The sequence below is a fragment of the Colossoma macropomum genome, unplaced genomic scaffold (assembly GCF_904425465.1).
Source record: "Colossoma macropomum unplaced genomic scaffold, Colossoma_macropomum, whole genome shotgun sequence".
NCBI classification, from domain to species: Eukaryota; Metazoa; Chordata; class Actinopteri; order Characiformes; family Serrasalmidae; genus Colossoma; species Colossoma macropomum.
The window spans coordinates 50157612-50301790 of record NW_023494789.1 but is presented as its reverse complement, the minus strand read 5'-3'; the positions used below and the strand labels follow the sequence as shown (position 1 = coordinate 50301790).

At 39.8% G+C, this 144179-nt stretch overlaps 3 protein-coding genes across 4 annotated transcripts in view; 1 reads left to right on the top strand and 2 right to left on the bottom strand.

Moving 5' to 3' along the window:
• The window catches only part of esyt1b (extended synaptotagmin-like protein 1b), an 83619-nt gene extending 38226 nt beyond the window's left edge, over positions 1–45393 (top strand). Inside the window, exons 17-40 of one of the 2 annotated variants that reach the window (XM_036571572.1) lie at positions 503–625; positions 1866–2042; positions 2136–2221; positions 2337–2385; positions 3171–3260; positions 4536–4631; positions 5295–5366; positions 6863–6949; positions 7049–7195; positions 9679–9785; positions 12678–12912; positions 14007–14183; positions 14274–14356; positions 16174–16222; positions 17307–17396; positions 17486–17581; positions 32850–32921; positions 33224–33310; positions 35711–35857; positions 36911–37050; positions 38422–38553; positions 39790–39895; positions 41620–41669; positions 43937–45393. In XM_036571572.1, coding sequence (XP_036427465.1) covers positions 503–625; positions 1866–2042; positions 2136–2221; positions 2337–2385; positions 3171–3260; positions 4536–4631; positions 5295–5366; positions 6863–6949; positions 7049–7195; positions 9679–9785; positions 12678–12912; positions 14007–14183; positions 14274–14356; positions 16174–16222; positions 17307–17396; positions 17486–17581; positions 32850–32921; positions 33224–33310; positions 35711–35857; positions 36911–37050; positions 38422–38553; positions 39790–39895; positions 41620–41669; positions 43937–43964 — 2526 coding nt within the window. In that variant the 3' untranslated portion in view covers positions 43965–45393. Of the gene's footprint in view, positions 1–502; positions 626–1865; positions 2043–2135; positions 2222–2336; positions 2386–3170; positions 3261–4535; positions 4632–5294; positions 5367–6862; positions 6950–7048; positions 7196–9678; positions 9786–12677; positions 12913–14006; positions 14184–14273; positions 14357–16173; positions 16223–17306; positions 17397–17485; positions 17582–19963; positions 20036–20122; positions 20209–20284; positions 20432–21379; positions 21623–32849; positions 32922–33223; positions 33311–35710; positions 35858–36910; positions 37051–38421; positions 38554–39789; positions 39896–41619; positions 41670–43936 lie in introns of those variants that run through there. The other variant, XR_005007297.1, reaches the window with a different exon arrangement.
• A 5051-nt stretch (positions 45394–50444) lies between these two features.
• Positions 50445–61727, bottom strand: eif6 (eukaryotic translation initiation factor 6). The gene is made up of 7 exons (XM_036571571.1): positions 61635–61727; positions 60222–60369; positions 59954–60039; positions 58396–58571; positions 56559–56735; positions 54200–54381; positions 50445–50838 (listed from the first exon to the last, which is right to left on the bottom strand). The coding sequence occupies exons 2-7, from the start codon at positions 60326–60328 to the stop codon at positions 50829–50831; spliced, it is 738 nt and encodes a 245-aa protein (XP_036427464.1). The 5' UTR covers positions 60329–60369; positions 61635–61727; the 3' UTR covers positions 50445–50828.
• Positions 61728–76936: 15209 nt separating this feature from the next.
• mmp24 (matrix metallopeptidase 24) lies at positions 76937–141403 on the bottom strand. Its single transcript, XM_036571569.1, has 9 exons — positions 141232–141403; positions 115796–115944; positions 115494–115610; positions 109618–109922; positions 105562–105723; positions 103365–103582; positions 99170–99308; positions 91649–91915; positions 76937–79173 (listed from the first exon to the last, which is right to left on the bottom strand). Exons 1-9 carry the CDS (start codon positions 141355–141357, stop codon positions 78836–78838), a joined length of 1821 nt encoding a protein of 606 aa, XP_036427462.1. The 5' UTR covers positions 141358–141403; the 3' UTR covers positions 76937–78835.
• Between the last annotated feature and the right edge of the window lie 2776 nt (positions 141404–144179).

Sequence of the window (144179 nt, the reverse complement as noted above, 5' to 3'; positions counted from 1 at the left end):
CGAAACTCCTCCCAGTACAAACGACATTCCTCTCGGTACAACCAAAACCCCTCCCAGTACAACCGAAACTCCTACCAGTACAAACAACATTCCTCACAGTTCAACCAACCTCCTCCCAGTACAACTGAAAACTCTCAGTACAACCAAAACCCCTCCCAGTACAACCAAAACCCCTCCCAGTACAACCAAAACTCAAGTTTTGTAGAGTATTGTGTCTCTATTTCTAGGCTGGGCATCATCTTTACCAGAACACAGTGATATTGCGTTTCAGTTTTAGGCATATTTTAGCGGCGTATTTGATACATAATCGGTACTGTTATTCCAGTCCACCATTATTTTTTACTGGAGATTTCACAAGCAGTGAGTGAGTGATTGAACGCCTGTGTCTGCAGTGGGTACACCTTAAAGTAGCTGAAGTGTAGGTGGTCTCATTTTTACATTTAGGACTGAATTCAAACACCAGTTTAATCTCTCCGCTGCCTCCTGGTGTCGTGTCTCATAGGTGCTTTGGATGGATGAACATGCCGTGGCTTCCTCCCTCCTCTCCAGTGATCCAGGCTCAGCAGCCAAGCGTGGAGCTTCACTACCCAAACACGCCAGCCCAGATCCCAGCTTCGCCACTGAGGTAAACCAAAAGTGAATTACTGGCTGCGTACCTGCACTCGCACTGACCAATCCTGACCACCAGCAGCCGGAGACCGAAGAGCAGCTTTATTTCTGAACATTCCTGATGATTTTGCTGCTTTTTCTCATTGTGCACCAGGTCATATGATTTCAAACTAAACTCTTCTTTCCTTGAGTGGCCAACTTTTTTCTCAGCTCGGCTGTCTTGGTTAAACGATTTCTGCATAATTCAGTGTTTGAGATGTAAACAGAGTCATTCAGAATGGTTCAGGTGTCTTTACAGTGGTGGTGATAGGAACCAGGGGTCGCCATGACTACAACACAAATATAGACATTTTATTTACTATCCAAATAAAAGTGAACCTACACGTCTTCTGAGTTCTGAGGGAGCTTTTAGAAGTGACGTCTGGTTCCTATCACCACCACACCAAACCACTCTGAATCGCTCTGTTTTGATAAATCATTAGAATCCCCCATTTAAAGGTAGAGCTTTAGATCCAGTCCAGGAAGCATTTAGTGACTTTGATTTCTAAAAACGTTCTCCAGGAATAAGCTTTGCATTGTGGGAACTGGTTCTAGATGTGCTGACATTCCTTCTTTACACAGAGCGCTGAGATACTGCAAGAGGCAAAATGCGTAAGAGACTTAAGGAACATAACACGACAACATTCCAGCCGCTTTTCTGACTGACTCATAAACAATTATGATACAAAAGAAATGTAACTGGATAAATTACCACAGTCTGTGCTGTGATACTGTTTGTTTGAAGTGGCATTAGTGAATGGTACTATCCCCCCCTACACACACACACACCTCACGTGGTGCTAAATGGTGCTAAATCTGACAAAAAGTGCCCTTTGGGGACTATTTTGCATCTTAACATCTTGTATCCCTCCACCATGAGTGGATTTAAAAATATGTATTTTAGGCCAAAACCTTCTCAAAACTGTCGTAAAACAATGTTTCAGGCATCAGGCAGCGTATTTAAAAGATGTGAGGGAGCTTTTAGAAGCATTAAACTCTTCAGACCATTTAATTATGCAGAAATTTTGGAAAGTTAGTGGAATTACCATTTAAATTTGACCTCAGCCCAAAAAATATTTGTGAAATGCTCAAACTTGATCAGCCTGGGATGTAAATACTCGAGCGCCACTACATAGATATTCAAAGATCTAATATATTCAAATAACAAATTTAACACGTTTAATTTTCTTCCTCCTTTTTCTCCATTCTGCCCATAGGGGGTGCTACGTATCCACCTGCTGGAGGGTCAGAATTTGGTTCCTAAGGACAACCTGATGGGGGGCATGGTGAAGGGGAAGAGCGACCCCTACGTCACCATTAATGTTGGGGGAAACACCTTTAAGAGTCTTGTGATCAAGGAGAACCTAAACCCCACCTGGAACGAGATGTACGAGGTAGGGATTCTTGGAAATGTTGGTATTATCTACATTTTTAGCTGTTTAGTGGTTGATTCATTTATTAGAGTTTTTCATATGTTCTATTTTCAGGTGGTTATGACTGATCTTCCTGGTCAAGACGTGTCATTGGAGGTGCTGGACAAAGACATGGACATGAAAGATGACTTCATGGGCAGGTACTGTACAAACACTGTGGCTTTCATATTATTTGTGACTTTGAGCTCCTTACACTGAATGTAGCTTCATGGTTTGATTATTTTTCCTGGCTAAACTTCATTGTTGTGCTTCCAGATTGAAGATTAAGCTGAGTGATATTATCAAAGCCCAGCACATTGATGAGGTGGGTTTATGATTTATAATTGCATTTACCTCTAAGATACAAGTGTTGAGTAATTCACCAAGAAAATGTTGGAAATCTTGCATAATTATTAACCCTCTGGGGTCGACGAACGTGCTGGCACATCAAATTAGATGTTTCTTGGTGTTTCTATTAATGTTTTTGTGATAATCCAGCACAGAAATCCAGTTAAAACACTTCCTGAATCTGTAGAGTCGCCCTTTCCATTCCATCTTATCATGAGATCATACGAGACTCACATCCGGAGTTATGAGCCTATGAAGAAGGGCTGAGATACACGTCATGTGCCTCTCACCATGTGGAGCTGGTGGATTTGTGTGTCCGTCTACATTCTGTGTGAAACTGACCAATGGACACTCAGGAAATCACCAAGGACTGACCATCACGCCGGAAACCCTTCATTTTTTGTTCAAACAATTCGTCCACATGAGTAAATCTGTGTTTTTACGAGCGATATTAAGATTTTCTAAAAATGAATTTCATTTTTTCAGCTTTTGGGCCCAATTATCTCTTCACGCAGAGCCCCAGGTCAAAAGGTCAAAAGAGCTGAGATTGTCCTGAACATTTTTATGTATAATATATGAGTATCATGTCGTATGTAAGAGCCTCTAAAGGCGAATTTAAGAATGTATGCAAAAATCACAAAAATGCCTCCAGACCCCAGAGGGTTAATTCATCATTTCTACCCCAAAAGGTAAAAAGCCAAACCATGAGTCAGAATTCAAATAGAAACTGTGAAATTTAATAGAATATTCTCTCCATCTCAGTGGTTCACTCTGAATGATGTGAAACGTGGTCGTATTCATCTGGCTCTGGAGTGGCTGCCCAGAGTAACACAGTCGGACAAACTGCAGCAGGTAAGTGGACCCGCCTACTTCTCTGCACATAAACTCCAAAGGCCAATTCTCACTGGACACATTTCTGAAATCTTTTTTTAGATGTCCTTCTGACTGAACAGATACGCTTTCACTTTCATTTTCACAGGATGAGTGTGTTATATCCTTTAAACACTGGCCGTTTTGTCGTGTTGCATTTTTACACTTCGAGTCTATTCTTTTTCCGCTTGCGCTTTTAAGTGAAGCATAAACTCCATAGAAGTACAGATAAATGTCGCACTCCCACTTTCAAAGCATTCTAATCTGTACATAATATAGTATCTTAGTGAAATGTGGAATTGAGACAGTAAGAGCTTTTGAAAAGCTAACAAATCAGGACAGAATTATGCATAAATGTCACTTTTATCACAGTTTGAAACAGCAGGTATTTTACAGTTACATATTAGCAGCAGAGGTGCGCAACAAAGCCTTTTTTAACACTGAATCTGAATTTTACAGAAACAAAAAAAAACTTAGTCACAGCTGCCAACCAGAAAATCCGCTTAGGAGCAACAACAGGAATTTGGCTACGTTCACATTACCAGGTTGAAGCGGCACAAATCCGATTTTTTTGCCCTAATGTGACTCAGATCTGATGTTTTCAGGGCTGTGTGGACACACAAATCTGATCTTTTCAAATCCGACCATATGTGGTCCTAGATCGGATATGTATCCGATTCGTGGTCATGTGACCTTAATGTGACACTCAGATTGGAATTCATGTGCTTTTTTTCTACTGCGCGTGGCCATCATTCAGCGTTACCATGGCAACAGCGCTGAACAGAAGTTAAAGCCTGTAAACGGTGGAAAAGCAGCTCATCTCACCTTTTTCTCCTTCGTCTCGCTCTAATAATGAAGCTGAGAGCTGATCAGAGTTAATTATCTTCACAGCGAAGCTCGTTCTGCTCGTTCAGGCTTGTGATGTGAACGTAGCCTTTGATGCAATCCTGCTTCCACTCTCTTCGACCAAAGGAGCTGCAGCTGAAATATTATCTTACAGAAGTCATCTAATGTGTCTTTTTTGTGTTTTTGTATGGGCTAACTGTTAGCTGCAGAGCAAAGAGAGTCATTACTCAGCAGTTTGATTGTGAAAAAATGTTGTGCTGTTATTTGTGGTAGAACAGCTCTTAACCAATCAGATTATGCCTTTTTGACAAGTTGTTTTATTCCGTATTGTTAATGTATTTATGCATTATGAGTGATGGTACTTGGCCAATAAAGTGATTCTGATTCTGATATACTAAAATGTTATTGCAGGTGCTGCTTTACCAGGCTAAGAGCTCGTACCTGAACAAGGCGGTGCCTGCTGCAGCTCTGCTCTTCGTGTATTTGGAGGCTGCACATGATCTCCCTGTGAGTACATCGCTGTATCTCCTTCAGCATGGCTGCTGGATCTGCCTCGTCCTGACTGTTGATTTTTATGGCTAATTCTTGAACTTAACAGGAGTCTGAAATGGTATCCATACACTGTATGTCCAAAAGTTTGCAGACAGCAGCGTTTCTTCAAAAATGAAGGTCATTAATATTGAGATTGTGCTGCAGTAACAGCCTCTACTCTTCTGGAAAGGCTTCTAGATGTTGGAACATTGCTGTGAGGATTTGATTGAACATAAGTGAGGTCAGGGACTGATGTTGGATGGTCGGTTCTGGATCACTCCAGCTAATCCCAAATGTATTGGAGCTCCATCACTCCAGAGAACACAGTTCCACTGCTCCACAGCCCAATGCTGGGGGGCTTTATATCCCTCTAGCCCATGCTTGGCATTGGACATGGTGACCTCAGGCTCATGTGTGGCTTCTCCAGAGCGTCCCAATCTATTGGTCAGTGCTTTTCTGTGGAGATTATACAATTGAACCCCTGTATCAGCAATGGGTGACCCTAAAGTAGCTGTATTCACTCAATAGAAGGTTGTCTGGATGCTTTTGGACATACAGTGTATTTTTCTGGCCACAGTGTTATTAGGTTTGTTAAGTGTGTGTGTGTGTGTGTGTGTGTGTGTGTGTGTGTGTGTGCAGTTGAAGAAGAGTGGGAAGGAGCCTAAAGTTGGTGCTGAACTTGTTCTAGGAGGGACTAGTTACAAAACGACGGTAAGAGAGCCCCCCTTTTACACCCACAATTCATTAAATAAGTACTGTTACTACCTCCTTTGTACAAATGTTTATGATATATTACACATTATAGGTGCACTGATATGCAGGCCTATTCTGTTGTACACATCTGCCGATACAAAAACATTAATAAAATGTAGAAATTGGTACTTAATCCACCTGGATTTAAATTCGTAAAGGAAAATGATTTGCCTATTTAAATAACATGAATCAAATTTAGAGCTACATTGAAAGTAAGAGCTGTTTATTACAATGAGTTGTGCATTTATGCTGTTATATTTTGGTGCAGGTGTCACAGCATTTAAATACAGCATTTAATTTACCTCATAAAACTGTAACATAGATCAGATAAAATCAAGATAATATATTGGCTGATTACCAGCTGCATGTTTGGACTAAAAATCAGACCAATGCCAATCATGCGTCCCTAGTGCTTTTGCTACAGAGTGATTACAGTTTATCAGAATTATTTTGTAAATACAACACAAACTACAACACAAATATAGCCATTTTATTTACTATCCAGAACCACCAGTGAACCTACACGAGTCTTCTGAGTTTATATGGAATGTTGATGATGGAAAAATAGTGATAAATCTGAAAAAGGTGCTCTTTGGGGATTGTTTTGCATCTTAATTCAAGGTGTGTGCAACTCCGCCATGAATGCATGTTATGTCAATGTTAAGTGATGTTAAGTGTTTCAGGCATCAGGCATCATATTTATTACCATTCCACACCTGGGAAGGAGCTTTAAGAAGCATTAAACTCTTCAGACCATTTAATTATGCAGACCTTTTGGAAATTTAGTGGAATTAATTTTATATTTGACCTCAACCCCTGAAATACAGGGTGATTCGAAAAGATTCATCTGATTTCAAAATGATTGATTTCGCTTGTAAATCATTACAGAATGATGCAGTGAACTGTAAATGGTTTAAATGAGCATAAAGTTTATTATGTAATTTTACAAGGTCTCAGTCTGAACCTCCTCCAGCTGTACAGACAACATCAACGCCATAGTCAAATTCATCCCATACTGGATTGAGCATGTCGGGTGTCGCTGCACTCACGGCTCTTTCAGTGCGATTTAAGGGAACGTCCAGTGTTGTTCGGAGAGGCACATAAACAGAATCCTTAACGTTTCCCCACAAAACAAAGTCACACCGTGTGAGATCTGGTGATGCTGGTGACCTTGGAACTGTTGGCACCAGCTACAAATGCTCTGAGCTCTTGGAGGTTCACTGCCAGACTGACTGTCGGAAACTCTACGACTCCCTCTTACGGTTGGATTGTGATTGGTTCCTAGGCGCCTCACGGTTGTAAGAATATGTCGCTTTGAAATCGGATGAATCTTTTTGAATCACCCTCTATTTGTGAAATGCCTGAACGTGCATTTTCCATTAAATGTAATTATTTAACAAACCTTCATGTTTATAAGGATTTCTGTGAACTTTACGACTCTTTTCCACTTAAAGGTTTGTGATCGTACCAGCTCGCCACAGTGGAATGAGGCTTTCCACTTCCTGGTGCGTGACCCCAAAAAGCAGGAGCTTATAGTGAAGGTATGAGAATAGCCGATCTAAGTGACCGGAGTGTGTTATGTCCTGTTTTACACTGGTCGTTTTAAAAGTTGATGTCCGGTGCTGCCTTTCCCTCTCTAGCTGTCCCACTGCTGGGATTTCCCTCTGGGCTCTGTGGTGATTCCAGTGAAAGAGCTGCTCTCTCAGCCAGATCTGCTGCTGGACCAGTGGCTCAATCTGGATGGAGCTTCTCCTGAGAGTCAGGTTCTGCTGAGAGCTCAGCTTAAGGTATAACTCTGAGCGCACACTCTTAAATTAAAACACATTTTAAAAGGACTTTCGTAGTTGATCAGAATTATTACTGTCATTCTGATGTGACAGATTATGTGAGGGTTCATTTGCAGTGTGGTTCCTATAAGAGCAAAGTTAAGGAAAGTAAAGCAAACTAAGTTAACAGACAGCACTGAAAAGTAAAACTAATCGATTTGGGGAAAACATTCAATTGCGATTATTCTGACCAGTGTTGCGATTGCGCATTTAAATGCACTTATTTTCTCCTAAATAATTTTCAGGCCTATTTTTTTGGCCAAGAAGACCAGATAATCCACTTCTTTATGGCTTGAGATCTGAACGCGGAGTGTGCTAGGCTGTTTGCTGTGCCGTTTATTTGTGGTTGTGATATCACATCCACAGCACATAGCGCTTTTGGAAGAAAACCTCGTATCTCCGTTTTTGATGTTTTTCAGTTTTTGACATAATTTGAAAATGCCTGTTACTCTTTACATTGTATGTAAATTTCATGATGAAAGAACCAAAAAAAATGGCCCAAAATGACTTGGAAAAAAGTCTGGTTCCATTGACTTACATTAAAAGTAAAGTAGGTTTTTTCCTTCTCCTGTAAAGTTACCATTTTGGAGATACGAGGTTTTGTTCCGACAACAGCGATAGGTTGGTTCTGACTGGTTTAACTCATCTGCAGGCAGGTCGCAAACTCTGTGTTACTGAGTTAAAATTCCTCATTGAAAACTTAGGCAGCATTGTTTATGATGTGTTCTGTAACAGAAACTGAAGCTCTTGTAATTTGGAAATTGCACTTATTGAAATTGCAATTTTAAGATGAAAACAATCTTCCAGCCCTACTAGATAGACATTATATTAGATAGATTTTATTGGGTCAGGATGAGTCATTGTTTACTTTCCAGTCCAGTTCTGGACGGATCTTCAGCCTGTTTGAATTTTACGACTGAAGACGTGTGTGAGTCAGCGTGGGATAAGTAACCGAACGAGTGATTCAGGCAACAGACGTCCGGAGAGGCCATGAGCTGTTACTAGAATGTTCTGGATTGTTATCTTGAGATTATGACTTAATTATGTTGTGATCTCAAGATAAGAACTTTGTTTTTTTGAGATCACAGGATAATGAACTCGTTATCTCCGGAAAACAACTGTGTTATCTTGAGATCACAAGATATTCAACTCATTATTTTAAGATAACAACTTTATCTTGCGACAACAAGATAGTTAACTAGTTATTTCACAATAACATCTTTGTTATCTCAAGAACAAGTATAATTAACTTATTTCATCATAAACACTTTGTTATATTGGGATAACAAGACGGTTAACCCGTTAACTCAAGACAACAACTTTATCTTGAGATCACAAGATAATTAACTCATTATTTTAAGATAATAACTTTATCTTGAGACAACAAGATGGTTACCTCGTTATTTTAAAATAACATCTTTGTTATATCAAGAAAAAAGGAAAGTTAACTTGTTATTTAATTATAAAAACTTTGTTATGTTGGGAAAACAAGACAGTTAACCCGTTACCTCAAGACAACAACTTTATCTTGAGATCAGAAGATAATGAACTCGAAGATAACAACTTTGTTGTCTTTATCACAAGATATCAACTCGAAGATAACAACTTTATCTTGAAACAACAAGATAGTTAACTTGTTATTTCAAGATAACATCTTTGTTATCTCGAGATAAAAGGATAATTAACTCATTATAACATTTCATTATAACAACTTTGTTTATTTTGAGATAACAGGACAGTTAACTCGTTAACTCAAGACAACTTTATCTTGAGATCACAAGATAATGAACTGGTTATCTCAAGATAACAGTCCAGAAAATTATAATTACCTCATGGCCTCTCCGGGCTTTCATGAAAGGGTGAGTGGTGATGGATGAGTGTCAAGCTGATTGTGGGAACACTGGAAAACTGCTGTAGAGAGTGCTGCTATAACTTTAGTGCATTAATAGCCTGAACTCACTTTTAGGGCTGGGAAATATGACAATATTTATCAATATTGTGTCACAGTATACTTTTCTGAGCATATTGCCGGTACTTAATTGCAAAGAGAGCACAGTTAGTCTCTTGTTATTGGATTTAGTGCAGGACAGAATGCAAAATATTGAAAATTGTTAGTAGTATTGGTAGTATTTTTTAAATGTGGTACTCTTTTGTCTTTACCGATTCATCAGATGTCAGAAAAAATATAGTTTTCGTTGAAACTTGAAGCTCTCATATTACATTTTATTCCTTATCGCTCATCTTTACTCACTTTACAGTTTCGGTTGCCAGATTGTGTAGTTTGCATCCAGCTTAAGTAGACAAAGCCCTGAAATGCTTGTTGTTTTACTGCTTATTCCAACCTGGTGAGGTTTGTAGTGTACAAACTGTTGTATATTGTGTATTGGTTTGTCTTTGAGGTCTTTATGTGTATTAGTGTTAAATGTGTCGTGTCGTTTGTGTAGATTCTGTGCCCTAAAGTGACGGAGAGTTTCAAAGAGCACTCAGAGACGCCTGCTTTACCCAAGACCTCCATCAGAGAGAGCAAACCGGAGGCGGAGTCCGTTCAGAAGTGAGAAAGAATACAAAAGCACCTCACATGGAGATGCACAAACACTCAGACAGACTCCTGATTTGTATTCGTTTTTTATTGTAATGTTCTTTAATGAAATTTTACATGTATTTTGGCACATAAAATACAGTGCAAAAGTTTGAAATCACACATATTAATATTTGCTGTTATTGTATTTGATAATAACTTATAGAGTGTAGATTGAGATTGTATCAGCTGGCCACCGGAAGGCACTTTAAGATGCTTCATTCAGTGTTTCATTTTAGGGGGAACACAAAGAAATTATTGAATAATCAGTAATATTCTGTTATTATTTACAACCCCATTTCCAAAATAGTTGGGATGCTGTGCAAAATGTAAATAAAAACAAAATGCAATGATGTGCAAATCATTTTAACCCTATATTTAATTGAAAACAGTACAAAGACAACATGTCAGATGTTGAAACTGAGAAATTTTATTGCTTTTTGAAAAGTATTTGCTCATTTTGAATTTGATGCCAACAATACGTTCCAAAAAAGTTGTGATGGGGGAACAAAAGGCTGATAAAGTTGTAATGCTTAAAAAACACTTGGTAGTTAATTGGCAACAGGTCAGTAACATGATTGGGTATAAAAAGAGCATCTCAGAGAGGCGGAGTCTTTCAGAAGTAAAGATAAGGAGGGGTTCACCACTCTGTGAAAGACTGCATGATCAAATAGTGCAACAATTCAAGAAAAACGTTTCTCAACATAAAATAGCAAAGAACTTCTGCTTTTCATCATCTACGGTACAGAATATCATTAAAGGATTCAGAGAATCTGGAGAAATCTCTGTATGTGAGGGTCAAGGCCAAAAACCAGTATTTGCTGGCTGTGATCTTTGGGCCCTCAGGCAGCACTGCATTAAAAACAGACATGGTTCTGTAGAGGAAATCACTGCATGGCCTCAGAAACACTTCTGAAAACCACTGTCTGTGAAAACAGCTCATCACTGCATCCACAAATGCAAGTTAAAACTCTAAAATGCAAAGAAGAAACCAAATATAAACAGGATCCAGAAACGCTGCCACCTTCTCTGGGCCTGAGCTCATTTCACATGGACTAAGCAGCTGAAATCCTACATCAAGTAAGAACGGGAAAACATTTCACTTTCTAAACTACAGCAGTGTCTCCTCAGTTCCCAAACGCTTAAACAGTGCTGTTAAAAGAAGAGGTGATGAAACACAGTGGTAAACAGGCCCCCGTCCCAACTTTTTTGGAACGTGTTGTTGGCATCAAAATCAAAATGGGCAAATATTTTTCAAAAAACAATCAAATTTCTCAGTTTCAACATGTGATTTGTTGTCTTTGTAGCATTTTTCTTTAAAAATGTGTTTTACATGATTTGCACATCATTGCATCCTATTTTTATTTACATTCTGCACAGCGTCGCAACTTTTTTTGAAATGGGTTGTATTAATATTTGCATTTTTTTTATTCAATAATAACTTATAGAGTGTAGATTGAAATTGTATCAGCTATTCATCCGAAGGTACTTTAAGATGCTTCATTCAATGTTTAATTTTTTTATGGGGAGAAGCACAAAGAAATTATTGAAGAATCAGTAATATACTGTTATTATTTATTTGCATTAATTTCTTGGTAAGTTAACTTGCCTCAAGATTTGATCACCACTTTCCAAATATGATGCATTCTGCATGGTCGTTTTTATTATAAGTTAAAACCCCTTAACAAGCCAGGGCCCCCCCAGCGGGCCCGAAGTTTTATTACACATTTCTATAACCTATGAATAGCCATTCATTATATAACCATTAGTTTGTCTTGAAGTCTCTGTAGTTACTAAATAATAAGCCTCTGTATGAAGTAAACCTGGAATGTTAAGAGGTTAATTCTCAATGTTCCTAGTACGAGCTCTTTGGGCTTTTTGTACTTTCCTTGCACTCTTTTGTTTTATTTTTTGTTTTTGTATCCTCACTGTGTTCGGTGATTTGAAGGTTGTGCATAATAAAAAAATAAATAAATAAACAAATGTTCCACAGCTTCTCAGTCATTTTAGAATCTTCTCCAGCTGTGTTTAACATTCTGGATACATTTAACATTTATTCATTTTTATTTAGAGCATCATAATAGAAGCACTACATGTTTCCACAACAGGGAATCCACATTTTTGAACAGTGGTGTTTGTTATCTGAATTTGTTTGAACACAAATCTGAAGAAAATTTAAATCAATCCCTGAATTTGATCACTTTTCATATTAAATTTAGTCACGTTGAACTGCTGATTTAACCAAATAATGCAAAATCCAAATCGGATATCTAATAAAAGTATAAAAATCACATATAATCAACTGTATAAACTGATGACTTTTCAGTGGTTCTTTAGTACAGAAAATGGTTCTATATAGCACCATGAACACTCAAAGAACCCTTTGCATGATTAACGGGTTCTTTGCATCGTGAAAGCTTCTTTAGATTGATGTAGATGGTTCTATATAACACCAAAAAGGGTTCTTTTATTGTAACAAGCCTGACATCGTAACAATGGAAGAACCCTTTTTGGTGCTATATAGAACCATTTTTAAAAAGGTGTTACATAGAACCATCTACAACACATTCTCCATCAATCTGAAGAACGCTTTCACAATGCAAAGAACCCGTTAATCATGCAAATGGTTCTTTGAGTGTTCATGGTTCTATATAGAACCATTTTCTTTACTAAAGAACCCTTGAAGAACCATAATTTCATGCTGTTAGATGTTTATCCATGTAACTGTACAACATTTGACACAATCAGAACACGTTCTATAGCTTTTTTCCTCATCATACTGAACTGAGTTGAACAGTTAAATCGTAATTATGCATTAATATTGTCAGTGTTGACACAACCAAATGTTGTATGTGTGTTTCTAAGGTCTAGTGAACCGCTGGTTCCAGTCACTATCACCTCCTCTGTAACTGCTCCTGAGGAGAAGGAGAGCAGGAAGGTGCCAGAAGCTCCAAAAACTCCAGAAACTCCAAAACCTCTTGAAACTCCAAAAGCCCCAGAAACTCCAAAAGCTCCTGAAGCTCCAAAAGCTCCAGAGGTCATCAGTCAAGCTGACGTTCTACCCCAGCACACCAGCCCAGATCCCAGCTTCAGCACTGAGGTGAGGAAAAATGACGGGTTGAGCTGACAGCAGCTGGCCTTCCACACACTTTAATGAATATTTTGACTTAATCCTTGTGTGGTGTTGAGGTGTTTGTTACTCAGTGGTCTGCTGGACCCACTGCAGTATTGTTTTTTTTTAAATACAGTCATAACAATTTATGTAAAAGTACCAGATGTTTTAAATATCACAAGTGTCCAGTGTAGGGTTCTCCTTTAGCAGCTGTAGCCAGTCAGCAGCCTGTCCATGTTGTCCACACACACACACACACACACATACACACGCATACAAACACATATACACACACACTAACAGCAGGCCATGTAGGAGGAGAACAGAGTGAAGGACACAGCACCTCCACACTTTTACTCCCCGCAGGTTCACCCAACACCACATGTGTAATATAAATGTGTGGGGGGTGAACAGAGTGAAGACACTGAAAATGGGTTATTTTATATGTTCTTCACTGAAAATGAGCAAAGGCCAAGAATCTGAGGCTGAAATAGTAATAAATCATCATTTTTGTATATTTGTAAACATTAAAAATGGGTCCCACAGACCTGAACACCACACACGGGTTAAAGAGTTAAGAGCTTCTGTTTGACGACTTCTGTGCAGGGTTTGTCCCCTAGGTGGATGATGTGATGATATTAGAATGTTATCTGATGATATTTCATTATAATGATAAATTATGTCATGATAAGCTTTTCTTAACATTTTACATAGCAAATACTACAGGTACTTAATTGATGCTTACACCAGATCAGGCATAACATTCTGACCACCTCCTTGTTTCTACGCTCATTGTCCATTTTATCAGCTCCACTTACTATATAGGTGCACTTTGTAGTTCTACAGTTACAGACTGTAGTCCATCTGTTTCTCTGATACTTTGTTAGCCCCCTTTTACCCTGTTCTTCAGTAAACTGGTTAGCTACGTTAGCCTCGTAGCTCCAGGACAGAACTGAAGAAGCAAACTTCAGACACCAAACACATCTTTACCAGTCAACTACATTTAAGGGACGGGGGCAAAGTATGAGAATTTGATATTTCACTGAACCGTTCCTTTATTTTTTCCCCTTCTTTGCCTGTAGGGGGTGCTGCGGATCCACCTGCTGGAAGCTGAGAATTTAATTGCCAAAGACAACCTGATGGGGGGCATGGTGAAGGGGAAGAGTGACCCCTACGTGAAGATCAACGTTGAGGGAACCACCTTTAAGAGTCACGTGATCAAGGAGAACCTGAACCCCACCTGGAACGAGATGTACGAGGTAAGCAGACTCATCCTGAACAGGACATTTAGCTGAAACAGAATGTTTTAATGCCGAACGGTGTATTAATGTTCCTGTTGTTCTTTACAGCTGGTTCTGGCCTCTAAGCCTTCTTCAGAGGTTAATGTAGAGCTCTTTGATAAGGACATTGATAAAGACGACTTTTTGGGGAGGTAGGTACACAAAAGTGCCCGAGTCACGAAAAAAATCTTTTTTTAATTAAAGTTTTGTTAAAGTTTGAAAAGTAAATTTACTTTCCAGTCAATATTGTCTATTTATACAACTGTTCCGGCCACGCAAGCTGATTGGTTGAGAAGCGCTCTAATGAAGAAATAACAGAACGGCTTTTTCACAAACGCTGTATCACTACGCCGAGATGCCGTTGCTAAGCAACAACGTTGACAGCTGTAGGAGACGCTCAAGGCATTTAAACGTTTTATTCTTACTTTGCCACAAACAGAAAATGGACACTTTTAAGATCACATTTGACCGACAGCCGATTTGGTCAGACTCTGAAGATGAGACGACACTAAATTCCCAAACTGTCATCACCACTGAGCAGCTTTTCAGTCGGCAGCTGAGACAGAAGAACAGCTAAACAACCTGGAATCAGCCAGAAATGAACCCAACACCATTCGCCAAACTAAACGGGCTGTAAGATGCTTTACAGACTGGCTGGAACAAAACAACATTAATACTGATCTGGCAAAAACTGACAAAACTGAGCTGAACTTGATATTGCGGCAGTTTTATGGCTCAGTCTGATTTGGTCAGACTCTGAAGATCAGACTACACGTTTGACGAATGGTATTGGGTTCATTTCTGGCTGATTCCAGGTTGTTCAGCTGTTCTTCTGTCTCAGCTGCCGACTGAAAAGCTGCTCAGTGGTGATGACAGTTTGGGAATTTAGTGTAAGGAGCTGGAGAACGAACTGCCGGCTGAGCAGCGAGTGGGCGGAGCTCGTTACTCTGACATAGCAACAAGCTGCTCGTTAAGGAACTATAATTTGGTGAAGGAACTGCGAACATTAAAACATATTAAACGCCGCGTTCACGGCCCAGTTTATTAATTTATTACTTTATTTATTTACCTGTTGTATTAAAGCAACAGAACACTCGAGGAGTGTGTTATCGCCAATAACATCACGGCTGTGATGATCTACGGCGACCAAATCACAGCCGTGATGTTATTTTGCGATAACACACTCCCTCTCAGGTTCTACTGCTTAAATAGGAAAGCTGGGCTGCAAGAAAACCTGTTTTGAATTAATTGTTTTATGATGTCACAAACAAAAAAATGCATTTATATATATATCTGCCTATTCAGGCTACAGCAGTTTAGCTCCAGTTCACTCTGAGGTTATAAGAAGTGTTTCAGCCTGGGCTGCTTTTTGAATGAGACACAAAATACGACAGCCAATCAGAACAGAGCTCATTTACATATATCGGTCTTGAAGGCACAGTAACAAAAACAGCCTGTTTACACTAAAAAAGGGCACCACAAAGGGCTCTTTGAACGATGCCATTGAAGAACCCACATTTTAAAAAATAAATTTCTGAGTTAAGTTTTTAAAGAACCTTTTTCCAAACCAATAGAACGTTTGCATTGTATTGAGTTTCTATAAACTGTAAAACGTTTCTTTACACTCACATCTCGTTTACAGAAATGGTTTTCTAAAGAATCATCCATGGACGATTCTTTAGCTGTTATTCTGTGGCATTGTGAAAAAACACTTCTGTATTTTTAAAAGTCTAATTATAAGAGATAATGAGAGATTGGTCATCTGAAAAATGGACAAATTGAATGAATGGGTAGTGAAAACATGCAAAAAATAATATTAGCATAATGTTCCTGTGTCTGCTGGATTATTTTGGGGTATGTCATGATTTTTTTGTTTAAATTTCATTAAAAAGCTTTTGAAAGATAAATTTTACATGGTTTTGTGAAGGTAAAAGTCAGTCCGTTTGAATTTGTGCTTTTCCTTTACCAGGTTTCGCGTCAGCCTGAGTGAAGTCGTTCAGGCTCAGTACATTGACCAGGTCAGTGTGAAACATTACTCTTTCATTCCTTGTTGAACCTGTGATGATGATGTCATGTTGTAGCGAGTTCCGTCTTTTCTAGCACAACCTAAGAAAAGTTTAGGTGACACTTTATTTTGAGTCCTTTTAGCTGAAACAAACACTCAAAGGACTTTCGGTAACATGTCAAATACATGGGGGTTAGGATTAGGATTAGGGCCAGGGTGAGGGTTAGGATTAGGTTTTGGGTTGAGGTTAGGGTTAGGATTAGGATTAGGATTAGGGCCAGGGTGAGGGTTAGGATTAGGTTTAGGGTTGAGGTTAAGGTTAGGATTAGGATTAGGGCCAGGGTGAGGGTTAGGATTAGGTTTTGTGTTGAGGTTAAGGTTAGAATTAGGATTAGGGCCAGGATGAGGGTTAGGATTAGGTTTTGGGTTGAGGTTAAGGTTAGGATTAGGATTAGGGCCAGGATGAGGGTTAGGATTAGGTGTAGGGTTGAGGTTAAGGTTAGGGTTAGGATTAGGGCCAGGGTGAGGGTTAGGATTAGGTTTTGTGTGGAGGTTAAGGTTAGAATTAGGATTAGGGCCAGGATGAGGGTTAGGATTAGGTTTTGGGTTGAGGTTAAGGTTAGGGTTAGGATTAGGGCTATGGTGAGGGTTAGGATTAGGTTTTGTGTTGAGGTTAAGGTTAGAATTAGGATTAGGGCCAGGATGAGGGTTAGGATTAGGTGTAGGGTTGAGGTTAAGGTTAGGGTTAGGATTAGGACTAGGGTGAGGGTTAGGATTAGGTTTTGGGTTGAGGTTAAGGTTAGGATTAGGGCCAGGATGAGGGTTAGGATTAGGTTGTGGGTTGAAGTTAAGGTTAGGGTTAGGATTAGGGCCAGGATGAGGGTTAGGATTAGGTTTTGGGTTGTACTGCACTGTCCGATCCAGAATCTACATCACATTTTCTGAAGCTTTTGTAAAACAGGTGACACATTTTCACAAGTGACCACATTTTAACAGCATTTTCATGAGGCCAGGAAAGAAAAATCATTTTGATCCAGTTTTTAGAATGTGACTCCTTTAAGAGCTGCATTGTTTTTGCTTCTGTGTCTCTTTCTCAGTGGTTTACTCTGAATGATGTGAAACATGGTCGTCTTCACCTGGTTCTGGAGTGGGTGCCCACAGTAACTCAGCCTGATAAGCTGCAACATGTATGTACTGTCCAAATATATTTATATCTCAAAACATACTATTAACACAAATGATTGCATTAAACTTTTGAGCTTTTTTGTTTTCTCAGGCTTTGCAGTTAAAGTCCATTCAGTCCTACCAGAATAAAGCTTCTCCCTCTGCAGCTCTGCTGTTCATCCTGGTTGAGAGAGCTCATGCGCTACCAGTGAGTAACAGACAGAGACACTACAGCCAATCAGAAATGCTCCCTGCATCATGCAGTGTTATGGGCAGATCTACAGTAATGCCACATGGTTTAATGTACACTATATATCCAAAATCTCCAGACACCCCATATAATTACACAAGTCAGCTTCAGCACAGCAACCACTCATAAGAGGTCACCATGCCCAAAGCCAAGTGTGGGCAAGAGGGGTATAAAGCCCCCCAGCATTGGGCTTTGTGGGCAGTGGAACTGTGTTCTCTGGAGTGATGGAGCTCCATCCAATACCTTTGGGATGAGTTGGAGTGATCCAGAACTAGGGTCTGATATAAAAAAGATTAATCATTTTTATATCAAAATCATAATTTAACAGAGTGCAATTCTCAAATCACAAGAGCTGCAGTTTTTTAAATTATAGACTACATTACAAAAAACAATGTCTTAGTTGTTAAGAGGGGAAATTTAACCTAATGACACAGAGCTTCTGAACTGTAGACCAGTCAGAGGCAACCAGACCTGCATGTGTTGTGACATCACAACCACAACTACATTCAGGGGTCAAGCCTCAAACCAGAAAAAGTGGATATTCTGGCCTTCCTTGCCCAAAAAAACAGGCCTGAACCTTAATTTATAGAAAATTATCACAATTTAAATTGTAGTTGTAATATTAGTCAGAAAAATTGCGATTAGATATGTTCCCCAAACCGTTCAGCCCTATCCAGAACTGATCATCCAACACCAGTACTTACATTTATAGCAATTGGCAGACGCTTATATCTAGAGCGACTCACAACTGTTTGACCATTTTTACACAGGTAGGTGAAGGGAGTGTTAGGAGTCTTGCCCAAGGACTCTTATTGGAATAGTGTAGTGTGTTTACCCAGGTGGGGACTCCAGTCTACAGCGTAGAAGGCTGAGGTGTTACCCATTGCACTATACCAACCTACTTGACCTCACAAATGCTCTTGTGAATGCTAAATGCAGTCAAATCCACACAGCAATGTTCCAGCATCTGGTGTAAAGCCTTCCAAGAAGAGTAGAGGCGGTTACTGTTACTTTAACTGTCTGTTAAACGAACAGTTGTTCAGCAGAAAGTCGACACAATTTCCCACTTATACGAGATGTAGAGATGACGTGATTGATGGCTTCTGCAGTTTAGCGCTGGAGCTACAGGGCTAACGTTGCTAACAGCATTTGTGTTGTGTAAAATGTCCTGAACGCAGCGTCCAGCTACACAGTGACGTTGTACTCGTTTTTATAGATCGCGGTAATTCATACTGCGTCCTTAAGAACATGAACAAGCCTGCACCACCTTAACGAAGACCTGAATGTGGTTTGACCAAATGGACACCAAATGTCTTGGCCGACCAAAATTTTTATGTGATTTGTCGCCAAATCACTCCTTTAGTAGTCTTAATTTCAGAAGAAATGCTGGATGAGCAGATGTCTACAAACTTTTAGACATTTAATGTACCTTTATGGTGTCTTACTATATAGTGACAACACAAATGTTAAGAAAATCCATTTTCTCCTTTCAACAGAAATCAAACCCACAACATTTTATATCCATTTTACCATCTTGGCTGTAAATATGTCTCAGTATGTGCTGTTGTGCTAGTATAGACTAAAATATAAACAAAAACACAGACTTACTTTGCTCTGTTTTAAGCTTTAGTTCAGCTATAACTGCTTTTCTTGCATCTCCAGCAGGAAACTTTTCCACAAAAGTAGAACAGCTTCTTGTAAAATGTCTCTTAACATTCGTTTTTTACGAGGCTGAAGTCGCTTCTCATTCGCCAGCTTCTTGTTCGAATTTTCCCGTTTCACCTTAAATGGTGCATCTGAGGCACCAGAACGTAACTGCTGCACCATTTAAGGTGGAACGAAGAAGAAGAAGAAGAATCTGACTTCAGCTTTGCTACTTTTTAGTGTTTGTCAGTTTCTTGTTGCAGATTAAACGTATCAGGAAACCAGCTGAGTGCTTATAAGTGCAAATAAGTCCATTCGTCTCCAATTTATCAATGTTCGTCTTAAATCTCTCTCTTTGGCGTTTCGTTAGCTACTAGCTAAGTGAGAATGTTGTCGTTGCTATGGTGACTAGCAGTCTGCGCTGATCTTCAGGGTTAAATGGTGAATTAGCAGTTCTACATTAACTCCATTTATTGTTAATCTGTGTTGAACGATCAGCAGAGCTTTATTTTACTGTAAAGGAGGATTATTTTATTTTTACCTACTAATCTAATTCAGCTGTGGAGCCACAACAGGGCAGTAAAAGAGCCGCATGCGGCTCCAGAGCATCATGTTGCCGACCCCTGATAGAAACTACATCGTAGGGTAGGCCTGCAATGATGACGTACTAAAGTTTTCTTCTGTATGTGTTTGTAGATGGTGAAAGGTGGGAAGGAGCCTAAAGCTGGAGCAGAGCTTGTTCTTGGAGGAACTTCTTACAAAACCAAGGTGGGTCCAAGGGTCTCCTTATTTATTAAAGGATTGAAAGAGCTTTTTTCCTCCAACAGTCCTAATTACCTCTTGTCATCTTTAAAGGTGTGTGATCGCTCCACCTCTCCTCACTGGGGGGAGGCTTTCCACTTCTGCTCCACGATCCCAATGAGGACACTCTAATCATCAAGGTGAGTTGGAGTTTGTTTGGGTACTGTGGACTAAGAACATTGAAGCTGTCATAGCAACCTTCTGTTCTCTCCTCAGCTCTCCAGTGGGTGGGACCAGCCGCTGGGTTCTCTGGTTCTACCGATCAGAGAGCTTCTCTCAAAGCCAGAGCTGCTGCTGGACCAGTGGCAAAGTCTGGACGGCGCTTCACCTGAGAGTCAGATCCTGCTGAGGGCGCAGCTCAAGGTAAAACCCAATAGTGTTTTGGTAGGCGAGCTGTAACTTGGATGTAGCTTGTCTTGTCGCTGTTGCTGCAACTGCAACACTGTAGATGGATGAAGGTCAAGCAAAATAGCCAGGATGACCCCAAAAAAGATGAAAAGATATGTGGACACTTTAGATGCAGTCTCATGAGATTTAAAAAAAAACTAAAATAGTGGCTATCTAAACTGTCAAAACTCTTAGATAATAAACACTTATATATATATATATATGAATGAAGCTGGATTCTTAGATTCTTATTCACTTATTCAGATTCTCCATTCTGCCTTAAATCGTGCAGTGGTTGCATTTAGGTACCGTATAGGTAGAATGGGAATTTTTAAAAGCCAACATCAGCCTTTTTACATATATACCTCAATAAATCCATCCAAAATCCTGAAACACCTTCAGCAATTTCTCTTAATATGAACACAACACTAAACTTTGGCTTGGCGCTGTTTAATGAGCAGCTAACGAGCAGCTCAGCAGAACTATAATCAGCCACTGGAGCTGCTGGAGCTGTTGAACGCGTCTCACTGGCTGGTCTAACGCTGCGTCCCAAACCACACACTTCTATACTTCACCTACTGCACTAATGAGTGCACTTCTGATGCTACTGCACTGTTTAAAGATGGTGTAACACAGTGATAAACATGTTCCTGTCCCAAATGTTTTGGAATGTGTTGCAGGCATTATATTTGGAATGAGTGTATACTTAAAAAAACAATGACGTTCATAAGGTTAAAACATCAAATATTGTGTTTATGTACTGCTCTCAGTTTAAAACTGGGCAGACAGAATGTACCAATCACCTTCGGTTTTTATTAGCAATTTACGTACCGTCCCAACTTTTTTGAAACTGAGGTTGTAGATAAAGAAGTAGATGTTATGCATAATAGTTCAAATTAATACATTATTCTATTTGGGCACCAGATTTTGGCCTCGAAGATGGACAAAAGAGTTGAAAAGCCTACTGAAAAGCCCATCGAGAAGCCCATCGAGAAGCCCATCGAGAAGCCCATTGAGAAGCCCATCGAGAAGCCCATCGAGAAGCCCATTGAGAAGCCCATTGAGAAGCCCACTGAGAAACCTGCACAGAAGCCTGTTGAGAAGCCTATTGAGAAGCCTGTGGAGAAGCCTATTGAGAAGCCTGTGGAGAAGCCTATTGAGAAGCCTGTGGAGAAGCCTATTGAGAAGCCTACAGAAACGCCTGTACAGAAGCCTACTGAGAAGCCTGCTGGTGCAGACAGTTCCATGGGTGGGAGAAGTGAGGCAAGACCAGCACCCAGTCAAGAGATAAAACAGGAGACCAAGCCAACTCCGAGGTAAGACTACTCATTCTTATGCACTGCTGTCGGCATTGACTCTGCTGACATTTGGGAAAGGGATCTTTAAGCTCTGCTGTTTTTTTGTTGTCCACAATAGAAAGTTCTCACATCAGAGCCCACTGATCCTGACCTTTACAAAACAGAATAACAGCAGAGTGAGCTTTAACCCACCAGCCTAAACAGAATTTAATTTGGTCTAATAATGTGTCCCTATGTTTTACCTTTATATTTCAGTGTTTACTACTCTTTTCAGGCCTTTGTTCCCTGTTCTAATCCTCGGCTACACTCAGGGTCACCTTCAGCGTAGTCTGAGTTTAAAGAAGGGTTGATTGATTACTGGAAGCAGAGGGCTGTTTTTACACGGAGTTTCTCAGAAAGATGATGATTAAAATAATGAAGAATAAAATAAGAGTGCAAAAGTCTTATTAGCATAATAAGCATAAGGAGTGCAGGATCATGATTGTTTATGGCTAATTTTGTTTTTTTACAGCCAAATTGTCAGTTTTAGCCTTTATTTTAATCCAAAGCTCACTGTTTGGGGTTTAACAGCAATGTCTTAAACTGCACTATGTAAGATTTGGGGATTTGGAGACCCCTCTGGTGGAAACCTGTAATTGCACACAATATGTGGAAGAACATTCTGTAGCGTGGGTTGTGCTTCTCCCCCCTTCCCCGAGCGGATGAATCTGATGATTGAAAAAGAATTCAAAGAGAATTCAGTCTAAACTTGGTGAAGGAGCGTCTTCTGAGGATGTGAGTGAATTATTTACTATTGTCATCACATCTTCTTCAGTATGATGTTGATTTTGAGATCATCTGAGACCTAAACATCGAGGCGGACCTCCTTTTTGAGGTTGACGCGTGATGTTAAAGCGTAAAGACGTGTGAAAAACACCCGACCTGATGCCTCTCAAACCTGATGACTTTCAAATGATTATTTCAGGCTTTACAGGGCGACTCTCAGCAGCTCGCGCTCACCATTTTTTAGCCTGTTTTTATTCTCCTCCCTCAGTAATGATGCTTCTTTCAGTTTTAACAAAAGAAATCTTACATAGTGAAACTTTGTGTGGTTGTAATTTAACCAAACCTTTGCATACGACTGTATCTCTGTTAAAAATATGTCTTCTGTGTGCGTTTGTGTCTTACAGGCTAAATGAGCTGGTGGCCTCCACCGTACCTGTCGCTGTTAAACTCCCTGAAGAGCCGCACCGAGTTCCAGCAGCAGATATCAGTCATGATCCCAGCCTCGGCCCAAAGGTGGGAGAGTATTTGGGGAAAATATCTAATTGCGATTTTTCCGACTGCAGTTTAAATTGCAATTTTTTGTAAATTGAGATTCAGGCCTGATTTATTTCGGCCAAGAAGACCAGAATATTCACCGTTTCTAGCTTGGGGCTCGACCCCTGAACGGCCAAACCGCCAGCGCGTTGTGATTGTGATGGTTCTTCAAGGGTTCTTTAATAAAGACAATGGTTCTATATAGAACCATAAACTCTCAACGACCCATTTGCAGGCTTAAAAAGTTCTTTGCATGGTGAAATGGTTCTAAAGGTTTATGAAGAATGTGTTGTATATGGTTCTATATAGCATCTTTTTGAAAAGGGTTCTATATAGCACCAAAATGTTCCTCTATTGTTACAAGCTTAACATCATAACAGTAGAAGAACGCTTTTTGGTGCTATATAGAACCATATACAGCACATTCTCCATCATTCTGATGAACTATTTTACCCTGCATTGAACCGTTTAAGCATTGAGTGTTCATGGTTCTATATAGAACCACTGTCTTTATACTAAAGAACCCTCTTTTCTAAGAATCTTGAACCTTCATTTTTTAAGAGTGTAGGCTATAATTTAAAGAATTGCCGCCTTTTGATTTGAAAATTGCATCTTAAATTGTGATTTCAATGTAAAAGCGCTGAATCTCTCAGCCCTAGTATTTCTGTTTGTATTTGCATGTTTGTGTGTTTCTACAAACTCCTGCATGTAGAAGAACGTCTCATGTTATGTTTACAGGATTCGAGCAAAGCACCCCATTCTGCTACAGTGGGCGGGGCTAGTAAGGAACCTATCACAACAACTGAATCAGCGTCTAAAGGCAACAATGAGCAAAAGCAGCTGGACAAACCGGCCGAGCAGTGAGTTAATGATCAACTGAGCCTACAGTTGTGTCCACTTTTCTGTTTGAAGAAAGCTAGAAGTACAAAAGTAACATTTGTGTGGCAAAAACAGTCATAATTCGTTCTTACAGGACTATTTTCCAACTTTTCTTTATCCCTTAGAATTAAACAGGCTTATATATGCAAATGAGCTCTGTTCTGATTGACTGCCCTACATTGTACCTCATTCAAAAAGCAGTCCAGTCTGAACAATCGCTTAGCAGCATGAATGGGCGGGGCTAAACTACTGTATGCTAAAATAGGCAGATACACCAATCAGGCATAACATTATGACCTTGTTTTTACGCTCATTGTCCATTTTATCAGCTCCACTTACTATATAGGTGCACTTTGTAGTTCTACAGTTACAGACTGTAGTCCATCTGTTTCTCTGATACTTTGTTAGCCCCCTTTTACCCTGTTCTTCAGTGGTCAGGACCCCCATGGACCCTCACAGAGCAAGTACTATTTGGATGGTGGGTCATTCTCAGCACTGCAGAACACTGACGTGGTGGTGGTGTGTTAGTGTGTGTTGCGCTGGTCTGAGTGGATCAGACACAGCAGTGCTGCTGCAGTTTTTAAACACTGTATCCACTCACTGTCCACTCTATTAGACACTCCTACCTTGTCAGTCCACCTTGTAGATGTAAAGTCAGAGACGATAGCTCATCTGCTGCTGCACAGTTTGTGTTGGTCATCCTCTAGTCCTTCATCAGTGGTCACAGGACGCTGCCCACAGGACGCTGTTGGCTGGATATTTTTCGTTGGTGGACTGTTCTCAGTCCAGCAGCGACGCTGAGGTGTTTAAAAACTTCAGCAGCACTGCTGTGTCTGATCCACTCAGACCAGCGCAACACACACACTAACACACCACCACCACGTCAGTGTTACTGCAGTGCTGAGAATGATCCACCACCCAAATAGTACCTGCTCTGTGAGGGTCCATGGGGGTCCTGACCACTGAAGAACAGGGTAAAAGGGGGCTAACAAAGTATCAGAGAAACAGATGGACTACAGTCTGTAACTGTAGAACTACAAAGTGCACCTATATAGTAAGTGGAGCTGATAAAATGGACAATGAGTGTAGAAACAAGGAGGTGGTCAGAATGTTATGCCTGATCGGTGTGTGTGGCCTGGGACATTTTGAAACTTTAATGTTTATATACTGTATCAAATTGTCTTATTTAAAGAAATGATATGAGCCTTTTAAGTTGTCTTTAAAGGTGATTTAAAAGGGAATTCCACCAAATGTTGAACATTGCTGCATAATGTAGTGGCTGAGTTGTAGACAGAGTCATTGACATTGGTTTGATGTGAAATGGTTGATTGTAGAGGAGCTTCTTTACAGCAGATTCTTCACATAACAGTCTTTTTGTTTTTGTTTACTCAGTTCTCATGAAGAGCTTCATCCTCCTGCTCCTGTCAAACCACCCGCTGCTGAGGAGAAGACAGAGACCACCAGCTCTGCACACTCACTGCCCCAGCACTCGAGTCCTGACGCCAGCTTTGGCAGCCAGGTCAGAGTTGTAAGCAGTTGCAAAAGTTTGGGCGCCCCTGGTCAAATTCCATGTTGTGTTGATTTTCTAAGTGAAAATAAAGCTACATTCACACAGCGGGTTAAAGTGGCCCAAATCAGATTTTCTCACCAAATCTGATTTTTTCTTTGTTTGACTGTTTGCAATATCTTTAAATGTGATCTGTATGCGACATCAGTCTGAACAGATCAGCTCCTAAACTGACCCGCATGCGCAAAAGAACAGAGCGTCACGCGGCTCATCCAGAGGTAAACATGAACGAACGCCAGTCGCTCCCGGAGGATCAGCTTCATCTTCACCAGCATCACAGGAGCCATCATGAAGCTTCACTGACTGACAGCTGGGCTCATCACCCAGAACGTGTTTGAGCTGTAAAAAGGGCGCGGTCACTTCTTTGGTTCGCGTCCTCGGATTCTTTAAACTTTGCTTTCAGACTTTTAACTGTTCTTTGACGCTGCAGCCTCCTTCTCCTACGGCCACGTTCGGACATTTCTCTCGAAATCTCTTCAAACACGGAGGAATTTGGATGAGTCTCTTCTAAATTTTGGTACAGAAACATCAGCCTAAATGTTAATGAGATCTCAGCAGCGCAAAATGGTGATGAATGTTGTTGGATTGATGTAAAAGTTAAATGAATTCCGATCTGGCTGTTCAGAGTCGCATTGCCACAGATCGGATAAGTATCGGGTTTCAGTACCACATATGAAAGCGCCTCAAATCGGAATTAAAAATGTCCGATTCAGTGTGTTTATCTGTTCACACTGACACACAGACACACATCTGTGTCACATATGGTGAAAAAGATCGGATTTGGGCCACTTTTACCTGCTGTGTGAACGTAGCCTAAGAGAACACATCCTCTACAGCGAGCGCTGCACATTTGAATGCACAATTACTGTTTATTTACTGGATTTAACATATTGGGGAAAAATAAAACACAAAGTGTGGCCTGTGCAAAAGTTATTTTTTCCAATATGCTAAAAAAGTTATTACATGAAATGGTTATGAATATGCAAAATAGTCCCCAAAGAAAACATATTTTTTCAGATTTACCGCTGTTTTACGATCATACTCATATAAACTCAGGAGACTCGTGTAGGTTCACTGGTGGTTTTGGATATTAAATAAAATGGCTATATTTGTGTTGTAGTCATGGCGACCCCTGGTTAGCCTGGTAAGGAAATTTTGAGTTCCCCTTTAGGTTAAACTTGTGTTAGATTGTGGCGTAGATACTGACGTAAATGGAAGTTGTGCATTGAAATATGCAAACAAAAAGTCATATTTAAGTTCTCTGTAGAGGGTGTGTCAACTTACATTCCAACAAACCTGGGAGCGTCAAAACATATGCATTTGGCTTTATGTCACTGATGAGTTATTGTCCTTTATTTATTTATTTATTTTTTAACTTGGCTGCAGTGAAAATGATGTTTCTTCCTCAATATGAATTTAGATGAAAGTTGAATTAAAATTTTCCTCTATGCTGCCTGTAGGGGGTGCTGCGTATCCACCTGCTAGAGGCTCAGAATTTGGTAGCCATGGACAGCCTGATGGGGGGCATGGTGAAGGGGAAAAGTGACCCCTATGTGAAGATCAGTGTTGGGGGCACCACCTTTAAGAGTCACGTGATCAAGGAGAACCTGAACCCCACCTGGAACGAGATGTACGAGGTAGAAATCCTAAGAAACAGTTGAAAGAGACAGTTGGGGGCAGTCGTGGGCTGGAGGTTAGGGAACCAGCCTTGTGACCGGAAGGTCACCGGTTTGATTCCCTGAGCCGACAGTACGTGACTGAAGTGCCCTTGAGCAAGGCATCTAACCCCCAACTTTCCCCCCGGCGCTGCAGATAGGGCTGCCCACCGCTCTGGGCAAGTGTGCTCACTGCCCCCTAGTGTGTGTGTGTTTAATAGTGTGTATGTGGTGTTTCACTGCATGGATGGGTTGAAATTGCAATGTGCAAGTACAGTTGGTCAATGATTCTAAATTGCAAATTATTAAATTACTATAATTATTTTAAAATAATTTATTTGTTAAATAATTTTGCATATCACACCCAAATAAACATTTTGTTTTCTACAGGTTTCAGACTTAAAATAGATCATTAGAAAATGCACATTGTAGTTATCAATGTTGAATAATGTGGACAAAAATATATGTGATGACATTTTTGGCCATATTGCTCAGCACTCGTTGTAGCAGACAAACGCAGATTCATTCGTGATTCATATATTTGTCTTGATTGTTTGTAGATGATTCTGAGTCCCGACCTGAATCTAGAAGTGAAGTTCGAACTCTATGACAAAGATATCGACTCTGATGATTTCCTTGGAAGGTGAGTATAAACTATTTGCACCTTCTTTTAATGGTTGTCAATTAGAGATCAGATGATACTGATGCCCATAATGAAACCTCGAGTATCGGCCAAGACTGAAACTGATTCCGTGTCGCTTTCTTTAAAAACTAAGCTGTAAAATGAGATTTTAATTGAGAATTTCACCTTAAAAGAGCTGCTAAAAGTACTCTAGAACCCTACAGAACAGAACACATAGTGAAAGTATGACTTACACTAAACTACAGCTGTTTTAGTTTTATTCAGTTAAAAAACAGATTCTATTATTATTGTTCTTATGTTAAAGGGGAACTCCACTGATTTTTCAAAAATTCTAGATAATGAAATAGTTGGGATGTAAACAGAGTCATTCAGAGTGGTTTGGTGTGAAACGCTCTGCTCTAGAGAAACTGACCGAGTCAGAATTGTTCACAGTGGTGGTGATAGGAACCAGACGTCCACCTCTAAAAGCTCCCTCACAGAAAGTTACTACATGAAATAGTTAGATATACGCTGCCTGATGTCTGAGACATTGCTTTGTAATAGTTTTGTGATAAGGTTTCGGCTTAAAATGCATTTGAATCCATTTATTTCTATTCATTCATGGTGGAGGGTTACACAATACAACTGAAGGGCATTGTGAGGCAAAATAGTCCCAGAAGAAAACTTATTTTTCAGCTTTATGACTATTTTACCACCAGAAACATAACATACATAAACTCAGAAGACGTGTGAGTTCACTGGTGGTTCATGATGGTAAATAAAATGGCCACATTTATCTTGTAGACATCATGACCCCTGGTTTCTATCACCTCCACTGTAAAGACATCTGAGTCGGTCAGTTTCTCTACGGTGAATGATTGCACGTCACACTACTCCAAATGACTCTGTTTACATCTCAAGGACTGCCCCCTAGTGTGTGTGTACTCGCTAGTGTGTATGTGGTGTTTCACTGCATGGATGGGTTAAATGCGGGGGACTAACTGAAGTTGATACACATGTGTAAACACTTAAGGTGTGCTTCTGTAATCCGTCTGTAACAGGGACTAAATCATTAGTAGTTACATTGTTGTTGCATATGTAGTTCACATGTAACTACACAGTTATTAGAGACACTAAATATAAAGTGGGACCGAAACATTGTTTAAAATGTAGTTAACTTTATTCAAGCAGTATCTGATGTTAAAGTCCAGCCTAAAGAAATGCGTTTGACCTTTTCTCATTGTCCACAACAGGTTCAAGACCAAACTTGGAGACATCATTAGATCCCAGTACACTGATGAGGTGAGTCCTGCTGACCTTTCACTGTTTGGCAATGATGCTCATCAAATACAAAAGTAAAATTATTTATTGGTCTGCTCTCTTTAAAAAGATGGTTCTTCAAGGGTTCTTTAGTAAAGACAGTGGTGCTATTTAGAACCATAATCACTCAAACAACCGTTCGTATGCTTAAATGGTTCTTTGCATCATGAAATGGTTCTTCAGAATGATGGAGGATGTGTTGTATATGGTTCTATATAGAACCTTTTAGGTCTATTTAGCAACAAAAAAGGTTCTTCTATTATAACAAGCTTGACATCATAACAGTAGAAGAACCCTTTTTGGTGCTATGTAGAACGCCTGTCTAAAAGGTTCCAGGTAGAACCATATACAACACATTCTCCATCAATCTTAAGAACCTTTTCACAATACAAAGAACCCGTTAATCATGCAACGGGTTCTTTGAGTGTTCATGGTTCTATATAGAACCATTTGCTTTACAAAACAACCCTTAAAGAACCATCTTTTTTTAAGAGTGTATATAGCACCAAAAAGGGTTCTGCTGTTGTTACAGTGTCAAGCTTGTAACAATAGCAGAACCCTTTTAGGTGCATTTAAGTATGCAAATGGTTCTATGAGTGTTCACGGTTCTAAATAGAACTGTTGTCTTTACCTAACAACCCTTGAAGAACCATCTTTTTGTAAAATGCAAAAACATGAACAAACATAATCTAAAGAATTTAAAAATACTATTTGGGCTGCTGTAACTAATAATCAGGCCGTATTACAGAAACTCCATAACTCTGAAATCTTATCTGCTTAATCACCATGACGACTTCAGTTAGGGCTGAATTTAGGACAGAAGCTGTTACAGAACAACAGTTCTTAAGTTCATAATCTTATTCTACGATGTTATTGGCGATAACACACTCCTCGAGTGTTCTATTGCTTTAATACAGCAGTTAAATAAATAAAGTGATAAATTAATAAACTGGGCCGTGAACGCGGCGTTTAATATGTTTTAATGTTCGCAGTTCCTTCACCAAATTATAGTTCCTTAACAAGCAGCTTGTTGCTACGTCAGAGTAACGAGCTCCGCCCACTCACTGCACAGTCTGCTGTAAGCCTCGCCTTTTGAAGTACAGACTGAGCCATAAAACTGCCACAATATCAAGTTTCAGCTCAGTGTTGTCAGTTTTTTCCAGATCAGTATTAATGTTGTTTTGTTCCAGCCAGTCTGTAAAGCATCTTACAGCCCATTTAGTTTGGCGAATGGTGTTGGGTTCATTTCTGGCTGATTCCAGGTTGTTCAGCTGTTCTTCTGTCACAGCTGCCGACTGAAAAGCTGTTCAGTGGTGATGACAGTTTGGGAATTTAGTGTCGTCTCATCTTCAGAGTCTGACCAAATCGGTCTGTCGGTCAAATGTGATCTTAAAAGTGTCCATTTTCTGTTTGTGGCAAAGTAAGAAGTAAAAACGTTCAAATGCTTTGAGCGTCTCCTACAGCTGTCAAAGTCGTGCTTAGCAACGGCCCCAGGTTCTCATGCATCATGGGTAATATCAATACACCTTTCAAAATCTAATACAAGTTTAAACTAAGGGGGAACTCCACTAGATTTTCGAAAATTCTGCATAGTTTAATCAAATAGATTGATGTAAAATTGTTTCATTGTACAGAAACACTTGTAGAGAAACACAGACTCAGATGACTTTACAGTGGTGGTGATAGGAACCAGGGGTCGCCATGACTACAACACAAACATAGACATTTTATTTATTATCCAAAACCACCAGTGAACCTACACGAGTCTTCTGAGGTTTATGTGGAGTTGTGATGTTGAGAAAATAGTGATTAATCTGAAAAAAATACTATGGGAACTTTTTAGCATATTCATAATTATTTCATTGTTACATTTGGCAGATGTTCTTATCCAGAGCGACTTACAATTGATCATTTTACACAGGTAGGTGAAGGGAGTGTTAGGAGTCTTGCCCAAGGACTCTTATTGGTATAGTGTAGGGTGTTTATCCAGGCAGGGACTGAACCCCAGTCTACAGCGTAGAGGGCGGAGGTGTTACCCACTACACTACACTATACCAACCACCATTTCATGTAGTAACTTTCTGTAAGGGAGTTTTTAGAGGTGGACGTCTGGTTCCTATCACTCACCACTGTGAACAGTCCTGACCACAAGATAAAATGTTGTCTTATTTTAAGCTTCTCATCACTTTGTTGCAGTGGTTGACTCTGAGTGATGTGAAACATGGTCGTCTACATCTGGTTCTGGAGTGGGTGCCCGCAGTGACCCAGCCTGACAAACTGCAGCAGGTAAGTGTTAAAGAGAATATAGTTCACTACAGTTCATCTAAGTTCCAGTCAGACTAACAAATCTGCACTGAAAATGTATTTTTTTATAAATCAGGTGCTGCAGATGCAGAATGCTCAGTCCTACCAGAATAAAACGTCTCCCTCAGCTGCTCTGCTGTCCATCCTCATTGAGAGAGCTCATGCACTACCAGTGAGTTACGCACGAACGTACACACACACACATTAACTTGGCCTAAAGGGCACATATCTCACTTTTGAGGCCCTGTGTTGTGCCTGATTAAGTCCAGGCTTAAAAACACTTTACATCTTCAGCATGAATAAGCAGGGCTGAGCTGCTGTAGCTTGAATAGGCAGATATATGCTTGTATGCAGAAGTTTTCACACCCCTGATTAATCTGCATGTTTTGTTGAATTTCTAAGTGAACACACTTTCTATGGAGAACACAGTTCTGCACGTTTTAAGGCACAATTACTGCTCTGTCTATTTCATGAATTCAACATGTTCTAGAAAAAAAGCTTAAAATGGAGCCTTTCCAAAAAGTTTTATGCTTCATTTCATTTGAAAAAAAAGTATCTTAACCTAAACAAATAAATAGAAACTGTGCAATAATATTTAGCGGAAAAATGCCGTATGTAAGTGTGTCCGCTGAAGAGAGTGTGTTAACTTATTTTCATGTTGTAAATCAACAGAACATGTAAACTAGCCAGGATTATTCACATTTTTGCATATGACCGTATGTAAATATGTGGATTTCCATGACATCACACAGATAGTGTCTTTAACCCTTGTGTGGTGTTGATGTGTGTGTTACTCAGTGGTCGGCTGGACCCACCACATTATTTGTTTTTTTTAAATCAATACAGTCATAACAATTTATGTGAAAATACCAGATGTTTAAAATATCACAAGTGTCCAGTGCAGGGTTCTCCTTTAGCAGCTGTAGCCAGTCAGCAGCCTGTCCATGTTGTCCACCCTCAAACACACACAGACACACACACACTAACAGCAGGCCATGTAGGAGGAGAACAGAGTGAAGGACACAGCACCTCCACACTTTTACTCCCCGCGGGTTCAGCCCAACACCACATGTGTAATATAAATGTGTGGGGGGGTGAACAGAGTGAAGACACTGAAAATGGGTTATTTTATATGTTCTTCACTGAAAATGAGCAAAGACCAAGAATCTGAGGCTGAAATAATAATAAATCATCATTTTTACTTTTGGTAAACATTGAAAATGCGTCCCATAGATCCCAACACCACAAGGATTAAGACAGGCTGCTTTTGCAGCTTAGCTTCAGTATAAGGCCTGTATATGCAGGGAAGTGAACCATATGTTTTGAAACTTGTTTGTATTAAATAAGACTCTCTTTATTGTCAAAACAGTGCAGTAAATCTGTTTTTCTATTATATGTGCCCTTTCATTATTCACAGTAAATGTTTATGTCCTGTTTTGTGCCTGTGCAGTTGAAGAAGAGCGGGAAGGAGCCTAAAGCTGGAGCTGAACTTGTTCTTGGGGCAACATCCTACAAAACGAAGGCAGGAATATTTCTTTATATCGTTTACGTTTACAATATAAAGCCCCCCAGCATTGGGCTGTGGAGCAGTGGAACTGTGTTCTCTAGAGTGATGGAGCTCCATCCAGTACCTTTGGGATGAGTTGGAGTGACCCAGAGCTGACCAACCAACATTAGTGCCTGACCTCACTCAATCAAATCCTCACAGCAATGTTCAACATCTAGTGTAAAGCCTTCCCAGAAGAGTAGAGGCTGTTACATATAGTGTTCAAAATATATACTTTAAGCTAAATGTTCTAAAATTCTGCTCTCTTCTCTCTTCAGGTCTGTGATCGCTCCACCTCTCCTCAGTGGCATGAAGCATTCAACTTCCTCGTTCACGATCCGAGCAAAGACATGCTGGTTATTAAGGTGAAGTATTTGGAAGTTCAGATTTATCCATATAAGGCTGCTTCTGCTGTCGAAATGTTTTGAAAATGGACCAGAAATTAATTTAAGGGTCCCAAGGAAAAGCTAATTTTACTTACTTTATTTTTTAACCAAAAGATTTGTACACATTAGTGAAGTTTCTAAATATATCACTCACTGGTCTATACAGTCTATACATGGAGTCTAAGCTACAAAAACAGCCTAATTTGAATTTATTGTTTTTGTGACATCATAAAAACCACCACATTTACATATCATCCTTTTCTCTCAGTTTAGCCCCCTGTTCATGAAATTATAAGTGGTGTTTTAGTTCTGCTTTGACAGACAAAACAGGACAGCCAATCAGAACAGAGGTCATTTACATATATATATAAGTCTTAAAGGCATTGTAACCAAAACAGCCTGTTTAAGGGTTGAAGAGAAGTTCAAAAAAAGTAAATGATGACTGTTTTTGGTACATAAACCTACACGTGCTGTCAGCAGATCTAAAGGAAATAGATAAAAACAAGAAAAATGCAGTTTATGGGCCTTTAATTATCAGACTGTAATACAAATAATGATCTATGCAATACAACAGCGTTTTAGGGCCACTGTTAATAAAAGTAAAAATAGTAGACTTCTAGAATGAAGTCGTTATAGTTCGAGAATAAAGTTGGAATATTTTGAGAAAAAAAGTCATAATATTTTGAGAATAAAGTCACAATATTTCCAGAAAAAAGTCAACATTAAAGTGGCAGTAATATTACGACTTTATTCTCGAAATATCATATCGTACGAGTTTTTCATAAAATATTCAGTTTTTTTCTTGAAATATTACGACTTTTTCTCGAAATATCATACTGTACTAGTTTTTCTTCAAAATATTACAACTTTATTCTCGAAGTCTACTATTTTTATTTTTATTATCAGTGGCCCTAAAATGCCATCATAATGCAAAGTAGCTTATAATTTCTGAAATTTTGTGTACACCGTCACTGTAGAAGCACATTTTCATTCTTGCTGAGTATAAATGGCAAATTGCGTTAGCTTTAGCAGACAAGCGCTAGTATATTTCAGTTTAGCACGAATGTGATCTTGTATTGAAAGTCTAAATCAAAGCACATTAGTTATAAATGCATGGTAAGTACATGCTTATATCACTGAATATGAACATATTTGCTTTTCTGTGAATACTGTGAGTCTCCAGGTTAGATTTTCCACGCTTCTGTCTCGATGCTGTTTGGCCAACTTCAGTTTCCCAAAATTAGGTTTATTCTACTTTAAAAATTGTTACTTTAGGTAATATAGGCATATTTTTTATGTATATTGTGTATATTATATAAGTATATATTTGGGCATATAAATGTGGGACAGACATTTATAAACAGAAAACAATCTTATAAATGACTGATCATCAACAGTGTTTATTTAAATATGTGCTGCAGTGTCAATGAAAGAATTCAGGAAATTCTTTTCATGCATTTGAAGATTGAGATCACAGGTGTGGTTTGCGTTTTAATTCAGAATATGCTTCAAAAATTAAAGTTAGTTTATATATGAAAATATGTTAAAACACTAATAAAATATTTTTATCAGTGACACTTTAGTGAAGGACTGTCTACAGTCCTGAACACTCCAGGTCAAGTTACATGTTTTGTTTTTGTTTTTGATTTTTTACGTTAAATTAAGTGTAAATAAACTCATCCTTTACAGAGAAAACACTTCTGCACACTTTAAGGCACAAACACTGTTTATTTGCTGGAATTAACATATTGGGAAAAAGTATGGCACAGTTTATATATTTATATATATTTATTTTTCCCATTATGTTAAACTCAGCAAATAAATATAATTTGTTTATTAAAATAAGCAGAAATATATCATATTTGTGTTCTATTTAGAGGATGTGGTCACATATTTTACCTTAGAAAATCAAGAAAACATGTAACTTGACTAGGAGTGTTCAAACTTTTGCATTCACTGGTAAATAAGCCTTTCATAACAAATGACATAAACCTGGATAGACATTTATAAAGGCTTATTCCAACAAGCATTAATTTTCATAACACCTGCTGATGAGAAATGTGGACAAAAATGATCCTGATATTATTATTATTATTATTACTATTATTACTATTATTATTGTTATGATGATGATGATGATGATTATTATTATTATTATTATTATTATTATTATTATTATTATTATGACAGCTGAGACTTATTATATAATAAGCCTTTATAAAAGTTTATGTCGGTTTATATCTTGTCACAAATGTTTATGTAGATGTGTGTCTTCAGTAACGTGTTGACATGTTTTCTCTGCTCCAAGCTGGAAATGTGAACAGATATCTGAAAATCCACTGTCCAGTCCAGTTTATAATCTTTAATCTTTCCACACAGCTCTCCAGTGGGTGGGATCAGCCTATGGGTTCTCTGGTCCTGCCAATGAGAGAGCTGCTCTCTCAGCCAGAGCTGCTGCTGGACCGGTGGCTGAGTTTGGATGGAGCTTTACCTGAGAGTCAGATCCTGCTGAGAGCACAGCTGAAGGTACTGAAGCGTGCAGCTCTCACAATCCCAGACTGGCAGGACTGATGGGCAATATGAGGCCAGCTTTATAGACCTGGAAAGAACTGATCTGAGAGAAAAATAGACGGACGGACGGACGGACAGATAGATAGATAGACGGATGCACAGATAGATAGATAGATAGATAGATAGATAGATAGACGGATGCACAGATAGATAGATAGATAAATAGATAGATAGATAGATAGATGGACGGAAAGATAGATAGATAGATAGATAGATAGATAGATAGATAGATAGATAGATAGATAGATAGATGGACGGAAAAATAGATAGATAGATAGATAGATAGATAGATAGATAGATAGATAGATAGATAGATAGATGGACGGAAAGATAGATAGATAGATAGATAGATAGATAGATGGACGGACAGATAGATAGATAGATAGACGGATGGACAGATAGATCGATAGATAGATAGATAGATAGATAGATGGACGGAAAGATAGATAGATAGATAGATAGACGGATGGACAGATAGATCGATAGATAGATAGATAGATAGATAGATAGATGGACGGAAAGATAGATAGATAGATAGATAGATAGATAGATGGACGGAAAGATAGATAGATAGATAGATAGATAGATCGATCGATAGATAGATAGATAGATAGATAGATAGATAGATGGACGGAAAGATAGATAGATAGATAGATAGACGGATGGACAGATAGATCGATAGATAGATAGATAGATAGATAGATAGATGGACAGACAGATAGATAGATAGATAGATAGATAGATAGATAGATAGATCGATAGATAGATAGATAGATAGATAGATAGATATATAGATAGATAGATGGACGGAAAGATAGATAGATAGATAGATAGATAGATAGATAGATAGATAGATGGACGGACAGATAGATAGATAGATAGATAGATAGATAGATAGATAGATAGACGGATGCACAGGTAGATAGATAGTGGTGCAAAGCCAGGATGAGTGTGTAAAAGGCCTCTCTGCAGTGAACTCTGACCCTGTTTGTCTCTGTTTGAACTCAGGTCTTGAACTCCAAGATGGCTTCCCTCATGGCGCTTGGTGCTGGTCCTGTGTTGAGCAATAAGCAGGCGGCCACAACTGGGCAGATCAAAATCTCACTGTCCCACCAGAAGAAACTCGCTGTTGTCGTTCACGGTTGCAGGTCTGTTCTTGTATCGCAGTTCTAGATCTTTGTCCTTTTGAGTTGTCATATTGAGAGCGTGTGATTAGTGGTACTGTGTGGGGTTTGAGTGTAAATCTCAGAATTCACTCCTATATTATTTTAATTTCCGGTCACTCTTTATTTGGATGGACCCCTATAGATGCTCTACAGATACTTAAAGTATTAACAAACGTTCTGGTGATGTTCAGCTGGTTGGTGAGGATCAGGATTAGAGGTATATTTCAGAAACTCACACTGAACTTGAAGTTCAGCTGAATTTAATGGATATTTAGTTGAATGTTACTTAAATACATACTGAACATTTATAAAGAATCTACAGTGGACCATCCAAATGAAGTGTTACCTGATCTCCTCTTGGTGTGTGTAATATGGTTTGAATGGTTCAAACAACATAAAATTGTGTTGAATATTATTGCATAAACTTGCCAGACTGTTACAACTCGCCCCTCAGTCTGTTAGAGTTAACCCCGCCTATGGGGTGAGTTATAACATCTGCACTCCTGACACTCTCGGCTGGTTGTTCATGAACTGTAGGTGCTGGAAACAAAGTTTATGCTTTCCTTTATAGCAGTTTGGTACGTTTGGTAAGGGCAGTATTCGTTAGCCTACATGACGCCTGCATAAGCTCATCAGAGTGACTGACGTAAACCTACATATCACTGCTGTTGGAGCAAAACCTCGTATGTCCAAAATGGTCACTTTACAGGAGAAGGAAAAAACATACTTTAAGTTTAATGTAAGTCAATGGAACCAGACTTTTTTTCAAGTCATTTTGGGTCGTTTCTTTTGGTCCATTCATCATGAAATTTACAGACAATGTAAAGGACAACTGGCATTTTCAGATTGTCAAAAAGTGAAAAACATCAAAAGTGGAGATACGAGGTTTTGTTTCGACAGCAGCGAAATGTTGTTGTTTAAAAAAATTCACTATATCCAAAATTACTAATTGTTACACAGCATTTTGGAATGAAACTCTAATTATTATATTTATTTATTTTATGTCTTCTGAGTAAATGACTTTCGAGTTTTCCCTTCAAAAAGCACTGTTGCAGCAAGAATGACAAAAAATACTAGTAAGTGAATAAATAAATAAATGAATAAATTAATTTTAGTATTTCCTTTGCTAAAATGTATAAAATGAACCGTATTGTGATGCGAGAACGACAATATGTATTGTATAGTGAAATGTATGTATCGTTACACCTCCAGTGCTAGTTTAAGTGCTAAAGAGCGCAGAACTGCATTTAGTTTGCTGTTATTTTAGATAATCAATCTTCATTCGATTGACGTTTGAAAGTGAACTGCAGCAGAGCGTCAGGGTGATCTTTGTATTTGTGTGTGTGTGTTTAGAAGCCTGGTCTCATCATCCAAAGAGGGTTTAGACACCTACGTCTCGCTGATTCTCCTGCCAGATAAAAACAAGGCCACGAAGAGAAAGACGGCCGTGAAGAAGAAAGACCTGGAGCCGGAGTTTAACGAGAGGTACGGAGGAGTCGCGTAAACGTCTGAGAGACAGAACGTTCTCTTCGTTTCAGGTCGATTTCAGAGGTTTACATTTATGTGTTTGTGTATCAGAGAAGTACTTTACGTTCCCTTGGTAACATCTGAAGGTGGCTTTCCGAGGGACGTCATAACGCATACACAATCACTGAATACAGTCATATTCAGAAGTCTCAGCGCCGTCAAATTCCATGTTTTGTTGATTTTCTGAGAGTGAATAAGTTAAGATCCTCTACAGAGACACACTTCTGCACATTTTGATGCACAATTACTGTCTATTTGCTAAATGTAACATATTGGGAAAAAATAAAACATGAAATGCGGTCTGTGCAAAAGTTATGGCATATTTTATACTTCACATTTTGTTTTTTCCAATATGTTAAACTCAGCAACTAAAGCAAATAAACAAAAGTTGTGCACTAAATTTTTGGAAAGAAATGTCATATTCAGGTGGATTTTCTGTTGAGGATGTGTCAACAAAACATTGTTTGGCTTAATGTGAATGTGAATTCAAACTTTGGCATAGAAGTGTATTTATAAAGCAGTACTTCAGTATTTATGAACAGCTTATGTTAGTATTTGCAAGATGATGTAAAATGTTTTACAGTGTAAAAGTTTCCTTAAAGGGGAATTCCACTGATTTTTCTAAATTACACATAATTCAGTCTTTAAGATGATCATTCAGACGTCTTTACAGTGGTGGTGATAGGAACCAGGGGTCGCCATGACTACAACACAGATATAGACATTTTATTTACTATCCAGAACCACCAGTGAACCTACTGAGTTTATATGGAATGTTGATGATGGAAAAATAGTGGAAAATCTGAAATAATAAGTTTTCTTCAGGGACTATTTTGCCTCACAACACCCTGCATGTATCCCTCCACCATGAATGGATTTTAAAAATAGGTTTCAAGCCAAAATCTCACCTACAGAGCTTAATGAAACAGTGTCTGAGACGTCAGGCAGTGTGTTTTTTAAAAATTTCATGCAGTAACTTTCTGTGAGGGAGCTTTTAGAGGTGGACGTCTGGTTCCTATCACCACCACTGTGAACAGTTCTGACTTTAAAGTGAAGCATTTCATATTAAACCCCTTTGATTTACTTTGTTTACATCACAACGATTTAAATATTCAGAAGATCAGAGGAATTTCCCTTTAAAACACAGTGACAGATGTTTGTTCAGTCTATAATGCTGACTGAATGGTTCCTCAGGTTCGAGTTCGATCTGAGCGTGGACGATGCTCGGCAGCGGGTGCTGAGTGTGTGTCTGAAGCACAGCTCGTCCTTCATGAGCCGAGACAAAGACGTCATTGGTCAGGTCAGTCGGTGAATGGACGCTCTCACTGTGTTGTCCTAGGTTTCATTAGAGAGCATCGATGGCTCTTTGACAGTGTTTGTTCTCCTGAAAGTAGGCCTGTCTCAATCATCACATCACCTAATCACAGCTGTTTGGGATGATTGCAGTGATTTAAGCTGACTGCAGTCATTTTCCACGGTCTGAGTCGTTGTATTGTCGTTACATTACATCCGTGGCCAGAGTCCTCGCTCTCTCTGGGTGGGTAGGATGGCCCACCCCTCTCCCCCAACACCCAGCGTGATGCTAGTCAGCGCAGGCGTTTGTTGGCTGGCGTAACAGATCTGGCGGTTGGCGCTTTCCTCCGAGCGCGTTCGGCTGTCCAGTCCCGTTGCATGAGCGGCAGTTCGAACAGATGCTGTGGCGCTTCACAGGTCTCAGAGGAAGCCTGGTGGTAGCGCTGGTGGTATTGCGTTATTGGGTCCTGACTAGTGGGTGGATTTGGATACGACTAATTTGGGGGAAAATGCAAAAAATAAAAGAAAGACAAATTCATGTAAATTCATAATCAGATGTTCAGTGAAAACAAGAACATTTCTAACTTCTAACTTGGTGCTCTAACACATTTAGTGGGCACTGTGAGTGACAGTGTTTTCCTTGTTAGCTGTGTAGCTAATTCTGATGTATTTAGCATGTATGCTAGCAGAGCGAGTGTTTTGCTTACTCAAGAGAAAATGTCGCTTTGTTTGACGCTACGTGATTTGTGTCTGTGCTGCAAACAACAGTGTAGTGTAGCATTTAAAGTCAGTACAACCTGTTAACTGCCAAGAAAACATAGCTGAGAAGCCAATTTGGTCACTTCAAGCTTGTACTAGTTACATCCAATGAACAAAAAAGACAAATTATTAATCATTTAATTATTATTTACATGGCAGTTAATGCTCAGCTAACGTTTCATGATTGTCACAGGCCTGCCCGAAAGTAAATGTTTTAACAAATAAACTTAAGGATAAGGACCCGTTTTCTGTGATGTGGTGACTAATGCGTGAGTAGCATAGCACTGCTGTCGGAACAAAACCTCATATCTCCATTTTTGTCGTTTTTCAATTTTTGACATATTCCTGCTGCCCTTTTCCACTGTGTGTAAATTTTATGATGAATGGACCAAAATTGAATAATAGAATATTGAATTTCAATAATATTGGAATTGAAAAAATCTTCCAAAATAACACTTAAGTACTCTCATTAATAAGTGAAAGCATTATCGTTAAACAGGCTAAAATATGGTGAGCGTGCGCTGCTTCGAGTCGCCCTGCAAAGCCCGAAATGATCATTTAAAAGTCAGAGGCGTCGAGTCGGGGGTTTTTCACTCCATGTCGTACGTCTTTAGATACAAGATATGATGACAGTAGTAGATAATTCACTCCCATCACCGGAACGGGACACGTCCTGTCACCGTCGTTGCTGATCCCCTGAAAATCCCAGGCTTATTACATATTAAGGCTTATTATTCAGTAACTACAGGGACTCCAGTGCCAACAGGTTGAGTTATTCTTAGGTTATAGATGTGTAATAAAAGTTTGTGCCCACTGTCGGGCCCGTGGCTTTTTAAGGGGTAAATATAGAAGCTTACAAAGTTTTTCCTCCATGTATTTCTCTTATTCCACATATTAGCATTTTGTATTATGTGATTACTGTTAAACTTGCTGTCATTTTTGTGAAATTAATGATAAACTTTATCTTTATAGCTGCAAATAGATCTGGCGCAGGTTGACCTCCTCTCAGGTGTCACACAGTGGTAAGTTATGTGACGCATACACAGACGTACACAGCCTATCAGTTATAGACTCAGTGAATAACACTGCAATTCTAGAAAACCATGAAATAAAATTGTGTACATTGTCAATTCATCTTTTCACCATGGTCATCATGTCAGTACTTCTGCAGGAATATTCTGATTTATCTGAGTAATTTTTATGTTGTGTATATTGCTGTTAAAAACAAAACATGAGAAAGGAAATGGTCTGGAAAACGGTCTGATCTTGGGAATCACGGAAAGCCACTATTTGCCCTTATAATGGCTTTAAAGGCATTTCTGTAACAAGTTTCAGCAGAAAATTACCTCGAACTTCTAGTCACAGTTGGGAACATTTCACTCTGGCTCTCTTATCTCACAAATCAAATAGTTAATATCAGCCAGACTGAGATGTAATGGAAGTTCAAAATGCCCTGCACAAAAAATAACTAGCTAAACATTACGTACTGTGGTGCTTGAAAGTTTGGGAACCCTTTAAAAGTTTCTGTATTTCTGCATAAATTTGACCTAAAACTTCATCAGATTTTCACACAAGTCCTAATAGTAGATAAAGAAAACCAAATTAAACAAATGAGGCAAAAATATTAGACTTGTCATTTATTTATTGAGTAAATGTTTACTGCATGACCCACGTTCTCTTGAGGTTCAGCTCACGGACAGAAGTCCTGACATTTTCCTTTAGAATTAGCTGGTATAATTCAGAGTTCATTGTTTCGATCATTGTTTCAAGCCATCCTGGCCCAGATGCAGCAAAACAGGCCCAAATCATGATACTGCCACCACCATGCTTCACAGGTGGGATAAGGTTTTTATGCTGGAATGCAGTGTTTTCCTTTCTACAAACATAACATTTCTTATTTAAATCAGAAAGATCTATTTTGATCTCATCCATCCATAAAACATTGTTCCAGTAGCCTTCTGGCTTGTCCATGTGATCTTTAGCAAACTGCAGACAGGCAGCAGTGTTCTTTTTGGAGAGCAGCTCCTTTCAACCCTGCCATGCACACCATAGCTGTTCAGTGTTTTCTTGATGGTGGACTCATGAATATTAATATTAACCACTGTGAGACAGGCTGCTTAGAAGTTACCCTGGGTTCCTTTGTGACCTCATGGACTGTTACACGCCTTGGTCTTGGTGTGATCTTTGTTGGTCGACCACTCCTGAGGAGCGTAACGAGGGTCTTGAATTTCCTCCATTTATACACAGTCTGTCTAACTGTGATTGGTGGAGTTTTGTAACCTTTTACAGCCTGATGAGCATCAACAGCTCTTCTTCTGAGCTCCTCAGAAACCTCCTTTGTCTGTACCATGATACACTTCCACAAACATCTGTTGTGAAGATCAGACTGTGACAGATCCCTGTTCTTTAAATAAAACAGGGTGGTCACTCACACCGGATTGCCATCTCATTGATTGAAAACACCTGACTCTAATTTCACCTTTAAATTATCTGCTAATCCTAAAGGTTCACATACTTTTGCCACTCACAGATATGAAATATTAGACCATTTTCCTCAATAAATAAATGACCAAGTCTAATATTTTTGTCTCATTTGTTTAATTTGGTCCTGTTCTGGTTTGGTTATGTTTGGAGAAAGGAAAACACTGCATTCCAGCATAAAAACCTTATCCCATCTGTGAAGCATGGTGGTGGTAGTATCATGATTCGGGCCTGTTTTGCTGCGTCTGGGCCAGGATGGCTTGGCATCATCGATGGAACAATGAACTCTGTCATGCAGCAAACATTTACTATAAATATATAAACATTTAATAATAAATGACCAAGTCAGATATTTTTGTCTCATTTGTTTAATTTGGTTCTTTTTATCTACTATTAGGTGTTAAGTTTTAGGTCAAATTTATGCAGAAATCTAGAAAATTCTATAGGGTTCACAAACTTTCCAGCCACTGTAGTTGTTTTACTTGTATGATGAGATTTTAGGTTTTGAATACATGTTGTGCGGGGCTGGTTGTCACAATCATTATTCGTTACATTAAACCTATAACGAATGGATATACCACTGTTTATTTCTCATCAAAGAGCAAAAACATTTTGAAGAATCCTTTGTATGAACAGAAATTCAGATCTTCTTTATGAATACATTTGATCAATGTAAGATACAATAATTCGTATTTATATCCGAGTTAAAATAAATCACAGACACATTTATGCATAAAGACACCATGACACTAGTTTAACTCTGAAAACATTGCTTGTCTAACGAGCCTTTTTATTTTCCCAATTTCAGGTTTGACTTGAAGGAAGAGAACAACTAGCTGAACACGCTTCACTCTGACCTTCCTTCGAGGTCACCGATGCAACTTATCACACCGATGCCTTCCCGTGCTCTCCTTTCTCTGCCTGCTCGTACTGATGGACTGATGGACTGACTGATGGTGTAATGTGGTTTACAGGCCCAGTATTGTTTATTAGTGAAATATGAGTAGGCTTACAAGAAGAGTATTATATCTGAATTTTAAAATTGCCAATATCCATGTAAGCAGGGGATCATAGATGCTTATCAAAGTACCGACTGTGTTACATTTAGGATGTTTAATGTTCTGAAATGTTAGTAGTATCAGTACTGCTGGGAATTTCAGACAGAGAGCTGTGATTGTTCAGGTGTGGGTGCATTTACAGTGAGCTCCAAAAGTTTCAGGAATGGCTTTTTTTGTCGTATCCGTGCGCTTTAACTCTTTGAAATTGGAATTTAATAGTGCTTATAAGGGTTAATATGATTTAATTAAAACATATTTCTCACTAAATCAACCACATATGAACTCTAGAACACAGATTTCAGCACCACACATTAGAATCATCTTCGTCGTTTGTTTGTCAAACCTTTGGAGCTCACTGTATGGAGAATATTAAGCAATATGAGCAGATTGGACCACTGACTGCTATCAGCAAGGACCACAGCTTGGATCGCTGGGTAAAAATCTTCTTTTTATGAGAACATTGATGTACTCTGGGTAGCTAATGGCCATGAGCACTTATAGATAAATCACTAAGGAGTCCCAGTTTGTGTTGAGTGCTTGAGAGCAACAAAATATGCTGGATGAGGAAATGTAGATTAAGATGTTTTAGAATTAGTTTCATTATGCTGGTAAATAGATCACTGGCCTTTTCTAGCCTTAAGAATGACCCACGCTTGTGTCTTTCACTTCAAACTCCAGCTGCAGATTATCGTGTACTCAGCCGAAGTCATTGTGTTACTGTATTGTACTGCATAGTTACCTTTATTGCTGAAAGCATATAGATTGTGACGTGATAAATATCATCATATCCAAAGCATTTCATCTTATTTTATTGCCTTTTATTTTCAGGAGGTTTTATTTGGACACCTAAGCTTTGTAGGGATGCACCGATCATGACTTGTTACGGCAGATTCCAATTTCTTTGCAGACGGATAATCCAAAGCTCACACTGTGGGCAAAATGAACACATTTCAGACTTTCTGTTAGCCCAACGTCACAATTTAAATAACATTATTTGCTCTTAAATTAGCCAAACTGGCATTTTAAACTCAAATCGGCTGTCTATTGAAATAACGAGTCAAATAAAGTGCTATAGTGAAGGTTGGAGGCGACAGGTGTGGGCAGGGTTATTATAGTTCACTAAAACTGTCACTAAAACAAAAACTAGCAGTGAAAAAATGTGCTGGTTAATTGTAATGAAGATAAAAATGACAGAATAAACACAAAATCAAAACTATAATGTCCACTAAAAAAATCAGACTAAAACAAAACAGAACTACTGAGACGAAAACTTTAGTTTTAGTTTTTTTTCAGTGTGTGAATGAAAGTTTAGAGTGAAACTCTTCTGTGTTCAGCTGTCTTTATCGAAAGCTGGAGCCGAGCTGAAGCTCAGTCTGCTGCGTTCGTTTTATTCTGCTCTTATCAATTATATTACAGCCGCCATCATAATACTAACAACTAAAACTGAAACTAAACTGAACTGAATCTATTACTGCACCCCTAAAACTAACTGAAGCTAAACTGAAATCAAAATGAAAAACTAAATAAAGCTCAAAGCATCCGAAGTGGACCATCCAAATAAAGTGTTACCCAAAAATCTGCCGATTTTAAGCCGATCCTGATTGTGCATCCCTAAAGCTGAGGTAAGGATTTGGAGAACTGACATTATAAACACTCTATAAACTGTACTGCTCACTGTAAATGTTCAACTGCGTTGTTAAACCCTGCTATACAGCTGTAGTTACAGAGGAGTGACTGTAGAACTGTAGTAATGAAGGAAACTGGACTCCAGAGAGACTCCAGCGTTTCTTCTGTAATGAAGGGTGTTAATAGTGAGTTTGTGCTGCAGTAACAGACTCTACTCTTCTGGAAAGGCTTCTAGATGTTGGAACATTGCTGTGAGGATTTGATTGAGCTTTAGTGAGGTCAGGTACTGATGATGGATGGTCAGTTCTGGATCAAGCTGACTATCTGCACTGGGCAGAGCATCCCATTCTATTGCGTTCTTAAAAAAGATGGTGCTTCGAGGGTTCTTTAGTAAAGAAAATGGTTCTATATAGAACCATGAACACTCAGAGAACTTTTCGCATGATTAAAGGGTTCTTTGCGACAGGAAACGGTTCTTCAGATTAATGGACAATGTGCTATAGATGATTGTATATAGCACCCAAAAGTGTTCTGCTATTGTTCAAAGCTTGACACTGTAACAATAGCAGAACCCTTTTGGGTGCTATATAGAACCATTTTCAAAAAGGTTCTATATAGAACCATCTACAGCACATTCTTTGTCCATCTGAATAACCATTTTATGATGCAAAGAACCCTCTAACCATGCAAAAAGTTCTCTGAGTGTTCATGGTTCTATATAGAACCATTTTCTTTACTAAAGAAATCTTGAAGCACCATTTTTTTAAGAGTGCAATAGAATGGGATGCTCTGCCCAGTGCCGAGTCAGCTTGATCCAGAACTGACCATCCAAAATCAGTACCTGACCTCACTAATGCTCAATCAAATCCTCACAGCAATGTTCCAACATCTAGAAGCCTTTCCAGAAGAGTAGAGGCTGTTACTGCAGCACGAACTCACTGTTAACACCCTGTAAAAATGTAGTTAATGCTTTTGTATGGAGATTATAGAAGTCAACTTCTATATCAGCACCTTTAAGTTTCTGAAATCAGCCCTTAGAAGGACCGTCTGGACGGTTCTGGACGTAAAGTGTAGGTGTGAAGGTCAAGAGGAACAGGGAACATTGCACTTCCAGCACTGGGTCCAAAAGTATTGTACTTCTAAGATCGTTTGAAGGCCTGGGGACACCAAACAGGTGACAAGTCTGATCACCGTGTCTCTGAATATGAGACGGCACCACAGTGCAAAATCAGTGGTCACCAGAAATTAAGGTCATCATTCTGTTTGTCACTTGGAACGCCTTGTATTTCCTTCTATGTGTTACCACTTTTTATTTTTACACAGTAGTTTGCTTTTTATTACTCATGTTTATGATGTGGCTTTATAAGGTTCATTCCATTTGTTACATTTAACCCTCTACTGCACGTTTTACGACAGCAATTTAAAAAAATATATATGCAATCCACTTTTCTTGCATAAAATGGACCTGATTATTACATATCAGAACATTTTTTACAAAATAATATGTGGAGGGGTCATTTTGGGGTATGTTGCCTTAAGGCAACATTGTGTGACAATGGGAAGAAATGATATACAGGCGTGTTCCCTGAAGTGGTGAGACCTGGCCCGTGAGACCTGGCCCGGGTCAAATCCGTTCCAGTGTCGCACAGTGTTGCTTCTAGGCAACAAATACATTTCTGCAAATTCTCATAACAAAGAAAAATGGACGGTGAATGTTAAAGAGGTTTAAAAGTGCCCACTAAGAGACAGTATGACCAGGAACATGCTTTTTAGTGACTTACTCAAACTGTTCCCTTTATTGTTAACCCTGTCGTTGTCTTTAAATATGGATGTTATTGTAAAATTGCTTTGTTGCCCTGAGGCAACATTGTGCACTAGAGGGTTAAGACATTTATTCCTGTTGTATTTGTTGTCTGTGACCCAAATTTGCATGTTTCTATTGTGTATTCTGAAACTGTGCAGCTCTGAAAAGCCATAAAGAAACTTTTATGCCTTTGTTTTCTTTTCATTTTTTATATGCTACTGCTTTTAAGCGAAGACGTTTGATTTTCACCATAAGTACACCCCCCCTTCTTTTTTTATATGATTGTTTTTAAATGTTGTGTCTCTAAACCACGCTTGAATGTGATTGCTGCAGAAGATGTACAAAAAGCAAAGCACCAAAGAAACAAACGACCACAGCGTGAAGCTGCACGCTACAGCACTTTCACATTTTCCCACAATCCTCTTCACTGTGTTCCAGCTTGACATATTTACTACGGCAGTAAAACATATCAAACAAACCCTCCTGATGTCCTCACTGTCTTTATTTGGTATTTTAATGGAAACGCTCCATTTTAGAGAGTCAGAATTGTTCACAGTGGTGGTGATAGGAACCAGACGTCCACCTCTAAAAGCTCCCTCACAGAAAGTTACTACATGAAATGGTTATGAATTCACATTGTTTTATGATCAATAAAACAATGTGAATGCCCTTTAATCCAGTAAAAATACTAAGTAAAAGTTGAAGTGTGACTTTTTAGTGTGATTTTTTATTTAAATAGAAGTATAAAAGCACATGCTTATAAATGTACTTAAACATTTTTTCATTAAAAATCTCAAAAAAAGCATCTTTTTATGAGGGTCCATTAAACTGAGCGTATATATTGGTTTATACTAGAACCGCAGGCATCATCCACGAAAATCCACTTATCTTGAGAACCCAAAAACGTTTACATGTTTGCTTTTCTTTACAAGAATTAGAGATGGATATTGTTGGAATCTCTACTAAAAAAAAAAACTGTCCATTTTTATTTTAGCAGTCAGTACTGAACATCAGATCAAATAAATCCTTTAAGTACGGCCAGGAACGGAGGGAGACTTGTTTTCAGACCTGGACACAGCAGGCAGACCCAAATGAAGACGACATGAAAGTTAAATCAAACAGCTGATATGTGAAGGGAGATACTGATACTGATACTGTTGGATGTAGTAAAAAGTATTAAGTGATAAATACTCAAGTAAAGTACAGATACCTAAAAAAATGACTTAAGTACAGTAAAGAAGTACTTGTAATACTTGTAGTATTACCACCCCTGTTTATAATATTCTAATTTTGAGAAGATTTTAGCATAAGATTTTTGAAGTCCATTCATGGTGGAGGGATACATGCAGTTTAAAGCAAAACAGTCCTCAAAGAAACCTAATTAATCACTATTTTACCATCAACAGCATTACATATAAAAACTCAAGACTGGTGTTGGATCACAGGTGGTTTTGGATAGTAAGTAAAATATCAATAAGTTTCTCTACAATGAACCTTTTCATATCAAACCACTCGTCAAAAATGTATTCATGTTTTCTGTGTATTCTGTACCTGAATGACAGCATTTACATCTTAACCACTGAATTGAGTACAAAATTTGGTGGCAATTCCCTGTAAATGTGATCTACAACGGCTGTTTACAAGCAAAAACTTTTGCCAATCTGATTATAGATTAAGACTGAGGTGTTTATTCCAGATCCAGAATGACACGCATGCGCACAGCACCACGTAGTGTAGACGTAGAGAGGAGAATTTCCAATGTCTTCCAGGTTTCTCTAACGCTAGAGGGGGCGCTCCTGAGTGAGTCCAAAATGAATGGGTTGATATGGAGCTTTTGAGTAAAATCATAGTTTATAAATGTTTAAACATTTTTAATGTAAAAGAATTCATTCATTTCCTGAACACAGAACAGCATAAAACATTTTAACACTGCTGTTATATTTTTAAGAGCTTTTAAACTCGAGTTATAGGAGTTTAAAACAGCGCCTCATGTATATTCATGACGTCTGAGTGCGAACAGCCAATGAGCTGCTCCGCTCGCCAACCAATCAGCTCTCAGTAGCAGTAACAGCCGCCTTCTGCAGCCCAAAACCCATTTGCTGTAGAAAAAAAGGAAACATACAGGTGAGATTTCTTTGCTTTTTTAGTGAAATAAATCCTTCTACTGTCTAAAATTAAAGGAAAGTTCTGGTTCAGTGATTAGAAACTATTTTTTTTTTAGCCGTTGAGCTCCATTCACTCCCATTCACTGAGGACTCGCTCACGGTCGCCCTCTGCTGTTTAGCAGTGCTGTTTTTGACAGAACGGGGGGTGGGGGAGAACGTTTCGCATGTCCTTCACATGTCCTTATTAAAGAAGGCCGAGAGGAAGATGTCGTCTTCTGAGACACATAAGCTGGACGTCCGTCCCACCGCCGTCTTTTAAAGATCAGAGCATAAACTTCGTCTCCTCTGCAGACCAGTTTCTGCTCCGACATGTTGAACGGTATAAACTTTCACTGTGACGTGACGAACATGATCAGAACGGACTTAAACTTTCCGACTGGGAATGTAATCAGATACAGGCGTTTACACGGATATTATTCTTCTATTTAACGGATTATTTACAGGATTACCCACCTCGATCAGTCGGATAGAAACTGTATTCTGAATGGCCTCAATCAGACTAGACTATTCAGACTGAGGTGTTTACATGGACGTATTCCGACTGAGCTATTAGTCGGATTATTAATGGCTGCATGTAAACGTGGCTATTGTCTTTGGAAGAAGGCAACAGTTAAATAACAGTGTAGTGGTGAAAACTGACACACTGTAACATGAATTCAAGCTTCAGTGAGTGTTGACCATGAAAGGCTTTATTGTGCACTGCTTTTAAGGAAATGGAAGTGACATTAAAACGACGAACCGCTGGATATTTGATACCTAACAATGATAACTTCACATGGTAAAGTTAGTTTCTTGCATTTTGTTCTGCAGGATTAGATCTGGCACATGTCAACAGATTACATACTTAGCCTTTACATTCCATACAACAAATCTGGTCTGACATTACCAGTTCATACTATAATCTTACAAAGTTTCCATGTGGTATAAAGAGCATCTCCGTCCGTCGGAGAGAGGCGTGTCGAGGAAGAGGGGTGAACTTTCCAATTGATGTCCACATCCTTATCTTGTATTTAGCCAGTTCCAAATCATCGTAAATCCATGTACAGTTTATGTAAGGCTGAAAAACAAGAATGAAAAGATTCCCATCAGCATTGGAAATACATCAACAGCGATCTTCCCAGCAGGGCTGGACGATATACGGACCCTTATATCTTTAAAGCAGAGTACGGACAAATCTGATCGTAAAATAAGTGCACACAAATTTCACCATCAGTTTTCTTATTCATCAGGTTCATCTTTGGTGTATCTGTAGGATCAAACGCGTTTGGTAGTTTAAATTTGACCCGGTTTGATTTGCAGTTAAATAATACCAAACTGTCCATAACAAAATTACTGTCAATAACAGTAAAATACGCTTTGGTGAATGAGGCCCATGATAATACTAGTAACTTTGCACAATGATGTAAACAAATGCTGCGACTGTAACTTCCATTTAAAGACTTTTGCTTTGTACTACTGATACAGTACGACACTCCCTAATAATACATAACATAGCTTAGCAGTACAGTACAAGCTCATATACTGCAATATTACAGCAGCGTCCCAATTCAGGGGCTGACTGCGTCACAACCGCGCGTCTAGGCTGTCCCATTTCATATGCAGCTGAGAAATGTGTCCTTTTCCACGGCAACAAAGGATCCAACAGGGGTTAATTCTGTGCCGGCGAGGATTCGAGAATATGGCGGTGTCAGCAGAGGAGCGAGGTGGCTGGGGAGACACTTTAATTACTGGGCTTAAACTGAGTCGAATAGCGAACGATACAAATGTGGAAAAAAGCCAATGTGGTCTGAAGACAAAGTTACGCTAACGTTTCGTTTTGTTCAGGGAGCAAAGAGCCGACAAAGAGAAGCATCTCCAGCTCTAATAAATGAAAAAAATTATAGATAAAAATAAATAAAATTAACGTTTCTGGCTCCATCTTTAAAAAACTTTAAAAGCACTTGACAGGAGCGGCGTTTCGTGACGCAATGGTAAGCGTGGGAACAGCGGTGCTGTGGTGCAAACAGGAACCCGCTGTGGAGCAGACTGTCTCATTTCGGTTCAGCCTTCGTGGCTGAATTGGGACACAGCTGATGACTCAAGCAGCCAGTGTTTTCTGAAAATAATCACACCACTTTATCTGAAAAAAGGTCAGGTATTTATGCTCTGGCCAGTAGGGGGAGCAGTGCACTTGTGAACAACCACTGGCTCATGAACTGCTGAATACTTTTGTTTCATTGGCTCACAATTGAAGTATGTGCATAAATAATGACATGTAAATTATGCACTTACGAAAGCAAATTGGGGCGTGCCTTTTGCAAATGATATGTAAATAAGGCACTCGTGTACCGGCGCTTATTTTCACGCACCGGAGCTCAAATCGCTGCTTGTTTTGTCGTCGTCCTGAATCAGACTTGGAGCAGTAGGACGGTCAAATCTGCACTCATTTCTACACATATATCTACACCAGTATAGCATGATGTAAAGGTAAAAGGTAAAAGCTAAAAGCGACATCATTACTGTCCACAACAAACAAAAATCTGTTTCCAAAATAACTTTACAGAAGGCAAAAAGCTCTTAGGTTACTGTAAATTCTATTGGTCCATTCATCATGAAACGTTCATAAAAAGCAGCTGATAGTGGTGTTGCTGTAACTTTAGTTATTCAGTTCTGTGTTCTGTGTGTTTGCTGATGGTATCCTGGACCTGGCAGTATCCTGGACCTGGCAGTATCCTGGACCTGACAGATTACTGCAGTGTGTACTATGAGCTTCAGACGGTTTTGAAAGAACAGTTGAAAATTCATAAAAATTAAATAAAGAGTAAATTTTCTTTCTGCTGATGTCTTTTCTGTCTACTGAACGTTTACAATACTGTGTAAGGTTCCCATTTGGTTTCATTTTAAGAGAAGAAAACAGAACAAAACAGTCCAATCAGAGCTCTGTAAGGTTTCTAAGACATTATTTTAGTGTAGTATCACTCAGGAAGCACAGGCTCATTCCCTTTATTAAAACTGTCTTAAAAGACAAAAACTACTGTAATATTGCATTTTGTAATTATCGCCCAGCACTACTGGGCAGCACTCTGCAAGCGCTGGGAAAGACTCATCCTTCACACTCAGCCTGACTTCTTTCCCTTTACAATTCGTCCCCTTGGAATTATAAGGTTCTGAGTTATTCACGTTTTTTATTCTGTGACAACTTCTTAATTTCATGTGAGGTGTTTTTTTTTGTTGTGTGCATTTTTTAACTCTTTATCTAGAAAAGCAAAAAGGTTCTATCTCCCAAAGTCAAACTCTTACTTGGTTCTATAAGGTTCTATCTGTGAGCCAATCAGCACTCTGAATACACACAAAAGGACCAATCAGGTTCTGCTTCTCTGTCATGTCACCGCTCTGCTCAGTGACCGCTGGAAAAGTTTATAAAACTTACTGAAACATAAAAAAAACATGTGGCTGAAACTCTGCCTGTCGTCTTACAGTCCTTTAAAAAGTCTTATTGTCTTAAATTTTATAAATATTGAGTCTTAAAGGTAATTAAATAGTAAATACTTGAACTGATGGGTCTTAATTACAACAAACATTAACTTTTCATCTTTTATTTTTCTTCTTTCTCCCAAAATAAGACATTTTGGCTCATTAGAGTCCCATTTCTGATCAAAACCTCACACTGCCTTTAGACTGACCAGCTACACTGACCTGCTGGGACAGTTCATTACAGTAGCTGGTTTCTGTCTGACGAATGAAAACTTAAACTAATGATTCCCACCTAAAACTGACCTCTGCACTGGACAAAATATTTCGCACTGAACTTTACTCTTAATCTGCAGTGCTCTTTTGAATAAGAAAGAGATGATTTATCCTAAAATGAGAATTTTTAAAAATAAATGTCATAAAAATGTCAGAAAGCATTAAATGTACCTTTCGGATAATGTAGACTCTCTGATACACTAACTGTATGTTTTAAAACAAATTACAAGTATAAACTGTTTGTGTTCCTTGCAAATCGATGCTTCTTTTCATGTTTTGTCAGATAGAACCTTATAAGTCCAAGCTGAATGAGTTCTTATGATTAGAAGGTTCTGTCTGCATTTGACCTGTTCCAAAAAAACTCACAAATCTTTACAGGATTCTGATTTTGTACATTTAGAATTTAGGTTGTCTGTCATTTTCATGTATGAAAGAAACTCATTCCACATCAGTTTTGCTGTGTGGAACCCAAAATCTTTGAAACTCAATCTCTCCAAACTGCTCAGAACACAGACAGAACCTTATAGTTCCAAGTGGACGAATTACGCTGGACCCTGAAAACAGTCCAGCAGCCACACAAAGACTTCCACTTAAAGCTTTCACCAAAGACAACTGAGAGAATCTGTGGTTTTCCTCAGCAAAGACACTAAAGCGATACTGAAGTGGTTCTAACCACACCGGCCTGGACGTACCTGTCAATCAGCGAGTCTCTCATGGTGGTTGCTATGGCGCTGGGCTGAGTCTCACTCAACCGGAACACACTCTCGATGACTGACAGCTCCGTGCTCGTGGTGTCCAGCCCGCAGAAGGCGCACCAGTCGTTCACCACCATGCCGGCGGCGATCACCTCACTACCGCGATTTACAGTTCCAGCCTGAAGAGAAGAGGATCGTCACTCGCGCTGCTTCAGCCGAGACCACAGACCGATGTTATGTATGACAGTAATGACAAGACAGTCATACAGGACTCTCAGAAGATTTGAGTTTCTTTGTAATATTGCATAATTCATCTCAGCCACACCCACTGCATCATCATCGTTCTGTATTGAGCGTCATGCCGGTTTACAGAAGCTGTTTTCTCAAAGGCAAAAATGAACTGTATTTTTAAAAAAATCACTTTTGTCACCCTGTGGTAAACAAAATGTTCCAAACCTGGGGCTGTTTTACAGAAATACCTCAACTCTGAATTCTTACCTGTTTGGTCTCCATGACAACTTCAGCACGGACTGAATTTAGAACAGTAGCTATTACAGAACACCAGCTGTTATGCCTGATCGGTGTATGTAAATATTGGCCTTAACACTGCTGATTGTCTAGCCTGGCGCATATCAAATTAAATAGTAAAAATCTGGAAGCTGTATTTCATGTTCCTTCCTAGTTCATTTCTTCTCAATTCACATTTAAAGGTGCACTGTGTAAGACTTTAGCGGCATCTAGTGGTGAGCTTGCAGATTGCAGCAAGCTGGATCCCCCTCCCTCATGCTCCCTTTCCAAGCATGTAGCAGAACTTACGTGGCCATTAGGTTTCTGCTGTCGCCTGTCCCGATTTAGTGTTTGATTTCGATTTCGCTTCTTCATGTTTTCCCTTTTTCAACAACAATGACGGTTCTTTGACCATCCCTTGCTTTTTTGTGTGCTAAACAATAAATATGATTCTCCTTCTATTAAAACTTGGGTTCGCAAACTTTTCACAGCACAAAATAGTTATCAAGCACCGGCAGCGATCACTGATCCTTCTTCTTTCTACGTCTTCAGCGAAAAAAGGCGAAAGGCGCACTGTCCATTTTATCAGCTCCACTTACTGTATAGGTGCACTTTGTAGTTCTACAGTTACAGACTGTAGTCCATCTGTTTCTCTGATACTTTGTTAGCCCCCTTTTACCCTGTTCTTCAGTGGGCAGGACCCCCATGGACCCTCACAGAGCAGGTACTATTTGGGTGGTGGATCATTCTCAGCACTGCAGTAACACTGACGTGGTGGTAGTGTGTTAGGGTGTGTTGCACTGGTACGAGTGGATCAGACACAGCAGTGCTGCTGGAGTTTTTAAACACTGTGTCCACTCACTGTCCACACTATTAGACACTCCTACCTTGTCAGTCCACCTTGTAGATGTAAAGTCAGAGACGATAGCTCATCTGCTGCTGCACAGTTTGTGTTGGTCATCCTCTAGTCCTTCATCAGTGGGCACAGGACGCTGCCCACAGGACACTGGTGGCTGGATATTTTTGGTTGGTGGACCATTCTCAGTCCAGCAGTGACACTGAGGTGTTTAAAAACTCCAGCAGCACTGCTGTGTCTGATCCACTCAGACCAGCGCAACACACACTAACACACCACCACCACGTCAGTGTTACTGCAGTGCTGAGAATGATCCACCACACAAACAGTACCTGCTCTGTGAGGGTCCATGGGGGTCCTGACCACTGAAGAACAGGGTAAAAGGGGGCTAACAAAGTATCAGAGAAACAGATGGACTACAGTCTGTAACTGTAGAACTACAAAGTGCACCTATACAGTAAGTGGAGCTGATAAAATGGACAATGAGTGTAGAAACAAGGAGGTGGTCAGAATGATATGCCTGATCGGTGTATATATATTCCATTTCTGCTAATAGAGCCCCCTAAATCTCACACACTGCACCTCCATGGGGTCACCACACAAAGAAGCCAGATTTATCCAAGTAGCTTAATTAGCTGGTGATGTCTGACCACAGTGTTTAGGACCAATATTAGACTTACTTTCATGAGACATCAAATAAATGCATATGTTAGCTTGCATTACTGCAGTGTAACAGCATTATCTGCATTCTGACTCCATATGACCTCGTAATTCAGAGTATCTAGTGATATTTGGGGAAAAGTGAACAGAAAACGTATCAATGTATTTTACTGACACTCTAAAGCATTGTTCATTGTTCACTACAGAGGAAACCAGCTTAGACCTGGGGTTCCTCATCTGAGCATGAAGTTGACTGCAGAATTCAGCTTCAGAGGTCTATTAAGACCCACACCTGAGTCTGAGAACAAAAGGAAGAACGTTACATTTACTCACAACCAGAGGCACTTGAAGAAGCGACGAGAGCTCATCTTGGTCTTCGATGGAAGTTTTGGGGTGGACGAGGCCTCCCTGGTTGCTAAAGACGCAGTAACTACCCACAAGCACCTGCTCTGCCACCGTTTGCCTGAAGACCTCCACCTTGAGAGTGTCCGCCAAAATTTCTTCCGTCTCCTGCACAACACAGTAAACGTGTAACGTTAACCAAACTGAGAATTCCACGAGTCAAGCAGTTAGAGGTGGGAAATATGACGATATTTAATGATAAATTAAAACACGTTATGATATTCCGAGCATACTGTGGAAACAGTGAGTACTTAAAGGGAAACTCCACCAACTTTTTAAACTTCGACATAATTCAATCCATGAATGTGAATCATTTCACGTTGGACCACTCTGAATGACCTTCTTTACATCTTAACCATTTAATCATGCAGGAATTTGGAAAATCTGGTGGAATTCCTCTTTAAAAAACACTGACCTGCGTCGTTCATCACAAAAAGAGCAGAACAGTTCCTGTTTAACTGGATTTATTGCAGTGCAGAAACATTAAAAATTACTGTTCTGTGTTTATTAGTTTTTGTGTCACTACAAATGTTTTGTCTGTTTCAACTTATGAAACTTCAGTAAAACAATATTACGAAAATGTCTTTTTGCCATATTATCCACCCCTACAAGCAGTACACCAAACATCACTACATACATTTAACCTGTGCCAAATTTTTCAGATTTATAATGATACTTTTGTAAGCACACAATCTTAAAGAGGGAAGAGGAGAGATGAGGACTGAATCTCTTATGCTAAATCATAGATTCATTTTATCTATCAGCACATAAGGACACCTTACTGTACATCTTGCACTTCTACAGACCTCATCGCACATCTTGAACATCTGGACACTTTACATGCTACCAATACATGCACATATTTATTCAGTATCGTCATTATATGCTGTTACCTGCACCTCCTTGTACATTTATTATTGCACTGCCTTTTTATCTCAGGATCTGATCTTACTGCATATTTTTGTATATTCCTAGTGGTATATATGCCTGTAGATAGGTTTTTTTGTATATATTCCTGCCTCTTTGTAATAAGCGAGATAGATTTATGTATAGTTTAGAATTTTGCTGAGCCTGTACATTCTTCTGTTTATATCAGGGGTCTTCAATTAAAATTCAATAAGGTCCAGTTAGAGAAAATTTCCTCAAGTAAAGGTCCAGAACATCATAATGTCTAACTTGCACCATGATTCAGTGCCATATACTGTTTACTGAAGTAGCCTAGTAGGTATATCAGCATCTTATATTGTCAACAACTGAATATCAAATCAAATAAAGTACAGTTCAGTCATATTTCAACAATATTTGTCAGTTTTCTCTTTTTAGAGCACGCAATGTGGAATAACTTCCCTCTGACTCACTTTCTTCTCCGATTGCTGTTTCTCGCCTCGTCCCTCCCCTGTGTGTGCGTCACTCACTCGAGTCTCAGTGCTCATCGTAATGCTAAATGGTACCGTAAAGACTAGAAAAGTCACGCCGATTAAAATAGGACCACCCCAGCAAAATTAAATAATTCTCCATAGTTTATCGGTTATAGGTCCAGGTCCGCATAGGACAGTGTCTGGGTCCGGACTCGGACTGCGGTCCACCTATTAGTGACCTCTGGTTTATACTGTACCACCCTTATAACTGTGCTGTGTTGTGTGACTGCTACATTTCCTTCGGGATCAATAAAGTGTCTGTCTATCTGTCTATCTATCCATCTAAACTAATCTAAGAAAAAAATGTGTGTCTGTCTTAAACAGAATATCGAGTCCAAAACGATTCGTACCCTGTCGAGATCAGGATGGACTAGAGCCACATAGTCATTGCAGGCGATGACGTTCCCCAGCGCGGACAGACGCTCCTCTACTCTCTGAATGTGGACCGAGTCTGGAAGGCTGTTCCTGATGTGCTGCAGCTCCTGATCTGTTGTGTTGTTGGGTACAAGAAGGCCGTGACGGTTTCCTGTGGGATTAAGAAGTTCATATTTTAACCACCACTTTAGACACAGTCAACATATAACAGAAAAGGCTGAGACACAGCGAAGCCAAAGACTTCAGACTAAAGCTATGATCAAGTAAAAGTGGCCCAAAACTGATTTCCTGCACAAATCTCACTGTCATTTACCTTTTCTTTTTAATGCTTAATGTCTCTGACATCAGTCTGAACAGACTACACTGCAGAACTGACCAGCATGTGCAAAAACTCTGAACAAGCTCATCCAACAAACACAGCTGTCCTCCAGATTTCCTTAAGATTAATAACTTCTTTCACAACATCTGAGTGAACTGTGACTTTAAACTTGGAGGACAAACAGCAGACGCTCAACCAGACCACACTGAACAAAGTTTACAGAAATGAAACAGTACATTTCTGTGCTTGTTTTAATTGTGGAAGTTGATCACAGAGAAAGGAAGCTCAGTTTCTTTACCTTAACTGAGGAAGAATGCTAGAAATCTCAGTGCCAAAACAGTGATATCTACTGGATAAAGAGACTCTGTGAACCTCCCTCGACTATTTTGCTTATTCTTTTCCCAAAATATCTTTTTTCCTGAAATTTAAGTGGATTCTGAAAAACTTTTCCTCCTCCAAAATAAGGTGTACAAATGAGGTGTGTAAACAAATCTGCGTCAGATAAGAAGAACAGGATTAAGTTTGGGCCACTTTTACCTGAAGTGTGAACGTCGCCTAAATGAATCATTTTAAGGTGGCTTAAAACTCACTGATCCAAATCCAGCTTTTTAATGAAAAACAAAATTAACAATTAACTCTACTTCCCCAACTTCACCTACAAATGCCAAAATAGTGTGAAGGTGCCAAAAAGACTCTTACAGCTTCACTTATCAGTTGAAAAATATACAGATGTTCCTCAATCTGCTTGAAACAGTCTTTAATGGCTCTTCATTTAGTACCTCCTCTGACAAATATGTACGATTAAAATAGTGGAAATTTGAGGGATCAGTAGATCTGATCAGCTATGCTGACACTGTAAATGGGTCAATTTGCTATGTTTTTTGGTTCCATGCACTGAAAAAGCAACTACTAAATTATCAGAAGACAAAGGTTCTGAGGAATATCAGAATTGGCAGAATTATCAGAAGATAAACATATTCACAGGACAAATGCTCTGAGGATCATTTCTACATTTGGATACCCCTAAATAACGATGAATCCTAATTAGTTTATCCCAAATAATGGTCAGTTTGAAACATACTCATATGCTTTGTTTTGCAAAACTATTACAGCGTGAACAAACCAAGGATGACCAACTAGGTTAAAGCATTTTCAGTTTTAAGATTTGTGTAAAGTATCAGAGCATTACTACTGCCAACTACACTTAAACTTACCCACACACATTCTACCAATTATCCGACATCCTGCTATGGAAGCGTGGACCACTGGGATCGTTTCTGACAGTTCACCTTCAAAGACACTGAAGACCACAGTCAAATTACATAGAATCCACACATTTACATATACATTTTGACAAAAACACTCACACATATTTAACATTGTATATGTGTACAATATAAATAGTACAGTAAGTAAATACATAGTAATCTCCCTGGCTATGGCCTGAGAGGTCTGATGTTCTACAGCTCCAAGAAGACTCACCTGTAGAAGTTTTCTGACCCGCCTATTGCGACCAGGCAGTATGTGTTGGTGAGTTTTGAGAAGCACCCAATCTCATTGTTCTTCTCAAATGAAGCTCGAACCGCCATCTCTGATCAAACGCTGAAGATGTACTGAAATCTGCCAGAAACTGGAGAACACAATCACACCGGTACAGTTAGAGACAGTTACAACAACCACCCAGCTCACTTACGTTCATTCTCAAGCCCTGTTTCCCCCAAATAATAGCTTGATTTGGTCTTAAATGACCTCAGGTTGTATATGACCACGCCATGGTGTGACATTAACAAAGGCAACAACGACAAGAAAAACTTTCTTTCAGCTTAACTTTGCCAGAGATAACTTTGGCCCTTAAAGGAGTGGTGAGGACGGCAGAAGCCATCATAGGCAACAAGCTACCAGCCCTACATGACGTCTACCAGTCCCGCTGCTCAGGAAAATCAAAAAGATCCGGTCAGACAGCCTCACCCAGCACACGGCCTGGTCACCATCCAGCCATCAGGCAAGAGATTCCGCAGCATCCAGGCCAGAACAACCCGGTTAATGAACAGTTTCTACCTACAGGCTGTCAGACTTCTGAACAAGCTGTGAAGCTGTGGGTCCTTCATCCAAACTACCATCTCACTCAGTCACTCTGTCAGCATTACTATCATATCATATCTCTGCTATGGACAATAACACTTTAACACTAAGTCACTTTAAATAACAATGACACTGAGTCACTTAAGTCACTTTAAAATGTATATATTCTTCACAGATTATCTGTTTAATATAAATATATTTGTACATAGCAGAGATGATTTTTTATTTTTATTTTATTTTTCCCTTACATCCTTACACAGGTCCCTCCTGTCTCTACAATTTTTGTATATTTTGTGTATATTTTACGTATATTTAATATACTCCAGTTTCAGTATTTTCTTGTATTTTTATTTTTACTTATTTATTGTAGAGTCATTATCTGAGCCTCACCACAAGCATTTCAACGCATGAATGTCCTGACATTGTTGTTCAAAAGACAAATCAACCTGAAACCTGGAGACACTCCAGCATTAGCAAGTTCAGCAGCTCCACTCCAGCAAAGCTGAACGATGGACCATTCAGACCCTGAGGCGATTTCCCCGTGTAATCATTCATCTACTACGACTTTAGAGCCGTTTGAACTGATAAATAATTGAACGTGAAAAGTGAACAAACTCATCTGAGCTGAAACTCCATAAACACAGCTAAGCTAAGTCAGTTAGCGGATCATTAAGCAGACAAACAGGCGACTAAGCGGCCAGTTCATCCCAGTAATGTGCGCGTAGCAGCAGTTTCTGTCGTATATATTCATAATTCACAGTCGTCGTCCTGTTATTAGTATTAAAAAAGAAGAAATAAAAGAGTTTTTTTTACCGAAACGCCGAACTGAAGCGTGGACTGCGGCGACCCACGTGTTCGCTTCCGCAAAACGCGCTGACGTCACGGCGCTCGGTGTCTCTGCGCGAGCCGCCGTGGATGACGGGAAGGCGGGGAGGACGGGAGCTGTTTTGTTTTGGTTGTTAAGGTATATTTTCCAAAAATTACAGCTCGAAAAGGGCGTTTAAAGTGCTCGTCTTAGAGTTAGACCACAGTACATTTAATATAGATGCTCGAATGTTTGACTTTTCGCTAAAACGCCGCAGTGTTTTTATCCTAAACATGCCTTAAATATACAGATATATATATACGGAGCCCCGCTGGTGACGTCCTGTATAAATAAAAATAATGCGTGGCCACGACTTAGTAAGGCGTGGGAATGGGATGATTAAGTTGTGACCACGGCTTAGTAAAGCGTGTGAACGAGATCCTAATGCGTGGCTACGACTTAGTAAAGCGTGGGAATGAGATGATTAAGTCGTGGCCTCGACTTAGTAAAGCATGGGAATGAGATCCTTATGCGTGGCCACGACTTATTAATGCGTGGGAACAAGATCCTAATGCGTGGCCACGACTTAGTAAGGCGTAGGAATGAGATGATTAAGTCGTGGCCACGACTTAGTAAAGTGTGGGAACGAGATCCTAATGCTTGGCCACGACTTAGTAAGGCGTGGGAATGAGATGATTAAGTCGTGGCCATGACTTATTAATGCGTGGGCTCGCATTATTTTTATTTATACAGGATGTCACCAGTGGGGCTCCGTACCGTACATATATATATATATATACACAATATCAGGGAAAATACACTGAAACTGTCTTTACAGGACGAGCCAGCTAAACACAGAGCAGCTGTCGCTGTGTTAAAGGGTTTTATTGCAAGACATTAACAGTACAGTATTTACATGTGGTGGTATGAACTACAGAAATGTGCATAATACATACATACAGTCATTTAAATAATTATATATACTAAAAATAACAATAAAGAATACAAATAAAACTTCACAATGACATTTAAAGAGGTGTTACTATCTATAATTTTTCCAAAATTTATTTTAAAAATATGCCATAGCTTTGTGTTTAGTGAATTTAACAAGGGGACAAGATCTGTGCAGAAGACTTTCAGTGGACAAAAAAAAAAGTGGTGAGTTCAGCTTCTTTTATTATGAGGGTTTAAAATGACATCACCCATCTATTTGACTGTAAAGAAGACAGTTACAGCTCTCATACGACCCCCACCTTTAGAATGTAGCTTATGAAATATGAAAGTTATGAAGAATATGACGACATGCGTTTTGGAACCACCGGTGGTCTCAAGGAGTTGAAGAGGTTAATTCACATCACTCTGACTTTATAAACGCAATAAAACCATGTTTGTTAAAGATCTTTACTGCATGATCCTGCTCTTGGAGGTCTAGAGGTCTGTTGAAAGATGACAGAAATAAAAGTTAAATATCTTTCCTATAATAATAATAATAATAATAATAATAATAATAAAGCTATATAATAAATATTGACTCAGATTTCATTCAACAAAGCTTAGAAATTTGTTTCAAAAATGTGTTACTTGAGAAAAGATCAAATATTCTTCCTTTATTTTGTGCTAGAAAATAATTAGGGTGTTAATAATGTTGCATAAATACAATCATGATTGATTTAAACAACTAAAAATAGCAGTAATTAATCAAAATTGAAGCCATGATAACATTTAAAGAGATGTAATCTATTGCCTTCCTATTTTTATATATAAATATATATTTAAAGAAAATATACCATCGTTTTGTGTTCAGTGACTTTAAAGGAGACTTTAAAAGAGAGATAAGATCAGTGCAGGAAACTTTCTTTTAAGTGTTTAAGAGTTTTAAGTGAATTCACATCACTCTGACTTTATTAATGCAATAAAACGAGGGAAAAAAGTATATATATATATATATATATAATGTGTTATATGGGACAATATTATGTCATATTTCCCTTTATTGTGAACTAGGAAACAGTTAGGATGTTGGTGAGGCTGCAAGCTGGCTTTATTGTTATTTTCTCTTCATATATCCTGCATAGCAACCGGGCTTCACCTCTCCTGGATCGGTGGATTTGTGAGCCAATCAGGTCGGGCCTCCGCCGTGACGTCACCCGTGTTGACGCTTTCATTAGTCAGGTGCCCGTGACACGTCACTGCGGTAGCCGCGCGTCATCCGCGGCCGAGTTCTGCCTGGAAACACCGGACAAACTCACCGGAGTCTCTCCGCGGCCCGGAGGCCTGAGTGCGGTAATGGCTTCACACAGCAGCCCGCAGCTGCGCTCCTCCTGCTTTAAAGGGCAACTCCACCGATTTTACTAAAGTTTCTGCATAATTAAATGTGGTTAATGTGCTAACTAAATCATTCAGGCTGAAAAGAAGGGTTCTCCAATGGTTCTTTAGTAAAAGCAATGGATCTATTTAGAACCATGAGTTCTATATAGAACCATTTGCATGCTTTGCATGGTGAAATGGTTCTTCACGCTGACGGAGAATGCATTGTATATGGTTCTATATAGAACCTTTATGAAAATGGTTCTGCATAGCACCAGAGTTTTTCTGTTGTGACGGTGTCAAGGTTGTGTACAATACACTCTTAAAAATGGTTCTTCAAGGGTTCTTTAGTAAAGAAAATGGTTCTATGTAGAACCATAAACAGTCAGAGAACCCTTTGCATGATGACGTGATCGTGATGCATTGATGGAGAATGTGCCAGAGGTGGTTCTATATGGAACTTTGTTGAAAAGGGTGCTATATAGTACCAACATGGTTCTGCCATAGTTATGATATTAAGCTTGTAACCATAGAAGAACCCTTTTTGTTGCTAATAGAACCATTTTCATAAACAACACATTCTCTATCAATCTGAAGAACCATTTTACCATGCAAAGAACCATTTAAGCATGCCAGTGGTTCTATATAGAACTCACGGTCCTAAATAGAATCATTCCCTTGATAAAGAACTGTCTTTTTTAAGAGCGTAGGGAGTTCAGTCTAGGTCACGTCTCTCTCTGAGGTTCTATTTTGGTGGAACTGCTGAACAGCTGAATTTCTGAGTAGCTGCTTTTGTGAACAGCAGAATGTCCTGAACTAAAGCGACGCAAAAACAGACGCGCATTACAGAAATTATTTCACAATAATTGTTCCACTAATGTAATAAATGCCCACCTATTTATGTGCACCAGTACATTTCAGTGAGTCACTACCAAGGACATAAGAAAATCACCATAAAACTGCTTGTGTTTTTATTTTTTTATTGACGTTTGACATCTTTTAATTATGTGAAAGTAAATTGGAACGTTTAGTAGGACAAAGTCATTTTGAGGGATGTTAGTTTTGTCCACATGGGGGCAGCACTGAGGCATCCAGGGGCACAAAGTGTTTATTTTTAAAGGGGAACTCCAGCAACTTTTCCAAATTTTTTCACAATCCAATGGCTGAGATGTAAACAGAGTGATTCAGAGTGGTTTGGTGTGAAATGGTTCAGATGTCTTTACAGTGGTGGTGATGGGAACCAGGGGTCGCCATGACTACAACACAGATATAGATATTTTATTTACTGTCCAGAACCACCAGTGAACCTACACGAGTCTTCTGAGTTTATATGGAATGTTGATGATGGAAAAACAGTGGAAAATATAAAATAAGTTTATAAATTAATTTTAAATAGATTTTCGTTAATGTTTTAGGCCAAAACCTTCTGAAAGCTATCGTAAAACAACATCTCAGGCATCAGCCAGTGAATTCATAACCATGTCACAAAATAACTCTGTAAGGGAGCTTTTAGTGGCATTAAACTCTGCAGACGTCCTAAAAAATGTACGATTTTCTCTCATAGGTGGTTTTTGTGAAGCTCCTAAATAAATATTCTAATGCTCATCTCTTTCCTGTAGCCATGGGAGGAGGTCAGAGTGCTGATTCACCTTCAGATCAGAGGCAGAAGAACCAAGAACGTCCATCGGATCAAGGCAATGAGCCACCAACGAGTCAGAGTCCAGACACGGAAAGTGGAAGCCGTCCACTGGAAGCAGGTTCAGGGCTGCCGCAGCGCAGAATAGGCAGCAGAAAGGTAGACGACATGTGCTTCATGATATCCTGCACAAACTGGTACTAGAGGGTATCAGCATCAGTGCCAAATTCAGATGGAGAACGCCGCCATACTTCACTCACGCTGTGCACGGCTCTAATAAACATGCATTTGCAATCTGTAAATACGCTGTAGGTCTCTTTTACTGCTCTGTATGTCCAAAAGTTTATAGACAGCAGTGTTTCCTCTGAAATGAAGGGTGTTAATAGGGGGTTTGTCCCCCTTTGCTGCAGTAACAGCAGCTGTTAGGGATGTTAACACTGTAGGGATGCACCAATATCAGATATTTTTCATGTATTTATCTGCCGATGCTGATACTGACACTGATATACAGTCATATGCAAAAGTTTGTGCTCCCTGGTCAAATTACATTTTGTTTCCTAAGTCTAAATAAGTGAACACATCCTCTACAGGAGGATGTCTCTCAGCCCTGGTCCTGGAGGCCCACTGCCCTGCACAAGATAGAACTTTTCCTACGTTGAAACACCCACTTTAACTCAATAATGGGCTGTTAATGAGCGGATTAGTTGTATCAGGGGTGTTGGGAGCAGAGAAAACACTAAAAAGTGCAGGGCAGTGGGCCTCCAGGACCAGGGCTGAGAAACACTGCTCTACAGAGAACATTCTTCTACACATTTTAAGGCACAATTACTGTTTTTTTGCTGAATTTAACATATTGGTGGAAAATAAAACATAAAACCTGTGACTTTTGCAAAAGTTATGGCACATTTTGTGTTTTATTATTCCCAATGTGTTTAACTCAGCAAATAAATAGAAAGTGTGCAGTAAAATTAGCAGATAAATATCATATTTAAATGTGTTCTCTGTAGAGGATGTGTTCACTTATTTTCACTTTGAAATCAATGAAACATGTAAATCGACTGGGGGTGTTAATACGTTTGCATACGACGGTGTACACATTTATTAAGTATAGAAATTAGGACTCCACCTTGATTAACACTACAGAACAGTTTGTAAAAATTGATTGCAGAGATTTACAGTAAAATGCAGTAAAAAGCAGTAAAATGAATAAAACGCAGATGTTTTAGTGCCCAGTGTCATTTACACATTCTGCTCTTCTGGAGTTCAATAAACACATCAAGTTTTAGTTTGAAATAGCAAATCTAAACATATGTCAGATGCACCAACTCATCCCAGAGGTACTGGATGGAGCTCCATCACTCCAGAGAACACAGTTCCACTGCTCCACAGCCCAATGCTGGGGGGCTTTATACCCCTCTAGCCCACGCTTGGCATTGGACATAGTGACCTTAGGCTCCTGTGGAGCTGCTACAGAGCATCCCATTCTATTGGTCACTGCTTTTCTATGGAGATTATACAAGCTTTGCAAAGGACGCACGTTAACGTAGCTGAATTCACTTATTAGAAAGGCTGTCTGGATACTTTTGGACATATAAGCAAGTAGACGCTTGAGAGAAACATGTGCTGTAACTCACATTAATGATTTACTTGTATATTTAAATGTCTTTGTTGCAGTATTACCATGTAATAGTGTGATTACTGAATTTTGTCAGAGGGAAATACAATGGCTGTATCATATAAACACAGCATGTCTGTAATAAAGCAACAGAAAACTGCACTGCATACAGGAGTCGGTCTGTGATCTGTGTTGCAGTTACATTAAGCCTGAATTGTACAGTTGTACCCAGTTAATATGCTGGGGCTGTGTTACAGAAACCTCCTATCTTTTTGTCTTAAGATCTGACAGCTCAAGAGAAGATTTCTCACGAATTCGTATTACAGAAGCAAATCTGATCTTAGTTTAGGATTTTTATCTTATCTTACAACTCGAGCAAAATTGTCAATCAACTGTCATGTCTGTTGCCTAGCAACCGACTATACACACACACAGCTGAAACGTAAACACGCAATCAAAATAATCAGGTTATTTAGCCAGACAGCTAATGGTAGTGATGGGAAAAAGGTCAAACAAAACTAAAGTGTGATAAACTGTGAGTTGTGAATGCTGTGAGAGCGCCCCCTGCTGTTTATCAGACCATTGCCGCTCCCCAGTTTCAGTCTCCATTCCCCAAACGCTTCAGCCGAGCGCGCTAACGTTACTCCTCCTAATAAACAGACACACGTTCAGCTCCGTCTCCTCATTATTCACCACCATCACTGTAATATTTCATCATCAACATTAACACACGAAGGTGATCAGAGGGGCGGTGGAGATCGAGTCTGCAGCGTCTGAGATCTTTAAAACGCAGAGTTAGAAAAGAAAATCATCTCACAGTGAAAGCAGCGTTTTACAGTAGAGATAAATGGAGCTCATTATGCTGGTAGTGAACTATGCTGCTGACACAGCTGCCTAAAAACCATAGAAACGGACCTTAAACAGAAGTGAGGACCCTGTTGGGGTTCATCCTAAAGTTAGGACAGGATTTAGGAGGTTTAGTCTAGTTAGGATGTTTGTGTGATGCTGTTTTCTTATCTGGAGTTCATGATGAGATTATGAAGGTAGGAACTGTTATTCTGGAATAGCTACTGTACTAAATTCAGTCGTCATGGTGACTAAACAGATCAGACTTCTGACTTAAGATGTTTCTGTAATACGACCCTGTGGACTGTGGGATTACATCAAAATGACCATGCGAAAGAAATTCACCACATCGCTGATTTTTTTATTTTCTTTTATTGACATTTCTTTGTTAATAGAACATGGTGATATTATTAGGTACACAGTGTAGAACTGCTGACTTAAGGTTGAAAATAAAAAGACAATTTTAATCTTTATGGAATTGAAAAAGTTCTTGCAAATAAAGCTGAAATATCTATAATATTAAATCAATACAGTTTAAAATCAATTTAAAGTCATTCTTAAGAATGATAGCATTGTACAAGATGTGTGAACTCATAGGCTTCTCTTACAGAGTGAAAGAAAAATCCCCAAAAAATTCAGTTTGTCACCGTATTTACATGAGCCGTGAGCAAGGCTGAGCGGACAGCAACGTCTGACCTGTAAATCTGACGGATATCAAAAGAGCCACACGGACAGAATCTGTGTTGGTCGGCTTAAATTACGAAGCAACGCGTGTTTCGTCCAAAGAAACGAAAAGAAAAAAGGATTTATGTACAGTTTAAAATTTTTAAAAAGCAAATAAAAATAACTTTAAAGCTATTTCAGATAAAATCTCACATGTAATCAATCCTCTGTAGGCAAAGAACATAAACAAGTTGTTCCTGTAAAATTCTGGACTACCTCTGATATGTTTTTAATCTTCCTATTGTTAGTCTCATAAAAGGACTATAGAAACCAAAGGCAACAGCAGGTATAGGTTAAGAGTGGCTGTCGTCCAAAGCCACGATTTCACCCATAAAAAGAGGCAAATCACCAGAGAACTCCTTTCCACGTGTTCCTGTGCAGTTCTGTTTATGTTCCAGTTGAACCAGGTATCTCATGGATTCGCCCTGACTTTAAACTAAACTGTGTAGAATACTCTGTAGACATTAAACGATAAATATTGTAAATAGTTAAATCTTTCTGTTGCTACAATATACAGCGCTGGAGAAAAGTCTTAGGCTGCTGAGAAACTGTTTATCTGGGCAGTGAGTTTGTTTTCACCAGTGAAAACACTGTATAACATTAGAATAAATACATATACACAGATCAGGCATAACATTCTGACCACCTCCTTGTTTCTACGCTCATTGTCCATTTTATCAGCTCCACTTACTATATAGGTGCACTTTGTAGTTCTACAGTTACAGACTGTAGTCCATCTGTTTCTCTGATACTTTGTTAGCCCCCTTTTACCCTGTTCTTCAGTGGTCAGGACCCCCATGGACCCTCACAGAGCAGGTACTATTTGGGTTGTGGATCATTCTCAGCACTGCAGTAACACTGACATGGTGGTGGTGTGTTAGTGTGTGTTGCGCTGGTCTGAGTGGATCAGACACAGCAGTGCTGCTGGAGTTTTTAAACACCTCAGTGTCACTGCTGGACTGAGAATAGTCCACCAACTTAAAATATCCAGCAAACAGCGTCCTGTGGGCAGCGTCCTGTGACCACTGATGAAGGACTAGAGGATGACCAACACAAACTGTGCAGCAGCAGATGAGCTATCGTCTATGACTTTACATCTACAAGGTGGACTGACAAGGTAGGAGTGTCTAATAGAGTGGACAGTGAGTGGACACAGTGTTTAAAAACCCCAGCAGCACTGCTGTGTCTGATCCACTCATACCAGCACAACACACACTAACACACCACCACCACGTCAGTGTTACTGCAGTGCTGAGAATGATCCACCACCCACATAGTACCTGCTCTGTGAGGGTCCATGGGGGTCCTGACCACAGGGGGCTAACAAAGTATCAGAGAAACAGATGGACTACAGTCTGTAACTGTAGAACTACAAAGTTCTGATAAAATGGACAATGAGCGTAGAAACAAGGAGGTGGTCATAACATTATGCCTGATTGGTGTAAACATAAATGCAGTAAAGAGTGATGTCAGTAAAGTTATTGATATGTTGGGTTTGGTTCCTGACGTCACATGGATTTGTACATTTCCATCAAATCACAATATATCGTTTATTTATATTTACTCTAATATTAGTGTTTTAAGCAAATAAATCTTTACTGCCCACATAAATGGCTTTACTGATCATTTCCCCAGACGTTTTGCACAGCACTGTCCCCTCATCATAATCCTAAAGACATCAATAACTCTGATAAATGTAACTCTGATGTTTTAAATACTTCACTCTTTTCTTTAAGACAATATGCAGTAGTTTGAACATGTGCTGATGTATGCAGCACCATCATGCTCAGTGTTCTGGGGCCTCATTTATAAAATATACTCCCATTTTATTCTCAGCTTTTGTCTTGGAATCATTTTTTAAAATGTTAACAAATCACACACTGAAACGCCTGCAGCACTGCAGTCACTGACACTGAAATGTTTATGTTTGTACATCGATCTACACACATTTCACATAAAGTTCCTAGTTTAAATTATGAATTTTCACATATGATCAATTTTAAGTGAACCTGAGACCAAAACTGACCTATTTTAGCTCCTTAGTTTGTGTTCCTGGTCATATTAAGCATGATTCATATCATATTTTGGGCTGTCACTATGGATTAGTATTAGTAATCGAGTAGTGATTATTTTGACAGTTAATCTACAAACTACAAACGTATGTGCATTAGTGAGATCCTGCTGGTGTGGGTTTCCTCTTTTTCTCAATTTTGGCAAAATGTCTAATTGTGATTTTTCTGACCAATATTGTGATTACGATTTACATTGCAATTGTTTATAACTGAAGTATAGGTTAAGGTGTGGGCCTTTTTGGTTTGGCTAAAATAAATACATCCTGGTAAGAAAGGAGAATGACTTTAAGAGCAAATCTGTGTTCCTGTTTTATAAATGAGGCCCCCGATTCTTAAACTAGGCTTGTGATGTCCGTAAATATCACCACTCTAGAGTGACCGTAACATCTGTGTTATGTTCCTCAGATCTCACAGCTCCTCTGTAAAGAGTATGTACTTTCCTTTTAAACACAAGGGAGCTGACAAACTCCAAAAAACCTGTAGATCCATCTATTTTACCAATAAATTCGTTCCACTAAGATGTCACTGCCATCACAAGAATATTGTTCAATATATTCACAAGTATAAAATGAGAAATTGCCTATTTTCATTCTCATAAAAGACATTTAGTCCATCCTCAGAACGAGGACTACTAGAGCAGCTTTTCCTTAAGGTTGTGTTTATCCTCTCACTCCACCGCCGTCTCATAACAACGGGAAACACCGACTGCATCATCAAAGGATTTAGCAATAAGGTACAATATGTCCAAAAGTTTGTAGACACTTTCTTCTGTAATGAAGGGTGTTAATAGTGAGTTTGTGCTGCAGTAACAGCCTCTACTCCTCTGGAAAGGCTTCTAGATGTTGGAACATTGCTGTGAGGATTTGATTGAGCATTAGTGAGGTCAGGTACTGATGTTGGATGGTCAGTTCTGGATCAATAATCATCCCAAAGGAATTGGATGGAGCTCCATCACTCCAGAGAACACAGTCCCACTGCTCCACAGCCCAATGCTGGGGGGCTTTATACCCCTCTAGCCCACGCTTGGCATTGGACATGGTGACCTTAGGCTCGTGTGCTGCTCCAGACCGTCCCATTCTATTGGTCAGTCCTTTTCTATGGACATTATACAAATTGTGTCAGCAATGGGTGCAACTGTGCTCAATTATAAGGGGCGTCTGGATACTTTTGGACATATTGTGTGTATATATATGAACTAGCTGGAGATATCATAGAAGTATGTTAAAAAACATAGTAACACTTTACTGAAGGGCAGCATTCATAAGCCTTTCATGTCAACTGACAAACTAACAGGCGTCTCATTTGTCATAAAGGCTACTTTTGATGTCGTTTCACATCTGTAAGTAACTCTTGTTGGAATAAGCCTTTGTAAACGTCTATGCAGGCTTATGTAGGTGTTGTGTTGCCTTATGAACGCTGCCCTTCAGTAAAACCAAGAACATTTAAACACGGAACGCATTCGTATGTGCTACAACACCAAACTGAACCCAAGTCTCCGAGTTATTTCGGCTCTCGTCACCCAACGCCAGTTCATCAGACCATTCAGAGTTGAGGAAGACGATCAGTGAAGCACAGTGTGTTCCATTTAAAACATCCCACCCAGGACGTCATGTACCCAAGCTCTACAACGCCTCCATCACCACAGAGCTGACTGGCAGGTGCTTGAATCAGACTCTTATCTGAGAGACAAAAACACTGGAATCTGCAGGCACAGACGTGTAAAAGCCTGTTGCTGTTTTTTGTGCCATTTCTCTGCCCACAGCCAAGCTGCTCACAACGTACAGTACTGTGCAGGAGTCTCAGGCAGCCTTGGGGATTGTGTGAAACTATTGATCTCACTAAGTGAGATTTCGCCAGGAAAACATTAGAATGAATACAGATATACGATTTACCAATTAAGTGAGAAATAAGCAACACCATATGTTAAAAAATGATTTTTTGCTCAAATCCGATCTCTCCGGCACGATGGTTCACACTTGTTTATGTAAGTGATTCAAATCCGTCATTAATGTGAACGAACCAGCGTCCTGAAATGACCCTCATGAGCTCATCCTACTCAGTAACGTCACGTGAACGAATCACGTTCATCATCAGCACAAACTAACGAGCAGAACGAGCTTCACTGAAGATAATTAACTCTGATCAAGAAAATAGGGTAACACTTTCTATGAATGTCACCTTTGTAAGCATCTATGAACACATTTATAACATGTTATAATGCATTCATACAGCATTACAAACATGATTATAAACATTTATAAAAATGAATTACACTTTATAGCCATGTTTATTATACATTATGAATTGTTAATATAATGCATTATAAGTAGTGTTGATAACATGTTATACTGTCAGTGCCAAAGAAGTCAGTCCCAGCTTGGAGAGTGTAAAGTAAAGACAAATACCAAGCTAACGGTGGTGAACATTACCTTTCCCACATTGGGTAAAACACTGATGGCAGCTCTAGTTTAAACTCTGACATTTGAAGCCTGTAATGTGCTTTACTGTGAATGTTTTAGTGTTTCAGTAAATCCTTCAGTAAATACTTCAACTTGAAGCCTCACTCTGAACACTGGAGGAGGCTTTAGTACAGTACGCTTCACTTTACTTAGAGCGGACAAATACGACTTATGAGCTCTTATAATTTGTTATGATCAGTACTTATAATGTATTATGTTAACAATTCATAATGCATAATAAGCATGGCTATAACGTCTAATGCATTTTTATAAATATTTATAGCCATGTTTATAATGCCTTATGAATGCATTATAACATGTTATGAATGTATTTATAGATGCTTACAAAGGTGACATTCATAGAAAGTGTTACCGAAAATGGTTCTATATAGAACTATGAACACTCAAAAAACCCTTTGCATGATTAAAGGGTTCTTTGCATCGTGAAAGGGTTCTTCACATTGCAGAGTGCTGTAGATGGTTCTCTATAGAACCTTTTTGAAAAGGGTTCTGCTATTGTTATGATGTCAGGTCTGTAACAATAGAAGAACCCCTTTGGTCCTATAGAGAACCATTTTCAAAAAAGTGCTATATAGAAACATATACAGCACATTCTCCATTGCTCTGAAGAGCCACTTTTATCATGCAAAGGGTTCTTTGAAGCATCATTTTTAGGAGTGTACCGTATGTTTACTTCACATACATGCTGATGCCTGGTTCCACCTTTCAGTACTACGTTCTACGGTTCCATACAAGGAACACTTTCTAATTTCTCTGTGCATTAATAGAGAGTGATGTGTGCTCTCACAAGTGGAACGCAGCTCAGCCAATCAGATTTCAGAACTGGAACTGTCCATATAACTGATATTTTGATAAATATCAAAGATAAACAAACAAATACAGTAAAACATTTTTGTTTTTAGTGAAGTTGACATGTTAGTTAGTTGAGCTCAGGTTTAGTTCCTGACTTCTCGCTTTGTCCATCAGCAGCACCTAATTTAAATTAATGAAGGATTAAAGGGGAATTCCACCGATGTTTCAAAATTTTAGGATAATTCAGCAGTTAATATATAAATAAAGTCATTCAGAGTGGGTTGTTGTGAAATTCTTAATTTGTAGTGAAACTTGTGTTGTTCCTTTACAGTGGTGGTGAAAGGAACCAGGAGTCCCGATGTCCACAATGCAAACACAGTAATGTTGATAAAGGTGAAATAATGACCAAATCTGAAAAATTAAGTTTTCTTAGGGACTATTTTCCCTGTAGAACACCGCTCATGTATCCCTCCACCATGAATGGATTAAAATAAATTGATTAAAATATGTTTTAGACCCAAAATCGATCACAAAACTACTGTCTCTGACACTAGCATTCATAACAACTGAGTGTAATAACTTTCTGTGAGGGAGCTTTTAGAGGTGGACGTCTGGTTCCTATCACCACCACTGTGAACAGTTCTGACAAAGCATTTCACACCAAACCACTCTGAATGACTCCGTTGATATGTTAACCATTTAGTTATGCAGAAATGTTGAAAAATCAGTGGAGTTCCCCTTTAATTAGATAAAGCAGGTATTGTATGGTAACTGTAAGTACTGGACGTCCTTCAGGAGAGATTTGGAAATGGTTAAACTTACACACGCACATCAGATTACAATATTTGCATATTTGTATTTATTCTAATGTTAATGTATTTCCTAACAAATGTTTGCTGCCCAGATAAACGGCTTTGCGGATCATTTTCTCAGATGGGCTAAGACTTCTGCACAGTGCTGTCGATTCCGGTGAAATAAGTGACACAGAGAGATTAATCAACAGGAGTGGAGAGGAGGGAAAGCACAATACTTCTGCTTATGGCACAAATTTATGTTACGGGATGCCGGGCTAACTAGAGTTCCTAACGGAACGTCTCCCCTTTGAAATGACAGTGAACTTAAATAGACTCAAGAACGTATCGAATAGGCCATAGCAAGTTTTAAGACAAGGCACAATGTCTTAAAGAAGGCCCAGAAGCTGTTTTAAGGCAGACACACAAACATACACAGAGATAATTAGGGTGAGAAGTTGTTTGGAAGACCAGAGAACACAGAAACGTGGATAGAAAGGTATTTTTCTCATTCAGACACGTCTGATGGCACCAAACATAGCTACGTAAATTAAAAGATCACAACGTTCCACTCACCCCAGATGTCGTTTTTCAGCTAAGCTCTTTTTAGTGTAGCGCTGCAGCTATGAGGCTAACACTGGAAGTCAATAGTCACCCAAATCCTTTCAGTAAAAACATCCTCAAACCTTCAAGCTCTTCATTAAGTTGGTGCAGACTTGAGGTTTAGGACACAGCGTGTATTTAAGGAGGGATATATTTACAGAAAAGAATTTGGGTGACTATTGACTTCTAGTGTTTGCAATGTTAGCCTCGTAGCTCCAGTTTATAACTAAAAAAGCTAAATTTGGGTAACAAACGTGTCTCAGCTGATCGACTATATCTGGGATAAGTGGAAAATTGTGTAAATTCGATTTTTTTTCCCCAATTCACTTCTTTAATGACATTATTTTTGAGAAAACATTCATATTGACTGACCATTCAGAGTTGAAGAACATGTATTCAGAGTATAATAACCTTTCTGTGTCCAAATCTGAACTGCTACTGAATGTAAAACATGTCAAAGATGTAAGTCTATTCATTTCAGTGAATAAATGTGACAGAACTTGAGTGGGAGATCAATCCAGTGATGGAGTGCACAGACAGAACAGAACAGAGGAGAAGCCAAATTCTACCCACTGCAGATTCATGCCTCATTGAATAGTGAATGCTGTATGTACAGTACACTAATTATTCTCTGCGGGAGAAACAGAGCCACTGTTGTATTGAGATAAATGGAGTTTTTTCACTTTTCGGAAAAATTGCAGTGGTCGTGGCCAATAATAATGCAAGATTTCAAAGTGAAGGCATATGAAAAGCTTTCTCTAGTTGGGACACAAAGATTTTCTTAAAGTCTTAATGTCTAGAAATCCATATCGTCAATAAGCACCGTCCTATATTTGCTTATAGCATTACAAAACATTCCCCCCTCATTTTCTGTCACAAAAAATTGGATATATTTAGGCTAATAACAAATAGTCCCACCAAACGTGACTATTAATATAATCACCACAAGCTTTTGTGGAGGAACGTTAGTAACCGTGAGTGAGGCATGCTCAGATGAAGTCCTCAGGTGTTACTCTTTTACAGTAACACTAAACAACTAATAAAAGCACTTGAAAACAAAACGAGATAAACTGATATTAGAAGCTGTTCACCACGTTTTCACCTTTAAACCATTTTAGTCTGAACCAAAACAGCTCCAACTCTTACTAATGAATACGTTCATTATACAAGCTGTACTGCTATTATTAGAGCTCTTTATAATAATCTATAATGAACCTGACACTGAGGACCAGTTTCACACACATGGATTGAAGGGAAACTCCACTGATTTTTCAGAATTCGAGAATAAATTGATTGTTAAAATGTAAACAGAGTCGTTCAGAGTGGTTTGGTGTGAAACGCTCTGGTCTAGAGAAACTTAAAGCCAGAACTGTTCACAGTGGTGGTGATAGGAACCAGGCGTCCACCTCTAAAAGCTCCCTCACAGAAAGTTACTACATGAAATGGTTATGAATTCACTGCCTGATGACTGAGACACTGTTTGACGATATTTCTGAGATACAATTTAAGCCTAACAATATATTTTTTGACATATTTCCATTGTAGTGGCTCATGCAGGACATGAAGCAAAACTGTCCAAAAAGAAAACTTATTTTTTTTTTTTATTCTTACAATGCAGAATCTTTACAATGAACCGTTTCATACTAAACCACTCTGAATGACTCTGTTTACATCTCAACAATTGAATTACGCAGAAATTTGGCAAAAATGGTGGAATTCCCCTTTAAGCCTAGCCTATAAATGTCAATGTAAAATCACAATTGGGAATTCTTTTAGTGTAGGCTTCTAGTCTGGGAAACTGGCCCTAATTCTCTCACAGACAATCTGTGGAATAAAGCACTCCTCTGCCACTGCATCGTCGGTTAAACATTAAAATATATGGTGTTATTTATTAAAACGTTTTTTAAAAGTGTGAAGATATGAAATGTGTGGATTTGAAGCTCCTCCAAGATGCATGAATTTGCAGAGTTTGTTATTTAGAAACAGCATGATAGTGCAAAAATCTGTGTTTCAGTGTCATCGTCTGCTTGTCATGTCGAAAACTAGCACTTTGGCCTCTGTTTGCGATTATTTGCATATTTGTAGAGGGAGGTGCATTTCCAGTATTCTGATATGTGTGACCAACAAACAAGGCCTTGCGTAAGAAAGTTACATCTACGAAAAATCTTCCCCAAAACAAACTTTGGACGGTTCCCGTGTTCAGCTGTACGAACGAGCCGACGCCAAAATGGTTTAAAGATGAATGATTGGTGATGTTCCCTGTTTACATTTAAACCAGACTCACAATCTTTTCCACAAATCCTTGTGATCTGTAAAAAATGCCACAATCTTAAACGAAATTCAAATGTGACTGTTTGTAAAAACACATTCCCACCTTGTTTTCTATTTAGGCAATACTGTGCTTATAAAAAATGACCCTTGATGAAAATGTAGGTAGTTATAATAGCAATACGTGACAGAAAAAGGGAATCCTAACTACAGGCAAATGGTTAAAACCACTGATAAACAGTCTGGGATTTAAGATGACTCTCCTTTATCCTTACGATTCAAAAAACAGACAACTTCAGGATATTAATCCTCACAGAAAACCACTCCTAATGCGGTGAGACGAAGAATCGCTGAAGAGGGAAAAGAGAGTGGGATCTGCTTGGTGCCTATTAAGTGAGAGCAACCTAGGAAAGGAGGAGAAGTAAGAAAGAAACCATGATGTCGTACCATGTTAGGCCGCCTGATCTCCTCGACAAGTCTGAGAAGAGATTGGCGAAAAAGACCCCTGGAGTGCCGGTGTTGACTCTTACAGTCGATAGATCAAAAAAGACTAGAATGATCAGCAAAACTTGGTATTCTTTTCTATGGCCTTTCTACCTACGTCGTTATTCGAGTCTTTAACATTTAATTTCTGCTGTTTTTGTTTTGTTTCTTCGACTAGTTCGATAATAATTCCTGTACAAGTCTGAGTCTGTGTGGAGAGCAAGACAAAAGATGTGCTGGCGTCTGGCTACTCTTGTTCTCCTCTGAGACACGGGGGTTAGGGTTCAGTGTGGTGGTCCTCAGACTGTTCACCTCAGCCAGACTGGAGTGCAGGGAGGGAAGGCGTAGGAGCGTAAGGCCAAAGCGATGGTGCGGCTCCTGTCCACACGACCCAACACTCGCCCAGCAATCCTGTGCGGAAAAAAGAGACGTTTTTGTTTTGTCACAGATGGAACGACATGGACTCAACCACGTCTCGATTCCCTTCCCCTCGGTTTACGACACAGTCAACAGGCACTGGTCATGTAGGTGCTTCCAAACGTCGTCTTAGCCCTCGCTAGCGGTCCTCTAGTCAGTTCAGCGCCCCCAGCCTGTCATACCCACTCCTGCACCGGATGTTTGTAGTAGGTCACGTGCTGTGGAACCGCTTTGTTCTTGAACTGGAAGATGGTATAAACGAGGACCAGAATGCACAGGGACAAAATGCAGGGGATCACCACCGCGATCGCGTTTACAGTGCTTGGCACGTCGTTGATGGCAACCATGATGTCGACGTCGTCGTGAGGGAGGTGCCTGTCCTTGTTCTTCTCCATTTCTGACTGGTCGCAACCCATCCAGTCCTTGAGGATCGACTTGGGGTAGCCCGGTTCCACCGTCAGCTTCTGGTTGTCAAACTTCCAGTAGTCCTTTCCTTTGTAGAAGTAGGTGTAAACTGGAAAGAGGATCGGAGAGAAACATGATCAGTTCTACAGAATCATTATTTAATCTGACCTCTTAAACCCGTGTGTGGTGTTCAAGTCTGTGGGACCCATTTTCAATGTTTACCAAAAGAAAAAATGATGTGATTTATTATTATTTCACCCTCAATTATTCAGCAGCCACACATGAACACTGCAGGCTAAAATCACCCACATGTGAAAATACAAATGCAAGCACATGTTATGTGATGATTCTGAGTGGATAAAAACATTACTCATCTCATAAACGTCCTCCGCTGAACATTTTGTTGCAGTAACACAAAATAAACAGACTCTCTTTAATGAAAGAAAAACAAACGTAAATAAAAAAAGCACTATTTCCAGAGCATCTGGTTTGTTTCTGACCAAAACACGAATTAAGTCGTAAGCGGGAACTTCCGAGGAGGACCTGAAGGCAGCGGTAAACGCACCCTTCATGAGCATTTTACTGCGGCCTTACAGATGCTCACGCGGTGAACATGGAAGAGTGATGTATAATAAAGTGTTTATCAAAGTAAATGTTTGCTTTTACATGCAGACCGAGACGCATGACCTTTCCAGACAACTCGCTTCATATTCATGAGGATGTATGTACATGTCCTTCTAAAGGTTCAAGGACAGTTTAGAAAATTCTACTCTTATACAATCCTGAGAGTCTGATTGCAAAGGCCAGATAAGCAGATGACAGGGTCGCCATGACTACAACACAAAAATAGACATTTTATTTACTATCCAAAACCACCAGTGAACCTACACGAGTCTTCTGAGTTTATATGGAATGTTGATGATGGAAAATAGTCATAGATCTGAAATGATGTTTTCTTTGGGGACTACTTTGCCTCACAACACCCTGTATCCCTCCACCATGAATGGATTTTAAAAAATATGTTTTACACCACAATCTTCTGAAAACTATCGGAAAACAGTGTCTCAGACATCAGGCCCCATATTCATAACCATTTCATGTAGTAACTTTCTGTGAGGGAGCTTTTAGAGGTGGACGTCTGGTTCCTATCACCACCACTGTGAACAATTCTGACTCGGCAAGTTTCTCTAGAACAGAGCGTTTCACACCAAACCACTCTGAATGACTCTGTTTACATCTTAATCATTGCAGTATGGAGAAATTTTGAAAAATCAGTGGAATTCCCCTGTAACATACCCTTGTTAACTTGCTACTTGCCACTGCCAGTGTTAACAGTGTTTTATTTATTTATGTAGTTTGATTTCTTTCCTTTGCTGAAAAACTCTATTTTTTATATTCATTCATTCATTCATTCATCATCATTAACCGCTTAGTCCAGACAGGGTCGCAGTTGCAGTTGGGAGAGCAGAGAATCCCAGACAACCCTGTCCCCCACAACTTCCTCCAGCTCATTCCGGGGGACCCCAAGCTGCTCCCAGGCCAACTTGGAGATATAATCCCTCCAGCAGGTCCTAGGACGACCCCGGGGTCTCATGCCAGTAGGCAGTGCCTGGTACATCCCCACCGGGACGCGTCCAGGGGCATCTTGATCAGATGCTTGAGCCACCTCAGCTGGCTCCTCTCAGTGTAAAGGAGTAGCGGCTCTACTCCGAGCTCCTCCCGGATGACCGAGCTCCTCACCCTGTCAGGCAGAGTGTAGCCCACCACCCTGCGAAGAAAGCTAATTTCTGACACTTGTATCCTCGATCTCATTCTTTCGCTCATTACCCACAGCCCATGACCACAGGTGAGGGTGGGGATGTGGACCGACTGGTAAACAGAGAGCTCTGCCTTATGGCTCAGCTCCCTCTTCGCCACTACAGTCCGGTACAGTGACCGCATTACTGCTGCCACCCATCCCAGCCTGCGGCCAAACTCACCATCCCTCTTCCCATCACTCACCAACAAGACCTGAGATACTTAAACTCCTCCACCTGGGGCAGGACCCTTACCCTTACCTGGAGTGGGCATCCCATCCTTTTTTACATGAGGTGGGTGTCCACCTCTATCAGAAGCTTGGCTCTGATTGGTCCATGAGTTGTATACGATCCATAACCCTGAACCTAACTGGCTCTGGAGCAGGTTGGGCATGCAGGTGATGTGTCCTGGTAAGACGTGATCCACTGTCCTGAGAACTCAGCAGAATTAACTACATTTAAACTTAGCTGGCTAAGCAATAAATCCTGCTTCGAGAGGCAGACCACAGATACAGTCCCACTACATGACGGCCCCCTCTTGTTCTTGTGCCCCCACCCTCAGCTCCCACGTTGAGTGGGAGGTTATGACACGGCTAGCAGAATCGATAATCGTGCACTCGAGGGACAGGAAGCACGATTTTATGCAGCAGCAGCACAAGTCAAACAGACTAGCTCACTCCGGTCCCCCGCAACGGTCCATAACCCCCCCACCACACCCCCCCAGCTGGACGCACACTGCCAGTGACTGCAAAATCAACCTAACACAGAGCAGCAGATTCACTTACGAAGCATAATGCAGTGAGCCTGAAAATACAGTTCTTTGTGCTTCACCTTGGCAGTGATCATACATAATCAATAGCGCATTATGCCTGTCAGGCGCAGAGCCGTTTGCCTGATTGATTTTGTTTAGCTTGAAGGTCCAGCTATCAGCTGTCAGTACCACTCCTGTTTAAGGTCACTGTACACTCCCAGAAAAAGGTGAGAAGGGTCCGGCTGCAGACATGCACCGCCAGCCTATTGATGATGTCAGTGCCGCTCTGCCACCACAGTGTTTTTGCCGGTTTTACGAGCGAAACACGAACTGCTGGTCAACAAGAACTACACTGAACGTATATTAGCGTTGCCATACTGATAATAAGGTAATTAAATATGTAAATTTTCAAAATAAAACCACGACGATCAGACATGAATGTCGGGTTTATTCACAGAAAAAACAAAAAGGCTACTGACAGTCATGACAGCCAAGCTGAAGGCGATTAGAACCGGTTATTAAAAACTGTAATACTGATTAAAAATAGAACTTATTAAGGATTATAGGAGGTTGTGACAACATACAGTCAACGTAGTACCGATTACCTTCGCTGTCTCGTCAACATCGTCACAACCTCCTAGAAAGTTGTCAGACAACATTGTCATAACTTTCTGAGGAATTACATTTCAACGTTGTGACAACGTAGAGAGAACCAAGCAGACGACGCTGTGGGCACCGAAACAGGACGTTGTTTCTTGGGCCCAATCCCAGTTCACGCCTCACCCCTACCACTTAGCCCTACGCCTCTATTTTGCGTGCTCACATCTAGGAGTAGGGTGTCCTGATTGTTGTTGAGATGGAGGGGTGGGGTGAAGTGTTGGGGCTACATGACCCTTCAAACGGAGGTTTTTCAGAGACTCCAAACAGAGAGTTATGAGAAAAAAAGAAAAAAAACAGCAGGATGGCTGAACAAGAGACCAAAGAAACACACAAATGTGAGAATTTTCTCTGTTAAGAAATTACAGTAACCACTGTATTATCTTAATTTAATGTCGTTTCAATGTATTATGGTCCTTTTCTTCATAAAAAGTTGCTGAAAATATGCTGATGTCTTGGTAGCTAGCTAGCCTTTCCATCTTAAAAACAGGAAAATTTGAACGAGAAGCTGGTGAATATCTGACTTCAGCCTTATATCCCCAAAGAATTAGGGGTGGGCAATAATAAAATACCCCCCCCCATTTGAAGGCATTGATGCCCTAAATGTAACTAAAGCCCAGCAGTGAGGAGCTGAACTTTACCCTCCTCTGCTGTCACTGCAGATTGGCAGGGTCGCCTACAGAGCAGCGCTGGTAGCTGTTAATGAAGCAATGCTCTTTTTATTTGAGGGTCCCATTTCAGAGGGAAGATTTCAACCACTACCCCGTAACACAGTTCCAGGGGGCAAAGTGACACTCGAATACAAGGACTAGGGGTAAAAATAAATGGGGTTGGGCTCACCTGGGCCTTGTCAGCACATATGACTCCTTTTCCCAACACTCCGGTTTCTGAGTGGTAACCATAATTGGCCCAAACCTATAAATGCTCATGTGGGCCATGTCAGCACATAGAAGAATCAACCCGAACCCCTTTGGCCAACACTCTGGTTTCCGAGTGCTACCAACACCTGATTCTAGCAAATCTATGAGAGAGCTGAGCCGACTCATATGTCATAGATGTCATAGATCAGCTGGGCTCGGGCTTTGTGCTCTCTGGGAGGATGCAGGAATGATGACTGGGTTGTTGACTCAGTACAGAAGTACAGAGGTCCCTATCCTTCCACACTGACCACTGCTGTTCCACAGTGATCACAGTGCACACAGGAACAGAGTGTCTACCATCACGTTTCCAAATCATGGTCAAGGATATTAAAAGATGTTTACATTCATCTTATTATTAAAATGCAAATCTGTAATTAGAAATACTCCCTTTCACATATTTGCAATACCCTCATGTGCAAAACCACAGCTGCTACATTCTTTTATATCCACTCCCTTTATTTTACTGATTTTACTTTTATAATCTTATTTAAAATTATTTTAATAGTTTAATTTTCTATTTTTCTTTTTTTTATATTTTTAAATTATATAGTCTTTCTTTTAATATCTTGCATTTTATATTTTACATTAGCCTATACACCAATCAGGCATAACATTATGACCCATCTGTGGTCCATCTGTTTCTCTGCATACTTTGTTAGCCCCCTTTTACGCTGTTCTTCAGTGGTCAGGAACCCCATGGACCCTCACAGAGCAGGTACTATTTGGGTGGTGGGTCATTCTCAGCACTGCAGTAACACTGACGTGGTGGTGGTGTGTTAGTGTGTGTCGTGCTGGTCTGTGTGGATCAGACACAGCAGTGCTGCTGGAGTTTTTAAACACCTCAGTGTCGCTGCTGGACTGAGAATAGTCCACCAACCAAAAATATCCAGACAACAGCGTCCTGTGGGCAGCGTCCTGTGACCACTGATGAAGGACTAGAGGATGACCAACACAAACTGTGCAGTAGCAGATGAGCTATCGTCTCTGACTTTACATCTACAAGGTGGACTGACAAGGTAGGAGTGTCTAATAGAGTGGACAGAGAGTGGACACAGTGTTTAAAAACTCCAGCAGCTCTGCTGTGTCTGATCCACTCGCACCAGCACAACACACACTAACACATCACCACCACGTCAGTGTTACTGCAGGGCTGAGAATGATCCACCACCCAAATAGTACCTGCTCTGTGAGGGTCCATGGGGGTCCTGACCACTGAAGAACAGGGTAAAAGGGGGCTAACAAAGTATCAGAGAAACAGATGGACTACAGTCTGTAACTGTAGAACTACAAAGTGCACCTATATAGTAAGTGGAGCTGATAAAATGGACAATGAGCATAGAAACAAGGAGGTGGTCAGAATGTTATACCTGATTGGTGTATTTTTTGCTTTATTCCTAGTTTAATCTACTTTTGTTTACGCACTGTTAGGATTGCTACCCTGTGCAATGACAATAAAGAATCTTGAATCTTGTTTTCCTTTGGCGAAAGCATTTAAAGATAAATGTGTAAAAAAGGAAAAAAAGAGCAGCTTCTTTGCAAGAACAATGACTCTTCTCTAACAGCAGACCTAAAAGCCATGTCACCTTAAAACACTGAAACCTTTTACACACGGTTCGTGTCTAGCCTAGTGCACTTCCTTTGCTGTCGTCAGTTCAGCTTGTCATCAGCTGTCAGTTACATGAGCTCTCCGGTCGGCTTGCTTGCTTTAGAGGAGCTCGCTCTGCAGAACCCTGGCACCTTACTGAAGATTACACGCGCACAGCAGGTGAACTCAACGCGCTCAAAGTAACCAAATGGATTATGCATGTTATTTAACGCTGCTGTGTTTTTGAAAAGATCACCTTATCCAAAAAAAACCTGTGGTTGAAGTCAGCATGGCTTTCCATTTACCTGTCTCTGCCCTGAGCATTACACTGTATGACAACAGAGTTCATGATTTGGATTTATTGTGCGACTAAACTTTTAGGGGCAGAGGTGGAGGAACATGAATCATAGCCAAAAGCGATGTATCTCTTCCTTTGCTCCCTACGCCAAACCGATGCTGCTATCAAATAACCACTGAGGGTGACTCACAGCCAAAACAACCACCGTCGACACAACAACACAGCAGAGCACTGCGCCAAATAAGGACTAATCCTTTACTCTATAGTGATGATCACAGCACAAGAGACACCTACACAAAGCTCTATGCTACACTGCACAATGCTGAGTGATGAAATAACTATAGTACTAATAATGGTAATCTGTACATAGCCGGGATTGATGGGCACGCTGGGCGTGGTGGCCCAGTTTGGGTCCTCTTATATATTTTTACCTTTGCTGGGAATCAATATAGTGATTTATAACCCCACTCAGTCTGGACTACCAACATTTATTTAGGATGTTTTCATGTTTTCACACCTTTTTCACTTTTTCAAGTCTGTAGAATCCAAACCCATCACGTAACCAGGGAGCTGGCCGTATGTCTGGAGAGCTGAAGTTTATTTCTTGTGTGCAGGTACCAGACATTTAGCCAGCCTGTAAAACAATGGAATGATTCAGTTTTATAGCTGCACTGATGCCAAGATTAGGACCAGCCTATACATGACAAGTCCCATGTGGGACAGACATGACCATGTGGCAGAACAGAATGTTCTAAATACAACCACAGTGCAGGCACAGAGAACACTGAACATAATGACATACACACATTAAGCCAGGCGTACACTGTGTGACTAATTTCATGATCGGGCGGTCATCGGCTGTCGTTTGCCGTGCAGTGTGAGAGGGGAAACGATGCCTGATTAACTGCTCAAACGAGCTCCGATTGAGCAGTCGGACGATCGGATGGATTTCCGACCTGTCAGAAATGTTGGTCGCTTGTCTCCCAGTGTGATCAGCCTCACGAACCGATTTCTCAAAATCGCACCCAAAACCACGCACAATCACAACCACAGAGGCAAAAATAAGTCCACATTTGCGGCACCAGCGTCCGTATATGCCGACTTTGCTCCATTTGACTGAGTTGAACTGCGAGAGTACAAATAAATAGTGTGTTTTTGTCTTCGTAGAGCTGCCTGGAGACCGCCTGGTCCTCAGCTTCAGTGCAAAGTGTAGCACAAGTTAGCTAAGCTGCTGTGGTCAGTGGCTGAATCTCAAACAGCCCCCTACTTCCTGCACACTAAGTTCTGGCTTCTACACCAAAATAGTGTCCTGTTTGTCCAGTATGGAACTGGGCACACACGGCTGAATCTCTATTTATTAGACATGTGATGCACTTTATGGTGCAGGAGCCACTATTTTAACATGTGGTGCACTCTGTAGGGAGCAGGGAGCCGTTTGAGATTCAGCCAGTGTGTTGATCAGGACAACAGCATGCTGTTTTGAATGAAACAGCTGTGTTGTAGACTGAGCGCCTGTAGGGGCTGCGTTTTACGTGCAGTGTGAGCTCCGCGTCGCGTCATCTCAGTCGGACCGAGTGTTTTCGTACAGTGAGAGTGTATAAATCGCAGGCTTTGGCCGAACATGAGGGGTGATTCAAACGTACAGTGTGAGTCACCAAAGAACAAGATTTCGAAAATTGCACAGTGTCTGCCTGGCTTTTCAGAGCTATACAGTCATTCATTCCTCCCTTAGAACATACTATAAAATGTATGTTCTTACAGCGTAATCAATCTATGCTTTCCTCTTACAGGCAATGGGGGAAATGAAGTGTCTCCATGTGTTTCGTTCAAGTTCTTTATTATGCAGCTTGTCGCAGTGGTAGCCATCTTATCTTCTTGTTTAATGTTTCAAAAGAGGCAATACTTCTTCTCCAAAACAGAAGGCGGAAGGGTTGATGTGTCCAAATCAGAATTTAGGCTTTTGTGACATTTTATCGTTTTCATTTGGTTCGGTTGGCTTCACACTGCAACTGCACCAAATTATGCACAGATGTGTTCACTGATTGGTCTGAAATTTGGTGGGGATACAAGCACTCAGCTACTCTCACATTTGCCTCCATTAGTGCCAAAAAACAACCTTTTTTAACTTTCACTACCCGATCATTGTGTTAAATCCAGATCTATCCTTCACATATGTTCTTGAAATCAATGCACTATCCTACCCATCACACTGCATGAAATGGTAAACGTATCACAACTAAAACAGTGAAAATAAACCCCACTTGATCTCTGCGTTTGTACTGTTGACTGGATTGCCACATTGAGGTCAGGTCGCTGATGCTTGGCCAAGAATAGGTTCCACGTTCTGTGCAGCAAAATCAAATGCATTGCTTGTTATTATTTTATGCAGTTCATGGTGCAAGAGCGATACGAGTGTCTATCACGAGTCAAACGTCAAAACAAGCAGACACTACAGCACTGACGTGCTAGAAGAAGGGAAAAGCAAAACAATGCCCACCGGCAGTGAAGTGAACCAGGGTTCAGCCAGACATGCATTTCAATACCAGTTTTAACAATCACTCATTCATCTTAAGAGCCATCTTAAGGGCTGTCTCATTACTTCTGCTACCTTGTTGATTGGCAAGCTAAAGGCTAATGGCTAACAACAGAAATAAAGGCTCTACACTACCAAGTCTCTACACCAGAGCATTTGGCATTTCCCTAACACTAGAGGGCGCTCCTGAGCGAGTCCAAAATGAATGGGTTAACATGGAGCATTTGAGCAAAATCATTTTTATAGTTTAATAAATGCTTAAACATTTTTAATATAAAAGAATATAATCATTTCCTGAACACAGAACAGCATAAAACATTTTCACACCACAGTTATATTCGTAAAAGCTTTTAAACTCCAGTTATAAAAGTTTAAAACTGCGTCTCATGTACGTTCATGACCGCAAACAGCCAATGAGCTGCTCCGCTCGCCAACCAATCAGCACTCAGTAGTGGTAATGCCAGCATCCTGCTGCTCAAAACATACAGGTGAGCTTTCTCTGCTTTTTTAGTGAAATACATCCTTCTACTTTCTAAAATTAAAGGAAAGTTCTGGGCGAGTGATTAGAAACTATTTAACTTTTAGTTTTAGATTTTTAGCTCCATTTACTCCCATGCATTGAGGACTCGCTCGTGGGCGCCCTCTGCTGTTTAGCAGTCCTGTTTTTGATAAAACAGCGTGGGGGGATAGGAAGAGGCCAGGCTCCTCATAAACCAGCACTCAAATAGCCAGATAAAGCAGTTATTCACACATTTTATGTGCATTATGTTTAAACTTCTCAAAAAACCACTGAGTTACAGAGTTTGCATTGTTAGCTGTTAGTAGCCGTTAGTGAGGCTAACCTAGCCAAAGGTGGTGCTTTCCATTTGAAAAATCCTGACCGACTTATCCCAAACACACGGACACCGCATTACGTTTTATGACGATGTCCAGTCTGTAGCCCGCGTGCATATCTTTCTCTGAGGCTGTATTAGCGGATTAGCTTGGTTTCATCAGATCTGCTAAAGCAGTGTTTGATGCAGAAACATCTATCTTATTATTAAGGAATCTTATTCCCTTATTTAGTTTAATACTGCTCAACTTCTATCTTTATACACTGTCAGAAAACTGTGGAGGTACATTTTTCTGTTCGTCAAGGTACAAACAATGTAAATGTGCCCTCAGAAGGTCCAACTGTTTACCCTAAACAAGGTTTTCCCAGGCAAAAATACATATTTGTACCTCTTCATATCATCTAATTTTTTAAAACAGTACAATACAATAAAAAGCCTGGAGACGAGACGGGGTGTGTGGAGTCAGTACAGCTTAGAACATATCATTTCAGTGGATTATGGTTCAGTTATGTTCCCTGACTAAAGGTACTGAGATGGAGCCTTGAGGGTTCCACCCCAGTGACAAGAGGGGAACTGACCCAGTAACAGTTTAGTACCTTTATTTCTGAGAATGTATGGTTGAAAACACTCAAGTTAGAGCCCAGGGAGACAAGAGGGATACGGACAAAACCTGCCCTTACTAGTATTTAAGCAATAGAGCACGAGAGGGAGTGTGTTATCGCGAAATATTGGCGATAACACACTCCTCGAGTGTTCTATTGCTACAACAGTTAAATAAATAAAGTAATAAATTAATAAACTGGGCCGTGAACGCGGCGTTTAATATGTTTTAATGTTCGCAGTTCCTTCACCAAATTATAGTTCCTTAACAAGCAGCTTGATGCTACGTCAGAGTAACGAGCTCCGCCCACTCGCTGCTCAGTCTGCTGTAAGCCTCGCCTTTTGAAGTTCAGACTGAGCCATAAAACTGCCGCAATATCAATTTCAGCTCAGTTTTGTCCGTTTTTGCCAGATCAGTATTAATGTTGTTTTGTTCCAGCCAGTCTGTAAAGCATCTTACAGCCCATTTAGTTTGGCGAATGGTGTTGGGTTCATTTCTGGCTGATTCCAGGTTGTTTAGCTGTTCTTCTGTCTCAGCTGCCGACTGAAAAGCTGCTCAGTGGTGATGACAGTTTGGGAATTTAGTGTCGTCTCATCTTCAGAGTCTGACCAAATCGGCTGTCGGTCAAACGTGATCTTAAAAGTGTCCATTTTCTGTTTGTGGCAAAGTAAGAAGTAAAAACGTTCAAATGTCTTGAGCGTCTCCTACAGCTGTCAAAGTCGTTGCTTAGCAACGGCGTCTCAGGAGTGATACAGCATTTGTGAAAAAACGTGATGTTATGGTGAAATAACAGCACAGTTAGAACGCCTCTCAACCAATCAGCTTGCGTGGGCAGAACTAACTGTTGTATAATTCCACACTAAACATCTAAATCTGTGAAGGGCTTTAAAATGAAGCGTGAAGCTTCTATGCGCCAGGAAGCCACAATCTCATCCCACATGTAGACAGAGCGTCTGATATCTAAGCTAAGCTGGACACAACTATTGTGATTTTGTCAGAGCCGTTCTGCGGCGCATGTCCCAGTGAACACTTGTCCGTGTCTTCTGCAAGCTGCTCTGTGTGCTGTGACTGAGCCTTCGCGTCAGTATAGACGCTGGGAGTTTCTGCACTGTGTCGATTGACGCAAAGCTCCTTAGCTGTTGGGTTCATGTTAGTTCAGAGTCGCAGCGCTACTGGATGCTCCAAGAACTTCATTCTAAAACATTTCCTCTGATTTCCTGAACATTCCTAAGTTTGTTTAGAGGACATGTTCAGCTGGCAGAGTGTACATGTGGGTGATCTATCAGTACTTAGAGCCAATTTACATAATTTTGGTGTAAAACATCAAAAAATCACTGCACTGTTTGTGTATCACTGTGTGCTTTTTTAAACTAAAAGAAGTGTCATTGAGTGAGGAGAATAAAAACAGACTAAAAATATGGCGACTGTGCTCTGCTGCCAGTCGCCCTGTAAAGCCTGAAATAATCATTAAAAAAAGTCAGAGGCGTCGGGTTGGGAGTTTTTCACACCATGTCAAACACAGGCTCAAAAGGAAGGTCCCATTCGATGTTTAGGTCTCAAATCATCTCAAAATCAATATCATACTGATGTAGATGTGATAACAATAGTAGATAATTCACTCACATCCTCAGAAGATGCTCCTTCACCAAGTTTTGATTGAGTTCTCTTTGAATTCTCTTTCAATCATCAGATTCATCCGCTTGGGGAAAGGGGGCCGACGCACAACTCATGCTACAAAATGTTCTGCATGTTGTATGCAATTACATATTTCACCCAGAGGGGTCTCCAAATCCCCAACACTTACATTGTGCAGCTTAACCCTTTAATGTCCTCACCAAGAAAAAAGCAATGGATTTTTCTTGCATTTTTACTTGTTTGGGGCAATAATAAAAACATTTAGTGTTTTTTTTTTTGTTTTTTTGACCCCACAGTTTTTAAAATGTAGCACTTTGTGGCAAAATCAGAACATATACAGTGACTCAAAATGTGCTCTACCAAATGGTTGAGCAGAACATTAAAGGGTTAAAAACAAGCTAAATAAATCGAATCATAATCTTCCCAAATTTCTACAGTGGTTTGGCTAGTTTCACACTGCAACTGCACCAAATTATGCACAGATGTGTTCACTGATTGGTCTGAAATTTGGTGGGGATACAAGCACTCAGTTGCTCTCACCTTTGCCTCCATTATTGCCAAAAACCAACCTTTTTTAAACTTTCACTACCCAATCATTGTGTTAAATCCTTCACAGATATTCTTGAAATCAGTGTAGCATCCGACCCATCACATTGCATGAAATGAAAAGTGTATCACAACCAAAACAGTAAAAATAAACCCATTTGATCTCTGCTTTTTTACTATTAATGGGATTGCAACATTAATGTCAGGTCACTGATGTTTGGCCAAGAATAGGTTCCATGTAGTGGCACCCCCCCCCCAAAAAAACAAAAATACTGCCTCAAATTTTGCCGCAACATTCACAAAAGTAGCTGCGCAATCCTGGGGGGTCTGTAGTGTGGAAACATACTAAGCAACAAATGATCAATATCATGGTCAAATACATTCAGCACTGCCAAACCATAAGGCTGCATCACTGCACACATCACTCACATCCTTCCCGGCTGACAAAAGCTCCTTGAGGTGCCTCAGGTATGCCCTTCCACACGGTGATGGGTTTGGGGTAGCCCGGGTCAGCGGTGCGCTTCTCCTCGTTGTAGCGCCAGTACTGGTCGCCCTTGAAGAAGTACGTTTTGCCCACAGGTTCCCAGCGCAGGGCCGTGTCGATGCCGTCACGGGGCAGACAGTTACCCAGCTCCACCAGGCTGTGAGGATAGCCAGGCTCTGCCGTTACCTCCTTAAACACCCAGTACTTATCACCTGCGGAGGAAGAGATGAGATCAGAGAGGGAGAGAAGGCAAAAGTGAGGGGTTATGCAGGGGAAGTCCACCGATTTTTTTCAAAATGGTCAGAAAAGACGTACATAAAGTCATTCAGAGTGGTCTGATGTGAAATGCCCCCTTCTAGAGTCTCAGTGTTCACAGTGGTGGTGATAGGAACCAGACCTCTGAAGAGTTTAATGCCTCTAAAATCTCCCTCACAGAACATTATAACATAAAATGCACTCTCAGAAATAAGGGTACTAAACAGGGCCCTCTTGTCACTGGGGTGGGACCCTCAAGGGAACATAACTGTACCATAATCCACTGAAATGATATGTTCTGAGCTGTACTGACTCCACACACCCCGTCTCGTCTCCAGGCTTTTATTTTACTGTTCTGTTTAAAACATTCGGTTATGAAAAGGTACAAATACGAACTTTTCACCTGGAAAAACTTATTTAAGGTTCACAATCAGACCTTAAAACCACTGTTGGAGCTTTGAGGGAACATTTACACTGTTTGTACCTTGATGAACAAAACATGAACCTGCACAGAACCTTGTTTCTAACAGGGTGGTTCTAAATACACTGCGACATTGTTTAACAATGGTTTTGAGGATGTTTTGACCTAAAACCAAGTATGTGGTGGTTTTGGATAGTAAGTAAAATGTCTATATTTGTATATATAGTTGTAGTCATGGCGACCCCTGGTTCCTATCACCATTCACCTATCACCATTTCACACCAAACCAGTCTGACTGACTTCATTGATTAAATTATGCAGAAATTTGGCAAAATCGGTGAATTCCCCTTTATAAAGATACAACAAAGCGAGGCGATTTGAATCTGTATCAGTAAACTGTTTCATTTCTTCTGCGAAATGTAAAAACACTGTAAACCTAAGCTGACGGCTCTCGAGCAGATGTGAAGTTACTATTAGCACTATTAGCACTTCTTCTGGATGTCTGCTTAGGCGATGGTCCGCGATGTTGAGTCGGAGGAAATTATCATAAGCTCCTTGCATAACTCTGTATTTATCAATATTGATGCAAAATCTAGTTTCTCTATGAAGCAGCCAGTGAGCCTGTTTCTCGATGAAGCCTTAGAAATCTAAAAATATCTCTCAGCCTCTCTCTGCACAGCAAGACTGCATTAATTAAGGGGGTGGGGGGGGGTGAAAAAGAGGGGTTATGAGAGGAAACAGGAGGAAAATGGGTCCCACTTTATATTAAGTGTCTTTAATAACTGTGTAGTTACATGTGAACAAGATATGCAACAGCATATAACTACAATAACATGTAACTACTAATGATTTAGTCACTGTTACAGATGGATTACAGAAGAACACCTTATGTAATTACACAAGTGTATCTTAATAGCTGTAACAGCCTATTCTCTCTAATGTAATTACACAAGAGCAATAATATAAATCTAATTACATTTGTAATCAGACCGGAACAGCAGTTTTTTCAGAAGTTTTTTTTTTCAGCAGTAAATGGAAGTATGCAATAGCTTATGTAATATGTATCAGCCATGCCAAGTATCTATATGTATATGTGACAATACAGTAGATGGCCCCCTTATCTTAAAATGAATGTGTTGCATTTCCCCCAAAGCAATGTCTACATTACCACAGCACTATTATGCAATACCTACATAACCTTTAAAATAAGTGGAACGTTAACACTGCACTACAGGAATGTTCCTGTGTAGAAGATACACGTGTGTAATTACATAGGCTGTACTCCTGTAATCCATCTGTAACATTAGCCATGTTTACATGCAGCCTAAAAATCCGTTAATAATCCGACTAATAGCTCAATTGGAATAGAATACGTCCATGTAAACACCTCAGTCTGAATAGTCTAGTCTGATTGAGGCCATTCGGAATACAGTTTCTATCCGACTGAACGAGGTGGGTAATCCTGTAAATAATCCGTTAAATAGAAGAATAATATCCGTGTAAACGCCTGTATCTGATTACATTCCCTATCAGAAAGTTTAAGTCCGTTCTGATCATGTTCGTCGCGTCATAGTGAAAGTTTATAACGTTCAACATGGCGGAGCAGAAACTGGTCTGCAGAGGAGACGAAGTTTATGCTCTGATCTTTAAAAGACGGCGGTGGGACGGACGTCCAGCTTATGTGTCTCAGAACACGACGTCTTCCTCTCAGCCTTCTTTAATAAGGACATGTGAAGGACGTTTTCCTGAGTCTGACATCATTTTAAAGTAATTAAAAACACAAGCACTGCTCACTGCTGCTCATCTCACTCTGACTGGACTCACGTGATGCTCGTTGTCATGGTAACATTTACTCTAAGTGGTACTCCACGCATACATGTCATTTCGGATCGGATTACTTGTAGTGAGCATGTAAATGAAGATTTTCATCAGATTGTTGAGTAGAGTGAGAATATAAACATATCAGTCTTAATCTATAATCGGAATGTATTTAATCGGATTGGCAAAAATCTTTGCATGTAAACACAGACACTGACTAAATCATCAGTAGTTACGTTGTTGTCACATATGTTATTCATTTGTAACTACACAGTTATTAGAGACACAATATAAAGTGGGACCAGAAAATGTGTAAGCAGGCTGTGATGTGATGTGATGCAGAGCAGCGCTGCGAGGAAACTGCTGAGAGATGGACGGATTGGCGGAGAGGGATCAATAGTGAGCTTAATTGAGATTAGGCTCTGGATAATAATCATGTGCTTTGCTTCCAACATCCTCATTCTCTGAGAACTGGATTTCTATTTGTAAGACTTCTCCGAGTACGATCAGTTAGATCTCCATTCCCAGGTGATTCATTCGTTCTTTACATTCTGTACAGTGATTTATGAACGTCCTGTTTGAGGACATACTGTACTTTTACATTCGGGAGGCTTGGAGTCAATAGACATCAACAAGGCGCTTAGATATCGAGTGATGGAGATAATTACAATCAATAAATGGACAAAGACATCATTAAAGAACCTATATCCTACATTTTTCATGTATTTTATTTTCTTCCAGGAAGCCACTTATAACATTTGTGTAATTTTATATACATATCACATATACATATTTATATACATTTCAAACAGGCTGTTTTTGTTACTGTGCCTTTAAGACTGATATATGTAAATGTGCTCTGTTCTGATTGGCTGTGCTTCTCTCCAAATACAGTTTATGCGAAGCACTCTCTATAACTTCAATGTGAATGGGCGGGGCTAAACTGTTATAGGCTGAATAGGCAGATATATGTAAATGTAAACCCCAATAGCAGCAGCACAGAAAGTTACATGAGGGGGAAGTGAAGGGTTTTATTTCCTATTCCAATAGAATGGAGACCAGTTTGAAGGAGAATTCCACCAATTTACCAAAATTTCTGCATAATTCTGTTTGAGATGTGATTCAGAGTGGTTTGGTTGAAATATTCGATTGTACAGACTCAGATTTCTTTACAGTGGTGGTGATGGGAACCAGGGGTCGTCATGACTACAACACAAATATAGACATTTTATTAATTATCCAAAACCACCAGTAAACCTACACGAGTCTTCTCAGTTTATATGGAATATTAATGATTGTAAAATAGTAGAAAATCTGGAACAATATGTTTTCTTGTGCCTGTCCAACATGATTTTTTTCTTAAATATGTTTTCAGCCAAAATCTGCTCTCAAAACTGCCATAAAACTAGGCTTGAGCCTTGTGACAATACTTATCACTGTCAATATATCATCAGTACACTGACCAACTGCATGTTTCATCACAAAAAACACGTAATTAGTCCTGATCAACTGGATTTAGTGCAGTACACTGTGTGAAATGTTACTGTATTCATAGTCTTAAATGTAGCACAACTGGTTGTTTTTTGTTTATTCCAACTTATCAAACCTTACATAACTTTCTGTGAGGGAGCTTTTAGAGGTGGACGTCTGGTTCCTATCACCACCACTGTGAAAAATTCTGACTCGGTAAATTTCTCACCAAACCACTCTGAATGACTTAACTTAATGACTGAATTTCGGAACATTGGTGGAATTCCCCTTTAACAAGCTTGCCCTTGGGGGAGGGGAATGGGTTAATAGGGGGTTGCACTCATGGAGCTACTTGGAGCTAAGCTACGAGGGTAGGAACCTTGAAGTCAGCACACATCCCATGGTATGTATTCAGGACTGAACCCGTAACCTTCTTCTGATAAGTCAGAGCAACTGATCAGGACTTCTTAACATGTGGCTTCAAAGTTCGAACCAGCAGGATTTATTAGCTTTTATGCATTTTCATGAGTTTGATCTGCAAAGTGCTGCCTCAGGCTACTTTTTAAGCTCTGGAAACATGAATTTTATTCTAAATTTTCATTAATGCATTTCCTCACTATAGTGTTTTGCATAAATTCAGTTTTCCATAACAAGGGCCCTTTAAAGGGACACTCATTTCTGTTACTGTGCCTTTAATCCTGATATATGGCTCTGTTCTGATTGGCTGTGCTTCTCTCAAAATGCAGTTTATGCGAAACTTCAGTGTGAATGGGTGGGGCTAAACTGCTGTAGGCTGAATAGGCAGATATATGTAAATGTGGCATCACTAAATAAATAAAAATAATGCGTGGCCACGACTTTGTAAGGCGTGGGAACGAGATAATTGAGTCGTGGCCATGAAATCATGCCTTGTTAACCTGTGGTTAAGGCTTAATTATCTCTTGGCCACGCCTTACTAAGTCATGGCCATGCATTAGGATCTCATTCCCATATCTTACTAAGTCGTGGCCACACATTAGGATCTTGTACCCACACTTTAATAGGCCGTGGCCATGCATTATTTTTATTTATACAGGATGTCACCAGCAAGGCTCTGTAGATTTTTGCAGTTTATTCTATAGATTCCCATATACAGACCATCTGGACTGGGAAGTGAATGGATTGTTTTCAAAATTTAACAATCAAAGTTTTGCTTTCTTTCCTTGGAAAATTCAGTTTTCCATAATAACGGCCCTTTAAAGGGACACTCATTTTTGTTACTGTGCCTTTAAGACTGATAAATGTAAATGTGCTCTGTTCTGACTGGCTGTGCTTCTCTCAAAATGCAGTTTATGCAAAACACTCTCTATAACTTCAGTGTGAATGGGTGGGGCTAAACTGCTATAGGCTGAATAGGCAGATATATGTAAATGTAACATCACTAAAACAATGAATTGACTGTTTTTATGGAGCCCTGCTGGTGACATCCCGTATAAATAAAAATAACGCGTGGCCACGACTTAGTAAGGCGTGGGAATGAGATAATTAAGTCGTACCATGAAATCATGCCTTGTTAACCTGTGCTTAAGGCTTAATTATCTCTTGGCCATGCATTCCAATGCCTTACTAAGTCATGGCCATGACTTAATTACCTTTGCTCCCATGCCTTACTAAGTCAGGGCCACGCATTAGGATCTTGTACCCACGCATTATTTTTATTTATACAGGATGTCACCAGCAAGGCTCTGTAGTTTTTTGCACTTTATTCTATAGATTTCCATATACAGACCATCTGGACCAGGAAGTGAATGGATTCAAAGTTTAATAATCAAAGTTTTGCTTTCCTTCCCAAAATACAAGGTAAGTTTTCCATAATAAGGGTCCTTTAAAGGAACACCCCAGTAGAATAAAAAAATTAACCATTGCTACATCTGTTGTAAACATGCCCTCCTACAGCTTTCCTGGAGAGAGTGTCATTTTCCAGTTTAAAGACTAGGAAAACTAAATTCTGATGATGTATCCCGAGGTGGGAGAATGTTTTGAGGGTGGGCTATATTAATTTTCTCCCCCTTTAGTTAATACATATTACACCTGTACTCTTTAGCCTCTAAGTAGCTATGCTAGCAGTCAGGATTTCTATCACCATTCCCAGTGGTTGTATGACTTACATGTGTAATGCATGATGGGTATTGTAGTTGGACATAAACAACTACAGAACTGTGAATGCTGTGTTACACAATATTACATCACAAGACAAATAACATACTAAATGCTAGTTTTAGAACAACACATAACGCTGCAAAATGGAGGAATCATTTAATTACAAAATGCACCAGAGTGAGGAAATGCATTAATGAAAATTTAGAATAAAATTCATGTTTCCAGAGCTTAAAAAGTAGCCTGAGGCAGCACTTTGCAGATCAAACTCATGAAAATGCATAAAAGCTAATGAATCCTGCTGGTTCGAACTTTGAAGCCACATGTTAAGAAGTCCTGATCAGTCGCTCTGACTTATCAGAAGAAGGTTACGGGTTCAGTCCTGAATACATACCATGGGATGTGTGCTGACTTCAAGGTTCCTACCCTCATAGCTTAGCTCCAAGTAGCTCCATGAGTGCAACCCCCTATTAACCCATTCCCCTCCCCCAAGGGCAAGCTTGTTAAAGGGGAATTTAAAATTCAGTCATTAAGTTAAGTCATTCAGAGTGGTTTGGTGTGAAACGCTCCATTCTAGAGAAATTTACCGAGTCAGAATTGTTCACAGTGGTGGTGATAGGAACCAGACGTCCACCTCTAAAAGCTCCCTCACAGAAAGTAATGTGAGGTTGGAATAAACAAAAAACAACCAGTAGTGCTACAAATTAAATATACAATTTCACACAGTGTACTGAACTAAATCCAGTAAATCAGGACTAATTACATGTTTTTTGTGATGAAACATGCAGTTGGTCAGTGTACTGATGATATATTGACAGTGATAAGTATTGTCACAAGGCTCAAGCCTAGTTTTATGGCAGTTTTGAGAGCAGATTTTGGCTGAAAACATATTTAAGAAAAAATCATGCTGGACAGGCACAAGAAAACATATTGTTCCAGATTTTCTACTATTTTACAATCATTCCATATAAAAGCTCAGAAGACTCGTGTAGGTTCACTGGTGGTTTTGGATAATAAATAAAATGTCTATATTTGTGTTGTAGTCATGACGACCCCTGGTTCCCATCACCACCACTGTGAGTCTCTACAATCAAACATCTCACACCAAATCACTCTGAATCACAGCTCAAACACAGAATTATGCAGAAATTTTGGAAAATTGGTGGAATTCTCCTTCAAACTGCTCTCCATTCTATTGGAATAGGAAATAAAACCCTTCACTTCCCTCTGATGTAACTTTCTGTGCTGCTGCTATTAAGCACCTATTTAACTTCCAGTGTAAATGTGTTTATTGCACCTTTAATAGCATCTACTGCAAAGCATTAAGTAGTTAAGATCATAATAAATGAGATTTATGTGTTTGTACCTTTAAAGAAGACAAATTTGCCGTCAGATCTCTCATAGGCAGCATCAATGCGGGGTGGCAGACCCTTCCAAAACTGGTCGATCAGCATGGGGTAGCCCTCCTGCACCTTGTTATTGCGCAAACGCCAGAACCAGCGATCCTACGGGAGAAAAAACAGCACATCTCAGCTACAAAGATAATTAGCATTTAGCTAAAGCTAAACTAGGACACGGCAAAGCTGCTTACATAATTACTGCATTCACAAACATGAGCATGCTTAGCTTTGATTTCTGTAGTTTTACTCCTTAAGTTTAATATCTGTAGATATGATTTTGATTCTATTTACAACTACAACTTAAAAGGATGGTTCTTCAAGGGTTCTTTATTAAAGACACTGGTTCTATATAGAACCATCCATCCATCCATCCATCATCTAAACCGCTTATCCTTCTGGGTCGTGGTGGGGTGCTGGAGCCTATCCCAGCTGTCATCGGGCAGAAGGCAGGATACACCCTGGACAGGTCGCCAGTCCATCGCAGGGCAGACAGACAGACATAGACATTCACACACACACCTAGGGGCAATTTAGCATGTCCAATTGGCCTGACTGCATGTCTTTGGACTGTGGGAGGAAACCGGAGTACCCGGAGGAAACCCACGCAGACACGGGGAGAACAGGCAAACTCCACACAGAAATGACCCTGGTCACCCGGCCGGGAATCGAACCCAGGCCATTCTTGCTGTGAGGCGACAGCGCTACCCACTGCGCCACCGTGCCGCCCCTATATAGAACCATGAACACTCAAATAAATATCTGCATGGTGAAATGGTTCTTCAGACTGATGGAGAATGTGTGGTATATGGTTCTATATAGCACAACAGCAGAACCCTTTTTGGTGCTATATAGAACCATTTTCAAAAAGGTTCTGTATAGAACCATACACTTTTAAAAAAGATAGTTCTTCAAGGGTTCTTTATTAAAGACACTGGTTCTATATAGAACCATGAACACTCAAATAAATATCTGCATGGTGAAATGGTTCTTCAGACTGATGGAGAATGTGTGGTATATGGTTCTATATAGCACAAAAGCAGAACCCTTTTTGGTGCTATATAGAACCATTTTCAAAAAGGTTCTGTATAGAACCATACACTTTTTAAAAAGATGGTTCTTCAAGGATTCTTTCATAAAGAAAATGGTTCTATATAGAACTATGAACACTCAGAGAACGTTTTTGCATGATTAAAGGGTTCTTTGCATGATGTAAGGGTTCTTTAGATTGATAGAAAATGTGCATGAAGGTGCTATAGATGGTTCTATTGTAACCATAGAAGAACCCTTTTTGGTGCTATATAAAACCATTTTCAAAACGGTTCTGTATAGAACCTTACACTCTTAAAAAAGTCTTCAAGGGTTACTTAGTAAAGAAGATGGTTCTATATAGAAGCATGAACACTTAAAGAACCCTCTGCATGATGAAAGCGTTCTTCAGATTAATAGAAAATGTACATGAATGTGCGTTAGACGGTTCAATATAGAACTTTTTTCAAAAGGGTTCTATACAGCACCCAAAGGGTTGTGCTATTATTACAAGCTTGACATCGTAATAGTAGCAGAACCCTTTTGGTGCCATTTTCAAGAAGGTTCTATATACAACACATTCCTCATCCGTCTGAAGAACATTTCATCATGCAAAGAACATTTAAGCATGCAGATGGTTCTTTGAGCGTTCATGGGTTCTGTATATCTCCACTGTCTTTACTAAAGAACCCTTTTTTTTCCACGAGTGACTCAAACGTTTGGAACCACATCATGATCTTTTATAGCTTATACAGTATAGATGTAATTATTAAAATGAGACAGTAAAATACATTTATACCTTGGTTTATTCAATATTTATAATATAAGAGCTATTTAATAATAAATAACACACTGTAATGATCCCTGGATACATCTAACATTTCATTTTTAGTTTTATTAATGCTCAATAAATTCCTACATATTACTCAAAAGCACAAGCCTTGCATATTAAAGCAACTTAATGTCTTTATCTGCAACAAAGTTGGTTGTATAGCTCTGAAAACTGTGAATCCAGCACACTGAGACGTCTCTATCAGCAGAAGGCACTGCAGACAGAGCCCTTATGGACTGAGTTGAGCTCTGACTGATCCATTTGGCTGAGCAGTGCGTCTGTGTAGGCAGTTTCTCAGGGCGCGGAAGGAAAAGTGATTTGATCGGATGTGATCAGGTGGTCAGCCTGTCAAAAGCTCTCTCATCAGACAGAAGCTGACCTTCACAGACATTTAAAACACGATCAGAAACTTCAGACCTTATTTATCAAAGCGTAACTCACCCATACTCGCACAAAAACATACGCAGCTGCGTCTGCCACGACTGAATCTGCGTTCCTTTACATTTTACTGATGTTTTACACATCAGATTTATGTCAGTGCATATTTAAATATGTCAGAAAGAGACACTATGTGGACAGAAAATCCAGTCAGAGCAAAAAAGGCTGACTCAGACCCTCAATTATTATACTATACAATATAAAAGTTAGATCAAATCAGTGCTGCCCAAAGTGTGGACCATGAAGGGCAAAGTTGCTAGAAATTCCACCTCTCACCCAATGAGAGAACTAACATATCGCTGCTGTCGGAAGAAAACCTCAAATCTCCAAAATGGTAACTTTACAGAAGAAGGAAAAAACCTACTTTACTTTTAATGTAAGTCAATGGAACCAGACTTTTTTCCAAGTCATTTTGGGTCGTTTCTTTTGGTCCATTCATCATGAAATGTAACACACAACGTAAAGAGCAACAGGTATTTTCAAATTATGCCAAAAACTGAAAAATGGCAAAAATGGAGATACAAGATTTTCTTCTGAGAGCTGGATATATTTATACTATATATACCTATTAAATTCTCATTTAACTTTTAAAACTGTAATTTTGAACTATGCTAGTAACAAAATATAGTAAAATATTGTTAAATACATTTTTAAAACCTCTGTTTGAAACTGTCCTTCTTTATTTCTATACTGTTTTGTCTTTATGGCCCTCGGCCCACCACAAACATTCCACTTTGACCCCTCAAGACAAAAGGTTTGGGCACCCCTGTGTTAAGATCTGCTTAATCAAATTTCCGTACTGCATCTCAGTTTGGTCAACACTACAGTTTAACGGAGAATTCCACCGAGTTTTCTAGATTCATGCATAATTACGTGGTTAATACATAAACAGAGTCGTTCAGAGTGGTTTGGTGTGAAACGTTCTGTTCTAGATAAACTTACCGAGTCAGAACTGTTCACAGTGGTGGTGATAGGAACCAGACGTCCACCTCTAAAAGCTCCCTCACAGACAGTTAGTACTTGAAATGGTTATGAATTCACTGCCTGATGTCTGAGACACTGTTTTAAGTTTGTTTTGAAACTAAAATGTAATTTTTTTACACATACACAGCAGAAAGGAACATGCAGCGTGCTGTGAGGTGAAGAAAACATATTTTTTTCCGATTTATTACCTTTTTACAATCATTAACATTACATAGACACTCAGAAGACTCGTGTAGGTTCACTGGTGGTTCTGGATAGTAAATAAAATGTCTATATTTGTGTTGTAGTCATGGCGACCCCTGGTTCCTATCACCACCACTGTAAAGACATCTGAACCATTTCACACCAAACCACTCTGAATCACTCTGTTTACATCTCAATGACTGAATTACACAGAAATAAAAAAACAGTGGAATTTCCCTTTAAGATTACTCAAAAAACTGAACGCAGTGGCATCACCTGCATTCAAACTCATGACCTGCTAACGATGACGGAGCTAGACGGCTGTGCCGCTCTGGAGCCACAGCACTACTTAAATTTTTGTGCACAAGAAAGAAAGTTCCTCAAGCTCATTGTCTGTGCTGAAATAAAAGTACACAGAGATCAAAAATAGATAAAATTAACGGTGCTGTTAAGCATTTCGACACATTCCTGCATGACCAAGGAGGGAGAATAATCCAAAACTATGTAAGTCATTTTACATGAGCTTCTGAGGAGGCAACCACACTCACAGTTTTTGAGTAAGTTCAACTTCAGCTGTATTGAAAAATGTGAATTACTAGTAAAACCTTATTAGAGTCAAATTGAGATCATTTGAAAAAGCTTTTCAGCTGATTGCCTTCCAGTTTTCAGTTGACCGCTAATCTAAAGGAACAGCTCACCTTAAAAACAAACATCTCCCGTCTGAAGAAGGCCACTGTGTTGAAGTTGCCGTCACAGATGTTGGGTTTTCCATAACCGGGAGAGGACGGGCGGTCTCCAGAGGGAGGCCGCGGGGGGCGGGACTGCCTGTCGTGCTTCCTCTCGGACGTGGAGTGAGTCCGTCGCGCCGGGAGGGTGGGGAGAGGCCGAGTCGGCTCCAGCATCGCCGTTGGGACCCCTGTATGAAAAAGTGCTCTGTTTCATTACGCAGTATGTCCAAAAGTTTAAAGACACCTGCTCAGGCATCGAGAGTATTAACGCTTGTGTGGTGTTCAGGTCTGTGGGACCCATTTTCAGTGTTTACCAAAAGAAAGAATGATGTGGTTTATTATTATTTCAGCCTCAGATTTTTTGTCCTTTCCTCGTTTTCTGTGAAGAACATATAAAATAACCCATTTTCAGTGTCTTCACTCTGTTCACCCCCCACACATTTATATTACACATGTGGTGTTGGGTGAACCCGCGGGGAGTGAAAGTGTGGAGGTGCTGTGTCCTTCACTCTGTTCTCCTCCTACATGGCCTGCTGTTAGCATGTGTGTGTGTGTGTGTGTGTGTGTGTGTGTGTGTGGGTGAACAACATGGACAGGCTGCTGACTGGCTACGGCTGCTAAAGGAGAACCCTACACTGGACAGTTGTGATATTTTAAACATCTGGTATTTTTACATAAATTGTTATGACTGTATTGAGCCTTTGGTTAATTTGTTTTCCTAACTATGTCCCTCATGTTTTAGTGGATGAAGGACAGTCTAGAAAAGACTCCTTTAAAGCCAAATTAAATACTCAGGAGATGGTGAGATCTTGGAGTAAACTCTGAAAAAAATATAAGTACATGTATTTTTATATATTTGAAATACATTCCAAACACTAAAATGTATTTCAGAATTTATTGCCATATTAACCAAATATATTTTAACCTGCATTTATTTTGCGTATGGAGAAATATTACACACAGAAATGTACCATACAAAAATAAATGTATGTAAATGTGTTTAGCAAATATATTTGAAAATGTATGAAAACATCCAAAATCCTGTCTGATGCTCTTCACTGTCTGATACCTTTAGAAATGAATATGTTTTCCAGTATCTTAATTTTAAATATGTTCAAATGATCCTTTAACAGGACAGAAGCGAGTGTTGTAGGTATTGATACTCTGTGAAAATGCAGTTATTATTTATTATCCTGTTTATTTGAAATACGTTGTGTGTGAGAGTCTGACTGCAGACGTACATGGTTATTGTAAAGTACAGTGCAGATCACAGAAGTCAGTACTGTTCATTCAGTTCATGTATATTTAGTTATATCTGTAAGCTTTGTTAAAACTGCATATAACTGAAAAAATGTAATAACAAATATAAATATATTAATCTTAAAAAAATATATATAAAAATATTTTTTTTGGTCATTTTTATACATTGCAAAAATATATTTGATGAATACATTTGGAATATATTTTTTCCATATGGGAAGCCAGAAACTGAGTTGAGCCCAGTCTACTGTTGGGCTAATTTAGCATTATTAACCCATCAGAAAGAAAAGTAAAATTTAGGTTTACTTCGACTGCACCCCAGTTTATAACAAAAAAATATTCACCAGAACACAAAAAGCTACTCATGCACTCATAAAACCAACTAAAACTACACTGAAATTAAAAAATAAACGCAAAAAATTAATAGAAACTAATGAAAATTTCAAAACATAAAAATATAACAGCCCTGATCTTCTTTTGTCAGCATGAATTTTCTATTTACAGTCGTATGCAAAGGTTTGAGCACCGCTGGTCAAATTACGTTTCCAAGTAAAATAAGTTTAGATCATCTACAGAGGACACAGTTGTAGTTATTTTAATGCACAATTACTGTTATGCTTATGAATTTAACATGTTAGGAAAATACAGCATTTACACTTACAGCACATTTTACATTTTATAAAAATTTTTTTCCAATATTTTAAACAGAAAATACATAGAAATCATGCACTAAAATTTGCAGATAAAGTCATATTTTGGTGAGTTCTCTGTCGAGGACGTATTAACTTATTTTCACTCAGGAAATCAACAAACCGTGTAATTTGACTGTGCTGAGACTTGCGACTGTATCAGTTATCAACATCACATTCATAAATTTGATCAAAGAGAAAATAAAGTGGATCCATACCGTATATTTTCTGGATGCCCTGAAGGTCGTCTAGCGGCAGTTTGAAGTTGTGTGTCTCCATGTACTGGTAGAAGGGGGCCATGATGGCGCTGGGGTCGTTGGAATGTTCCAGACCCAAAGCATGACCCAGCTCATGCACCGCCACCAGGAAAAGGTCATTACCTGCGAGGGGGCAAAGGTCAAAGCTGAACACCTGGGTGCGCATTTCATCTTGAACATATTGTGACAAGTAGTGACAACTGTGACTGTTAGAGCTCGACCTTCAGTTCAGACCATAAACGTCAAAACGGTCAAAAAACGAGAAAACCCAGCCTGCGATAATTCTAATTTCTGTTAGCGCTCCTATGGGATCTCCAGCGGTTTGTTAGCACTAAACTAGTGCTGGTCCATAAGAACCGTAAGAATATATATATATACACACACACACCGATCAGGCATAACATTATGACCACCTCCTTGTTTCTACGCTCATTGTCCATTTTATCAGCTCCACTTACTATATAGGGACCCCCTATATCAGGACCCCCATGGACCCTCACAGAGCAGGTACAATTTGGGTGGTGGATCATTCTCAGGTCTGAGTGTCTCAGACACAGCAGTGCTGCTGGAGTTTTTAAACACTGTGTCCGCTAACTGTCCACTCTATTACCTTGTCAGTCCACCTTGTAGATGTAAAGTCAGAGACGATAGCTCATCTGCTGCTGCGCAGTTTGTGTTGGTCATCCTCTAGTCCTTCATCAGTGGTCACAGGACGCTGCCCACAGGACGCTGTTGGCTGGATATTTTTGGTTGGTGGACTATTCTCAGTCCAGCAGCGACACTGAGCTGTTTAAAAACTCCAGCAGCACTGCTGTGTCTGATCCACTCGTACCAGCACAGCACACACTAACACACCACCACCACGTCAGTGTTACTGCAGTGCTGAGAATGATCCACCACCCAAATAGTACCTGCTCTGTGAGGGTCCATGGGGGTCCTGACCACTGAAGAACAGGGTAAAAGGGGGCTAACAAAGTATCAGAGAAACAGATGGACTACAGTCTGTAACTGTAGAACTACAAAGTGCACCTATATAGTAAGTGGAGCTGATAAAATGGACAATGAGCGTAGAAACAAGGAGGTGGTCAGAATGTTATGCCTGATCTGTGTATACAATACAATAAATAAATGATATATAAAGCCCAAGACTGCGTCAGCCTCCCGAGACGAATACAGCCACAATTTGGAGAAGGATGCAGAGAATCAGGCTCTCCCAGTAGAGCGGATAACAGCGTTAGCCAGATAGTTTGTGAGTGTATAGAAAGGTGGGCAGGAGATGGGCTGTGTGCGAGTGTGAGGTGCGAAAGTGTACGTGAATAAACTGCAGATCCCCCGGTTGGTAGTGCTTAAATTCAGACTGCTGACGGCATGAGATCAAAGAGGAGATAACGCTTCCAACACGCACCATATGTGAGCAGCGTGGATGCTGATGAAGTGCCTCTGCTTTCGTCCCCAGGCAGCCGCCCTGAGCCTGGGTGAAGCGCAGACTTATTTCAGCTTATCCCCGATGAATTCGTGGATGTGTATGTGTGTGTATATATCTCTCAGATGGAGATACATTAATAGATTTCTGTCTGCTCTCTATCCAATGCTCCTCCATCCCTGCTCTCTCCCCTGTGGGCTGTGTTCTTCTCCTCAGCTCATCGCTGGGTTTTACCCTTGGACTGGGCTCCCAGAGGAACGTCCTCTCAGCTCCTGAATGTCTGCTCATCTCCTCGAACGTCTACTCAGCTTATTCATACTTAAACTACACGTCCAAAAGTTTGTAGACAGCAGCGTTTCTTCTGAAATGAAGGGTCTTAACAGTGAGTTTGTGCTGCAGTAACAGCCTCTACTCTTCTGGAAAGGCTTCTAGGTGTTGGAACATTGCTGTGAGGATTTGATTGAGCATGAGTGAGGTCAGGTACTGATGTTGGATGGTCAGTTCTGGATCAGAACTCATCCCAAAGGTACTGGATGGAGCTCCATCACTCCAGAGAACGCAGTTCCACTGCTCCAAAGCCCACGCTTGGCACTGGGCATGGTGGCCTTATGCCGGGCTTATTCTACATGACCTATAAAAACCTAACAGACTGTGAAAATTGATAGCATCTCAGATTTAATCTCGTTTTTTTTGTCATGAGTGTTTGAATTTGTGCATTTACTACTTTTGTTCAACAAGCAGCTCCTCCATCATGCATTCATGTCCCTTCACATCTTTCCTCTCTGCTAACTCTCTCGTTGGCGGTTGCCTGCACCACTTGTTCATTTGTGCCGGTGACCATCCCACACTACACTGTTAGAAATAAAGGTTCTGTTCAGGTACATTTTTGGTTCATCAAGGCACAAACAGTGTAAATGTTCCCTCAAAGGTTCAACAGTGGTTTTAAGGTCTGATTGTGAACCTTAAATAAGTTTTTCTAGGTGAAAAGTTCGTATTTGTACCTTTTCATAACCGAATGTTTTAAAACAGAACAGTAAAATAAAAGCCTGGAGGCGAGACGGGGTGTGTGGAGTCAGCACAGCTTAGAACATATCATTTCAGTGGATTATGGTTCAGTTATGTTCCCTGACTAAAGGTACTGAGATGGAGCCTTGAGGGTCCCACAAGAGTTTCGTACGTCTGAGAGTGTACTGGACTGTTGAATAAGTCCAAAGTTCAACAGAAAGGCTAACGATTCATTTCCCCTCTCAGTCCAGCAGAACATCTGCACCATCAGTCAAGCTCCCAACCTGGAAATTGACTTCTGATAGTAAAAATGAGTTGCAATGGGGAAAGCAGGATTAAAACCGGGCCAAAAATCATGTAGTCCATGCCCAGTCATGAGCAGCTTCTCCAGAGCATCCTAATCTAACGGTCACTGCTTTTCTATGGAGATTATACAAGTTCTGAATGCACAACTGAACACTTGTGCCAGTGGGTGCACCTTAAAGGGCCAATATCATGGAAAACCCAATTTCCCTTTCTCTTTTTAATAAATGTAGCCTTGCACCAGTACATACAGTCACATACATACGTGGAAACTAAACTGCAAAAACAGCCCATTTTGGCTTCATTCACGAGAGCCAAATAATTAATATCCATCTATTCAGCCTACAGCAGTTTAGCCCCACCCATTCACACATAAGGAGTGCTTTCTGAATGAGGCACAATACAGAGCAGGCAATCAGATCAGGGGCCGAATTCACAAAAACTTTCTCAAGAAAAACTTGTGAAGGTTCTTAAGACAAAAACTAAGAAGAAGAAGAATGTTCTTAAAAGCAGTTCTCAAGAAAAGCTTAAGAAGTTCTCAGATATTCTCTAAAGATAATCCTAATTTTTTTTTTTTAAGATTTTTTCCCGTATCATAAATGACACAAAATACATTTGGAATTTGTATGAACTGTTATTTCAGTTATGAGTTTAATCCACTCAGAGGAGCAAAATGGAGGAGAAAAATCAAACCAAGCATATAAAGAATTTAGCAAACAAGATCTGGAGGTGATGGAGGAAGAAACAGCCAACAGGAAAAGATCCTCCTTTGAAAATACAGTAATCGTGGAGTGACGGCGGAAAGCGAGAGAGGAGGGCGGGCAGGAGTAGACAAATCAATAAATTTAGATGCCCACCTTGTCGACTCTTACAGCCTAAGACAGTGTGAGGCTGTCGTAAGGTTAAGAAAACATTTAAGAACATAATCTTTTCAAGAAACCCACTTGTTCTTAAAATTATTCTTAAGAAAATAGTAAAAAAGAGAATTCTTAAGCAGTTATTTGAACTTTTTTCTTAAGAATAAAGTTAAGAAACACACATTTAAGAAGATTTTCTTTCGTAAGACACGTTTGTGAATCTGTCCGCTGATTTATCTAATATCAGCCTTAAAACTACACTAACAAAAACAGCCTGGATAATTCTAAGGTTGGAATGTTGGACCTCAAGGGAAAAAATAAAACGCAAGAGAAAATGTAGGATAGGGTGATTTAAAGTAGCTTCAGAAGGGCTGTCTGGATACTTTTGGGCATATCTAGAATACTTACAGGCATTATTCTTATTCTTACCATCATGGTTGGCATTGCCTAACGTCCAGGGCTCGTCCGAGTCGAAATGCGTGTCCCCTCCGATTCCAGGACCAGGGAAGTAGGCGTGGGCTAAAAAACCTCCCTCTCCGTCGAAGGGCGAACTGTCGCCGTGGAACCCAGAGGCGAAGAAAATCATGATGTCGGCCTCCTTGCCTTCTTTCTTGATCTCAGAGTAGGCCACTTCCTGAAAGGTCAGCGGGGTCACTGTCTGCCACACGTCGAAGGCCTGCCGTATTGCCCTCTGGGTGTCCTTCTCCCCCACTTTAGGTGTGAAGTTGTGTATGCTGGACGACAGAGAGAGTGGAAGTGGCTGAGTGTCATGAACAGTAATAAAACACGTCCACAATAGTTTAAAATCTATTTTTGAGTTAATGTCCTTTAAATGTAAAGGCCGCAGCATCACATGGCAGATACGGTACAAAGCGCTGCTGTGCTACGTAGACTGTGCTGCAGTGAGAGCGCTGATAATTGTCTAGCTCAAGCTCATCATTATGCTCAACTCTATGAATTTAATTAAATAAATTTTATCACGTTTGCCATCAGTTTTCTACCTCTTTACTAACTTGCTGCTTTCAAGCTGTGATATGAGGTAAAAGACTAGGTTAGTAACGTTAGCTGAGAAAACAGAGCATTGGTGTTTGTCTGGTTTATCTAAAGCAGAGGTCACTAATAGGCGGACCATGGTCTGAGCCTAGACCCAGACGCTGTCCTATGCAGACCTGGACCTATAAATGATAAACTATGGAGAATTATTTAATTTTAATGGGGTGGTCCTATTTTAATCAGCGTAACTTTTCTAGCCTTTACGGTACCATTTTAAAGGCTTAGGAGACTCAGACCAATCACATGCGTTGTAAATATCATATATGACGCTACTCAGCCAATCAGATCTGTGCATTATGATGAGCACTGAGACTCGAGTAAGTAACGCACACACAGGGGAGGGACGAGGCGAGAAACAAAGTGAGTCAGAGAGAAGTTATTTCACATGTCGTTCTCTAAAAAGAGAAAACTGACAATAAATGTTGTTGAAATATGACTGAACTGTACTTTATTTGATTTGACATTCAGTTGTTTAAGATGCTGATATACCTACTAGGCTACTTCAGTAAACAGTATATGACACTGAGTCATGATGCAAGTTAGACATTATGATGTTCCGAATCTTTGAGGATATTTTCTCTAACTGGACCTTATTAAATTTTAATTAAAGACCCCTGATCTAAAGGACTTTCTGAGTACATTTCAAGCCGCTACAGCTTTCGGTGGTCTCGATATGGCTTTACTTTATCCCTTGTGTGGTGTTGATGTGTTTGTTACTCAGTGGTCTGCTGGACCCACCGCATTATTGTTTGTTTAAATCAATACAGTCATAACAATTTATGTAAAAATACCAGATGTTTAATATATCACAAGTGTCCAGTGTAGGGTTCTCCTTTAGCAGCTGTAGCCAGTCAGCAGCCTGTCCATGTTGTCCACCCTCACATACACACACACACACACAGACACACACACACACTAACAGCAGGCCATGTAGGAGGAGAACAGAGTGAAGGACACAGCACCTCCACACTTTTACTCCCCGCGGGTTCAGCCCAACACCACATGTGTAATATAAATGTGTGGGGGGTGAACAGAGTGAAGACACTGAAAATGGGTTATTTTATATGTTCTTCACTGAAAATGAGCAAAGACCAAGAATCTGAGGTTGAAATAATAATAAATCACATCATTTTTACTTTTGGTAAACATTCAAATTGGGTCCCACAGACCTGAACACCACACAAGGGTTAATGTAGTAATGGCAAATTGCTGGTGTTGAGAAATTTAACAGTGCTGCTTTGTGGTATTTTTGGATTTATGGCATTGCGCATAGTGATCTAAGGCTTGTGTGCAGCTGCGCAACCATGGAAACCCATTTCATGAAGCTGCTGACGCACAGTTCTAGTGCTGATGCTGCTTCTAGATGCAGTTTGGAGCTCTACAGCGAGTGATGCAACAGAGGACAGATGAGCACTTGGCAGCTCTACTCTGTGTTTTTGTGTGGTCTACCAGCTTCGTGGCTGAGCTGTTGTTGCTCCTAGATGCTTCCATTTCACAATAATAGCACTTACAGTTGTCTAGGGTAGATCTAGCAGGGCAGAAATTCACAAACTGACTTGTGGCAGAGGCGGCATCCTATGACAGTGCCATGTTTAACGGCACTGAGCTCATCATCGACCCTCTACTGCAGTGTTTGTTATGCAGCATAGAAACGCCGTTAATATATACAGGTTGTTGTTGCTAACAGGCTCTTTATAATGGGTCTATATCTGTCTTCATGTTCAGTATTCTAGAAGTACTCACCATTCCAGTATTCATGTGCTCAGTCAAGAGTATCGTAGTGGAATTTATCACAGTAACAATAACATGCCATCATATTAAGAATAATACCCCTGCTGAATATACAGTATCATTCAAAAGTTAGGAATCAACTAATATACAACCAATTTGGTTGCAGATAAATGTATAAAAACCTTGTAATATACTCGTCCTGTACAACACAGGCTTTGGATAATCAGTAAAACACTAAGAAGCTCTAAAATTTTTATCCAGAATTCATCTCTCAAAAGTAGAGACCGAATTGCAAGATAGATAGTTTAATAAAAATGAATGTAAATACATAGTTAGAGCATATCATTTATCATTTTATTCACTTCTTATTTCCAGAATGAAATATTTAATAGTAATATTACAATCTAATTATACTAATACTAATTTTAATAATGCTAATACTGATCCAATAGTTTATAACACTTAAATCAACATTGTAAAAGTTATTATTGTATATAAAACAACAACAACTGTTAAAATGACAAGTGATCCCAAAGTATTGTACACATTCACATCATACTGAAAGACAGTCTGGGCTGGTTGTTTACTAAATAAGCAAGTATAGTCAACTGAGTACAACTTGTTTCACTGTTACATAATGAATTAATCTGCATGAAAATGTTTCTGAAATATGTGGGGCAAAAGGCAAATGAGGCAAAGTGAGTGCAGAGGCAGATGGCAGCCTCCTTACCTCACAGCCAAACAGCCTGAGGTGAGAAAACTCACTGACACAAACTCCAGTCCTCACTGAACCGCTTTACTGAGATTAATAGGGCCTGTTATGAAACCAGATGAGGGCAGTTTTACAGTACTGGGATAAATAAGCTCGGAGGCAATGTTTTGCTATGATGTGCAATTTCTGATACAGTTAGAACAGAAATGAGGCTGTCGCTGTTAAAACAATAAATCTTGTGTCCTCAAGTTGAATAAAAATAGCCTGCAGTTCATAGGAGGAGGTTCAGAACAGAGCAGAGTCTCTTTCTGCCTCTCTCCCTCCCTCTCCCCCTCTCTCTCTCTCCCTCTCCCTCTCCCTCTCTCTCTCTCTCTCTCCATCTCTCTCTCACCCACACACACACACACACTCTCTCTCTCTCTGACAGTCCTCAAAGATCAAATCAGATTCACCGACACAGACGCTCTAAATATAGACCAGGCAGCTCAGAGACACTAAAGACAGTTAAAGGTACAGTTCACCTCATCTCGCTCTCTCTCTCTCTCTCTCTCTCTCTCTCTCTGTCTCTCTCTCTCTCTCTCCATTCATTCATATATGTGTATATATATATATATATATATATATATATATATATATATACAGTTCACCTCATCTCTCTCTCTCTCTCTCTCTCTCTGTCTCTCTCTCTCTCTCCATTCATATATATATATACACACACACACACATCGCTGCTGTCAGAACAAAATCTTGTATCATGTTTGTTGTTTTTCAGTTTTGACATAATTAAAAAATGTCCTTTACATTGTGTGTAAATTTTATGATGAATGGACCAAAAGAAACGGCCCAAAAATGACTAGGAAAAAAAGTCTGGTTCCATTGACTTACATTAAAAGTAAAGTATGTTTTTTCCTTCTACTGTAAAGTTACCATTTTGGAGATATGAGGTTTTGTTCCGACAGCAGTGATAGATAACCATACCACTCCAAAACAGTCACTTTACAAGGACATTCTTGACTTATAATGCTAATTTATGTGTGGTATATATTTGTTACAGGTAATTTTGGTACATTTCTATTGGTCCATTCATCATGACACTTGCACACAATGTAACGGGCAGCTGCCTTTTCAGTATATGTAAAAAAATAAAAAAAAAATTGACAAAAATTACGATGCAAGCTGTTACATCAAAGACCTGCAAAGTCAAAAGTGTAAACAGTCCATATTTTCCTCATATACATTCAAAACAGTTCATGTTTGGTTGATTTTATTCACAGATGCATAAAAAATATATTCCAGTTGTATCATGCTGATATGTGCTGTTCTTTGTGGTGAAAAAATTACTAATCATTTATTTTGATGCATATTTGTCTTATTAAAGTTGGAGAATTCTCATTCGAATAAAATAGCACAATATTGAACTGTGTGTTTACACTGATTTACCACCTTTTGCCTTTTAAGCAACTCGTCTCTCAGTCTGTTACAATCAACCTCGTCTCACTTTTCACTGAATCGTTCACCAACTGTAGGAGCTCCACACAGAGATTACGTTTTCTTTTGCAGCAGAGATGAGAGATTGGGAGATGTGCAGTTTACCTGTACAAAACAATGTTCGATATTTTTTAAATAAAAACATTTAGCAAAACCCATATTACGCTGTGCCTTGAACTCTCATATATATGTACATATACTCTTTTCCTCTTTCTTTCGCCATCACATCCCAAAAAGGAAAGGCTGGGTTATTTTTATTGTGATGCTGAAGGGGAGAACATCAGCAGGTATTTCTGCTTCATTGCATAAGTGAGTCGTGTAGCCAAATATATTCACTTGCTGTAAATTTAACATCGAGGCAAAAAAAGAACCAAAAAACACATATATATATATATATATATATATATATATATATATATATATATATATATATATATACATATATAAATAAAAGAAATTAAAGAAAAACAAGTATCTCCAAAATAGTTTACTTTTTAACTTTACAAGAGAAGGTAAAACACTCGTACCTTTAAGACTCGTACTCGTAAGACAGTGTAAAGAGGTTTTATTACAGGTGATTTTAGAGCATTTCTATTGGTCCATTCATCATAAAATTTTCACACAACGTAAAGGACAACTGGTGTGTTGAAATGATGTAGAAAAATAAAAATTGACAAAAATAGAGATACATGGAGATCCAAAAACCTTGTATCTCCAAAATGGTAACTTTACAGGAGAAGGAAAAAACATACTTCATTTTTAATGTAAGTCAATGGAACCAGAGTTTTTTCCAAGTCGTTTTGGGTCATTTCTTCTGGTCCATTCATCATAAAATTTACACACAATGTAAAGGGAAACAGGCATTTACAAATTATGGCAAAAACTGAAAAACGTAAAAAATGGAGGGTTTTCTTCTGACAACAGTGCTATATATATATATATATATATACACGCCAATCAGGCGTAACACTATGGCCACCTCCTTGTTTCTACGCTCATTGTCCATTTTATCAGCTCCACTTACTATATAGGTGCACTTTGTAGTTCTACAGTTACAGACTGTAGTCCATCTGTTTCTCTGATACTTTGTTAGCCCCCTTTTACCCTGTTCTTCAGTGGTCAGGACCCCATGGACCCTCACAGAGCAGGTACTATTTGGGTGGTGGATCAATATCTGCACTGCAGTAACACTGACGTGGTGGTGGTGTGTTAGTGTGTGTTGCGCTGGTCTGAGTGGATCAGACACAGCAGTGCTGCTGTGGTGCGAAATATTTTTAACCCCAAAAAGGGGTCGCACTAGAGACCAAACTGTGCTTTTTACCTGTATGATATTTTTTTGTCCCTCCATTTCTGACCAGTGAGGGCGTAGCGTTTGTTTCTCCTCCGCCGGCTGATGTGTGGGTGATCAGGAACCCCACACCGAGGTTTCTTCATCCACCTGTAAACAGCAAACAGACAAACAAACACAACTTTGTCATAATGAGAGACAGATCAAAGTCAGTGTTACTGCCACTCCTTATCACCACAGCTGAGTTTAAGTATATATCTAAATATTTTAATATACATTTGTATGTATGTATTCCATGCTATAAAGGATCGAACTACAGAGGCAGCAGGACTCACTCTATGGTGGTTTGGTCGAGCACTCCGGTCACTGGGATGCCGTAGAACCGCTGCATGGCAGCGACCGCCGACTGCATGGCCTTCTCCGACTGCAAGTCTGATGTCCGGATGTCGTCAGGGAGAAGATACCCATAGTTCTTCAACCACGTCTGAGCAGAGACAGAGAGAGACACACTGAATTAGTCCACATAGTAAAGAAACTGCTTTAAAAAATCTTCATTCAATAGGTGTTTACAGGGATTATGTTATGATCTATTCAAACTCAAGGCATTAATAGAGATAATAATAGGCTAAACATACAAAATCATCATTTATAGAGCACTTTCTGTCTGAGGTGTCTGTCCCAAACCATAACCACTAAACTATACTCATTTTTTACGGAGCCCTGCTGGTGACATCCTGTATAAATAAAAATAATGCATAGCCACGACTTAGCAAGGCTTGGGAATGAGATCCTAGTGCATGGCGACGACTTAGTAATGCACAATTTCGTTTCCACACCTTACTAAATCGTGGCTACACATTATTTTTATTTATATGCGATGTCACCAGCAGTGCTCTGTATTGTTTTTTTTTTTTGTATTTTTTATGTTGTTGTGATCTTTTGGATTTCCTTTAAAGTGAAGCTGAAAGATTTAGATTTATCACCAATTTACTATTATTATTATTATATTTTGTTATTTTATTATGTTTATTATTTATTTATTTATTTATTTATTTATTTATTTACTTATTGTATATATGCATACCATTATTATTATTATTATTATTATTATTATTATTATTGTTTATTGTTCTCGCTTCTTAAATCTTTAGATTTTTAAAATGTTTAATCCTGCCTTTTGATGATGCTTTGGCAATAGTGTATCTAAATTATGGTCATGACAATAAAGCTTACTGAAACTGAAACTATCATTAGTTTAACTTTTAAATCAAAATAATAAATAAAGAAAAAGCTGCTCCATGTTTTCACGCTACTACAGAAGCACAAAGGCTACGTTCACATCAGACGCCTCTTTGCTCAATTCTGATTTTTTGCTCAGATCTGGCTTTTCTAGCTCCACAGTTCACATTCATACAGGAAAGTGACTAAAATCTGTCACTGTGAACGAACCTGCGTCCTGAAACGACCCTCATGAGCACATACTAATCAATAATGTCACATGAATGAACCACACGCGTCATGAACAGCAAACAAACTAACCAGCAGAACGAGCCTTCGTGGGGCTCTCAGCTGCTCGCTGTCAGAGCGAGACGACGGAAAAAGGATCAGATGTGCTGCTTTTGCAGCGTTTACTGTCACTCACTTCAGTCTCGGCGCTGCTGACATGTTCACGCTGATCGTTCTCATTAAGGTCACATAGATACAAATCAGATACGTACACTCTTAAAAAAGGGCTCTTCATGGGTTCTTTAGTAAAGACAATGGTTCAATGTAGAACCATGAGCGCCCTGCATGTTCAGAGAGTTCTTTGCATCATGAAAAGTTCTTCAGATTGATGGTAAATGGGCTGTATACAGTTCTATACAGCACATATTTAATAGGGTTCTAAATAGCACCAAAAAGGGTTCTTCTGTTGTTATAAGCTTAACGTCATAACAACAGGTGAACCCTTTTTGGTGCTATATAGAACCATATATAATGCATTCTCCATCAATCTGAAGAAATGGTTCTTTGAATGTTTATGGTTCTATATAAAACCATTGTAGAACCATCTTTTTTAAGAACATCTGATCTAGAACCACATATGAAAGTGGCTAAGGTGAGATCAGAAAAGATCAGATTTTTGTGTATCCACAGCTTTGAAAACATCAGATCTGTGTTACATTCACACTTCAGCCTGGTAAAGTGAACATAGCCAAAGAGTTCTAGTCTGTAGGCGGAGCCTTATTTGAGCCACGCCCCTGCATTTTAGAGCAGGAAGTGAGGCTGCATCCCTGTCCCTCATGGCCACACGGTGAGCAGTTAGATCCTATTGTTTTGAAGTAAATGAGTCCCAACGTCTGAAAATCAGTGTGGAACATTAAGAATCGTCATATTTTCTGCAGTTTAGCACTTTTTAGTGTTTTAATGTAAAATATGATGATTTTCTGTGTGAACAGCTGTTCAAAGCTGTGTTTGCTGAGTTTCTGAGCTCAAAATGAGCTAAAATTGTCGCTGAAACAGTCACTACTGACACACATGGTAAGGTTTGGGTAGAGTTATGATTGTTTTGTTTATGACAAAAGTTCAATCATTTGTTGTAATAAAATAAACATAATTAAGGCAAAGGGTCACTCAAAGAAAAGGGTTTTTAGTCTAAAGTTTAGTTTAGAAATGGCTTTCCCAAACTATTTTGATAAAAAGTAGCTGGTAAAACTATGTTTTACACATAAGACGCTCATCATATGTCCATATATGTGTTAATCTTCTTTGTCTTATAGGTTCCTATTTTTTATTTGTCCTATGTATTGTTTTAATTGTAATTTTTTTGGTCTTATTTATTTTCTTTGCTAAATTTTAGTATTTTCAGCCCCTTGTTTTCTGTATAATGCTCCTCTACATTGTAAATGAGGGTTGCCTTCAATGTACCATGAGTTTAAATAAAGGTTGTCTGATTGATAAACATGTTCAGACAGAGCGAATCCACAGTGAAAAGTGCAGGACTGAAGAGTAGAAGACCACAATGTTTATTTCCAGTATCCACTGCAGAGAAAAGCTCGTTTGACATTTCATTTGTGTTCCATATAAGAAACGTCTTCTGGTCCAGACCTTACGACCTGCTCAAACGCCCATGTTTACGCTACACAATGATAAAAGGGAGCTATATAAAAGCCTCCTGTCCTCATCTCACTCCACCATCTCAAACTCGCCTCCTCAGCTTTCATCTCTCCCCATGGACGAATGCAGAGTGGAAGCCCAGCGAGCAAAGCCCCCATTTTATAACACCGCACACACATACGGACACAGAGGGGCTTTATAATTGAGCTCATGGCTGAGGGTCCATTTTCAACATGAATATTTCAATGGTGGGATCTCTGCACCTCGTCCATCTTAGGATCCACCTCAACAACCACTGGAAAACTGGAGAACTTTTACAGTTGTAAGTCTTATTCTCTTATGTAAGTCAACGCACTATTTAAAAAAACAATGATCTCCTCAATCACTGTTGGCAATAAGGACAGAGGAAGCTAACTCACACTTACCTCTCAAACCCAGGGGGCAGCATGGTCTGGACACAGTTTGTACCACCATGTTCTGTTCACACCTGGCATTAACCAGTGGTGAATCGTGAGTACTAGAGCTAGGCCTTACTAGAGCTAGTACTAGAGCTCGGGCAATAAATGTCAAGATTTGTTAAAAAAAAGAGAAAAAAACAGCCTCTATACTCTTAAAAACAAGGTTCTTCAAGGGTTCTTTAGTCAAGGCAGTGTTTCTGTATAGAACCATGAACACTCAATGAACCATTTGCATTTAAATGGTTCTTTGCATGGTAAAATGTTCTTCAGATTGATAGAGAATGTGTTTAAGTGACCCTTATTAGTTCCACAAAGGGAAATTTCACCTCTGCATTTTGACCCATCCATGCAGTGAAACACCACATACACACTAGTGAACACACACACTAGGGGGCAGTGAGCACACTTGCCCAGAGCGGTGGGCATCCCTATGCAAGGCAGTTGGGGGTCAGGTGCCTTGGTCAAGGGCACTTCAGTCACGTACTGTCAGCTCAGGAGATCAAACCGGTGACCTTCCGTTCACAAGGCTGGTTCCATAACCTCCAGCCCATGATTCTCTGTAGCTCCAAAAAGGGTTCTGTTGTTGCAGTGTCAAGATTTTAGCAATAGAATAACCCTTTTTGGTGCTATACAGAACCATTTTCACGAAGGTTCTGTATAGATACATATACAACACATTCTCCATCAACCTGAAGAGCATTTCACTGTGCAACGAATCATGCAAATGGTTCTTTGAGTGTTCATGGTTCTATATAGAAACACTGTCTTTACTAAAGAACACTTGTAGAACCATCTTTTTCAAGAGTGTATGATAATGCTAATTTCTGTCAGTGCCAGTATGGGATTAGTAGTATGTAAGCACTAAGCTAACACTGGTTTTGGCTGTGCTAGATAAAACATGAACACCTTGATAGGCCAGAGCGCACTGGAAGGCCCAAAGCTCAGCCAGTTTCCACTGAAGTCCCTGTAGTTACTGAAGAATAAGCGTTTGTATGTAATAAGCCTGAGATTTAAGGGGTTAATCATATACTTAAGCTTGTATGTATCAGTTTTACAGTGACTCAGTAAAGAGTTCTGTCATAGAGCTGCTGCCGCTGTTTTCCATTCCTAGCAACTAACCGGAACCTGCTTAGACTATGACTAGTATTCACAGTAAGGCATATCTGGAACTTACAGAAGGACTAGAGTAACATTTTGTCTAATGAAACTGGTCCCTCTATAAATCAAAGTGTGATTGGTTGAGTCCTCTGTCACTTCCTAATTATGTTGGTAGTTAATTTAACAAGTAGGGCCTTCAGCCCAGCTCCCTAAGCTCTAACCAAATAAAGAGCTCGCCTGGCTGTATCTACCTAGATACCACAGAGAGAACAATCCTGATTGGACAGTTTTACATCAGGCTTTTCAATAATTTAAATCTTTTATTTCCGTTTTATGATCACACATATTGCTATATGCTTACAATTTACTGCCGAAAACCAAAAATTTTAGACGCTCTTTGTATTATTTTATAAAAATAATGTTTACAGAGCAGATCACTGAAGAGACGCCATCTGTTTATAGTTTATAGCCCAGATTTGTGGAAAAATGGGTCGACTTTCAGTAGAAAAAAAGTTGTGAGTTCAGCTTCTTTTATTATAAGGGTTTAAAATTACATCACCCATCTATTTTACTGGAAAGAAGACAGTTACAGCTCTCATACGACCCCCACCTTTAGAATGTAGTTTATGAAATATGAAAGTTATGAAGAATATGATGAAGTGCGTTTTGGAACCACCGGTGGTCTCAAGGAGTTGAAGAGGTCAATAGAGTTGTAAGCTTGTAACAGGTATGTGAGTATTGAGTTTTCAGTAACTCAATCTGTGAAAGCTTAAACTCAAAGTCTTTCATTATTGGAGAGTTAGCCTGTTAGCTTTCTGCCAACCTGCTCAGTCTACTCTAACGAGGGCAGAATACAACCAGTTACAGGCAATACACACCAGTTAAAGAGGGTCTGTTAGCAGCAACCAGTGATGTTTAACTTGCAGTTCATCATTTGGTTGGATTTTATGGACACAGATGATTTCAACAATAACAGCTGAGTGATTATAAAGCCATATTCATATCTCCTTTGTAGCTCTGGGCTTCACTGAGAGATTTACGCTCCTGTTCTTGCCATATTTTTAGCTTCACTCAGCTGTACTGACCGCCACAAACTGCATGTTGTCCCAGAAACACTTCATAGAAATTCAATTGGGCATAAAGTGATCATTTAAAAAGTAAGCACATGGTCCTAGACTTGGCTAACACAGTAATGAACAACACTTCCGTTCTCCATCTGGACATTTCAGCCATAATCTCAAAATGCAGCGGTCAAGTGAAAAAAATTGAGGAAAGAACTAGATTTTAGGTTCCCAAGCTGATCACTTCTTAGCTCGTCATTGACATCATTCCAGATATATCAATGTGAAAGTCTGGAATTGAACCAAGTTTACTGTAAAAATGATTTAATGTTTTAACTTAAGAAAGAAAATAACCTGGTTTTCTTAAAATTCAAGTTCATTGAGCTTCTAATGATAAGCTAACAGAACAATAATATGTGTTACATTCTGTTCACATATTATTTGAAGTATCATTTGAAGGTTTAAAGGCAACCAGGTTACTTAGGCCCAATCCCATTTCACCCCTCGCCCCTACCACTCAGCCCTGGCCCTCTGTTTGCGCGTTCATGTTTAGGGGTAGGGTGTCTTGTTGGGTGGGGTGAAGTGTTGGGGCTACATGACCGTCCAAACGGAGGTTTTTCAGAGACTCCAAACAGAGAGTTATGAGAAAAACAGAAAAACCAGCAAGATGGCTGAACAAGAGACCAAAGAAACCCACAAATGTGTGAATTTTCTCTGTTAAAAAATCACGATAATCACTGTATTATCTTAGATTAATGTCCTTTCAATGTATTATGGTCCTTTTCTTCATAACAAGCATAAAAAATTATTAGTAGTGCTGATGTCTCGGTACCTAGCTAGGTAAATTTCCTGTTCCACCTTAAATGGTGCCAAAATGTAACTGCTGCTCCATTTAAGGTGGAACAGGAAAATTCAAACAAGAAGCTGGTGAATATCTGACTTCAGCTTCATATCACTGTAGAATTAGAGGTGGGTGCTAATAAATAATTGCCCCCCTCTTTGAAGGCATATGATGCCCTAAATGTAACTAAAGCCCAGCAGTGAGGAGCTGAACTTTACCCTCCTCTGCTGTCACTGCAGACTGGCAGGGTCGCCTACAGAGCAGCGCTGGTAGCTGTTAATGAAGTGATGCTCTTTTTATTTGAGGGTCCCATTTCAGAGGGAAGATTTAACCACTAACCCCTGTAGCTCAGTTCCAAGGGGGAGGAGACACTCAAAAACAAGGGACAGGGCTAAAAATAAGAAATGGGATTGGGATTTACTTTCTTACGTAAAAACATTGAATCATTTTTTCAGTGTGACATGAAGAAATAAGGACTTTAATAATGAAAAAAATATTCCATACAGTAATTCTACATGAAACATTCCTGCCAGGCTGTGGAAACATTATAGAGTCAGTATTTAATGCAGCCTTTCTGATTACGCCATGTAGAGAATCCTTGATCATGGCGACATGTCTTATGATGAATAGTACATGCACTGTTTCTGAATAATGTAACAAAAATGGAAAAATTCTGTGTGTGTTAGTCCAGATAATGCACTGTGCTTTGAAGGGATAGCCTAACCTCTAGTGGCAAAACAGGCTGCTGCTGCGCCCCCTTCCATTAAATAATTCACCAGTGTTATTACACAAACCACCTTCGCTGTAGAACCCCCCCAAAGCAAGAGCACAAATGCAAACAAACGCTAAACCCAACTGAAACCGGCACACACAGCAACTATACACATATGCTATATATCCAAAAGTATACAGTTAGATCTTCTATTAGACAATGAATTCAGCTAGTTTAAGATGCACCATTGCTGACACAGCTTGTATAATCTCCACTGAAAAGCACTGACCAATAGAACGGGACGCTCTGCAGCGGCCACACTTGAGCTTAAGGTCACTAAAGCCAAGCGTGGGCTAGAGGGTACAAAGCCCCCCAGCATTGGGCTGTGGAGCAGTGGAACTGTGTTCTCTGGAGTGATGGAGCTCCATCCAATACTTTTGGGATGAGTTGGAGTGATCCAGAACTGACCATCCAACTAATTAATGCTCAATCAAATCCTCACAGCAATGTTCCAACATCTAGAAACCTTTCCAGAAGAGTAGAGGCTGTGACTGCAGCACAAACTCACTATTAAGACCCTTCATTTCAGAAGAAACGCTGGAGACGCAGGAAAAAGAACTGCGTTTTTTCCATGGACAAATAAAGTGGAATCATCACCACAAACAATGTTCCGTCCCCATCCTCATCCTGTATTTTAGTCTTTGATAAATGACACCTCGGTGATAAAATCCTGACTGCCGCTCTGACTACAGCGGCAGCTGGTGAGGCTTTGTAGGCACAGAGTGATATTATTATTCCTCCGCAAGCAGGAGGCAGCGAGCAGCTCTCGCGCTCTCCCAGGTGCTGTCAAAACAAAGAGCTGATGAACAGGCCTGGAGATTAGCTCACTGTATTTTTGGTGAGGCCAGACTTAAGATGATCTCTCATCGCGGGCCATCAGCTAGACGCAGCGGCGCATGCAAAACAGCGTTTGAGCCTGATGGTTGACTATAATGGTTTGTCACATTCATCTGAAGAAGGTTAAATGTTTTGTTCATGCCGTCCCCTGCAGTCACTCAGAGCTCACAGAACCACAGGCGCATGTGTAAGCAGAGTTATTGTACATGGATTTCAAGTGCAGAGCAGCGGGTTTGGAGAGCACACCGACCGTGACTGTCAGCAACAACACAATGCTGTACAGTAAGAGCACAGTTTACAGTACATTTCCTTTACTGTAAGTGCTCCATTCAGAATCCAGCTGAAGTGTGATTTACTGTACGGCCAAAAGTATATAGTTGAGGTAAGGGCTCTGGTGGGAGTTCCTCAATTAAGCTCCATCCATCCATCTATCCATCAATCCATCCATCCATCCATCCATCCATTCATCCATCTACCCATTCATCCATCCATTTATCCACCCACCCATCCATTTATCCATTCATCCATCCACCCACCCACCCACCCATCCATCCATCCATCCATCCATCCATCCATCCATGTATCCATTCATCCATCCACCCATCCATCCATTCATACATTCATCCATCCACCCACCCATCCATTCATCCATCTATCCATCTATCCATTCATCCATCCATTTATCCACCCACCCATCCATTTATCCATCCATCCATCCATCAATCCATGTATCCATTCATCCACCCACCCATCCATTTATCCATTAATCCATCCATTCATACATCCATCCACCCACCCACCCATCCATTCATCCATCCATCCTCAATCCAGATGTCCAGATGTCTCTCCCCAGACCTGTTGCCAGACCAAACACTGGACTCCACTGTAACCAAGAAATCGTTTTAGGTTTATTTATATTTTCCTGAATAATCATAATGACAGGAGGCCAGATGGGACGCTGGATGGGAAGGTTACTTCAGGGACGAGCTTGTGCTAAAATAATAAACAAAACAACAAAATGTTTTGAAAACTAACAAAACCTGAAGAGAAAAATAATACAAACAAAAACCTACCCTAACTCTCTACTGCAAAACCAGGAGCGAAGGGTAGGCAAAACAAATGGCACCCGCCCCATACTGCCCCCAAGTTCATAGAGTTTCATTAAGTCTATCAAGCTTTCATAAATTAGCAAAGCAAACACAGCAAGGCGAAGTGAAGAGTGCCGGGCAGGTCTGGACGGGTGGAGCTCCGGGTCACGTCAGAGGAGAGAGAGCCCTGAACACCTCCCAGGTGCTGGCTTTGTGACCTTTTATACACAAGAGTGCAAATGCGTTTTCAAAGGCATCTATTATCTATATCCAGTTCAAAGTGCAGCAGGAGAGATTATGTAATGGTAAAGAGGAGAGGTGCTGTTTCCCTTCGTACATTCAAACTGTGCCCTCGCTCCAGCTTGGTTTTCTCCGTGATAATGCAAATGCAAATGATTATTAAGGACTGCATATGGGTATATGGGTAAATCTATCTGCCTGTCTGTCTGTCTGTCTGTCTGTTTGTCTGTCTATCTATCTATCTATCTATCTATCTATCTATCTATCTATTCTACTCAGAAACATTCTGAAATTCAGACATTCTCTGTCAGCTTCATGTGAAACTGCTGCCGAACTTAAAAAAAGAAAACGAGAGAAACAGAGAGAGGAAACGACAGAGGATGAAAGAGCACACAGAGAGGGGGATGGAGGCAGGGAGAGAGGAAGAGAAATGGCCTCGCATAAAGAGGACGGAGAAAGATAAAGACAGAGAGGGGAGAAAAAAGGAAACAGAGCAAGACGAGTCCAGAGACAGACGGAGAGGAGGAGAGGAGGAGAGGAGGAGACAGAGACAGAGCGAGAGAGATGAGAGCGTACAGTAGAGGGAGGATGGGGGATGGGAGGCGTACAGTGCATCAACGCTGGAGAAGCTCAGACAAAGGAAGGAAGGAGAGCTGCTGATGGCGTTTGTGTTCAGAGACATACAAAACACACATCGGTCCACTCTCACAGCTGACCATTAACACCAGTGAAACAGTCGTTATTAACCTCGGTTATTATCGTATCTATCAATACTGCAATAACACACAGTGCTGATATAAGCAGAACAGCAGTACAGTATGACTTAGCAATGACAGCAGCTCTACTGTAATGTACTGTAATATGTTGAGCTGCACCATCATCAACTTTTATGGCTGATTCTGGTTCCGTTTCTCCACAACCAAACTGGGTGATGGATGATTTTTTACAATGACTTCATACTTAATAATTTTTGTATTTATTTATTCTTTTTTAATGCCCAAAGCTCACACTGTAGGACTAAAAGAACACATGAAACTCAGTACTACTAGTGTTTTTATTAGTGCATGATAAATAATATTTAATAGGCCAAACTGACACTTTGAATTCCTAAACAACTTTCTTTAACTTTCTTTGAAAAAAGTGCTGTGTTTAAGGTGACAGGCGACTGCCTATTTAACATAATGTATATTTATGCTACAATATTTTGTAGATGTAGCATCAGAATTCAAATACAGCATGAGTGCAGCTTTTAAATGACCATTATGTTTTTGAAGCTATTTTTATTTTGCTTTGATTTATGTAAAGCACTTTGAATTGTATTTATGCTGAATATATACTTCAGGCAAGCAAATGGAAGTGGCCAGATTTACTGATTAGCTATCTCACTTTCTAGCTGTCGAGTGATACCAGACACAGCTCAAATAAACGTCGCTCAGCGCCGCCCTCTAAAGGCGTCATTAACAAACATCGAATAAACAAACGCTGCTCAGCGCCGCCCTCTAAAGGCGTCATTAACAAACATCGAATAAACAAACGTCACTCAGCGCCGCCCTCTATAGGCGTCATTAACACACATTGAATAAACAAACGTCGCTCAGCTCCGCCCTCTAAAGGCGTCATTAACAAACATCGAATAAACAAACGTCGCTCAGCTCCGCCCTCTAAAGGCGTCATTAACAAACATCGAATAAACAAACGTCGCTCAGCGCCGCCCTCTAAAGCCGTCATTAACAAACATCGAATAAACAAACGTCGCTCAGCGCCGCCCTCTAAAGGTGTCATTAACAAACATTGAATAGACAAACCTCACTCACTGCCGCCCTCTAAAGGCGTTATTAACAAACATCGAATAAATAAACGTCACTCAGCTCCGCCCTCTAAAGGCGTCATTAACGAACATCGAATAAACAAACGTCGCTCAGCTCCGCCCTCTAAAGGCGTCATTAACGAACATCGAATAAACAAACGTCGCTCAGCTCCGCCCTCTAAAGGCGCCATTAACGAACATCGAATAAACAAACGTCGCTCAGCGCCGCCCTCTAAAGGCATGATTAACGAACATCACATAAACAAACGTCACTCAGCGCCGCCCTCTAAAGGCGTCATTAACAACATCAAATAAACGAACGTCGCTCAGCTCCGCCCTCTAAAGGCGTCATTAACGAACATCGAATAAACAAACGTCGCTCAGCTCCGCCCTCTAAAGGCGTGATTAACGAACATCGAATAAACAAACGTCGCTCAGCTCCGCCCTCTAAAGGCGTCACAAACATCAAATAAACGAACGCCGCTCAGCGCCGCCCTCTAAAGGCATCATTAACAAACATCAAATAAACAAACGTCGCTCAGCGCCGCCCTCTAAAGGCGTCATTAACAAACATCAAATAAACAAACGTCGCTCAGCGCCGCCCTCTAAAGGCGTCATTAACAAACATCGTATAGACAAACGTCACTCAGCGCCGCCCTCTAAAGGCGTCATTAACAAACATCGTATAGACAAACGTCGCTCAGCTCCGCCCTCTAAAGGCGTCATTAACAAACATCGTATAGACAAACGTTGCTCAGCTCCGCCCTCTAAAAGAGTCATTAACAAACATCAAATAAACAAACGTCACTCAGCTCCGCCCTCTAAAGGTGTCATTAACAAACATCAAATAAACAAACGTCACTCAGCGCCGCCCTCTAAAGGCGTCATTAACAAACATCGTATAGACAAACGTCACTCAGCGCCGCCCTCTAAAGGCGTCATTAACAAACATCAAATAAACAAACGTCGCTCAGCTCCGCCCTCTAAAGGCGTCATTAACAAACATCAAATAAACAAACGTCACTCACCGCCGCCCTCTAAAGGCGTCATTAACAAACATCGTATAGACAAACGTCCCTCAGCTCCGCCCTCTAAAGGCGTCATTAACAAACATCAAATAAAACAAACGTCGCTCAGCACCGCCCTCTAAAGGCGTCATTAACAAACATCGAATAGACAAATGTCACTCACTGCCGCCCTCTAAAGGCGTCATTAACAAACATTGAATAGACAAATGTCACTCACTGCCGCCCTCTAAAGGCGTCATTAACAAACATCGAATAGACAAATGTCACTCACTGCCGCCCTCTGTATGACTCTAAAAGCTAACAATAGTGAAAAATAATTGCAAAAATGGCAAAAAATTGCGATCAGTTATTGATTGTGATTATGTCATAGTTGTGACCAGCTTAGTTATGTATAAAACTGTGACAACAAAAAGAACAATCTGAATGCATAAATGTATTTTTGTGTGGTCACATTGTTCTTCTCTATGATGTAAAGCTTGTTGTTATGGTTTTTGGAGTCTTTGAAAAATCTTTAAGTCACAGAACCTTTTTGTGTTACTATATTGATCTGCTTTTGCACACAAACTGTGCTCTATCCACTCAGTCTGATACAGTCTGGTACGGCGTACGATGTACAGATGACAGTCTTTCTTTTGTTCTCGTCGAGTGGAAACATTTCGTTCTCTCTCTTTGTTTCTCTGCACGAGACGTATTCAGGACAAGCCGAGTTTCTGAAGCAGGCAAATGTGTTGACAATTTTTAACTCGCTTTAGTGCCTTCATTGTGCCCACAGCGAGAGAGAAGACTCTGTTCTAGCACCTTATACACCCACGGCTGCCCACGCACACGCACAGCCCAACACGCCTGACTCGCCAGACGAAAGTCAATAAAGCCTCATTCTAGCCAGAGTACAGCCCGCTGCGTTCGTGTCACTTAAAGGGGAATTCCACTGATTTTTCTAATGCCCTGTGTAATTCAGTGTGTGAGATGTAAACAGAGTGATTCAGAGTGGTTTGGTGTGAAATGGTTCAGATCTCTTTACAGTGGTGGTGATAGGAACCAGGGGTCGCCATGACTACAACACAAATATAGACATTTTATTTACTATCCAGAACCACCAGTGAACCTACACGAGTCTTCTGCGTTTATATGGAATGTTGATGATGGAAAAATAGTGGAAAGTCTGAAATAATAAGTTTTCTTTGTGGTCTATTTTGCCTCACATCACCCTGCATGTATCCCTCCACCAGGAATGGATTAAAATAAATGTATTAAAAGCTAAAACATTATCATAATACTATTAAAAACATCAGGCAGAACAAATCTAACCATTCATGTAGTAACTTTCTGTAAGGGAGCTTTCAGAAGTGGACGTCTGGTTCCTATCACCACCACTTATACATACTTATATATATATATATATATATATATATATATATATATATATATATATATATATATAAAATCAGATGTCTTTACAGTGGTGGTGATAGGAACCAGGGGTCGCCATGATTACAACACAAATATAGACATTTCATTTACTATCCAGAACCACCAGTGAACCTACACAAGTCTTCTGCGTTTATATGGAATGTTGATGATGGAAAAATGGTGCTAAATCTATAAGTAAATAAGTCTCTGGAAACAATTTTGCCTCTCAACACCCTGCAGGTATCCTTCCACCATGAAGGTGCATTGAAAATACATTTTAGGTCAAAATTGTATCAAAACAATCTTCAGACATCAGGCAGTGAATTCATAATCATTTCATGTAGTAACTTTCTGTGAGGCAGCTTTTAGAGGTGGACGTCTGGTTCCTATCACCACCATCATAAACAAACACTCAGTAAGTTTCTCTAGAATGGAGCATTTTACACCAAACCACTCTGAATGATTTTGTTTACATCTTTACCGGAAATGTAGAAAAACTGGTGGAATTCCCCTTCAAATAAAATGGCCTTAAATTATGCTCTTTAGTCAGTGTCTCATCACAACAAGGCTAAAAAAACCAAAAACACCAAAACCCAACAGTCTCTTTAACTGATTTACTGAAGAGTTTTTTCTCCATCAGTCACTTTTTCACACCAAAGAACAGTTCTTGTATTTTCGACCTGCTGAAATCTGGTTTAATATCAGAGAATCAAAAGGTTCCAGTTTTGTACAGGTAGTGCAGTGATTTCATCGTCTCAGAGAACGAGTGAACAAAAGGTCTTACAGGCCAAGAACTACAATATTACACAACTACTAGATTCCTCACATCCAGCGCACACACCACCATTTCACACCAGGGGCCGGATTCACGAAAATGTCTTAAGAAAGAAAAGCTTCTTAAATGTGTGTTTTTTCTTAAACACATAAGTTGAAAAATTGTTATTCTTCAAATAACTTCTTAAAAATTCTTGTTTCCTTTTTTTTAACCATTTTCATGAGAATAATTTTAAGAACAAGTGCGTTTCTTGAAAACATTATGTTCTTAAATGTTGTCTTAACTCAATGACAGCCTCACACTGTCTTAGGCTGTAAGAGCTGATGAGGCCAACATGTTATCAATTTTAATCGACTCCTGTCCATCCTCCTCTCTCGCTTTCCGCCGTCACCCCAAAACTATTGTATTTTACAAGGACGATGTTTTTCCTGTTGGCTGTTCCTCCACCATATCCTCCAGTTCTTGTTTGCTAATTTTTTTAAAACACTTGGTTTGAGGTTTTTCCCCCATTTTGCTCCTCTGAGTGATTAACCTAATAACTGAAATAACAGTTCACACAAATTCAAAATGTATCTTGCGTCATTTATGATACGGGAAAAAAAATGCAATGTAACCCACGTAAGAAAACAAAGATTTTCCTAAAAGATCTTAAGAAAATAATTCATATCATCTTAAGAGAATTTCTGAGAACTTATTACCTTTTTGTTAAGAATTGCATTTGAGAACATTCTTATGAACTTCTTGGTGTTTGTCTTAAGAACCTTCGCAAGTCTTCTTAAGAAAGTTTTCATGGATCCGGCCCCTGATTCTCCAGCGTTTCTTCTGAAATGGACAGGGTTGGGATCGCTACTGAAAAAGTAGCAGTTAGCTACATGGTAGCTACTTTCCCAAAATTTGTAGCTGCTACAATTGAGCTACTTTTACAGAAAAAGTAGTGGCCAGTTTTTAGCTACATTTTGAAAAGTATTGCATGACTTTTTAGCTACTTTCAAAGCGCGACTGTCAGAATGTATTTATATCTCCACACCAAACAAGACAAGACACTGCAGTTAATCATGAGCCACTGAAAAGCTGCAAATATACACAAAGATCACCAAAAAGTAAGTTTAAGTGTAAGCAGATGCCTGAAGCCTGTAGGGAAATTGTAGAGAAAATTATCACAATAGCTACACACAAATTTGTAGGCGCTACAAAAAGTAGTGCGCTACTTAGCTACTCCCCCATCCCCGGAAATGAAGGGTATTAATAGTGCATTAGTGTTGCAGTAACAGCCTCTACTCTTCTGGAAAGGCGTTACACTAGATGTCGGAACACTGCTGTGAGGATTTGATTGCATTCAGCAGTCACACTCGACATTTCCAGATAGAACTGAAATATAGAGTGGTTGATAAGGTGCCTTGTGCTAATATGTTAAGTAATACACTTTAACTTTACTTAAGTTTACTTAGTAAAATGAGCTGAGTACACGTCTTTTTGTAATGGTTTGGACCCAGATTCTTGTAAAAGTTCTTTGTGACCGATGTATTCAGCGCAAGAAACACGTTTTTCATCATTACATTTTTATATTCAGCCTCAAAAGCACCTTGTTTGTTAGTGTATTTTGCCTTTGATTAGGTGCCATTTGGAGCTTTCAGTAAAGTAAACGTATCTGTCAGCTGTCATTGTGTTTTTTGGCTGATTGATATTATGAAATCTGCAATTAATGCATCTAAGATGTCAGCGCCAGCGTACTTATATAATCTACACCACCCCCCAACTATTAATAACATTTGTAGTTGTGTAGTCGATTCTACAAAGAGATGAAAGGAAAACAGCTTACATTTCCATGGAAACAGAACACATTTCAGCCACCTGGATGAAGTCATGTTTTATGAAACCAAAACAACTTCACAGAACGACAGAACTGAACATGCTGTCCACAATCAAACCTCATCAGACCTTCGTCCAGAAAGAAGACGAGGTGTAAAGTGGACTAAAACCCGCACTGAGACGCTCCAGCGTCCAAATCCACACCACATATATTAATAGGAAACAACTGCTGATCATTCAGGCTCAAATCCAGCAAACTGTTGGGGCTTATCTGCTCTCGGCTAAAATTGAACTGTCAGAGGGAGACGGCGTGTCTCTAACTCTGTGTGACACGCTGCTGAGAGTTTGGGCGTCTCCGTGGGCTCTGACACATACGATGGATCAGTTATTAGTCGAGAGAGCAGTTTTTATTAATGCCTTCAGTTGAAGAAGAGGTCAACCAAAAAGAGGAATTAAAGAAATCAGCACTTAAAAAGAAAAATGACTCTTATTGTCAAGACTATGTGTCTGGTTTTCATGTAGTTCAGCAGCTGATGGTCGGCATTTGGTCTGTTGTGTTGAAAATACTATAAACTGGGAGTAAACAACACCCAGAAATGACTCATACAGTCATATGCAAAACTTTGTGCAGCCCTGTTGTTGTTGATTATCTAAGTGAAAATAAATGTTCACCTCCCCCACTACGACGGCGTTTTAGGGCCACTGTTAATAAAAATAAAAATTGGAGAATAAAGTCGTAATATTTCGAGAAAAAAGTCTCCAGCCGTACCAGCACAACACACACTAACACACCACCACCACGTCAGTGTCACTGCAGTGCTGAGAATGACCCACCACCCAAACAGTACCTGCTCTGTGAGGGTCCATGGGGGTCCTGACCACTGAAGAACAGGGTAAAAGGGGGCTAACAAAGTATGCAGAGAAAAGTAAATTAATTATCATACTATAATAAAAACATCTGCAGACATTTCCAATCAGAGCTCCTATCTTGTGGGTAAGAGGAACTCTTCACTAATGCGAGGAGCACCATGTCAATCATCGACTAAAATGGATGTCACAGTGTTTTAAGGAATGTGGCTGTCAGTCCAGTACAGAGCATTATGTTGAGTCACTCCAGCAACTCCTTCAGGCAGTGATCAAAATAGCATGCAACAGTGTAAATCTGATAGATCCGTCGCTGAACGCTTCTTAAATAAATAAATAAATAAAGTAATATTGAATGAAGTGGCCTTTCGGACATGAACACTGAGTTTTAGTGCTTCAGTCCATTTGAGTAAGGCTATGCAACCGGAAAACACATTAGAAATGTACACCAGGGCCTGTATTACAGAAACTTCTTAAGTCTGAAATCTGATCTGTTTAGTCACCATGACGACTGAATTTAGTACAGTAGCTATTACAGAATAACAGTTCCTACCTTCATAATCTCATCATGAACTCCAGAAAGGAAAACAGCATCACACAAACATCCTAACTAGACTAAACCTCCTAAATCCTGTCCTAACTTTAGGATGAACCCCAACAGGGTCCTCACTTCTGTTTAAGGTCCGTTTCTATGGTTTTTAGGCAGCTGTGTCAGCAGCATAGTTCACTACCAGCATAATGAGCTCCATTTATTTCTACTGTAAAACGCTGCTTTCACTGTGAGATGATTTTCTTTTCTAACTCTGCGTTTTAAAGATCTCAGACGCTGCAGACTCGATCTCCACCGCCCCTCTGATCACCTTCGTGTGTTAATGTTGATGATGAAATATTACAGTGATGGTGGTGAATAATGAGGAGACAGAGCTGAACGTGTGTCTGTTTATTAGGAGGAGTAACGTTAGCGCGCTCGGCTAAAGCGTTTGGGAAATGGAGACTGAAACTGGGGAGCGGCGACGCTCTGATAAACAGCAGGGGGCGCTCTCACAGCATTCACAACTTACAGTTTATCACACTTTAGTTCTGTTTGATCTACTGTACATCAGTAATGGTAGCTAATGTTAGCTGCCGGGCTAACTAGCTTGATTATTTTGATTACATGGTTATGTTTCAGCTGTGCGGGTATGGTGGTGTGTTAGTGTGTGTTGTGCTGGTCTGAGTGGATCAGACACAGCAGTGCTGCTAGAGGTTTTAAACACTCTGTCCACTCACTGTCCACTCTATTAGACACTCCTACCTTGTCAGTCCACCCTGTAGATGTAAAGGCAGAGTCGATAGCTCATCTGCTGCTGCACAGTTTGTGTTGGTCATCCTCTAGTCCTTCATCAGTGGTCACAGGATGCTGCCCACAGGACACTGTTGGCTGGATGTTTTTGGTTCTCAGTCCAGCAGTGACACTGAGGTGTTTAAAAACTCCAGCAGCACTGCTGTGTCTGATCCACTCCCGCCAGCACAACACACACTAACACACCACCACCCAAATAGTACCTGCTCTGTGGGGGTCCTGTGGGGGTCCTGACCACTGAAGAACAGGGTAACAAAGTATGCAGAGAAACAGGTGGACTACAGTCTGTAACTGTAGAACAACAAAGTGCTCCTGTATGGTCAGTGGAGCTGATAAAATGGACAACAAGGAGGCAGTTTTCAATGTTATGGCTGATCTGTGTATTTTACTAACTTTATCCTGAAACTTCCAGAAAAAAGCATGTGATAACTTTCTGCGAAGGAGCTTTTATAGGTGGACGTCTGGTTCCTATCACCATCACTGTGAAAGTTCCTCTAGACTCTGTTTACATCTCAACAGCCAGAATCCATCAATCGGTCCAGACTTTCGTTCCTCACTTCTATTAAAGTAAGTCAGCCAGTTCAGCTCTGAATAACACGCCTTATTAGAGGCTGCAGATCCAACAAAGAAGCCATTTAGTCTTAAAGGGCCCATTTCCTGATGATCCCACCATCACAATCACCATCTTCATCTTTACTGCCAGTCAGATCATGAGCACTATATTAACACAGTAGGGCAGCAGACGGCACTCTCAGGTTTGCCAGATGTGTTACGGCATTGAAGTCATAACTGATACTCCAGATGTCACCATCCTCACAGCTAATCACACAGCTTACCTCATACCTTCAATGTGAATGAGCATGCACACAAATGAGAGGTTCTCCATGACTAACACAGTTCAGATTTAGGCCCAATCCCATTTCACCCCTCGTCCCTACCACTTAGCCCAATCCCTCGCTTTCCACGTTCACATCTAGGGGTAGGGTGTCCCGATTTTTGTTGAGATAGAGGGGTGGGGTGAAGTGTTAAGGCTACATGACCCTCCAAACGGAGGTTTTTCAGAGACTCCAAACAGAGAGTTATGATGGCAAGATGGCTGAACAAACAACCAAAGAAACCCACAAACAATGACGATAACCACTGTATTATCTTAGTTTAATGTCGTTTCAGTGTATTATGGTCATTTTCTTTATAACATGCATAAAAAATCGCCAGTAGTTTGCTGATGTCTCGGTAGCTAGCTAAATTTCCCGTTCCATCTTAAATGATGGCACCACAACGTAACTGTTGCTCCATTTAAGGTGGAACGGGAAAATCCGTACAAGAAGCTGGTGAGTATCTGACTTCAGCTTCACATCACTGATCAATATCATTGGGTGATAACAAATAATTGTCCTTCTTTGAAGGAATATGAGTCCCTAAATGTAACCAAAGCCCAGCAGTGAGGAGCTGAACTTTACCCTCCTCTGCTGTCACTGCAGACTGGCAGGGTCGCCCACAGAGCAGCGCTGGTAGCTGTTAATGAAGTGATGCTCTTTTTATTTGAGGGTCCCATTTCAGAGGGAAGATTTCAACCACTACCCCCTGCAACACAGTTATAAGGGACAAGGTGACACTCAAAAACAAGGGGTAGAGGTAAAAATAAGAACTGGGATTGGGCCTTAGATTTATTTTGGACATTTTTTCACTATTTCAAGCGGTTCTCATGCTTGTCATGTTAACAACTGCTGTTGTTTTACATAATAATGACTTAAAAAGCACAGACTGAATATGTGTTATTTAATATTATAACAGCAAAAAAGGTATTCATTTTTTAATGATATACTCTAATTGTCAATTTACAATAATTGCTTGACCTGCCTTGAGATTTGGTTTTGTTCTGACAACAGTGATATGCTATATATTGCCAACATTAAAAATGTGCTGGAACAGTTTCTATAACATAGAAAATGAATGGTAAATGCGTTTGCTCCTCTCTACCAGTGGATGTTCTGGACCAAACCTTTACATCTTTAGAGGCGAGCATGAAAAAGAAGAATGTAGAAACTATACAGCTGAATTTGTGTCGTAAAACACTGCTTGATTACAACGTCTCTCATTTGGAGACGACCTGCGGAGGATATTAAACAGACAGAGGTCAGATCACTGAGTCAGTGGACTGGTATAAGAACTATTACGTAAATAAGAGGGCGGCCTGCCCCACCTTCCCAAAGCCCTGAGACATTAAAATACCATTTCCATCCTGTGTGTAATATTAGTTTGCATGTGTTCCGAACAGAAACAGAGGAAAACGATCCAGCATTAAAAACAAAAATGTGAACAAACAAAGACTGTGTGTGTGGTGTTCATGTTCTTTAGCAACTGATGGTTGGCATTTGGTCTGCTGTGTTGAAAATACCATAAACTGAGAGCAAACGACACCCCAGAAACGTTTGCAAAAAGTTTGTGCGCCCCTGGTCAAATGCCATGCTGTTGTTGATTTTTTTTTAAATAAGTTACACATCCTCTACAGAGACACACTTCTGCACATTTTAATGCATGATTACTGTTTATTTGCTGAATTTAACATACTGGGGGAAAAAAAAAACAAAATGTAGCCTGTGCAAAAGTTATCGCACATTTTATATTTTAGGTTTTGTGTACAAGAATTTACAGGAAACGGTCATATTTAAGTTAGTTCCCTGTAGATCAGGGGTCTCAAACTCAACCACTAAAAGGGCCATATTAAACAATCTCAGCAGATCTGTGGGCCAGATGTGTTTTTACTTAACATTTTGCCACGACCCAAACGGCCCGTCGTTTATTCAAAATATACCAAAACTACGACAGCAAAATAGGCACTGAATATTTATTCAAAAATAATTCTAAATACAAATAAATTGTTTTAGGTAGTTTTGTTTAAATGGCCTATTGACTTGAACAAGACACCAGGCATCTTTTCCTTGTGTCTAACCGCTGACCCAGAGATTGTTGTGGGGGGTCATAACACACACTATGAATGCGTTTACATGCACTTAATAATCTGATACCTGCAGAAAATCAGATTTTGTCAGTAATCCGATCAACACGTTTACATGCACTTGAGTAATCAGATAATAGAGAAACTCTGGGTCTACATGAGTCGGACAGTAATCAGATTTCTGCTTAGCAACCAGCCAATAAACTCACAGAAGACGACGAGATGTAAACGTAAAACTCAAACTTCATACCGCGGCTTTTTTTAAAAAAACATCAGACCACTTATGAACCAGCTTCTTGTTCGAATTTTCCCATTCCACCTTAAATGGTGCAGCAGTTACATTCTGGCGCTTCAGGCATCAGAACTGCTGGACTATTTAAGGTGGAACGGGAAAGTTAGCTACCTAGCTACCGAGACATTAGGATACTATTAGCGATTTTTTATGAAGAAAACGACCAAAATACATTGAAATAACGTTAAACTAAGATAATACAGTGGTTATTGTAATTTTTAATAGAGAAAATTCTCACATTTGTGGGTTTCTTTAGTCTCTTGTGCTCCATTTTGCCGGTTTTTCTTTTTTTCTCTGTTTGGAGTCCCTGAAAAACCTCCGTTTGGACGGTCATGTAGCCCCAACACTTCACCCTCCCCCTCTCAACAAGAATCGGGACACCCTACCCCTAAACTGTGAACGTGCAAACAGAGGGTCAGGGCTGAGTGGTAGGGGCGAGGGCTGAAATGGGATTGGGCCTAGATGTGGCTGTTGAGGATTCTGTGTTGTTTTCTGTTAAATATGTTTTCTGAAAAATGAATAACTGGACGTCAAATAAATGAAGGTGGTCTTTGACTTTGGCACAGTACAGTATGAGGTGATAAAGTGGGCAGTGAATGTCCGTATGTGTTAATAAAGTGAAGGCCTATTCTCTGTCACAGTGCAGTATTAATACGAGCTCATACCTGAGAGGACACCTGCTTTAGTCTCGTGAATGAAACGACAGTGTGGGGGGCTGAAAAAGACGGTCTGCTCTGAGAAACGTCGTCTGAATTAGAGAGAAGAGCTACAGAGCTGACAATTCAATCTGCAGCTTTGGGCTACACGGCTCCTTTACAGCTAAACGTCTGATGAACATCCGCTCCATGCAGACTGCAGGTGATCAGCTAAAGAGCAGTCTGATTGTCTGATTCTCTGATTCTCGGCTCTAACGAGTTGAGTGTGAACTAAACGTGAGTGGGTGAGCTCACAAGTAAACAAAGGAACAAAGAGCGCCCACCTGTACGAACACAGCCTGACCATGAAACCAGATGCTACACGGCAAAAAGGGTTTCATATAGCACCAGAAACAGGTTCTAAGACCTGTAACAATAGCAGAACCCTGTTTGGTCCTGTATAGAATCATTTTACAAAATAAAGAACCATATACCAACGGTTTCCCATCACAGAGAAGAACAATATAACCATGCAAAGAACCATTTATGCATTCAGATTGATGTCTGAACTCTTTCTATTAAATATATAAGTGGTGCCTTTACCGAAGAACCTTTCAAGAACCATTTTATAAGGGTGTACACTCTCAGCACAAAGGGTTCTCTATCTCTAACAAACAAAAATGACTTGTAATGACTTGACTGGGAATAAAAGCAGAACCCGTTTTGGTGTTTTGTACAAGGTTCTTCAAATAAACCATAAGAACCCTTTTTGGTGTTATATAGAACCAGTTTGCAAAATAAAGAACCACATACAACATGTTGTCCATCACAGAGAAGAATACTTCAACCATGCAAAGAACCATTTATGCATTCAGACTGTTCTCTGAGTTGTCATGGTTCTATGCATTAAACATAAACAGTGCTTTTACCAAAGAACCATTTATAAGGGCGTACACTTTTAGTAAAAAGGGTTCTCTTTCTATAAAACAAAAATGACTTGTAATGACTTGACTTGTACTAAGAGTAGAACCCTTTTTGGTGTTTTGTACAAGGTTCTTCAAATAAACCACAAGAACCCTTTTTGGTGCTATATAGAACCAGTTCACAAAATAAAGAACCATATAGCACAAGCTTTCCATCACAGAGAAGAACCATGTTAACCATGTAACCATGCAAAGAACCATTTATGCATTCAGACTGTTCTCTGTGCTGTCATGGTTCTATATATTAAATATAAACAATGCATTTCACAAAGAACCTTTGAAGAACCATTTTATAAGGGTGTACACTCTTAGCAAAATGGTTCTCTATCTATAAAACCCAAAAATGACGACTCATAATAACAGCAGAACCCTTTTTGGTGTTTTGTACAAGGTTCTTTTCAAAACAATTTTCAAAAAGCAAAACGGGTTCTCTATCTATAGTACCCGAAAATATATGTAGAACCACTGTGAGAACCTGTGTAGAACCATACACTAATATTTTTCACATGCTAAGCATATACAGTACACTCTTAAAAATAAAGGCATTTGCTACAGAAAAACAACATTTGGTTCCCTAAAGAACCTTTCAATGGATGGTTCTTCAGAGAACCATCATTTTGTGAATGAGATATGTAAGTGTGAAGAACCTATTTACATTTTTTAAAGGACCACGTAATGTAAAGGTTTCAAGAAGAACCCTTAGACTGGCAGAGAACCTTTTTAAAGAACCATATAATGTAAGATTTTCAGGAAGAACCCTTATATCAGCAGAGAACCTTTTTGAAGAACCACATAATATAAAGGTTACAGGAAGAACCCTTAGATCGGCAGAGAACCTTTGTATTATGTGAAGGTTCTTAAAGCCCTTAAAAGGTTTCTAACCATGGTTCTTTAGGAAACCAAAAGTGTTTTTTATTTTATTTTTGGTTCTCTAAAGAACCTTTCAATGTATAGTTATCTATGAGATGTGACTGTGAGTCAGTAAAGAACCTTTATATTATGTAAAGGTTCTTTAAATGTTTAAAAGGTTCTTGACACTCACAAATCTTTTCAAACATGGTTCTTCGGGAAACCAAACATGGTTCTATGGCATCGCTCCAAGAACCTTTTGTGGCACCTTTTTTAAGAGCGACGTGTGTATGTGTATTTATCACATGACATGTCCTTTTGTTATTGTAGCACCCAAACATGTACCTCGAGGATGAATAACATCTATCTATCTATCTATCTACACCTTAAAAAGAGGGTTCTTCCAGGGTTCTTTCGCAGAACTATGACAAATGGTCTCTTGCATGCTTAACTGTTGTTTTCTCTATGATGGAAACCTTGAGGCATATGCTTCTTTGGATACCAAATTCTTGTAAACAGTTCTATACAGCACCAAAAAGCGTTCTCCTATTGTTCCACATCACAGAACCTCCTTTTTTGGCATCACGTAGAACCCTTTTTGCTAGAAGTGATACAAAAAGCCATATAACTTCACACGCAGCGTGGAGCACAAAAGCTTTTGTCCAGTCCGGCCTGCTCTTTGTGACGGAAACGTCGACAAAACAACCCCCGTGGTTCTACTCTTTGTCCTCGGATGCTGTAATAGGAGAACACAGCTGGCGAGAACCCGCTTTCAGAAAGCATAGCCATCTCCGAAACCGAGAGACATGCCTAAATGGAGCTCGGCTTGTCACCACTGCCCCCCTCCACTCAAACGCATCCCTACCATTTCCATAAATTATGGATGAAGCTATATTTGGATCCTTAAGGAAAAAATAGGCTGGGTCTAAACAAAGTGGAAGCATCTCATGGGTGTTATGGATGTTTTTCCCATGTTTTTATGAGGAAAACAACAACAAACGACTGGAATATTAGCCGATAACATCTGGATAAAGGCTGTAAACATTTCCCTGTGTAGCCTAATCCAGTGTGGCGTGGGTTAAAGGAAACGTTTTGTAGGAAAGTAGCCTATGTTAGCTAATAATGGGACGCATAGAAGGAATAAAGGAATATATATTAATATTATTATTATATATAATAATAATTTTAGTTATTTTAGCATGTATATATGCTTGAGGTGGCTTTGCATTGCAGCCTATGTGTTGTTGGTTCGAGTGTTTACTGCACAGTCAAGCACGAGGCTGAAGTTGGCATCTCGTTCGAATTCCCCGTTCCACCTTAAATGGTGCAGCAGTTACATTGTGGCGCCTCAGGCGCCACAATGTAACTGCTGCACCATTTAAGGTGGAACGGACAAATTCGAACGAGATGCCAACTTCAGCTTCATAAAAGCAAGCCAGGCATGTTTGTTTCTTACGAAAGGGGTCTTAGCTGACCACAACAGACCCCCGCGCGCCTATTTCTGCCTCCTCAGCATCCTCCACCTACCTCCACGATGAAGGTCCTCTCCTCCCCGCAGACGGACACGACCCAGAAGAGGATGTGAAAGTAGCAGGTTTTCCAGCAGAACCCCGGGAGCCCAGTCCGTTTCCCCTTCGCTCCCACCCCCGCCATGACTGTCCCCCCACCACCCTAAAACAACAAACAATCCCCCCCTCCCCGGATCTCCCCCGTCTTTGATCTTCCAGGCTCGCGTCGCCGTCCCGTGCTCTTTAAACTCGCGTGCCTCCTGTACGTGTCGAATCTGGCTATTTCTCAGCGCGAGCCATCATGCATCTGCCTCGGAGGATGCGGTGGGTGAGTCGACTGGAGGCGGTCGGTCGGTCGGTTGGTCTGTCGGTCCGTCGGTCCGTCGGTCGGTCAGTCCCACGCGGTCACACGCGAGCGGCGCATCTAAATACTTAATCAGCGAGGCGGGATAGCGTTGCGCTCGCGGGCCCGTGCATGGGTGCCGCGCGGATGCAGATGGCACTTCATTAATGTTGAACCGCAACGCGATGCCGCGTGTCGTCACGGCTCTGTAGCCTATCTAGGCTCGCGTGCACGCATGTGTAATAGCAAACAGAGCCAAAACAAAGAGGCAGTCAGAGCTTAGACGTGCACGAGGAGGATGTTTAAAAACAACACACACTTGAACAAAGATGGTTCTTCAAGGGTTCTTCAGCAAAGGCAATGGTTCTATTTAGGACTATGCTTAAGTGGTTCTTTGCATGGTGAAGTGGTTCTTCAGATTGTTGTATATGGTTCTATATAGCACCAAAAAGGGTTCTGCTACTGTTATGATGTCAAGCTTGTATATAATAGAACCATGTATACAACACATCATCATCCAGAACCACTTCACCATGCAAGGAACCCTTTAAGCCTGCAAACGGTTCTTTGAGTGTTCATGGTTCCATACAGAACCACTGTCTTTACTTAAGAACCTTTGAAGAACCACATTTTAAAAAAATATATACAATGGAACCATTTTCAAAAAGCAGAAAGGGTTCTCTATCTATACGCTTTAAAAAGATGGTTCTTCAAGGGTTCTTTAGTAAAGAAAATGGTTAGAAATAGGACCATGAACACTCAAAGAACACTTTGCATGATTAAAGCGTTCTTTGCTTTGAAAAAGGGGTTCTTCGGATTGTTGGAGAATGTGTTGTTTATGGTTTTATGTAGAACCTTTTTGAAAAGGGATCTATATAGCACCAAAAAGTGTTCTTCTATTGTTATGATGTCAATCTTGTATATAATAGAAGAACCCTTTTTGGTACTATATAGAACCATGTATACAACACATCATCATCCAGAACCACTTCACCATGCAAGGAACCCTTTAAGCATGCAAACGGTTCTTTTGAGTGTTCATGGTTCCATACAGAACCACTGTCTTTACTAAAGAACCCTTGAAGAACCATATTTTAAAAATATATACAATGGAACCATTGAGAGGGTTCTCTATCTATACGCTTTAAAATAGTACTTTAGGGGGGTTTTAGTAAAGAAAATGGTTCTAAATAGAACCATGAACACTAAAAGAACCCTTTGCATGATTAAAGGGTTCTTTGCATCGCAAAAGTGTTCTTCAGATTGATTGAGAATGTGTTGTATGAGGGTTCTATATAGCATTAAAAAGGGGTTCTGCTATTGTTATGAGGTCATGCCTATATTTAATAGAAGAACCCTTTTTGTTCCTATATAGAATCATATACAACACATTCTCCATCAATTTGAAGAACTATTTTATGATGCAAAGAACTCTTTATGCATGAAAATGGTTTTTGACTGTTCATGGTTCTGTTCAGAACAACTGTCTTTACTAAAGAACCCTTGAAGAATCATATTTTAAAAACATGTACACAAGAGAACCATTTTTAAATAGCAAAAAGGGTTCTCTATTTATAGCACCTAAAAATGTTCTTTGACTTATAATAACAGCAGAACACATTTTGGTGCTGTGTAGAACCAGCTGTAAAAGGTTCTTTAAATAAACCATGCATGGCAGGCTTTCCTTATTCATTAGAAAAACCTTTGAAGAACCATTTGTTTGATGTAGGTAAACAATGCACTGATGATGCCTACTGTGTTACAAAGGGTGCTACAGAAAAACAACATTAGGTTCTCTAAAGAATGTTTCAGTGTGTTGTAAATGTTTCTGTATAAAAACCTTTTAAAAAGGGTTCTGTGTAGCACCAAAATATGGTTCTGCTACTGTTATGATGTCGAGCTTGTATATAATAGAAAGACACTTTCTGGTGCTATATAGAACCCTTTTTTAAAAAGAACCATATACAACACATTCTCTATCAATTTGAACAACCATTTCATGATGCAAAGAACCTTTTAAGCATGCAAATTGTTCTTGGAGTGTTCATGGTTCCATACAGAACCACTCTCTTTACTAAAGAACCCTTGAAGAACCACATTTTTAAAAAATATATACAATGGAACCATTTTCAAAAAGCAGAAAGGGTTCTCTATCTATACGCTTTAAAAAGATGGTTCTTCAAGGGTTCTTTAGTAAAGAAAATGGTTAGAAATAGGACCATGAACACTCAAAGAACACTTTGCATGATTAAAGCGTTCTTTGCTTTGAAAAAGGGGTTCTTCGGATTGTTGGAGAATGTGTTGTATATGGTTTTATATAGAACCTTTTTGAAAAGGGATCTATATAGCGCCAAAAAGTGTTCTTCTATTGTTATGATGGCATGCTTGTATATAATAGAAGAACCCTTTTTAGTGCTATATAGAACCCTTTTCAAAGAGGTTCTATATAGAATCAAATACAGCACATCCTCCATTAAAGTGAAGAACCCCTTAGTCATGCTAACGTTTTTTGGGTGTTCATGGTTCTCTATAGACCATTTGTAAAATGTTCTTTAAATAAACCATACACAGCTGGCTTTCCATCATAAGAACCTTTGAAGAACCATTTTTTGCTTGTAGGTAAA

What these genes read in the sequence shown, in the direction of transcription:
- eif6 (XM_036571571.1), bottom strand. Translation starts at nt 60,328, where the DNA reads ATGGCGGTTCGAGCTTCATTTGAGAAGAACAATGAGATTGGGTGCTTC. An exon ending in GGGTCAGAAAACTTCTACAG is followed by an intron (nt 60,040 to 60,221) that starts GTGAGTCTTCTT and finishes TGTGGTCTTCAG; the next exon opens with TGTCTTTGAAGGTGAACTGT. An exon ending in AATTGGTAGAATGTGTGTGG is followed by an intron (nt 58,572 to 59,953) that starts GTAAGTTTAAGT and finishes TTAATCCCACAG; the next exon opens with GAAACCGTCACGGCCTTCTT.
- mmp24 (XM_036571569.1), bottom strand. Translation starts at nt 141,357, where the DNA reads ATGGCGGGGGTGGGAGCGAAGGGGAAACGGACTGGGCTCCCGGGGTTC. An exon ending in CTCGACCAAACCACCATAGA is followed by an intron (nt 115,611 to 115,795) that starts GTGAGTCCTGCT and finishes TGCTGTTTACAG; the next exon opens with GTGGATGAAGAAACCTCGGT. An exon ending in CAAATTTGTCTTCTTTAAAG is followed by an intron (nt 91,916 to 99,169) that starts GTACAAACACAT and finishes CTTCCTCCGCAG; the next exon opens with GTGATAAGTACTGGGTGTTT.